The following is a 132,123-nucleotide window of genomic DNA, read 5'->3' on the forward strand; positions in this document are numbered from 1 at the left end:
GCAGACATCCGGAAGCGGAAGTGCTGGCCTGTCTGTGTGTACAGGGGATGTGCGGTACTGTGGGGTGACAGAGCTGAGCTGCAGGTACAGTGTGGGCTGCGTGTGGACGAGGGGGGCACGTGATGTGTCTGCTGCTGTGTCCTCATCTTGTAGCTGTGGTATTCCGTTCTTTCAGGTCTACTCTAGTCACTGCCAAAGCTGCAATCACTGTTTTGCCTGGTTCAGTGTCTGTATAGACTGAGTATGCTGTGCTGTGGTGCATTGTGGGAGCTGTGGAGTGTGGAGGACAGCACAGGGTAGCACTCTGCCCCCCACAATGCAGTGTCCCCTGCAGCACCCAGTGTGATGGCGGTAGGTGACATTGTCTGTGTGTCCCCCCCAGGTGCAGCAGAGCAAGGACTGAGACACCCCGGCAGACATGGACAGAGCGCGGAGCGGTATCAGCGGGGTCCTGTCCTCCCTCTCCCTCCTCTGCGTCATCCTGGACCTGCATCTGGACGGTAAGTCCTCACCTGCCCCCTTATACCCGAACCTGAGGCCCCATGAAAACTCCTCCTGAAATAACCCTCCGTATCCTGCTTCATGGTGACTTCTCCCTGTGACAGGGCAGGCAGAGTTGTCATGGGGGCTCCTGTGTTCCTTGCTGAGGTTGCAGCGCCCCTGGTGGTGACTTCTCCCTGTGACAGGGCAGGAGGAGTTGTCATGGGGGCTCCTGTGTTCCTTGCTGAGGATGCAGTGCCCCTGGTGGTGACTTCTCCCTGTGACAGGGCAGGCAGAGTTGTCATGGGGGCTCCTGTATTCCTTGCTGAGGATGCAGTGCCCCTGGTGGTGACTTCTCCCTGTGACAGGGCAGGAGCAGTTGTCATGGGGGCTCCTGTGTTCCTTGCTGAGGTTGCAGCGCCCCTGGTGGTGACTTCTCCCTGTGACAGGGCAGGCAGAGTTGTCATGGGGGCTCCTGTGTTCCTTGCTGAGGATGCAGCACCCCTGGTGGTGACTTCTCCCTGTGACAGGGCAGGAGCAGTTGTCATGGGGGCTCCTGTGTTCCTTGCTGTGGCTGCAGCGCCCCTGGTGGTGACTTCTCCCTGTGACAGGGCAGGCAGAGTTGTCATGGGGGCTCCTGTGTTCCTTGCTGAGGATGCAGCGCCCCTGGTGGTGACTTCTCCCTGTGACAGGGCAGGAGCAGTTGTCATGGGGGCTCCTGTGTTCCTTGCTGAGGATGCAGCGCCCCTGGTGGTGACTTCTCCCTGTGACAGGGCAGGAGCAGTTGTCATGGGGGCTCCTGTATTCCTTGCTGAGGATGCAGCGCCCCTGGTGGTGACTTCTCCCTGTGACAGGGCAGGCAGAGTTGTCATGGGGGCTCCTGTGTTCCTTGCTGAGGATGCAGCGCCCCTGGTGGTGACTTCTCCCTGTGACAGGGCAGGCAGAGTTGTCATGGGGGCTCCTGTGTTCCTTGCTGAGGATGCAGCGCCCCTGGTGGTGACTTCTCCCTGTGACAGGGCAGGCAGAGTTGTCATGGGGGCTCCTGTGTTCCTTGCTGAGGATGCAGCGCCCCTGGTGGTGACTTCTCCCTGTGACAGGGCAGGAGGAGTTGTCATGGGGACTCCTGTATTCCTTGCTGTGGCTGCAGCGCCCCTGGTGGTGACTTCTCCCTGTGACAGGGCAGGAGGAGTTGTCATGGGGACTCCTGTATTCCTTGCTGTGGCTGCAGGGCCCCTGGTGGTCACTTCTCCCTGTGACAGGGCAGGCAGAGTTGTCATGGGGGCTCCTGTATTCCTTGCTGAGGTTGCAGCGCCCCTGGTGGTGACTTCTCCCTGTGACAGGGCAGGAGCAGTTGTCATGGGGGCTCCTGTGTTCCTTGCTGAGGATGCAGTGCCCCTGGTGGTGACTTTTCCCTGTGACAGGGCAAGAGGAGTTGTCATGGGGGCTCCTGTGTTCCTTGCTGAGGATGCAGTGCCCCTGGTGGTGACTTCTCCCTGTGACAGGGCAGGCAGAGTTGTCATGGGGGCTCCTGTGTTCCTTGCTGAGGATGCAGTGCCCCTGGTGGTGACTTTTCCCTGTGACAGGGCAGGAGGAGTTGTCATGGGGGCTCCTGTGTTCCTTGCTGTGGCTGCAGCGCCCCTGGTGGTCACTTCTCCCTGTTAACATCTGTGTGTGCTCCCTGCAGGGTCGCTGGCTGCCGGTCAGGCCGAGGTGGAGAGTCACCTGGAGATGGGCCGCAAGCTTCTGGCTGCTGGACAACTGGCCGAGGCGCTGTCCCACTATCACTCAGCAGTGGGTGAGTAGACGGTGGTCGCAGGGCGCCACACCCTCCACGGAATTTAAAGGTACAGTCCGGTATAATAAGCCGTTGTGGTTGTACCTGTGATTGCACACTAGAGGGCAGCATTGCACAGCTCACTGACTGACGGCATAGCAGAGCCCATCCTGTCAGCTGCACGGACTGCACACGTAACCATTGAATTTAATGTGTTAGTCCAGACATCAGCGATTTTCCACTCACCGTGGCTCAGTGGAAAAACCACGGGACAAGCACTACTATGGTGTAAGACGTGGACCAAACGCCCATTGAAGTCTGTGGGTCCATGAAAACCAGTGACACAGCGATGGCTTCCGTGTTCGGTCAGTGGTTTTTGCTGGATCATTGGCTGGGGAGGTTCTGGAAGAGAGATGACACGCGAACCAAACACGGATCCGTCACGGATGAACCGCTGACCGTCACGGATGTCACCTGAGGCTGGGTCTGTTCAGTTATCTTGGCCATGACACCAGTGATCGCTGTGCCCCCGGGCCGCCATTGTATCATGCTTCATACTCCAGTCACATCCAGAGCTGAGCTCACACTTCTGGCAGTTTCGTACTCCAGTCACATTCAGTACTGTGTTCACCTTTCTTTGTGATCGCTTTTATCCTGTACTCCAGTCACATCCAGAGCTGCACTTACAAGTCTGCCCTGACTGCAGATCTGACATGCTGTACCATGGGTTATGGTGCTTGGCCCTTGAGCCTACATTTGCCCATTGCAGCTCTGGATGTGACTGGAGCATGTGACTGTAGGCTCAGTATATGGACATGTCACCTGTAATAGATTATGACAGGGGGTCAGAGAAGAGCCCCGGGGGCCCCCGCCCTCAGTGCCCCCCACATGACTGCATCTTTCTGTTCCAGATGGGGACCCCAAAAATTACCTGACCTATTACAAGCGAGCGACCGTCTACCTGGCCATGGGGAAATTCAAGTCAGCGCTGCCGGACCTCAGCCGGGCCATCGAGCTGAAGCCGGACTTCCTGGCCGTGAGTGCCCGCTACTACTGCCCCCTCTGCCCGGTCCTCCCACGAGCCAGGCGGGCGGGGACATTTCTGACCATGTGTATTGGGCTGCAGTTCTGCCCCCGGCCTGTGGGAGTGCTGCAGAGGCAATGGCCGGTGATCGGCTGATGTTCTTCTTGTCCTTCAGGCCAGACTCCAGCGAGGGAACATCCTTCTGAAGCAGGGGGACACACAGCAGGCCAAAGAGGACTTCCAGACAGTGGTGAGTGCGCCCCCGTCCTAATGTCGCATCGTCTTATTCTCCAGTCACTGCCAGAGCTGCAGACACAATATGTTACATTATCTTCTCCAGTCACTCCCAGAGCTGCAGACAAAATTCTAATGTGAGATTCATATTCTCCAGTCACTCCCAGAGCTGCAGTCACAATATGTTACATTATCTTCTCCAGTCACTCCCACAGCTGCAGTCACAGTTCTCCTGGATAAACCGCATCTTATACTCCTTTCACATCTAGAGCTGCAGTCATTTTCTTGTGTAGGAGATAACTGTAAGCACAGCCTCTCACAATGCCTCATATATGAGCTTGCTTTGGATCCATACCACTTGATCTTCTGAGTAAATGCAGCTTTGGATGTGGCTGGAGTATAAGACGTGATGTAGCTGAGGATCAGGGCCAGATAAGTGTCACCAGAGCTGTTCCTAATGTCTTCCGTCTTCCTGCTGGCAGCTGGTGAGCAGCCCGTCCAATGAAGAGGCCAGGAGCCAGCTGGAGCGGGCCCAGGAGGTGGAGGTCCACAGAGAGCAGGCCTGGGGGGCCTATAACCGGGAGGACTATGTGGAGGCGGTCAGCTGGCTGGAGAAGGTGGTGGAGGTAACGTATCTCTGCCGTACCGATGACTATGACTCGGGCTCCGCCATTCCTGCTACTGGTAACACTCCGGTATCTTCCAGTTCTCCCCGTGGGATCCCAGTATCTGGAAGCTGCGCTCCGAGTGTCACCTCTTCAACGGAGATCTGACCAAGGCCATCCAGGACCTGAAGCCCACCACCAAACTGCGCAGCGACAACCGGGCCGCCTACCTCAAACTCAGCCAGCTCTACTACATCATGGGCGACCATGAGGAGAGCCTGAGGTGAGCGATGATGTCACAGGTCCTCGTGTGTATAATGAGGTCACTGACCGTTATGGGTGATGTCACAGGTCCTCGTGTGTAGTGAAGTCACTGACCGTTATGGATGATGTCACAGGTCCTCGTGTGTAGTGAAGGGATTCCCCTTTGTATGTGATGACGTCACAAGCAGCAGTGTGAGGTCATGTCTACCGTCTGCCACATTTTTCTCTAGGATGATGTCACGCACTTCTGTATATGATGTCACCTGTGCGTGGCTGTGACGATGTCACCTGTGTGTGGCTGTGACGATGTGATTACTGGCTTATTATGCACCGGCAGAAGGACGGGCGACGTCTTCTCTTCTGTATGAAGGGTCCCCGTGTATGGATGGAGCTGCTTCTTATAGATAAGAGACTAGCAGGGGCGGACTGACCACTCATGGGGCCCCTGTGTCCCACCCACCCTCAAGTCACACCCACACACAGCCCCACCCACATATTGCTCCGCCCACATCACCAACACTTGGTACAGCATTTCTCTTTACCTTCTCCAACCACCCAGCACCCACATAAAACAAGTAATACATATATCTATATATCTTACAGTGACTTACTGTAAGTACTTACAGTTCTCAAGACTCCAGCAGCTCAGGATCAGTGATCTGGACTGGAAGTGGGCACTCACAGTAGCTATGCCAGATATGTGCCCCCCTCACAGTAGCTATGCCAGATATGTGCCCCCCTCACAGTAGCTATGCCAGATATGTGCCCCCCTCACAGTAGCTATGCCAGATATGTGCCCCCTCACAGTAGTTGTTGCCCCCAGTCTGCAGCTTTATAAAAGCCCCATAGCCCCCCTTGCCTCTGTGCCTAAAGCTGTGGAGAAAAATGGCTGGGTTGTTATGGAAACCTGGAGTAAAACTGTGTGTATGTGGAGACTAAGGGCCTGCGAGCTTCTATTGGCTGATAAGGGTCATGTGACCAGGCTTCTATTGGCTAATGCATTTTTTGGGAATATCTCAGGAACGGTACGTCCTAGAGAGCTGAGACCCGGTCTAAAACCTTCCTGTACACCTGATGTACAGTGCCTTGCAAAAGTATTCACCCCCCACCCTTGACTTTTTCCGTATTTTGGTGCCTCACAACCTGGAAATAACATGGATTGTTTGAGGATTTCCATCATGTAATTTACAGAACGTGACGACAACTGTGAAGATGTTTTTTTTATTTTTATTTTTTATTGTCAAGCAAACAACAAATAGGACAAAATAACAGAAAAGGTCCATGTGCAGAACTATTCACCCCCTGAGTCAATACTTTGTAGAGCCGCCTGTTGTGCCAATCACAGCTCCGAGTCGCTTTGGATAAGTCTCTATGAGCAGTCGCCACATCTTACCTCTGGGATGTTTGCCCGTTCCTCCTTGCAGAACTGCTCCGGCTCCCTCAGGTCAGATGTTTGCTCTTGTGAACAGCAATCTCTAAGTCTGACCACAGATGTTCTATTGGATGGAGATCTGGGCTGTGACTCGGCCATTCCAACACATTTACATGTTTCCCCTTAAAGGGGACCTGTCACCGGGATTTTGTGTATAGAGCTGAGGACATTAGTTGCTAGCACATCCGCACATCATACTCAGTCCCCATAGCTCTGTGTGCTTTTATTGTGTAAAAAAAACCCGATTTGATACATATGCAAATTAACCTGAGATGAGTCCTGTACGTGAGATGAGTCAGGGACAGGACTCATCTCTGGTTAATTTGCATATGTATCAAATCGTTTTTTTTACACAATAAAAGCACACAGAGCTATGGGGACTGGGTATTGCGGATGTGCTAGCGGCCATCTAGCAACTAATGTCCTCAGCTCTATACACAATCCAGATGACAGGTTCCCTTTAAACCAGTCAAGTGTTGCTGTAGCCGTGTGTTTGGGGTCATTGTCCTGCTGGAAGGTGATCCTCCGTCCGGGCCTCAGGTCACGCACAGAGTGGGGCCGGTTCTGCTGAAGAATATCCCTGTATTTAGCACCATCCATCTTTCCCTCCACTCTGACCAGTTTCCCATCCCCCAGCATGATGCTGCCACCACCATGTGTCACTGTGGGGATGGTGGTCTTTGGGTGATGTGTTGGGTTTGCGCCAGACATAGCGCTTTATTTGATGGCCGAAAATTTCTATTTTAGTCTCCTCAGACCAGAGCACCGTCCTCCATACATTTTGGGAGTCCCACATGCGTTTTCGCAAACTCACAACGCGCCTTTTCATTTTTAGCTGAAAGTAATGTCTTTCTTCTGACCACTCTGCCATAAAGTCCAACTCTATGGAGCGTACGGCTTATTGCCGTCCTATGTACAGATACTCCAGTCTCTGCTGTGGAACTCTGCGGCTCCTCCGGGGTTACCTTAGGTCTCTGTGCTGCCTCTCTGATTAATGCCCTCCTTGCCCGGTCCGTGAGTTTTGGTACGGGGGCCGTCTCTTGGCAGTTTTGCTGTTGTGCCATCTTCTTTCCATTTCCTGGGGATCATCAAAGATTTGGATATTTATTATAACCTAACCCTGACTTGTACTTATCCACAACATTGTCCCTTACTTGTTTGGAGAGTTCCTTGGTCTTCATGGCAGTGTTTGGTTAGTGACGCCTCTTGCTTAGGTGTCGCAGCCTCTGGGGCCTTTCAATAAAGGTGTGCTAATACTTCCAGTCACAGGTAATAGGTTAATGTATCTTATATTGTTACATTACCCCCCGAGGAATGTGCCGGACGGTGTCTCGCTCCTCACCATGTGGGGTCTCCGTGCTGCGGCTGATTGCCTTGCTTGGCTCTATCCTCCCGGTGTCTCACATGGCATCCCACGTGCTTGGGGGTTGTTCCTTGATCGGCCCAGGTCTGCTGTAGATCGGATGCATGTGAAGGACCTCGGCGTACACGTGTAACAAGGGGGGGGGGGGTCCGGTATTAATCGGCTGTGTAGCCTATGTATGTAATCCGTTATCAGATAGTAATGGGGCAGACATTGTGATTTTATTTAAACTATTTTCATCAAATAAAACGCTACATTGATTAAAATAATAGAGACTACTTTTCCATGCTACACCAGAGGATAGACTATCTGCCATTCAAATAATTCATATTACTTCAGATGTATATTCGGCAGTGGGTGCCGAGGACAGTGCACCTTACTCCAGAGCCGAGGAAGGCTGAGCCACTGTATTAATATACTAGCACACTGTGATGTCACCTGCCTCTGTGTGATGTCACACGTCTCTATATATCACCTACCCCTTTATGTGATGTCACCTGCCTCTGTGTGATGTCACATGTCTCTATATATCGCCTACCCCTTTATGTGATGTCACCTGCCTCTGTGTGATGTCACATGTCTCTATATATCGCCTACCCCTTTATGTGATGATGTCACCTGCCTCTGTGTGATGTCACATGTCTCTATATATCGCCTACCCCTTTATGTGATGATGTCACCTGCCTCTGTGTGATGTCACATGTCTCTATATCGCCTACCCCTTTATGTGATGATGTCACCTGCCTCTGTGTGATGTCACATGTCTCTATATATCGCCTACCCCTTTATGTGATGATGTCACCTGCCTCTGTGTGATGTCACATGTCTCTATATATCGCCTACCCCTTTATGTGATGATGTCACCTGCCTCTGTGTGATGTCACATGTCTCTATATATCGCCTACCCCTTTATGTGATGATGTCACCTGCCTCTGTGTTTGTTTACCTGTACTATAATGGATGGGTGACCCCAGCACATGGTGATGCTGTGCTGTGGTCATAGACACGGATGTTGGGAGTTGTCCCCTTCTGCTCACAGTGTGCTCTGTCGTCTGCAGTCAGATCCGGGAATGTCTGAAGCTGGATCAGGACGACAAAGATTGTCACATCCATTATAAACAAGTGAAGAAGCTGTCCAGACAACTGGAGTCCGCCGAGGAACTGATCCGAGAGCAGAGGTAAGTGCCCAGTAAGACTGGGGCTCTGAGCTCTGTGTACTGGTTACATGGGGGGCACTGAGCTCTGTGTACTGGTTACATGGGGGGCACTGAGCTCTGTGTACTGGTTACATGGGGGGCACTGAGCTCTGTGTGCTGGTTACATGGGGGGCACTGAGCTCTGTGTACTGGTTACATGGGGGGCACTGAGCTCTGTGTACTGGTTACATGGGGGGCTCTGAGCTCTGTGTACTGGTTACATGGGGGGCACTGAGCTCTGTGTACTGGTTACATAGGGGGCACTGAGCTCTGTATACTGGTTACATGGGGGGGCTCTGTATACTGGTTACATGGGGGGGCTCTGTATACTGGTTACATGGGGGGGCTCTGTATACTGGTTACATGGGGGGGGCTCTGTATACTGGTTACATGGGGGGGGCTCTGTATACTGGTTACATGGGGGGGGCTCTGTATACTGGTTACATGGGGGGGGCTCTGTATACTGGTTACAGGGGGGGCTCTGTATACTGGTTACATGGGGGGGGGCTCTGTATACTGGTTACATGGGGGGGGCTCTGTATACTGGTTACATGGGGGGGGCTCTGTATACTGGTTACATGGGGGGGGCTCTGTATACTGGTTACATGGGGGGGGCTCTGTATACTGGTTACATGGGGGGGGCTCTGTATACTGGTTACATGGGGGGGGCTCTGTATACTGGTTACATGGGGGGGGCTCTGTATACTGGTTACATGGGGGGGCTCTGTATACTGGTTACAGGGGGGGGCTCTGTATACTGGTTACAGGGGGGGGCTCTGTATACTGGTTACAGGGGGGGGCTCTGTATACTGGTTACAGGGGGGGCACTGAGCTCTGTATACTGGTTACATGGGGGCGTTCCCTGGTTGCTGCCCTCCCCCCGCTATATAGCCACATATTATATACCCTGGTGGATTTCTTCTGCAGATACGAAGCCGCCGTTGAGAAGTTTGAAGCCGCCATGAAGACTGAGCCCGATGTGGAAATCTACAGTAAAAGAGCTAAAGAGCGGATCTGTCACTGTCTGTCCAAGGTGCGTCCACTGCTCTCCCACCCTACAGACGCCGGAATGTCTCGTCCACGTCCTTCTGAACGTGGGCGATTTAACCCTCTCCTGTTCTTGTCCTCCAGAGTCAGCACACAGAGGCGGCCATAAAGGTGTGTACAGAAGCTCTGCAGAGAGACCCCCACAGTACTCGGGTCCTGAAAGACAGGGCGGAGGTCTACATCCTGAATGAGCAGTATGACAAAGGTCCGTCCATAGACCGGGGGTCTGCACGTGCTCCCCCCTCACTTCCATCCGCTGCTCTCTGTTCCTCTCTGCTTCTCTTACCCTCTTCCTTCCTTCGCTTCTTTCTTCAAAGTCTTCTCCTCTATGTCGTCGTTTCTCATTCCTTCCCAGACTGTCTCTTCCTGTTGGTCACCTGCTGTCACTTCTTCCATTTTCTTAGCGGTTGAAGATTTTCGGCAAGCGAAGGAACTGGATGGAGACAACGAGGAGATAAATCAGGGTCTGGAGAGAGCACAGAAGCTGCTGAAGCAATCCCAGAAAAGAGATTATTACAAAATCCTGGGAGTGAAGAGGTAACTAAGACTAAGGTTTACTGGTGACATTACCAGTCACTCACAGGGCGACATGATGACAGTATGGCTGCTCCCTTATAGAAATGCCAACAAGCAAGAAGTGATCAAAGCCTACAGGAAGCTGGCGCAGCAGTGGCATCCAGACAACTTCCAGTCAGAGGAGGAGAAGAGAGAAGCAGAGAAGAAGTTCATTGACATCGCAGCAGCCAAAGAAGTGTTAACAGACCCAGGTAATTATATGAAAAATCTATAATACTGCCCCCTATGTACCAGAATATAACTACTATAATACTGCCCTCTATGTACCAGAATATAACTACTATAATACTGCTCCTATGTACAGGAATATAACTACTATAATACTGCTCCTATGTACAAGAATATAACTACTATAATACTGCTCCTATGTACAAGAATATAACTACTATAATACTGCTCCTATGTACAAGAATATAACTACTATAATACTGCTCCTATGTACAAGAATATAACTACTATAATACTGCTCCTATGTACAGAAATATAACTACTATAATACTGCTCCTATGTACCAGAATATAACTACTATAATACTGCTCCTATGTACAAGAATATAACTACTATAATACTGCTCCTATGTACAAGAATATAACTACTATAATACTGCTTCTATATACAGGAATATAACTACTATAATACTGCTCCTATGTACAAGAATATAACTACTATAATACTGCTTCTATATACAGGAATATAACTACTATAATACTGCCTCCTATATACAAGAATATAACTACTATAATACTGCTTCTATATACAGGAATATAACTACTATAATACTGCCCTCTATGTACCAGAATATAACTACTATAATACTGTCCTATGTACAAGAATATAACTACTATAATACTGCCTCCTATGTACAAGAATATAACTACTATAATACTGTCCTATGTACAAGAATATAACTACTATAATACTGTCCTCTATGTACCAGAATATAACTACTATAATACTGCCCTCTATGTACCAGAATATAACTACTATAATACTGCCCTCTATGTACCAGAATATAACTACTATAATACTGCCCTCTATGTACCAGAATATAACTACTATAATACTGCCCTCTATGTACCAGAATATAACTACTATAATACTGCTCCTATGTACAAGAATATAACTACTATAATACTGCTCCTATGTATAAGAATATAACTACTATAATACTGCTCCTATGTACAAGAATATACTACTATATACTGCTCCTATGTACAAGAATATACTACTATAATACTGCCTCCTATGTACCAGAATATAACTACTATAATACTGCCTCCTATGTACAAGAATACAACTACTATAATACTGCTCCTATGTACAAGAATATAACTACTATAATACTGCACTGATGTACAAGAATATAACTACTATAATACTGCCTCCTATGTACAAGAATATAACTACTATAATACTGCTCCTATGTACAAGAATATAACTACTATAATACTGCACTGATGTACAAGAATATAACTACTATAATACTGCCTCCTATGTACAAGAATATAACTACTATAATACTGCCTCCTATGTACAAGAATATAACTACTATAATACTGCCTCCTATGTACAAGAATATAACTACTATAATACTGCCTCCTATGTACAAGGAATATAACTACTATAATACTGCCTCCTATGTACAAGAATATAACTACTATAATACTGCCTCCTATGTACAAGATATAACTACTATAATACTGCCTCCTATGTACAAGAATATAACTACTATAATACTGCCTCCTATGTACAAGAATATAACTACTATAATACTGCTCCTATGTACAAGAATATAACTACTATAATACTGCCTCCTATGTACAGGAATATAACTACTATAATACTGCCTCCTATGTACAAGAATATAACTACTATAATACTGCTCCTATGTACAAGAATATAACTACTATAATACTGCTACTATGTACAAGAATATAACTACTATAATACTGCCTCCTATGTACAAGAATATAACTACTATGGGGGCGGAGCTTGACCGGCGTCCTGACCGGCCGCATGTGAGAAGAGCTCTCCTCTCCATAGCCTCACAAAGTGGTTTATTTCGCATTCTGACTGCTGAATTATGGGGAAAATCGGCAGATATATACCCGGAGACCGTCCTGAACACCTCAAGCAAGACCGGGGACCCTCCGAAATGGAGAAATTCTTTAATAAGCGGTCTGTAGCTCCGGTAGCAGAGCGACCTAAGATGGCGCCGCCGGATCCTGAGGACGGCATGGAGGAAGCTGAGAGAGCGGACAGCCCGCTTACTGAGGGCTCTCAGGGATCGCAAGCTGAAGCAGCTGAACCCATCTCAAAGCGCTTCCTGCAACAAGCGCTCATGTCTGTGATACAGCCGGTGATGCAGGAGCTCACTGAGATAAAGGAGGACATTAAACACATCGGCCATAGAGTTGAGAGGCTGGAAGCTACACAAGGGGCCATCCTGGAACACGCCCGCGTGTTAGGGGACAACAGCTCCGCTTACCTGTCTTCCCTGGATCATGCTTATGCCCTGATCGAAGATCAGGAAAACAGAAGCAGGCGCAAAAATGTACGCTTCAGAGGCCTGCCAGAAGCGGTTCCACACGAGGACCTTCCTGCAGCAGCGTCCGCCATTTTCGCATCCCTGATGGGCCCTGATGGTGCGGCTGCAGTCACAATAGAGCGCATCCACCGCTCCCTGCGACCCAAACCCAGGGAGGGAGAACCCCCTCGTGATGTAGTCTGCGGCCTCTTGCGGTATGTAGATACCGCTGCTATTTTTAAAGCAGCCGGAGAGAGGGGAGAGGTAAAATACGACGGCAACAAGATTCTGCTGTTCCAGGATCTCGCGCCTTCAACCCTGAATAAGAGAAGAATCCTGAGACCTGTCACCGAGATCCTTCGCCACAGCAAGATTCCCTTCAAGTGGCTCTTTCCTTTCGGGCTCACTTTCTCTAGGGACGGCAAGAGGTGCACTATTCGGACCCCCAGTGATCTGCCGGCGGCATGGGAGCTGCTTAACACCACGCCTCAAGACATACCATCATGGCTGCCCTCGGCGGACACTGGAGTCCCGCTCCCAGAACTCCCTGAAAGCTCCAGATGGTCGAAGGTGCCATCCAGAAAAGGCCCAAGAGCAAAACAAAGAATTACCTGAACAGTCTCAGCAGGTCGTATGTGGGTCTATGTTAATGCAGGCTCCTCAGAGAATGCTTATTATGTTGTAGGAGCGCATTTAAAATGAGTCCGGTTAGTGCCGTACGGGCACATGTTGAACGGTTGCATCCGCTCATTGTTGGTATGGGTGATTCCCATAGTAGTTATGTTTGCAGTGCATTTCTTCATGTTAGCACTAAGAGGGTGCATATAATATTCTGTGACTCCCGGTTATGTATAGCCAGATTCATTCCGGCAGTCAAGATAGTGGCTTTGTCCACACAAATGTGATAACTTTTTGGCACACTTTGTGGGGTGGGAACCCTGATTTGTGACCAGGAGTAGTACCGCCTGACACTGAACATGTCAGCCTGCTCCCACCATGTCACCGGTGGTTCCTATGCTCCTACATGGAGTTCCATCATCTCCTTTGACCATGCTGGGCTTGAAGAAGTTCCCATGTTGTTGTTTTTAGCAACCTTCTGGCTCAAAGGTACAAAGGAACTTGCTCAAGGCAAGGCGTTATTCTGTTTGTTTCCCCTGTTTTCCTGTCCATGTACACACACTCCATCATACGCAAGTACTTGCATATATCCCTACCATGATGTCTGCAGTTAACTGCACTTCATTCAATGTGCGGGGGTTCAATACCCCTCAGAAGCGTTCGCAGGTAATCAGATTGTTAAAAAAGAGACGCACTGATATCTGTTTTTTCCAAGAATTGCACCTTAAGCTAGGACATGTCCCCAAACTCTCCCAGTCCTACTTTAGTCAGTGGTTCATCAGTTCTCACGCCAAAGCTTCCAGGGGCGCGGGGATTGCCATCTCCAAAGGGGTCCCCTTCTCCCTTACTTCATCTTTGACCGACTCAGAGGGACGCTTTATGTTCATAAAGGGTAAGATAGGGACTACACTGGTAACATTGGCGAGTCTGTATAGCCCTAATCGGGGTCAAGGGGTATGGTTGAGGTCCACACTATCTAAATTAACTGCTTTTGCAGAGGGTATCTGTTTGGTGGGGGGGGGATCTTAACGTGGCCTTAAACCCACTAATGGATGCTTCTGATCACTCCTCTCAATTTGACTTAAGCAGCTATTGGTAGGATTAACAAGCACTTGGCAGGGGCCCATTTACTGGACACCTGGCGACTGACCCACCCTACAGACTTAGACTACGCATTCTTTTCAGCTTCACACAAGGTTTACTCCAGGATAGATTATATCTTCATTACTGATGTTCACGCTGGAATGGTGAGTGGATCCACCATTGATCCTATGACGGTGTCGGACCACGCTCCTGTCACGACCTCCGTGGTGTTCTCTGAACTGCCTCAGCCTTCTCGGCAATGGAGACTGAATGAAACCCTGCTTGATGATGAGGAGGTAGTGAGAGACATAGAAGCAAAAATACAGCAATTCTTTAAAGAGAACTCCACGGATGACGTCTCTGTCACCACTGTCTGGGAGACGCACAAGGCGGTCATAAGAGGGGAGCTGATTGCCTTAGGCAGTAGGAAAAAGAAAGAAAGACAACAAACATTTCACACACTGTTAGAGAAGATAACAGCTTTGGAATCCCTGCACAAGAAATCCAAAACTATTGAGGCCCAACAAGAGCTGGCACTAACTAGGAAAATATTAAAAGATCACCTTAACTATCATCAGGCCAAGTCTTACCAGTATGCTCAGTTCCGTTTCTATGCTCACGGGGACAAGGGGACAAAGCTTATGGCGGCGCTCCTTAAGCAGAGGAAAGATGCTTCATATATACAGTCATGTGAAAAAATTAGGACACCCTTTGAAAGCATGTGGTTTTTTGTAACATTTTTAATAAAAGGTTATTTCATCTCCGTTTCAACAATACAGAGAGATTAAAGTAATCCAACTAAACAAAGAAAACTGAAGAAAAGTCTTTTCAAGATCTTCTGAAAATGTCATTCTACAAAAATGCCTATTCTAACTGAGGAAAAAGATAGGACACCCTCACATGTATTCCCTCTTAAATTGGCTCAGATCTCACACAGGTATATCACACCAGGTGCACATAATTAGTAGATCGTTACTCTGCATGTTGAATGAGGCTTGCCCTATTTAAACCTCAGACATTTAGTTTGGTGTGCTCCTGACTGTTGAAGTGAGAGTGAGCACCATGGTGAGAGCAAAAGAGCTGTCAGAGGACTTCAGAAAAAAGATTGTAGCAGCCTATGAGTCTGGGAAGGGATTTAAAAAGATCTCAAAAGATTTTGAAATCAGCCATTCCACTGTCCGGAAGATAGTCTACAAGTGGAGGGCTTTCAAAACAACTGCCAACATGCCCAGAACTGGTCGCCCCAGCAAGTTCACCCCAAGAGCAGACCGCAAGATGCTAAAAGAGGTCTCCAAAAACCCTAAAGTGTCATCTCGAGAACTACAGCAGGCTCTGGCTACTGTTGATGTAGAAGTACATGCCTCTACAATCAGAAAGAGACTGTACAAGTTTAACTTGCATGGGAGGTGTGCAAGGAGGAAACCTTTGCTTTCCAAGAGAAACATCGAGGCCAGAGTGACATTTGCCAGAGATAAAGTTGACAAAGACCAGGACTTCTGGAATAATTTTCTTTGGACAGATGAGTCCAAAATTGAATTATTTGGACACAACAGCAGAGGACATGTTTGGCGTAAACCAAACACAGCATTCCAAGAAAAGAACCTCATACCAACTGTGAAGCATGGAGGTGGAAGTGTCATGGTTTGGGGCTGCTTTGCTGCAGCAGGACCTGGTCAGCTCACCATCATAGAATCCACGATGAATTCTACTGTGTATCAGAAGGTGCTTGAAGAACATGTGAGACCATCAGTTAGAAAATTAAAGCTGAAGCGGAACTGGACCATGCAACATGACAATGACCCAAAACATACTAGTAAATCAACCAAAGATTGGCTGAAAAAGAAGAAATGGAGAGTCCTGGAATGGCCAAGTCAAAGTCCAGATTTGAATCCCATTGAGATGCTGTGGGGTGACTTGAAAAGGGCTGTACGTGCAAGAAACCCCTCAAACATCTCACAGCTGAAAAAGTTCTGCATTGAGGAGTGGGGTAAAATTTCCTCAGACCGATGTCGAAGACTGGTAGATGGCTACAAGAACCGTCTCACTGCAGTTATTTCAGCCAAAGGAGGTAACACTCGCTATTAGGGGCAAGGGTGTCCTATCTTTTTCCTCAGTTAGAATAGGCATTTTTGTAGAATGACATTTACAGAAGATCTTGAAAAGACTTTTCTTCAGTTTTCTTTGTTTAGTCGGATTACTTTAATCTCTCTGTATTGTTGAAACGGAGATGAAATAACCTTTTATTAAAAATGTTACAAAAAACCACATGCTTTCAAAGGGTGTCCTAATTTTTTCACATGACTGTAGCTGGAATTAAGGATAAGGATGGCAAGCTACTGCATAAAACCTCAGATATTGCTAAAGAATTCCACAAGTTCTATAGTAAGCTCTATGGTCTCAAATGCCCAGAAGGTGACTCAGAGGCTGATATTGAGGAGACGGCGGACAAATTTTTGAGGGATCTCAATTTACCCACATTAGAGACTAATGATAGGGAACAACTCACTGCCCCAGTCTCATTAGAGGAAGTAGAAAACATTTTGAGTTCTATGCCAATGGGGAAATGCCCGGGACCTGATGGGTATTCCGTGGGGGATTATAAAAAAATTTCATCAGTTTTGTCCCCACGCTTAGCCACTTGGTGCAACTCCCTCTTAAATGGCTCTACCCTCCATAAGCAATCCCTAGAGGCGACAGTCACAATTTTACCAAAGGCCGGTAAAGACCCTAACCAGTGCGGCAGCTACAGGCCGATCTCACTTCTCAATGTAGATGTCAAAATATGGGCAAAGTTACTAGCTTCCCGCCTTGCTCCCCTTCTGACTAAGCTGATTCATCCGGACCAGGCCGGGTTTGTGCCTGGAAGAGAGGGAAACCAGAACTCGTGCAGGGTTTTATCAGCAATGCAGTTAGCTAAAGCGGAAAAGGCCTCACTAGTCCTTCTGGGTGTGGATGCGGAAAAGGCCTTTGACAGGGTGAGCTGGGGTTATATGAGGAAAACTTTGCATAAATTTGGCATTCCGGAGCAATTCCAAAACGCGGTTATGTCCCTCTACCATGAACCTAGTGCCCGTATAAGGGTGAATGGTACACTATCTCAACCATTTCCAATTACAAACGGGACCCGTCAAGGTTGTCCTCTGTCACCTACATTATATGTCATGGTAATGGAGACATTATTGCAAGCTATAAGGGAACACCCTGGTATAAAGGGCCTTAAGGTCAGAGGTAGCTCTGCTGAATATACAAATGCCGCTTATGCGGATGATCTCCTGGTTATGCTCTCAAACCCTGTCGAGGCATTTCCGCATCTTCTATCCCTTTTTGAACTGTACGGGAGGATCTCTAACTTTAAAGTTAACTATACGAAGTCTGAGGCAATGAACGTTTCTGCATCAAGCAAAGTGGTTTCCTCTCTGAAGGGCACAACCCCTTTTATCTGGCAGGATTCTCATCTTTCCTATCTAGGAATTAAGTTACCGGCGGATCTAGACCAAACTTTTAGCTTAAATTATCAGCCCCTCTTGAGTGAGCTACAGAAACAGCTCCACTCACTTAAAATCCCATACGTTTCGTGGATGGGTAGAAAGAACCTTTTGAAGGCCTTCATTATGCCCAGGCTCCTCTATGTAATGCAGATGTTGCCCGTTTTTCTCCCCATGTCTTTTTTCTGTCAGGTCAGGAGACTATTTAGAACGTTCCTATGGGGGGGGAAGTCGGCCAGATTGGCCCATAGCAGGCTGATACAACGTAAGAGCACCGGGGGGTTTGGGTTACCGGACGCACATTTATATTATCAGGCGATTCATTTGAAAAGATGGATTCAGTTGCATGCTACTAAACTCCAAACTTGGGGTTGTGACTTGGAGATGGCCCAACTATCTTCTGTTCAAAGGGCGGGCCTCTGGGGTCTCACTTCTTCTAATCTCAGATCACAAGTTCTGCTTAGAGGCACTGCTTCAGTAATTCAACAGTTATCCGGCAAACTTAACCTCTTAAACAACCCCTCTCCCTCTATGCCAGCTGATCTTCTTCCCTTTGCTATAAGGCCAAATTCTAAACAGATAGCTACGACATGGCAAAGACTGCGCAAGTTCACAACTGAGGAGTTCTTAGGGGCGACCTTGGGTGACATATCGGCTCATCATCCATTACACAACCTTATTAAATCATGCAACTTCCTGGAACTAATCGAGCTCAACTCAGTCTCCAAACCTCTACTTGAAGGTAACAGACATAGGCCTACCCAGTCATGGTTTGAGAAAATCCTAACATGTGAGTCCTTTCCGCGCAAGCTGATCTCTTTGTGTTATCTGGCTTTGGTTAACCCCCGCTCCCCTGGAATGCCGCAATACCTGAGGCACTGGGCTACTGAACTGGGAATTGAACTGAATGAAACTGATATAATGAGAATACATGCACACTCCCATGGCTTTTCAGGGTGCACCAGAGTGCAAGAGCACACATATAAAGTCCTTACTCAGTGGTATCTAACTCCGAAACAAATGTTTATTAGGGGCATGAGACAGGACGACAAGTGTTGGCGATGTTTGGAAGATATAGGGACTCTATCCCACATCTTCTGGTACTGCCCTAAAATACGGCCATATTGGGAGGGGGTCTTATCCTCTATCCAGAAGATAACAAAAGTCACCATTGAAGTGCCTCCTACCCTTGTGCTCCTGTGGCTCCCAACTCCCTCTTTCTCTCCCTCTAAAAGATGTTTGACCACTCAATTACTTCAGGCCGCGAGACTGCTTATTCCGCAGCACTGGCTGAGCACAGAACCCCCCTCTGTGGAGGCATGGCTGAACAAAGTAGACCATATCTGCCGTATGGAAGAGCTTGCGAGTTGGGAGGACAGGAACCACAATAAATATGTCAAGCTGTGGACACCATGGCTCTTATTTAGAGACGAGGTATCTGAACCGCCTAGAGGCGATAACTTAGAAGCCCACTAGGTGGTGCAATACTCATGCATTATTGTCAGGTAGTCTAGAACATGTCAGAGCCAATGTTACATAGTACCTGCTTAAAGGATTTAACTTCAATTTGCATTTTATCTGACTGATGTGCTACATATGTACAAGTGTCATGGAAGGATTGTTGTTCTCAGTTCTCCCTTTTTCTCATTCCCTCCCCCCCCCCTACCCTTTCCTTTCCCTCCCTCCCTGATTTTTCCTCCCTCCTGTCCCTCTACTTTTTGTGATATTATGTTCGCTGGATATGCTACAAGACTGGTGTACATTTTAAGGGCATATAAGTAACTACCATATTGTACTAGCACAATGTGATGTGGTTATATTGTCTATATCTGTAATGTATGTTCTAAACGATGTACGCTATTGATTATCAATTTATCCCTGTTACTGCATGATGATGTAGTATGTCTTTTCTGCCATTTTCTCAATAAAAATAAAATTTTCAAAGAATATAACTACTATAATACTGCCCTCTATGTACCAGAATATAACTACTATAATACTGCTCCTATGTACAAGAATATAACTACTATAATACTGCTCCTATGTACAAGAATATAACTACTATAATACTGCCTCCTATGTACAAGAATATAACTACTATAATACTACCTCCTATGTACAATAATATAACTACTATAATACTGCCCTCTATCTACCAGAATATAACTACTATAATGCTGCCTCCTATGTACAAGAATATAACTACTATAATACTGCTCCTATGTACAAGAATATAACTACTATAATACTGCTCCTATGTACAAGAATATAACTACTATAATACTGCCTCCTATGTACAAGAATATAACTACTATAATACTACCTCCTATGTACAATAATATAACTACTATAATACTGCCTCCTATGTACAAGAATATAACTACTATAATACTGCTCCTATGTACAAGAATATAACTACTATAATACTGCTCCTATGTACAAGAATATAACTACTATAATACTGCCCTCTATGTACCAGAATATAACTACTATAATACTGCCTCCTATGTACAAGAATATAACTACTATAATACTGCCTCCTATGTACAGGAATATAACTATAATAATACTGCCTCCTATGTACAAGAATATAACTGCTATAATACTGCCTCCTATGTACAAGAATATAACTACTATAATACTGCTCCTATGTACAAGAATATAACTACTATAATACTGCTCCTATGTACAAGAATATAACTACTATAATACTGCTCCTATGTACAAGAATATAACTACTATAATACTGCTCCTATGTACAAGAATATAACTACTATAATACTGCTCCTATGTACAAGAATATAACTACTATAATACTGCCTCCTATGTACAAGAATATAACTACTATAATACTGCTCCTATGTACAAGAATATAACTACTATAATACTGCTCCTATGTACAAGAATATAACTACTATAATACTGCTCCTATGTACAAGAATATAACTACTATAATACTGCTCCTATGTACAAGAATATAACTACTATAATACTGCTCCTATGTACAAGAATATAACTACTATAATACTGCTCCTATGTACAAGAATATAACTACTATAATACTGCTCCTATGTACAAGAATATAACTACTATAATACTGCCTCCTATGTACAAGAATATAACTACTATAATACTGCCTCCTATGTACAGAATATAACTACTATAATACTGCCTCCTATGTACAAGAATATAACTACTATAATACTGCCTCCTATGTACAAGAATATAACTACTATAATACTGCTCCTATGTATAAGAATATAACTACTATAATACTGCCTCCTATGTACAAGAATATAACTACTATAATACTGCCTCCTATGTACAAGAAAATAACTACTATAATACTGCCTCCTATGTACAAGAATATAACTACTATAATACTGCCTCCTATGTACTAGAATATAACTACTATAATACTGCTCCTCTGTACAAGAATATAACTACTATAATACTGCCTCACTAATATAACTACTATAATACTGCTCCTATGTACAAGAATATAACTACTATAATACTGCTCCTATGTACAAGATATCACTACTATAATACTGCTCCTATGTACAAGAATATAACTACTATAATACTGCTCCTATGTACAAGAATATAACTACTATAATACTGCTCCTATGTACAAGAATATAACTACTATAATACTGCTCCTATGTACAAGAATATAAACTACTATAATACTGCCTCCTATGTACAAGAATATAACTACTATAATGCTGCTTCCTATGTACAAGAATATAACTGCTATAATACTGCCTCCTATGTACAAGAATATAACTACTATAATACTGCCTCCTATGTACAAGAATATAACTACTATAATACTGTCCCCTATGTACAAGAATATAACTACTATAATACTGCTCCTATGTACAAGAATATAACTACTATAATACTGCTCCTATGTACAAGAATATAACTACTATAATACTGCCTCCGATGTACAAGAATATAACTACTATAATACTGCCTCCTATGTACAAGAATATAACTACTATAATACTGCTCCTATGTACAAGAATATAACTACTATAATACTGCTCCTATGTATAAGAATATAACTACTATAATACTGTTCCTATGTACAAGAATCTAACTACTATAATACTGCCTCCTATGTACAAGAATATAACTACTATAATACTGCTCCTATGTACAAGAATATAACTACTATAATACTGCTCCTATGTACAAGAATATAACTACTATAATACTGCTCCTATGTACAAGAATATAACTACTATAATACTACCTCCTATGTACAAGAATATAACTACTATAATACTGCCTCCTATGTACAGGAATATAACTACTATAATACTGCTCCTATGTACAAGAATATAACTACTATAATACTGCTCCTATGTACAAGAATATAACTACTATAATACTGCTCCTATGTACAAGAATATAACTACTATAATACTGCTCCTATGTACAAGAATATAACTACTATAATACTGCCTCCTATGTACAAGAATATAACTACTATAATACTGCTCCTATGTACAAGAATATAACTACTATAATACTGCCTCCTATGTACAAGAATATAACTACTATAATACTGCCTCCTATGTACAAGAATATAACTACTATAATACTGCCTCCTATGTACAAGAATATAACTACTATAATACTGCTCCTATGTACAAGAATATAACTACTATAATACTGCTCCTATGTACAAGAATATAACTACTATAATACTGCTACTATGTACAAGAATATAACTACTATAATACTGCCTCCTATGTACAAGAATATAACTACTATAATACTGCCTCCTATGTACAAGAATATAACTACTATAATACTGCTCCTATGTACAGGAATATAACTACTATAATACTGCTACTATGTACAAGAATATAACTACTATAATACTGCTCTATGTACAAGAATATAACTACTATAATACTGCCTCCTATGTACAAGAATATAACTACTATAATACTGCCTCCTATGTACAAGAATATAACTACTATAATACTGCCTCCTATGTACAAGAATATAACTACTATAATACTGCTCCTATAGATGAGAGAATTACTTGTATTTAACCCTTCCTGCTTTTTTCAGAAATGCGGCAGAAGGTAGATGCCGGAGAAGATCCGCTGGATCCTGAGAATCAGCAGGGCTCCGGACACCACCAGCAATGGCCTTTCGAATTTAACCCCTTCAGCTCAGGAAACTTTCACTTCAAATTTAACTTTAACTGAGCCCTTCGGGGTCCTGGCGGTGGCTGCTGGGAGACTGAAGCACACTCCACCTGCGGCCGTCCTGTAAGGACCTCATTCCTCATCTGGACAGTTCGCGGCCGCAGGGCTGGCGTTACGTTTTTTTGCCTCCATCTTTGACCTCGGTGCTGTTTACGTCTTCGGATCAAGTCGGTTGTTCCTCTTGGACATTGAGCAGAGCGGCGGCCGTTCATGGACTCAGGATGGACTGTCGGTGTGAACGGGAGCCGCTCGTGTCCTCTGGATGGTGGAGGTGTAGAGGAAACATCTGCTGGGGTGGGGGGAAAGGGGGGGGGGGAGATGTATAATAAAATACCTATGATTTTAGTTTTAACGTCTTACCGCTTATTCTCACAGTGTATAACGGTCTGCCATTTCATCACAGCAGCACAGAGTATTTCAGAAGTATTTCAGAAGTATTTTTATTATTTATTTATTTTAGTTCTGGGTGTAAAATGCATGTTTTCATTCACTTACAGCAAGCAGAGATCCAGATGAAGTGACAAAAAATGCATCCTTGTACTAAGTTTTGTTATAAAAATAAGAAACCCGGGCGAGTGCTTTGAAACTGTATGTTCACAGGCTCCCCCTGCTGGCCATGGCTAGTAATGTGCAGGTGGCAGTTTTATGGTGGCCTGTGTAGGACATGTATAGAGCGGCACCTGCTGACTGGTTCCCTGCAGCCCAAGTGACCGTGTGCCAGGATGTGCTGGACATTCTGTGACCCGTTTGGCTTTGTGATGTCATCACCGTCTGGATATTGTCCCTCCCCCATCAGAAACCTCAGCACCATGTAGGATGGCGCTAGAGTCACACACCCAGCCTATTACATGGAGGAGAGATGAGAGCACCCTGACGTGGCGTCTGTACCCCTCATGTACAGTGGTCATCGAGCCTCACCAAAAAATATCTCCTGCTGAGCAGCACTGATGGCGGTGTATAGCGCTCAGCACCGGGGTAGGTAAACCTGGTGAGTTACAGCCGGTGTGCCGCTACCTGCTGCAGGAGCAAGTATTATACAACACTTCAGATTAGGGTGGAGTGGTCAGTGACCATCCAGACAAGGGGTCGGCAACCTTCAGCACTCCAGCTGTTGTGAAACTACAATTCCCAGCATAAGGGTTCTGAGAAGAGCAGAGCAAGTATGCATGCTGGGTGTTGTAGTTTCACAACGGTTGGAGTGCCGGAGGTTGCCTATCCCTGATCTAGAACATTAAAACCAGAAGTGGTGATTGACACCTTTCAGGAGTGAGATGCATTACACTTCATGTAAGGGTGAAGCGTTCTCCTTGCCTCTTTTATATAAAGATGTTCTGCAGCAGTGTCACAGGGCCCAGTGGCCATAGCCAAATAACACTTCAAGATGGGCCCTTAAAGACGGCGATCAGTCAGAACGTTAACACCAAAATTGGTGAAGAACATCTTGCCTGTCAGGGGTGGGATGGATGAGGTGCTAAGGGACTGGTCTGTTCCTGAAGTCATGCTGAAAAGATGAAAGCGAGCGAGGATATGAGCGACTCAAGGGCCAAATTGTGATGGTCAAACGAGGGGTTGGAGACATCTCCAAAACGTCTGGTCTTGTGCAGTGGTACCTGTCAAAGAATCTGTGATCTGGCAACAGGGTGATGGGTGCCTAAGGCTCAGTGATGCGCTTGTGAGGTGAAAGCTAGCCCGCCTGCCATTACAATGCTATGTAGCACCCCAATAATAGCTCCATATAGTACCTAATGGGATTGTCACACTTAAACAACTCCCTTAGAGTGAAACACCTGAGAGATCAAGTGATCGCTGAGGGTCTGGCTTCTCTAACCCCTGGTGATCAGCCGTTGGAGCTTACAGGTGGTCGCTTATTTACCCCTGCAATAAATAGGCAAATATTGGCCACCCCAAGTCCTTCAGAAGGGTCAGCTGCTCTTTACAAACCATATAGTTTGGCCTGCGTGAAATCTCCCTGATGGAAATCATCAGAATGGGGTTGTCCTAATGAGAGACTCTCATGTAATACAACTACAGTCCTTAAGTAACACCGCCATGTAGTGAACATATAGCAGTGCCCAAACTACACTGTGTTGTGTCCAAGTGATGCAATGCAGACACCATGATGCATGTTTGCACCAAGCTTCCAGTGAGTGGGCATAAGGTGGATCTTGAGTGGTGGGAGAAGACTGGTAGCTACCCTTTAATGGGTGAGAGCCCAGAACAATCTATTTCCAACCAATTGATAGAGAAGTAGGAATAAACTTGATACTCACTGCTGCCCTGAATGATAAGCGGCCTATGGCTTATTGTCTACTGCATATTTAAGTTGAGGAGCCTAATTGCTGTCAAGGATGTCCTTCAGTAGTCAATGGGTGGTGATCTTGAGGGTCAAGGTGAAGACTATTGCATAACAAAATCCAGTTATGTTCTACAGGTCTCATTGCAAGATCTTGGAAAGTCCTCCTGGTTCTTCTATGGCTGCTGGGCAGGAGCGGTCCTATACTGGGAACCAGGGTTAAAGGTAAGGTGAAGACCACACTCCTGTTTTTAGAACCTCTATGATGGTTTATATTGCTAAAGGCAAGTTATCACAAGAAGTTTTTGGGGACTGAGTTTGTCCTCAGTGGAATCACTGAGTAATGGACTTGCTCGGAGATCCTCTCCAATTCCTACCAAAAGGGTCTCATCTCTCCAGACAGCACAAAAAATTCATTCGGGAATAGTTGGAGGTTTCTGTAACTCAACATTGTTGAAAACTTGAGTCTGGAGACACCATGCAAAAAAATAGCCAACCAGAAATTCATATGAAGCAACTCAAAGCTCTTACGAGTAAGAGCTACATGATACACTTGACCCCTATCAACTCGCTCTAAAGGGTCCAAAAACTTAATGTGTGCCCTTAGGCCCTCAAGAATTGCATTGTTAGGGAACATCAGAGGCTGTCAGCTAAATGGGCTGATTTTGACAAAACTGGACAATCATTTAATGTGTAAACTCAGCAGATGTTAGGAAGAAGGATTAGGCTGTTGTTACCATGCCCAATACTTCTGTTCTCAGAGAAGATAAGCTGCCACCACAGGAGAGTAGCAGTGGCTTATTCCCCCTACTCCACTGATATCACATGCACACTGGTGTGCATCTGTACTGGGGGGTTGGGAGGAATAGATTTTTGTATGGCCAGCATTAGTAAGCCAATGCATACAGTGGCATGCAAAAGTGTGGGCACCCCTGGTCAAACTTACTGTTACTGTGAACATTTAAGCACACTGAAGATTAAATTATTTCCAAAAGGCATAAAGTTGAAGATGATACGTTCCTTTTATATTTTAGGCAAATACTATTTATTTTCATGTTTTAAATTTTCTAAATAACAAAAAAGGAAAAGGGCTGAAGCAAAACTTTGGGCACCCTTCATGGTTAGTACCTAGTAGCACCACCTTTGGAAGATTTCACATCTTGTAAACACTTTTTGTAGCAGCCAAGAGTCTTTCAATTCTTGTTTGAGGGATTTTCAGCCATTTATCCTGGCAAAAGTCTCCCAGTTCTGTGAGATTCCTGGGCCGTCTTGCATGTGCTGCTCCTTTTGAGGTCTATCTGCAGATTTTCAATGATGTTCAGATCAAGGGACTGTGAGGGCCATGGTAAAACCTTCAGCTTGCACCTTTTGAGGTTGTCTATTGTGTTTAGGATTATTATCCATTTGTTGAAGCCATCCTCTTTTCAACTTCAGCTTTTTTACAGTTGGTTTTATGTTTGCTGGAATTTCTTGGAATCTATTCTTCCCTCTACCCGTGAAATGTTCCCTGTGCCGTTTGCTGCAACCCAACCCCAAAGCATGATTGATCCACCCCAATGCTTAATGGTTGGAGGGGTGTTCTGTGCCATTTTTTCTCCAAACCTACCGTTGCTCATTGTGGTCCAAGAGTTCTGTTTTAACCTCATCTATACACAGAACTTATTTTCACAATTCATCAGGTTGTTTAGATGTTCTTTTGCAAACTTCTGACGCTGAATTTTGTGGTGAGAACACAGGAGAGGTTTTCTTCTAATGATTCTTCCATTTGCATCACTTGGACTTTCCTAAAGATGATTGTGAACAAGCCTTAACCCTAACAGACTATTTAAGGTCTGAAACCTTGGTGAGAGTTATCTGAATGCTCAAATCTCCTTGATTCCCACATTTTTTGCAAGGTACTCTTTTCCTTTTTGCTCCCTACAATTGTACAAATAATACTCTGATATTGCTTAAAATGTTGAAAGGTCTGTTTAATCTTTAACCTTAGGCCTTTTGGAGATCTTTTCATCTTCAACTGGCTTAAATGTTCACAGTAACATTTTGACCAAGAGTGGCCAAACTTTTAAATGCCATTGGAAAACAATAGGTTCTATTAACAGAGTGCCCATTTCAGACTTGTCCATCACTTGGTGGGGTGTGGAAGGACAGTGAGAATATATGCCTCATCCCACAACACTGAAACCACACAGAGGCCTCACGCTGATCTAGTGTTCTTGCATTGATCATCTGCAATTATAATTGTTTTCTGCTCCTGCCCAGTTTCCTGTGGTTTCAGGGAGGATTTTGATGACCACCAAATGAGTTCCTGGGACACAAGACCTAACATACTGAGCAGGATCATTGGTGGTGTGGATTCTTTACCCGGAGAGTGGCCCTGGATGGTCAGCCTACAGATAGATGAGGGTCACTTCTGTGGTGGCTCCATCATCAGTCACTGGTGGATACTGACTGCTGCGCACTGCATTCTGGACATCCCGTGAGTCCACCCTTTATCAGAGTTTACAGAATGTAGAAGTTTTTGAGGCTTTCCCTTCCTCAGCTGGTGGTTGGTGACACAGCCTAAGGATTGTTCAATCTTTTCTTTCCAGAGTTAAAAAGTTGCAGGTCTTGGTTGGACACACAGAGCTGGAATATTGGAACGACCTTGCAAATGTTAAGAAAATGATTATACATCCTCAGTACTCGAAGACATCTGGCAATAATGACATTGCTCTGCTTCTATTGTCGTTGTCTTTGCATTTTGACCAGAAAACCGTCCCCATCTGCCTACCACTAAGAACCATTTACCAACCAGAAGACTGGAAAACATGCTACGTCACAGGTTGGGGGACCACAACCTCTGGTAAGACTTAAGTCAACAGTATTCTTGGGGAATCGGTGTCAGTATATAAGTTGTCCAATGAAGGGTGATTTTATCTTCTATGCGGTCCCGTGGGATCGACTGAATAAGGAGAATATCATTTTGGCGTCTGGTGGTTTGTCTTACCACTAGATCTGGATAGTTGAGACAGATGTCCCCATCTGCCTACTGCCAAGAATCACATACCAACCAGGAGACTGGAAAAAGTGCTAATTCATAGGTTGGGGTGCCACCATCTCTGGTAAGCCTCAACTCAACAGTAGTCTTGGGGCATTAATTTAGAAATTTAAGTGGTCCATTAAAGGGGGGGTAGGCTATCTTCTCTAGGAGTCCGGACGGATAAGTAATGATGGAAGAAGGAGCATACCATTTCCTTATGTCTAGTAGTTTGTCTTACCATTAGGCATGGTTGGCTGGATCTGATTATGTCACCATACCTGTATGGTAACCATGGCATGAGAAATAGAATGGAGGTATGTAGAAGTTGAAAAAAATAAATATATATATATATATATATATATATATATATATATATATATTTTTTTTTTTTATCTCTGCTCTCTTTCCAGGCAGAAGATACTTTCCCACAGTCTTGAAGAAGGTAAAGATATTACTGTATAGCATACGGCAATGTCTGGACTGGATGTGGTCACTGACCCAGAACATGCTGTGCGCTGGAATCTCAGAGGGAGGAAAGGACGCTTGTCAGGTGAAATATTATTGGTTGCTTTGGGTGGGATAATGACACATAAAAAGACAACTGGAAAAAAATGAAATCATTTAGGCTTGAACATATTTAGGATTTCTTGGGGAATATCTTACAACCAATGCCAGACAGGAGCTGCAAAAGTCAAACAATGGTTATGAACTTCATTAGATGAGGAAGATGACAACTTTATTCCCTCACTATTTCAGCCACACATGGAATAGACTGTGGTTTAGGATGAACAGATCAACTAATGGAACGAATGGGCTATATTCCAGAGGTTACTTTGGGAAGTATTGCGCATATAGAGTGTATCGGGACCAGTCTGATTATCTTGTATGCATGTAACTGTAATAATGGGACAATGTTTAAAGGTGAGAATGTTAGGCTATGTTCACATTTCTGGCACAAACTCCCATAGTCTTTTCCGGCAGGGGAACAGACTACAGTAGTTTACTGTATCCAACATAGCCGGATACCTCCAGGTGCCGCAGGATCCCCATTGAATATGCAGCAGTATTTGTCCTGCCAAAACTCTGCATTTATGCCGGAAAGCTGCCGAATCCTCATCGAAGCCCCATATAGTCAATGAGGATCCGTTGGTGCCCGGCAGTATCCAGCCATGCTGGATACAGTATACTCCAGTAGTCTGTTCCTCTGCTGAAACAGTCTACTGGTGTTTGTGGCAGAGATCTGAACCTACCCTTATGTGATCAACACAGAAAGGAGTTTTTACCGTAAGGGTGGCTGTACACATTTAATAGCTGTCAGCCCAACTCTCTTTTGGCCAACTGCTTTCTCTCCCGACTCTCTCCTGGCTACCTCATATACATATTCTTTCGGCTTGGCCGAACATGTAAATGTTTTTAATGGGGGGAGGGAGAGAAAGTTGCTGTCAGATACTTATAAATGCTGCTTATCTCCAGGGAGAACAAAAGGATTGGGCAAAAATATTCACCCGACAATATGAGGGCCTTAAGAGTGATCACTTCATACTGTAAATATATCTACCTGCCATTTATTTAGTCATTAACTTTCTTCTTCTTAGGGTGACAGTGGAGGACCCTTGGTCTGTAGGTCCTTCACCAGTAAGACCTGGTACCAGATTGGTGTCGTCAGCTGGGGTAGAGGTTGTGGTGAACCAAGAAAGCCAGGCATCTACGTAGTTGTGTCAAACTACATTCAGTGGATCCATAATGTTACATCTACTCAAGGAAGACCTCTGGAAGTGATCTCCCCAGCTATCGGGCCACATGCCATGTACTCCATGACTAATGATAGCTATGATTTTGGGAACATAACTTCATCTACCAACCAAAGACAGAATATTGTTTATTTTACTTTATCTTTATGTCTGGTCTTGCTCTTATGCTGATATGGATATATTATAAAATTAATTTTTTTGCCTTACCATGTCCTGTTTGCCACTCATTATGTCCAGATACCAACCGGCCTTCACAAGTAAGAGAATATATGTTCTCATAAGTAATTTTAAGCCCTTGGGCCCCAATGGAAAGCCTTTAACAACATGTCCCCCATGTACTATGTGACATTTATAATACTGGTGTCTTCTTAAGTAGCAGAAGGACCTTAACCTCCACACCCCCTATAACTACATCCCATGATGCTATCTGACCAGTGGCACTCCTGTGACATCACTGCTATGGAGTTAAACACATTGGGGAAACCAACAATCTTATGTGCTTGGAGGTAACCCCAACTGTCCTGACATCTGGTAACATTGGTACCAGGGGCCGACTGGGAACTGAAAGTGACCCTGGAAAACAACTAAAAGTTGCTCTCAGATCCAAACTGACAGATGGAGGGGGCAACATAAGTAGATGGGACAAACACAAGTAAGCAGGGTCAATAATACCATATTGCAGTAGAAAATGCCTTGCAAGCAGAACCAAATACCACAGTACAGCACTAGATACTGCCCCAGAACCTGTCCCTCTGTGGTGGCCATCAATAGCTGCCATGATCTGTCCTCCTCCAATTGCCTCTAATTAAGATATGGAACAGGAGGCTTAGGAGGTAAAATGCATGCTACAGCACCAGGCCACCTTCAGCATGCTGCCTGGACTTCCTCTAGTATTGACCCCTATTGTACCCCCAGTAGAATGCTCCCCAAGTGTCCAAGGAAAGAAAACAAAATACCTAAGTCCCGGTCCAAGTCACTATCTCTGAGGCAGGCCATGGGCCTTTTCCAACCTGAGATGCGTGTGTCCCTGCACCATCTGTACACTGACTTATATACTATAGTGGCTTGTGGCCCATGAAGGTAAACAGAAGGGCAGTGAGTATGAGTTCCCATATCCTGCCACAGTATTCAACTGTATTATTGTCCATGAGGAGGGCTCAGCCAGCCCCCTGGAAATTGTCCTGTAGGGTTTATGGCCAGTCTGTCCCTGATTGGTACTCAATAGGCCAAACTCTTTGTTCTCCAAGGATATGAGTAATTCTAGGAGTGCTCGGCAGCAGTATATCTTCCTCTCCCTATGAAATTTGCCGTAAACAATAGGACCATACATGAGAAAGACGAGAGAGATGGTTGTTCGGCCTGACATCTATGTTATCTGTATGACCAGTCTAAAACTGATAGCAGACACACAGTTGCCAACAGTCCCAAATTCGGTTGGTCCTTGGTCTTAAATGGATGTGGCTTATGTAAACCCCACCCAGAAGTGGGTGATACCAGGTCCGGGGCATGCCTTAAGGTGAGTGCTTAATGCCCCAAATTTACCAACAGAAATATTGGTAAGTATGCAGACCTGAGATGAACGGTAGCATGGTCTGTTTATGATAGACTTAAAATATGTATTGCCTCTATGGTCATCTACAACCCAATTACCCGTTAAGGTGTATATGTGTGCATAATAAGGTCTGTGTACTGTAGAGTGGGGGCTGGTTCCTCAGTACCCCTGGCACCATCAACTTTATCAGAATCGGCATAAGGTATTGACTTGGAAATGTGCACCCGAGCATCTGTTTCCTCATGTTTGGATTAAAAAGGACAGAGGGTACCAAAAACATCTAGAGTGTCGAAACAAGGCTTAGAACAGAATAGAAGAGCACCTTAAACCAACTTCAAGAAATTAAGACAAGACTCTAAGAACTATGGACACACTGATGAATATACATACCAGGAGGAAAATCTTTGACTAGTCAAAAAACATAGTCCAGACCAAAATCAACAAAAGAGTACTAGTGTGATGGTGGATGAACAACTCCAAAGCCTTAACTTTGGTCTCATACAATTACTCTTCTGCCTAGGAAGGTGGTCAGGGGTAGTTAGCCGAACGAGTGGTCAGTCAAAAGCTATCAAAAGTGTCTAAAGTGGGCAGCTTTAACGCATAACTCAAAAGTCAAAACCTAAAAAAAAAATAGTTTAGACTGCATTAATACTCCACCTCCCAGTTGAAAGCGGGACCAGCGAGATTCCTGGACTGCAGAGACTCTCTAGCTGTTGCTGTGTCTTGAGGAAAACAAAGTGGTCACTGATGTTGTCTTCCCTGACCTGACTAACAAAATAATGATGTTGATTGGTCCGGGAGTAAATATTTATGAATTTATGTCCTATACAATTTCCTTCTTAGTTGCAAGCATGTAGAGAAATAATCCAAAACAAAAAAATGAAAGTGAGAGCCCCACCAAAAAAACATCCTACATCCCAGTCCCTGCGTGTCTTAGGAGTGCGGCTTTAGATTAGAAGGAGCCTAAACCTTTAGGATCTTAAATGAAAGGGGCTGTTCCATGAGTCTGTCCCTTATTAATCCTTTTAGTCCTATACGGTGGTAGATACGAAAAGAATAAAAGATGAAGAAAAAATCCAAAAAGCTAAAGGGGTTGTAACACGATAATTATTCCACATTTTTCAGACCAGCATGGTCAGCAGCTGGATCTGAATACGATTATAACTGCATGTCATTAAACATTTAGCATAGCCTCAATAATATACACTCACCTAAAGAATTATTAGGAACACAATACTAATATGGTGTTGGACCCCCTTTTGCCTTCAGAACTGCCTTAATTCTACGTGGCATTGATTCAACAAGGTGCTGATAGCATTCTTTAGAAATGTTGGCCCATATTGATAGGATAGCATTTTGCAGTTGATGGAGATTTGAGGGATGCACATCCAAGGCACGAAGCTCCCGTTCCACCACATCCCAAAGATGCTCTATTGGGTTGAGATCTGGTGACTGTGGGGCCATTTTAGTACAGTGAACTCATTGTCATGGTCAAGAAACCAATTTGAAATGATTCGAGCTTTGTGACATGGTGCATTATCCTGCTGGAAGTAGCCATCAGAGGATGGGTACATGGTGGTCATGAAGGCATGGACATGGTCAGAAACAATGCTCAGGTAGCCCGTGGCATTTAAACGATGGCCAATTGGCACTAAGGGGCCTAAAGTGTGCCCAGAAAACATCCCCCACACCATTACACCACCAGCCTGCACAGTGGTAACAAGGCATGATGGATACATGTTCTCATTCTGTTTACGCCAAATTCTGACTCTACCATTTGAATGTCTCAACAGAAATCGAGACTCATCAGACCAGGCAACATTTTTCCAGTCCTTAACAGTCCAATTTTGGTGAGCTCGTGCAAATTGTAGCCTCTTTTTCCTATTTGTAGTGGAGATGAGTGGTACCCGGTGGGGTCTTCTGCTGTTGTAGCCCACCTTTCTTTCCCATTCTGCCATTCAGTTTGGAGTTCAGGAGATTGTCTTGACCAGGACCACGACCCTACATGCATTGAAGCAACTGCCATGTGATTGGTTGACTAGATAATCGCATTAATGAGAAATAGAACAGGTGTTCCTAATAATTCTTTAGGTGAGTGTAGATCTGTATAGCGTCACTTGCTGTTGGTTCTTCTTTCTCCTCTGTCTACCTCCTGGAGGTGGCTGCACATGCTCAGCTCCATTGTTTGTCACCAACCATATCTACTGTTAGAAGCAGCAGCAGAAAAAACTTGGCCCCTGAGCTGAAGCAGAAAGGACATCCCCTAACAAAGAACACGCCCTGAGCTTCCAGCTTGAAATAAATCTAGAAAAGCATTTGGAGCAATGATTGTGGAGATCTCTGGATCCATGTGAGGCACAGGGCTGGTTCTAACTTTGTTAGAAAGAGGTTGTCATGTGCTATATGATGTCTTATTTTTAGTGTTTTACATGAATCATGGGATAACCCCTTTAAATAAGACTTCACCCATTTAAAGGGGTAGATGAAGAGTTGAAGATCCAGTCATGCCCTATTCTTTTAGTACTGGACACTACCAGCAGTTTCCTGTCTCGCAAGTTGCCCCGATAACCCGTCACCAGCACCAGATGTTGTACCTTCTGCTCCATGACATTGCACAGTGAGCTTGCTCCGTGAAGTGCCACACAGGGCAGAGTTCTCACCACCTTGTTCCTGATCAGATAATTTCAGATATTTATAGTCTAATGGTTTCATTAGTACAAACTCTAACGTGATAACGGCTGTGATTGCATCACGGAATATACCAGTCTTATCTCCTCGCCCAGCCTGATGTTCATTATCATGGATGACTTTATTTTCTCCACCCCTTCATTTTATGGAGACGAGGTTATGATCGCCTTATGGTAAATACATAGGAGGGAAAAGAACACGCACAGATAATAAGGCAGGCAATCATAGATAAGACGGGGGATACCAACACTGCTGGACCGTGCCTCAAGAGAAGTTATCGAGAGCCGTCTTATTTGGACGTAATAGTTAGAGATGAGCTAATTTTTCTAAAATTCGATTCAGCTGGTTCGCCCAAAATTTTTCACGGTAAATCGTGTAAAAAAAAAAAAACACTATTTCCTGTCTGCAGAGAGCCTGTATAGTGGTGTAGAACACTGTGCCTTGCAGTAACACACATAGGGAGTCTGCTGTGGTAGTGACATAATACTGTGAGTCCATATGACATGCAGATGACAGGGGTCGCTCTTAGAATCACTGCACACTTCACTTATCTGGGCAGTCACGGGGCCAAAACAGACCAGATAACTCAAGTGTGACCTCAGCCTTACAGGTCAATGTTAGCGCCAAGAAGAAGCGCACTCCTTTTACACCGTCGTCAGCTGATTCCACATAGATGTCTACAGAACCTGTTCTAGTAAACGCTTATACAAGTAGAGCCCCCGACAGAGTGGAGAGGGTGTCAGCAGTAAGTGGAGAGGGTGTCCGCAGTAAGTGGAGAGGGTGTCAGCAGTAAGTTTGTGTTGACGTCACTGATTATTTTCCCTTCCTCTGATCCGTCAGAACAAGAACCCACAAAAAAAGGATCCTGTCTGTGGAGCATTCACCTTCAGTCGGTCAGCATTTAGTCAGTAATCTATCAGTATTGCTAAATGCCATAATAAACAGGAGTGGATCCAAAACAGAGATGACACGTGAATGGAATAGTTGCATGTCTTCTGTGTTTTGTACCCACTCCTGCTTTTGGCTACCAAATCACAAGCCAATTCTGATGGGACCATACCGTCCTTACAGCTGCTACACAGACAGGACCCATTGTGCGTCTCATTTTTCCTTCCCTCTGACAGATCAGAAGAAGGTTCAAATAAATGATGCCAGCCAGGCTGAAAGGCAAAAACGTGGCCTAGTCATGAAGTGGGGAGGGTGAGAACAGCATGAGAAGTCCACAGAGTGGCCCAATGACAGAGTCTGGAGGTGGCAGCAGCATGAGGAGACCACAGAGTGGCAAGGTGACATAGTGGTGAGGTGGCAGCAACATCAGGAGACCACAGAGTGACCCGGTGACAGAGTGGGGAGGTGGGTGGCAATACCAGTACCAGCTGAAGATGGTGGGTGAAAGAAGGAGAACTTGGCATCAGATTTGTGGCATCAGGCGGGTGGCAGCATCTGAATAGTAGCTGAGGCAGGTAGCCAGAAGAAACCGGTCTCTTTTGTCAAAGTGTTGGTGTGGCACCATGGATGACCTAGTCTGATGCTTTAGGCATTGGTGGGTGGAAATCCTGGCTGATCCACGCCTGATTTATCTTGACAAAGGTCAGTCTCTCCACATTTTGGGTGGACAGACGAGTTCTGCTTGGGGTAACTATGGCCCCCGCTGCACTAAACACCCGCTCTGATGCCACACTACTGGCCGGGCAGGACAGCTTTTTTAAGGCAAACTTGGCCAGTTGCGGCCACAAATCCAGTTTGGCTGCCCAGTAGTCCAGAGGATCTGCAATTTGGGCTGGCAGGGTGCACTTCAAGTATGCCACCACCTGATGGTTTAGGTTCTGCTCTATGTCTAGCTGATGGTGTGTAGTTTCATTTATTATGTTGGTGAAGAAAGCTACTCCTCAGCGACTGTAGACTCAGGTTGCTGCTGATGGAGCTGGTACTGCTCCTGCCATCCCACCGCTCCCCAACAGCAATGGCAGTGGAACATGAGCACAGAGGGACCCCCGGTCAGACCTGTGAGAGGATGGACTATGGCACAGATAGTCAGCGGCCAACTGACTACATAGTATGTATCTGTAGTAGTTCAGTTTGTCCACCCCCTCAGCGGATGTAAAAAAGGCGCCCATTTTGGACCGGTAGCGAAGGTCCAACAAGGTGGAGAGCCAGAAGTCATCCCTCTGCCGAATAGTGAAATTCGGCTGTCACTACACAAGCAAGTGAGCATGCATTGGGCCATTTGTGCAAGTGACTAGGAGGGACTCCATGCCTCCATCTCCACTGCATACTGCCACAATGTGCCTGAGTCATCTGCCTCATCTTCCTTTTCGCCCTGTAGCTCCTCTGGCTGCTCCTGCTCCTCCTCTCCTGTCACCTGTGTAGAAAAACCACGCATGAGCTGCCACTGGCTGACATCGAAGTTACACAGGGGAGTACTCATGTCCGCTTGGATCATCAAGAAATCGTTGATGGCCTTTCTCTGTTCGTAGAGTCGGTCCAACGTATGGAGGGTGGAATTCCAATGGGTGGAAACGTCGCATATCAGCCTATGTTGGGGTATGCCGTTCTGCCGCTGTAGCTCAAGGAGGGTGTGCTTTGCGGTGTACGAGTGGCATGCAAAGTTTCCTGGCAATTTTTAGGATGTCTTGCAGATGGGTGGAAGACTTCAGAAAACAGTTTGACAACCAGATTGAACACGTGTGCCATACAGGGCGCATGGCTCAGCCCTCCTTGAAGCAGCACCGACACCATGTTCTTCCCATTGTCGGTCACCATGGTTCAGATTTTCAGTTGTCGAGGAGAAAGCCAGGATTCGATTTCTTGATGAAGGACATGGAGCAGTTCCTCCCCGTGTGACTCCGTTCGCCCAGGAAAACTAGGTGCAAAACAGCGTGACACCGCTGTGCCCTGCACATGTGGTATGGTGGAGGGGCATTGTGAATTGTCCCTGCAGTGGAGGCTGAGGACACAGTGGAGGATGAGGAGGCAGAGGCGGACATTGTTTCAGGACCAACGGCGTGAGAACGTGGAGGCAGAAGTGGCATCACCTGGCCAAGTTGCTGGTGTGGCTGTGCAGGAACCACATTCACCCAGAGTGCCTTAAAGACATGTATTGTCCCTGACCGTAGTTACAGCTCCACACACATCAGTGCTGCCGCGCACTTTTGCAGAGACCGACATACTCAAAGACTGGCCCACCTTCTGTTCTACATATTGGTGCAGGGCTGGTACTGCCTTTTTGGCAAAGAAATGACGGCTTGGGACTCTCCACCTCCGCTCCGCACCAGCTATCAGTTCTCTGAAAGGTGCAGAGTCCACCACTTGGAAAGGGAGGGACTGCAGCACCAGCAACTTGGACAGGAGCACATTCAGCTTCTGCTCCATTGAATGAGTGCATGCATACTGTTGTCTCTTGGCAATCGCTTCGGTGATCGATTGCTGACAGAATGACTCATGAGCAGTAGGAGGAGGAGCAGGCGCATCAGGACCAGCAGATGATGTGAAGGACAGACCGCTCCCTTTGGTTGAGGTGGTAGAGCCTTGACTGAGTGCCACATCGGAGCCACAGTTCTCCCAGGCCACTTTATGGTGATGCTGCATATGTTGAGGCAGGGCCATGGTGTGAACATTGTCACCCTGGCCACGCTTCACCTTCTGCCCACAGATTCTACATATGGCCATGTTCACCTCCTCAGGTTTAACAAAAAACTGCCATACCGCCGAGTAGGTGATTTTACCCTCCACACGACGCACTAACTGACTGCTACCGCTGCTGCTTCCGTGAACCTGTGCACCACTACTTCCCAGGCAGGTAGGCTCCTGCGAAGTGGGTGGTCTACCTCATGCACATTTGGCTACTGACCTCCCACTGCTGCCACCCTGCTGAATCCCGGCCTTGCTAGCAAATTGCTGGTTAAGCCGCTGCCTCACGGGCAAGCTGCCACCCTCTTCTCCCAATGATGAAACCCTTTTGTCACCCGGCTCCCAAGTGCATTCAGCTACATCATCATCATTGAGTACTGTCTGCACATCATTGATGTCCTCCTCAACCGTCTCTGGGTCAGGAGCCTGACTGCTCGCAACACCAGCTCCCACTCCACTCTCCTCATCACTACTTGCCCGCCTAGTGGAGGAAGCGGCGGATGTCTCCTGCACATCTTGGCTTGCCAGTAGCTGCTGAATGTCCTCTAGTAGCTCGTACAATACTTCTCTGGCTGAGGGAACAGAAAAGGACACAGGCAGGTTGAGGACAGGTGAGGGCACAGGGCCTGCTCCCGGGCCATGGCAACTAAGGGTTGTGTCTGACGAACCCACCGACTCTTGGCTGGTGGTGCCTGATATCATTTGCGACAAAGTCGAAGATCGAGTCAACCATTCAACAACCATTGGGTTGCTGGTCAAGACACGGCCGCTAGATGACACTGGGAGCTCAGGCCTCTCGAAGTGACCCCTGCTGCCACACTCCCTTACTCTGCTGCGACCCGTGCCTGCGCCAGAAACATTTTGGCCTCTGCCACTCCCCTGTGCTGGCACTTCTCTGCCCGACATACTGTTAGATCAAAAAATTTATAAAAAGGAAATTAAAACACCCCCAAAAAGTCTGTAATTTTCTCACTTCACCACACAACGGCTAATCAGCCCTTTTTCCCCCCCAACATACACAAAAAAAAAAGCTTTAGAACATATAACTGCACCGCAGAACCGCATATAGGCCTTTATTTTTTTCCACTTATACACGCCACAAAAGGCCATATAACTGCACCACTGGATGGCAAATATATTTTACTTTTGCCACTAATACACGCCAAAAATGGCTTTAATTTTCGCAATTCACCACATAACGACTAAGAATCCCTTTTTTTCCCACTAATACAAGCCAAAAAATGCTTTAGAATATATTTCCTTGTAATAACCCCTGTAATGGCTGTATCAATCAGCACTTGTACCCCAATAAGAAAGGTTTGCTGGAATTAGCTATATAATGGCAATTTGGATTCCCAGTCAGTGCAGCAAGGTGTAATAGAATTGTTCCTATTCCCCAGGCTGTAACCCCCTCTACTGAACCCTGTTCTACATAAATGCTGTGGAATGATTCCTCCCGATCATTTCTCTACACCTTGATTTATCTTTCCCTGAACTTGTAAATAGTTTTTTTTAGCACAATGAAGTCTTTCCTAGCACTGTCCCTAGCGCCTGCTGATGTCTCTCCCTGCACTAAGTACACTGGAAAATGGCAGAATCCAAGATGGCTGAGGCTATTTATAGGGCTGTGACATCACAGGGCTGGCTGGCTGCTGATTGGCTGCATGCACGGCATTATGGGTGATCTGGATGTCACGGAAGGTGTACAGGAAACAAGACAATGCAAAAACGAATATATGACTCACTGGATCCAAAACTAAGGAACAAAAGGGAGACCCCTGCATAAGACCTGGCACTCTCCCTGACTCTGCTCAGCCTATGCAAACACCCCAATGGTGGATGATCGCATATACACGAACCTCGACTATATAACACCTGAACACCGTACAATAGTGAGGGGACACTACCACCGGCTCCCTACACTAGACACGGAGGGAGTCAGGGTCACCTGGGATCCAGCAAACATAAAATCACAAATGAATGTACAACACTTATCTTGTAGAAGACTGGGAAATGGATCAGCATGCACACACATTCCAGGAAGTTGTATAAACCGCACACTAATGCATTATGGGGAGGAATTTAAAGGGAAGCAATCAGTCCAACTACAAGACAGCTGAGAGAGGCTAACGAGATGAGGAACTGAAAACCAAAACAAAGAAGCTCCAGGAGGAGGTTCTGAAAGGCATCTGTTAGAGCTTCTCAGATGTCTGGTTGTGACACTGGAGTTGCAATTTCATCATGTCAAAATGTGATTGGTCTAAATCAATGTTAAATGTTTGTACATTTGATTCATATTCCTTAACTACGGAGATGCTTGGATTATCGGTGCTTTCATATTTGGACTTCACGTAGCCAGAAAGTTTCCAGTCGTCAGATATGGAAACACACAAGACTGCAAGCAGAGGGAACTTTAGGAGCTCTCCTTGGCACTGGCCAGACATCTAATGTGTATGGGGACCTCCCAACTCTCCCCCAGGGGCAGATATTGAGAAGAAGGATAGAACACTTGGGTTTTGACATGCTGGTCCTTTTATTGTCAGGGAAGATAACCAGAGGTGTCTGGTTGGGACAGTTGTGTCTGGTGGGGACATAGCTGTCTGGCATCAACTTTCTCCCTTCTCCCCTCTCTCCATTCTGGACACATACACATTCGGCCAAGTATTGGGAGGAATATCTATCAGCAGAACAAGTGTTTGGGCAACAACTATCTATTAGTTTGATGGAAACTTGCTGGATGCAGGCCAGGTGTGTAACCCAATGTTAGAGTAGAGATTGCAGTTTCAATTCACCTTCATTGGAGTGAAGCTACTTCCCAACCATGCATCGTTGAATATTAGTGTAGTTGGGATCCAGTGTACAGTGATTGTGTCCATTGTAGGACCAAAGTTGACCATTGCTAAATGTTCTCTATCCAAGTACCACCTACTTAATTACATCAAACTATCATAAAGGCCACTGTCACACTGTGCTGAACCTACTAAAAGCAGAGCATGAGGACACTTCAAGTAAATTCCACAAAACGTCTAAGATCAAGGAAGGGGAAATTAAGAAACATCCTACTGGGAGAGGAACAGTTAGGCCCATAATACTGCATGAGGAACACTAAGGGGTCATCATACTGTGAGAGGAGGCACTAAGGGGGCATCATACACTATAGAGGGCACTAAAGGAGTATCATACAGCCTGAGGAGCACTAAGGGGCACCCTAATGTCTGGGTTTAGTGGTGTGGCTTATTGTTAAAAAAATATATAATTTGTTGCAGTGCACCACACACCTCGTTTTGTACCTCCTTACATTTTTTTTGTAGCTCGGACCTTTACCTGACTGCAGAACCAGGTATGTGGACCTTTACAAAAAGTTCTTGATTACCCTTGCTATAAGTTATCAACTTGGTTCTACCCGTATGTTCCAGGATCCTAATTTTTGGGTATTTGTGAGGTCTGTCAGCTTCTGAATAGGATTGTGGGTTGACTTCTGGTGTGAAACATGTCAGGTATGAGATCTCCTATAAAATGTGTAGATGTAGATAATATCCATGACTACAGGATATGTCAGTGTCACCTGATCATGGACTTGAAAGTGACATCATCCATAAGTCAACAACATTTGCATTTTGTTTTATTGATCCCCTGGGTCATTTAATCTTTTGCTATGGGTCCCCTCCTCCTTCCTCTTCCTACCTCGCCCACTTCCCTGGTCCCATTCCCGGACTGTCACCAATAGCTTCAATTGAACTTTGTTCATCTCCTTATCACTAAACCAACAATTTGCATTGAGTAGAGCAGACACACAGGGCTCTCAGAGAAGCAACATCAAATCCCCTGTCCCAGAGGTGCCAGGATGTGTACGGGAAAATGGTCCCGCTTTGTGGGGCTCTCGCTCCTACCCATGGCTTTTATTAGTATGATTGCCAACCTATTGTTGATGTTTCCTAATGGTGAAACCAAATGGACCAACCATATTGCGCTTCAAGTCTGGCTCATGGCTGGTCTCCTGGGTAGTGGTCTTTTTGTGAGTATTTCTCGATAAGCATAGTGATGCAGCATTTTGTAGACAAAAATTCGACTAATTTTGAGTTTGCCACCCTTCTAGGGTTATGATTTGATGATGATATGATCTTGGTTCCCTTCTTTTAAGGGTGATCAAGTGACACAAGAGTGGTCATGGACATGTGGTAACCTTCTATGAGTGAGCCTAGGACAGAACAAGAAAAGAACCCCAAGTCTAGTCCTAACCCCCACAGTTTACTCTATAGAACACAGACGTGGAAGATGACTATTATGAGGCTTTGCAGGTCTTTATGGTTGCTAACTTCCCTTTTTGTGCAGATGCTATGCCCGTCGTGTAATGCTATACGTGCTGGTGGTAAAGGCTGCTGTGGTGAAGGATGCTGTGGAAATAGGTGCCGGGTAAGTCTTGTTGACCTTTATATGCACCATAATAATTTTTAAAAATGGCTCCGTTCAGTGGAGCAACATAATAGAATTGGGGTGAGACTGGTCCACTGGAGGACCATCTAACAAGTCACACTTCTTAATAATATGCAGTTTCAGAGACCTTGAGGTGCTGATGTGCTGATGTTGAGGAGGCACTCAGATATATTTTACACAAGGCGAATTAGACGTTGGTGGACTGTTTTAAGTGATACCTGTGGATAACTCAGGGGCACCTAACCAGGCCTGTTAAGTCAGGGCTGGAGAGCTGTCACTTCTCCTGATATGTCTGTCTTAGTAACTACTTGCATTCTCCAGGTAGTAAGAGTTCTAGAACATCTATTCTTCTCAATAGGTTGGGCAATTCCTCGTATTTCTATTAGAAGTTATGAATGGTCAGCAGTTTGCAGATGGTGTTACCAGTTGGTTAGAAAGAGTCAGACACACCCACTACTGGTAACGCCCAGCTGTACTCTTACTGCAGACTGCTGGCATTTTATTTGTAAACTTCTAGCAGAAATAATAAAGGAGTGGAACAACATAGAGTCAAAAGGATAGATGCTCCAGAACTGGTATTACATGGAGAATGCAAATAGTGACTAAATCTGACCTGTCAGGAGAGGGGACAGGTCCCCTTTAAATAGCTTATCCTACAAAAACTATTTATCACCTATCCACCCACCAGTGGGTTTAAATGCTTCCGTACTGGGGACAGGATGGGCCTTCAAAAATCACTAGGGGATGGTAAACCCACTTATTTTCTGTGTCTTCACTTTGCTTGTATGTTTTTTGCAGGATTTCTCAGGATGTGATGCCATTAGTTAGAGATGTCCCTCCTGGGGGTCTAAGAGGGGAGTGTATGGTTATTAAAGGGCATCTGTCAGCAGTTTTGTCCCTATGACACTGGGTGACGTGTTACATGTGCACTTTGCAGCTAAAAAGTTGGTCCATATATGCCCACATTGCTGAGAAAAATTAAGTTCTTATATATGCAAATGAGCTTCTAGGAGCAACGGGGGAGTTGCCATTACACCTAGAGGCTCTGCTCTCTCTTCCCAGACACTACCTCTCCACTGTGATTGACAGGACCAGGCAGTATAAACGTCATCACGTCTGACTCTGTCAATCAAAGTGAAGTGGACGCAGCAGTTGAAGAGAAAGAAAAGCCTCTAGGTGTAACGTCAAGGCCCCCGTTGCTTCTAGAGGCTCATTTAAATACATTAAAACATCATGTTTCTTAGCAATGCGGACACATGTGAACATGGGACTAACACAGATGCCTTCAGCTGCCAAGTGCACATGTAACAGGTCAGCCAGAGTCATAGGTACAAAACTGCTGACAGATGCCCTTTAAAGCTTCCTTCTCCTACTACAACTTGGCCTCTGTTCTCCAAACCTAGTACTCTGAGTTCTGGAGGATGCTTGGGTGGAATCCTATGAAGACAGTGGAGTACAGACAGGTTTCACTCAGCTCCTCTGAGGACTCTTTCCTCAAAGGGACCTTTCTACTTGCAGAGGTGGCTTGCGGTAGCCTTATCTTGGTGGTCACTTTTATTGTAGCATTTGATGGACAGATGGTTCAACCTAAGGCTTTTGGAAATGAAACAGGAGCAAAAATTGAATGGAGAGCACAGCTACCTATAAAATGGTGGTGAAATCTATATATTTTTTATTGTCTCCACATACATGCTTTTTATCTAAAGAAGAAGTGCATTAACACCCAAAAATGTGTTACCTATGTGGAGTCAATAAGGATCCTTTTATTACACTACCATGGTTTGTTTCATCTGGCTAGCTTCTTAGATTGGTTTACACACTCCATTTGCCTTTTGCATCTTTATTGTTCATGGCTGACCTGTAAAGCCCAAGCTTTGGACCCACAGGTCTATAAGAATTGCCACACCCATACAATGTTCTCATTGTGATGACTCTTTCCTTTCTTGAAACTTCTTACTGAATGTCTTTTCACTTTTTTTTGTCCTGTCTCAGATGTTAAGATCAACCATTTCTTCAATATTCGGAGGACTTGGTAGCTTTTACTGCGTTGTCGTATCAGGAGTGGCACTGTCTGATGGACCTATGTGTAACTTGAATGATCTCAGTGGTGGTGATGCAAATTGGGGCTACCACCTGAAGGGCTTGAAGTAAGGAATATCGTCAATATACCCGTCTCTGCAATTGTATATAAAAATCATTTGGACAATTACACAAAGATCTGGCCATTACTGTCAAGGATTAAAGCCACCCTTTGATGCAAGGGCCAGGGAATATGAGACGGTTATTTCTGCAGGGGGGTTGAAGTTAGGAAAGGGAAGGTGAAAATTTTTAACCAAAGGGCATCATTAGAAGAAGGGTTAAGATGTATACAAAGGTGCATATGTATATAGGAGGTAGCATCACAGTCAAAAGATCAACCTAGCGCCTTGGTGTGGACACTAAGGTCTTGGCTCTTGGGTAAACCGGCCTAGTTACTATGTCCATCTTGACATTTAGATGAGTAGATATCAATGTGGAGACTATAATACTAGGGGTTAGTCAAGGATCTTAGCGTTCAAGAAGATGAAAGACAGAAGGGTTGCCTGATGGTGAAGGCATGAAAAAGGATCAAAGTTGGAAAAAGTGTGGTCCTCAAGTGAGGTTAGATGGTTTTAAGGTTGTATTAGACACCCCGATCATGCAGATGATTGTCAGGAGGGAAGCATTCGCTATTACATACAGCGATCTCCTCCACAGCATGGTGAGGAGCGATCACTATGCCATCACTTGTCCCCATGCTGTACAGTGGTTTGCTGGCGACAAATCGTAATTAGACAGCATGATCTGCCGCCGGCAAACTGAAAGATCTGGATTGCCCGATCAACGAGTGTTTGCTTGTTCATTGTGCAATCGGCAGCAGTATTACACTGCCAGATGATCTCTAACGAGTGTTCATACGAACACTCATTAACGATGATCGGGCAGAAAATCTGCCTAATACACCCTTTAAACTGGATGCAGGGGTGGGCAATGTGAGCGGTGTCTTTATGTGAGTAGTTCCTATACTTGTAACTCAATGGGTGCACAGAATCGGGAGATGTGGGCAGTATCGTGATTGCTGAATGTTATTATTGTGGACATATTTTGGTGAGGAATCAGAAGGTAGGTAGTCTTCATGATATGTGATGAAGGACAGTAGAATAAAAAGGAAAGATAAATAGTGCAAAGGGTGTTGAAGGCAAAACATGAAGTCCTCATGGGCAGGAGACAAGATAGGAAGTCTCCAGCTTGAGGACTGGAGAAAAGTGGGTAAAAATCTTTGGCATAACCCAGAAATATGTACAATGTCCCTGTGAAAAGTACAGTTGGGTGGTCCTCTTCACAAGATTTGATGCTGAAGCATCATCCCTCCCCTTCATTGAGGTTCTTCAAATTCCATATCATGTAGTTGATCACAGACATTGCATTCCCATTGTCCACTGAGGCTGACCACAATTCATTCCATGCATTTACTGGGAAAACCTACCATGACCCTCCCATTTTCACCTACTTTGGGATCACCAACCTATAGATTTCAGGCTTGAGTGACCATGTAACAAACACCATGACTTGTGATGTCACAAGCTAAATATGTGAAGTCAACCACCACGAATCTATAATGTAACCTCCATTACAGTTCACATCCTACGTAGTATGGCCCTGCAGGGGAGGGGCAGACTCCAGGACTTTCCAGTGTTTACAGAAACTTCTGTTTTCTCACCAGTGAGAGTTACCTGTTTAATAAGAACTCATGGGATGACTGCATACAGCCCCCCAAGATTGTCCTCTGGCACATCGTCCTGTTCTCCATTCTGCTGGGAATCGGAGCTCTGGAGTTCGTCCTCTGCGCTACTCAACTGATTAACAGTCTCATGGGAATGATTTGTGGAGACTGCAGGAAGAAAGGAAAGGTGAGTGCTCTAAAAGAGTAATGTAGATGGTGATATCGTCACATAGACAGGGAAATCAACATCATCATCTACAGAGATAGAAGATCTCACAAATACAATTATTCATGAGGCTCCTAGGAGGTTTTCTGCAGCGCCCTCTAGTGTATAATATAGGTAGTGGAGGCCGTAAATCTTAGTGGCCTCACATTACATCTCCTGTAGCGCCCTCTAGTGTATAATATAGGTAGTGGAGGCCGTAAATCTTAGTGGCCTCACATTACATCTCCTGTAGCTCCCTCTAGTGTCTAATATAAGTAGTGGAGGCCGTGAATCTTAGTGGCCTCACATTACATCTCTTGTAGCTCCCTCTAGTGTCTAATATAAGTAGTGGAGGCCGTGAATCTTAGTGGCCTCACATTACATCTCCTGTAGCTCCCTCTAGTGTCTAATACAAGTAGTGGAGGCCGTGAATCTTAGTGGCCTCACATTACAACTCCTGTAGCGCCCTCTAGTGTCTAATATAAGTAGTGGAGGCCGTGAATCTTAGTGGCCTCACATTACATCTCCTGTAGCTCCCTCTAGTGTATAATATAAGTAGTGGAGGCCGTGAATCTTAGTGGCCTCACATTACATCTCCTGTAGCTCCCTCTAGTGTCTAATATAAGTAGTGGAGGCCGTGAATCTCAGTGGCCTTACATTACATCTCCTGGTGCGCCCTCTAGTGTATAATATAAGTAGTGGAGGCCGTGAATCTTAGTGGCCTCACATTACAACTCCTGTAGATCCCTCTAGTGTCTATTATAGGTAGTGGAGGCCGTGAATCTTAGTGGCCTCACATTACATCTCCTGTAGCTCCCTCTAGTGTCTAATACAAGTAGTGGAGGCCGTGAATCTTAGTGGCCTCACATTACAACTCCTGTAGCGCCCTCTAGTGTATAATATAAGTAGTGGAGGCCATGAATCTTAGTGGCCTCACATTACATCTCTTGTAGCTCCCTCTAGTGTCTAATATAAGTAGTGGAGGCCGTGAATCTTAGTGGCCTCACATTACATCTCCTGTAGCTCCCTCTAGTGTCTAATACAAGTAGTGGAGGCCGTGAATCTTAGTGGCCTCACATTACAACTCCTGTAGCGCCCTCTAGTGTCTAATATAAGTAGTGGAGGCCGTGAATCTTAGTGGCCTCACATTACATCTCCTGTAGCTCCCTCTAGTGTCTAATATAAGTAGTGGAGGCCGTGAATCTTAGTGGCCTCACATTACATCTCCTGTAGCTCCCTCTAGTGTCTAATATAAGTAGTGGAGGCCGTGAATCTCAGTGGCCTTACATTACATCTCCTGGTGCGCCCTCTAGTGTATAATATAAGTAGTGGAGGCCGTGAATCTTAGTGGCCTCACATTACAACTCCTGTAGATCCCTCTAGTGTCTATTATAGGTAGTGGAGGCCGTGAATCTTAGTGGCCTCACATTACATCTCCTGTAGCTCCCTCTAGTGTCTAATATAAGTAGTGGAGGCCGTGAATCTTAGTGGCCTCACATTACAACTCCTGTAGCGCCCTCTAGTGTATAATATAAGTAGTGGAGGCCATGAATCTTAGTGGCCTCACATTACATCTCCTGTAGCTCCCTCTAGTGTCTAATATAAGTAGTGGAGGCCGTGAATCTTAGTGGCCTCACATTACATCTCCTGTAGCTCCCTCTAGTGTCTAATATAAGTAGTGGAGGCCGTGAATCTTAGTGGCCTCACATTACAACTCCTGTAGCGCCCTCTAGTGTCTAATATAAGTAGTGGAGGCCGTGAATCTTAGTGGCCTCACATTACATCTCCTGTAGCTCCCTCTAGTGTCTAATATAAGTAGTGGAGGCCGTGAATCTTAGTGGCCTCACATTACATCTCCTGTAGCTCCCTCTAGTGTCTAATATAAGTAGTGGAGGCCGTGAATCTCAGTGGCCTTACATTACATCTCCTGGTGCGCCCTCTAGTGTATAATATAAGTAGTGGAGGCCGTGAATCTTAGTGGCCTCACATTACAACTCCTGTAGATCCCTCTAGTGTCTATTATAGGTAGTGGAGGCCGTGAATCTTAGTGGCCTCACATTACATCTCCTGTAGCTCCCTCTAGTGTCTAATACAAGTAGTGGAGGCCGTGAATCTTAGTGGCCTCACATTACAACTCCTGTAGCGCCCTCTAGTGTATAATATAAGTAGTGGAGGCCATGAATCTTAGTGGCCTCACATTACATCTCCTGTAGCTCCCTCTAGTGTCTAATATAAGTAGTGGAGGCCGTGAATCTTAGTGGCCTCACATTACATCTCCTGTAGCTCCCTCTAGTGTCTAATATAAGTAGTGGAGGCCGTGAATCTTAGTGGCCTCACATTACAACTCCTGTAGATCCCTCTAGTGTCTATTATAAGTAGTGGAGGCCGTGAATCTTAGTGGCCTCACATTACATCTCCTGTAGCTCCCTCTAGTGTCTAATACAAGTAGTGGAGGCCGTGAATCTTAGTGGCCTCACATTACAACTCCTGTAGCGCCCTCTAGTGTATAATATAAGTAGTGGAGGCCGTGAATCTTAGTGGCTTCACATTACATCTCCTGTAGCTCCCTCTAGTGTCTAATATAAGTAGTGGAGGCCGTGAATCTTAGTGGCCTCACATTACAACTCCTGTAGATCCCTCTAGTGTCTATTATAAGTAGTGGAGGCCGTGAATCTTAGTGGCCTCACATTACATCTCCTGTAGCTCCCTCTAGTGTCTAATACAAGTAGTGGAGGCCGTGAATCTTAGTGGCCTCACATTACCTCTCCTGTGTCGCCCTCTAGTGTATAATATAAGTAGTGGAGGCCGTGAATCTTAGTGGCCTCACATTACATCTCCTGTAGCTCCCTCTAGTGTCTATTATAAGTAGTGGAGGCCGTAAATCAAAGTGGCCTCACATTACATCTCCTGTAGATCCCTCTAGTGTCTATTATAAGTAGTGGAGGCCGTGAATCTTAGTGGCCTCACATTACATCTCCTGTAGCTCCCTCTAGTGTCTATTATAAGTAGTGGAGGCCGTGAATCTTAGTGGCCTCACATTACATCTCCTGTAGCTCCCTCTAGAGTCTAATATAAATAGTGGAGACCGTGAATCTTAGTGGCCTCACATTACGTCTCCTGTAGCGCCCTCTAGTGTATAATATAAGTAGCGGAGGCCGTGAATCTTAGTGGCCTCACATTACAACTCCTGTAGCGCCCTCTAGTGTATAATATAAGAAGTGGAGGCCGTGAATCTTAGTGGCCTCACATTACATCTCCTGTAGCGCCCTCTAGTGTCTAATATAAGTAGTGGAGGCCGTGAATCTTAGTGGCCTCACATTACAACTCCTGTAGCGCCCTCTAGTGTATAATATAAGAAGTGGAGGCCGTGAATCTTAGTGGCCTCACATTACATCTCCTGTAGCGCCCTCTAGTGTCTAATATAAGTAGTGGAGGCCGTGATTCTTAATGAGCTCACATTACGTCTCCTGTAGCAGCCTCTAGTGTATAATATAAGTAGTGGAGGCTGTGAATCTTAGTGGCCTTACATTACATCTCCTGTAGCGCCCTCTAGTGTCTAATATAAGTAGTGGAGGCCGTGATTCTTAATGAGCTCACATTACGTCTCCTGTAGCGCCCTCTAGTGTATAATATAAGAAGTGGAGGCCGTGAATCTTAGTGGCCTCACATTACATCTCCTGTAGCGCCCTCTAGTGTATAATATAGGTAGTGGAGGCTGTGAATCTTAGTGGCCTCACATTACATCTCCTGTAGCGCCCTCTAGTGTCTAATATAAGTAGTTGAGGCCGTGATTCTTAATGAGCTCACATTACGTCTCCTGTAGCAGCCTCTAGTGTATAATATAGGTAGCGGAGGCTGTGATTCTTAGTGGCCTCACATTACATCTCCTGTAGCTCCCTCTAGTGTCTAATATAAGTAGTGGAGGCCGTAAATCTTAGTGGCCTCACATTACATCTCCTGTAGCACCCTCTAGTGTCTAATATAAGTAGTGGAGGCCGTAAATCTTAGTGGCCTCACATTACATCTCCTGTAGCACCTTCTAGTGTATAATATAAGTAGTGGAGGCCGTGATTCTTAGTGGCCTCACATTACGTCTCCTGTAGCACCTTCTAGTGTATAATATAAGTAGTGGAGGCCGTGATTCTTAGTGGCCTCACATTACATCTCCTGTGAATAATCCTTTTATTTTTCTTTCTCTACAGAATGAAGGCTGATAGTGTCGGGGCCCCTCCTGTTCTCAGCCCTGTGGCCCCGTGATGGAGGGATGAATGTATAACTCCAATAAATCTCCGAAGACGTGGACGTTTTTCTCAGGGAAATATAAGATACAGTTTGGTGTATGATGGCGGTGATCGGAGGATATGACCCGCGGGCGGCTCTGTGTTTACTGGGAGATTGTAAATAAAGATTTGTAATTGTGGGAAGGCGTCATCTATGTGTGTATGTGGAGTGGTCCCCGTCTGTATGGCCACACCCCTAATTATCATATCTATACCTGGCGCACATCTGACTCCCATCATTTCATTGGCTGGCAGGAAACCTGCGGTGACTTACAGTAATTAGCCTTGTGTCCAGACTGATACATTGTAACAAACCCCGGGCAGGAGAGAGGTTTGTGCCACATGTGCAATTGTAACAAAGTCTCAGCTGTGAAATTGTCTGAAACATATAGTACAATAGAAAGTCTATACCCCTCAACAAGATTAGTACATTCCTGAAATCCTCTGTGCTGCCCGGGGAATTAGTAAGTAACGTTCAGTATGTAAGCTCCCACAAGATTAGTACTTCCCTCTGCTAAAATACTCTGTGCTGCTGAGAGGACCTTAATAGTTCCACTATGTACTTCTCAGTCTGTAAGTTTAGACAAGATTAGCCCATTTCTCTCCTGAAATACTCTGTGCTGCTTGGGGTGTACTATGTAACTCTCAGGCTGTGAACTCCCAGAAGATCAGCACGTGCCTCTCCTGAAATACTCTGTACTGTTGGGAACATTGCCCGTGTACTATGTATCTGTCAGTGTGTAAACTCCCAGCACATGCTCCTGGAAACACCAGCGATTGACCGATCGCAAGCCTTTTCCTGTGTGTCAAGCCCAGGACCAGGAAGTGCGGAGCAGCGGGGTCCAGAGAAGCATCGAAACGGCAGCGGTGGGGAATCGGTGAGGTGAGCAATGATTATTTGTTATTTTAACCCATTTTGTCCGATGTAGCAGAGCTGGAGGTCTGATGTAGCAGAGCTGGAGGTCCGATGTAGAAGAGCTGGAGGTCTGATGTAGCAGAGCTGGAGGTCTGATGTAGCACAGCTGGATATCCGATGTAGCACAGCTGGAGGTCTGATGTAGAAGAGCAGGAGGTCCGATGTGGCACAGCTGGAGGTCTGATGTGGCACAGCTGGAGGTCTGATGTGGCACAGCTGGAGGTCTGATGTGGCACAGCTGGAGGTCTGATGTGGCACAACTGGAGGTCCGATGTGGCACAGCTGGAGGTCCGATGTGGCACAACTGGAGGTCTGATGTGGCACATCCGGAGGTCTGTTAGATTACTGGATGGTCTGACTGTTGTGACTGACCGTAATGGCAACTTACATGCTTGACTGCCACTCCATTCCAACTGCTCATTGCCTTGTGGTTGTGCAGGATTGGTGGCAAGTTTTGAGACACCCGCTTTAGTGATTGGTGAGGGTCCTTCTGATCAGACCTCCATTGATCCAACATTTATCAGCCTTCTAGGTAAGAAATAATAAATATTAAATTCTTTGTATTTTTTTTTTTTTACTGAACAAAATTGATTATGGGAGAAAGCAAGACATAGTTTTCGGTTCCCTGTTTTTTTGCCCATTTTCTCCATTAAACGTCTAAGATAATGTTGAGCGAATCGGGTTCGTATTGCTCACTTCTATCACATGTCGTTTATTGGCATGAATTACTGTATCAAAGTATCAAAGAGTTCAGCTTTGTTTTTGGATACAGTAATTTATGCCAATAGACCCGTGATAGAGATGAGGCGAAGTAAGTCTCGCGATATTTGCAGGAACATCACCAAGACCTCCATGGAGGACATACATTTTATTAAGAGAGTTTTTTAAAGAATCGGGTTCGGATACAGCAATTTGAACCTGATTCGCTCAACCCTAATCTAAAAGGCAAAAAAAGTTACCTGATCTTAATTTATTTCCATCGGATACATGACAAATCTTTTCACTCTTCTTATTGACTTTTGTCTTCTGTAGTCAAATACACGTACATTATGTAACATCTGCCGTCAGTAGAGATCAAAGGTCCGCATTTTAGAAATATGTGTCTCACCCGCTGCTAGGTGATAAACGGTCAGCCGGTGTACATATATTTGGACTGCTTGATGCTAATGATACGCCTGTCACCAACCATACAGTTTGCCATTCTGGCCAGCATGCCTAAGGACCCAGTTTTCTTTCTAACTTCACCCCCCACTGAGATGATTGGTCATCATGGCCAATATCATTCTCATTATCACCATCAGCCTAGTCCTCCTCCTCCAGTGGTAGCTCTTCATTCTTCTCCTCCTCTTTCACTTCCTCTTCCATGGGATTTTGTTCATGTGGTTCCCAACAGCTCCCTGGCAGCTAGCAACATTTGGAAGCTGTTCTTCTTCCACCATCCCTTGTTGTGTCAGCAAGCGTGAGTGTTTGCTCTAATATAAATATCAGAGGATGTAATCGTTGACACCAAAGTTGTCCCTGCTGGTGATCTGATCTCAAAAATGAACACTGTACAAAACAACCCATGCTCCCTGCTGAGGTGGTCTGATGAATGATGGAATCATTCACCTCTCACGTACAGATGCTCTAGTATATGCATGGTGGAATTCCAGAGAGTTGAAATGTTGAGGATCAAGCTCTGTAATGGTAAACTGTCCTGTTGCTGCAAGTCTAGCAGGGCTTTCCTTGTCACATAAGAATGGCTGAAATGCAAGGACAGTGTCCTGGACATTGCCAGCACCTTCTGCAAGCCATGGTACAGCACTGGGGTTAGCTACCATGAGGAATACCACCGTCCTCATCACTGCCACCACGTGTTTCTGCTCTCCGGAAGGGATAGAAAGTCATGGTGCACCCCAAAGGGAAATAGGTCTAGACTGTCAGGGTCTGTAGTTAACCAGTGTGCTTCTTTCTGGAGGAACTCAACTGCAAAACGATACAAGCAAGGCACTGAGCTAGCATCTTCAGTCTCCTCCCGGGCAGAATCGTTTGATGCTGAGTAAAGGCCTGAGCTAGCTGTACCCAGGGTCTGGGGCTTAGATGTCTAGCTGGAGCCTTGGGCAACGGGTTGGTAACCCGAGGTCTGTTGCTTAGCATCCCCATCTCAGTGTCTTAGGCTAATTTCACATCTGCATTTTTGCTGGATCCGTCATGGATAGGTTAATACATCCGGCTGCATCCATTATGAACGGATCCGGTTGTATCATCTCTAAGGCCTCTTTCACACGGGCGTCAGTTTTTTTGCCCGGATAAGAGCCGGGTGCGTTGCGGGAAAATGCGCAATTTTTTCTGCGCAAGGGCAAAACATTGTCATGCGTTGCACTCGCGTGAGAAAAATCTCGCATGTTTGGTACCCAAACCCGAACTTCTTCATAGAAGTTGGGGCTTGTGATTGATGTTCTGAAGATTGTATTATTTTCCCTTATAACATGGTTATAAGGGAAAATAATAGCATTCTGAATACAGAATGCATAGTAAACCAGCGCTAGAGGGGTTAAAAAAAATAAAAAATTTTTTAACTCACCTTAGTCCACTTGCTCGCGAAGCCCGGCATCTCCTTGTGTCTCCTCTGCGCTGAACAGGACCTGGGGTGAGCTGCTCCATTAAATATCGGTTAAGGACCTTCGATGACGTCACTCCGGTCATCACATGGTACGTCACATGATCTTTTACCATGGTGATTCACCATGGTAAAAGAACATGTGATGACCGGAGTGACGTCATCGAAGGTCCTTAACCGATATTTAATGGAGCAGCTCACCCCAGGTCCTGTTCATCAGCAGAGGAGACACAAGGAGATGCCGGCTTCGCGAGCAAGTGGACTAAGGTGAGTTACATTTTTTTTAATTTTTTTTAACCCCTCTAGCGCTGGTTTACTATGCATTCTGTATTCAGAATGCTATTATTTTCCCTTATAACCATGTTATAAGGGAAAATAATAATGATCGGGTCTCCATCCCGATTGTCTCCTAGCAACCGTGCGTGCAAATCACACGGCATCCGTACTTGCTTGCGGATGCCATCCGATTTTCACACACCCCATTCACTTCTATGGGGCCTGCGTCACGTCAAAATCGGACAATATAGAGCATGCTGCGATTTCAACTGAACGCACAAGTGATGCGTTAAAAACATCGCTCATGTGCACAGCCCCATAGAAATGAATGGGTCAGGATTTAGTGCGGGTGCCATACGTTCGCCGCACGGATCGCACCCGCACGGAAAACTCGCCCGTGTGAAAGGGGCCTAAAATAGCCAAAATGGATTCCGGCACTTAAATGGATTCCGCAGAAAACAGATCTGGCACCATTGACTTACATTGCTCTGCGTGCCATGACGAACTCAAAGACGCTGCTTGTAGCATTCCGGTGCATTACGCTCTGTTCCGTTTTGTCCCAATTGACAAAGAATGGGGACAAAACTGAAGCGTTTTCCTCGGGTATTTAGATCCTATGACGGATCTCAATACCGGAAAGGAAAAGCGCAAGTATGAAAATATCCCCTGGTCACTGATGCAGTCTGGCAGAGTCTCTGTAGACAACTAAGGGCTCTGACTGTTCTCTTTAGGCCTCATGCACACGACCGTTGTGTGCATCCGTGGCCGTTGTGCCGTTTTCCGTTTTTTTTCGCGGACCCATTGACTTTCAATGGGTCCGTGGAAAAATCGGAAAATGCACCGTTTTGCAGCCGAGGCCGTGATCCGTGTATCCTGTCCGTCAAAAAAATATGACCTGTCCTATTTTTTTGACGGACAACGGTTCACGGACCCATTCAAGTCAATGGGTCCGTGAAAGAACACGGATGCACACAAGATTGGCATCCGTGTCCGTGATCCGTGGCCGTAGGTTGCTTTCATACAGACGGATCCGAAGATCCGTCTGCATAAAAGCTTTTTCTGATCTAAGTTTTCACTTCGTGAAAACTCATTTCCGACAGTATATTCTAACACAGAAGCGTTCCCATGGTGATGGGGACGCTTCTAGTTAGAATACACTGCAAACTTGGTACAAGACTGCCCCCTGCTGCCTGGCACCACCCGATCTCTTACAGGGGGATATGATAGCACAATTAACCTCTTCAGGTGCGGCACCTAAAGGGGTTAATTGTACTATCATATTCTCCTGTAAGAGATCAGGGCTGCCAGGCAGCAGGGGGCAGACCCCCCCTCCCCAGTTTGAATATCGTTGGTGGCACAGTGTGCGCCCACCATCGCCCCCCCTTCCTCCCTCTATAGTTAAAAATCGTTGGTGGCACAGTGTGTGCCCACCATCGCCCCCCCCTTCCTCCCTCTATAGTTAAAAATCGTTGGTGGCACAGTGTGCGCCCACCATCGGCCCCCCCCTCTCTCTATAGTAGTAACAACCATTGGTGGCAGTGTGCGGCCTCCCATCTGCCCCCCCCCCGATCATTGGTGGCAGCGGAGTTCCGATCGGAGTCCCAGTTTAATCGCTGGGGCTCCGATCGGTAACCATGGCAACCAGGAAGCTACTGCATCCCTGGTTGCCATGGTTACTTAGCAATAGTACAATTGTAGAAGATTCATATTTACCTGCTTGCTGCTGCGATGTCTGTGACCGGCCGGGAGCTCCTCCTCCTGAGCACATGAGCGGTGATTTTCTTGCATCACTTGTGCGTTGCGTGAAAATCACAGCATGCTCTATTTTGTGCGTTTTTCACGCAACGCAGGCCCCATAGAAGTGAATGGGGCTGCGTGAAAATCGCAAGCATCCGCAAGCAAGTGCGGATGTGGTGCGATATTCACGCTTGGTTGCTAGGAGACGATCGGATGGGGACCCGATCATTATTATTTTCCCTTATAACATGGTTATAAGGGAAAATAATAGCATTTTTAATACAGAATGCTTAGTAAAATAGGGCTGGAGGGGTTAAAAAATAAATATTATAATTTAACTCACCTTAATCCACTTGTTTGCGCAGCCCGGCTTCTCTTCTGTCTTCTTCTTTGCTGTGCAGGAGGAAAAGGACCTGTGGTGACGTCACACGGACCATGTGATAAGCGCAGTGATGTCATCAAAGGTCCTTTACCCAGGTCCTGAAGAGAGAAGAAAGAAGAGAAGCTGGGCTGCGCGAACAAGTGGAGTTAAATAATATTTTTTTTTTTTTCAGAATGCTATTATTTTCCCTTATAACCATGTTATAAGGGAAAATAATACAATCTACACAACACCGATCCCAAACCCGAACTTCTGTGAAGAAGTTCGGGTTTGGGTATCAAACATGCCGATTTTTCTTGTGCGGTGCAAAACGCATTAAAATGTTTTGAACTCGCGTGGAAAAATCGGGCATTTTCCCGCGACGCACCCGCATCTTATCCGGCCCAAAACCATGATGCCCATGTGAAAGAGGCCTAAGGGTTACATAGCATCATAAATCAATATAATGCTATGTGACCTCCGGCAGCGCTGGGAGGTCAGGCCGGGAGCTGCATTGCGGACTCGCTGCGCCTCTATGACATCACCAGTAGGATTTAGTCAGGTAAGCCTCTGTGACATCATCAGTAGGATTTAGTGAGGTAAGCTTCTGTAACATCACCAGTAGGATTTAGTCAGGTAAGCTTCTGTGACATCACCAGTAGGATTTAGTCAGGTAAGCCTCTATGACATCACCAGTAGGATTTAGTGAGGTAAGCCTCTGTGACATCACCAGTAGGATTTAGTCAGGTAAGCCTCTGTGACATCACCAGTAGGATTTAGTGAGGTAAGCTTCTGTGACATCACCAGTAGGATTTAGTCAGGAAAGCCTCTGTGACATCACCAGTAGGATTTAGTCAGGTAAGCTTCTGTGACATCACCAGTAGGATTTAGTCAGGTAAGCCTCTATGACATCACCAGTAGGATTTAGTGAGGTAAGCCTCTGTGACATCACCAGTAGGATTTAGTCAGGTAAGCCTCTATATGACATCACCAGTAGGATTTAGTCAGGTAAGCCTCTATGACATCAACAGTAGTATTTAGTCAGGTAAGCTTCTGTGACATCACCAGTAGGATTTAGTCAGGTAAGCTTCTGTGACATCACCAGTAGGATTTAGTCAGGTAAGCCTCTGTGATATCACCAGTAGGATTTAGTCAGGTAAGCCTCTATGACATCACCAGTAGGATTTAGTCAGGTAAGCTTCTGTGACATCACCAGTAGGATTTAGTCAGGTAAGCTTCTGTGACATCACCAGTAGGATTTAGTCAGGTAAGCTTCTGTGACATCACCAGTAGGATTTAGTCAGGTAAGCTTCTGTGACATCACCAGTCAGGATTTAGTCAGGTAAGCCTCTATGACATCACCAGTAGGATTTAGTCAGGTAAGCTTCTATGACATCACCAGTAGGATTTAGTCAGGTAAGCATCTATGACATCACCAGTAGGATTTAGTCAGGTAAGCTTCTGTGACATCACCAGTAGGATTTAGTCAGGTAAGCTTCTGTGACATCACCAGTAGGATTTAGTCAGGTAAGCTACTGTGACATCACCAGTAGGATTTAGTCAGGTAAGCCTCTGTGACATCACCAGTAGGATTTAGTCAGGTAAGCTTCTGTGACATCACCAGTAGGATTTAGTCAGGTAAGCCTCTGTGACATCATCAGTAGGATTTAGTGAGGTAAGCCTCTGTGACATCACCAGTCAGGATTTAGTCAGGTAAGCCTCTGTGACATCACCAGTCAGGATTTAGTCAGGTAAGCCTCTGTGACATCACCAGCAGGATTTAGTCAGGTAAGCCTCTGTGACATCACCAGCAGGATTTAGTCAGGTAAGCTTCTGTGACATCACCAGCAGGATTTAGTCAGGTAAGCTTCTGTGACATCACCAGTAGGATTTAGTCAGGTAAGCTTCTGTGACATCACCAGTAGGATTTAGTCAGGTAAGCTTCTGTGACATCACCAGTAGGATTTAGTCAGGTAAGCTTCTGTGACATCACCAGTCAGGATTTAGTCAGGTAAGCCTCTATGACATCACCAGTAGGATTTAGTCAGGTAAGCTTCTATGACATCACCAGTAGGATTTAGTCAGGTAAGCATCTATGACATCACCAGTAGGATTTAGTCAGGTAAGCTTCTGTGACATCACCAGTAGGATTTAGTCAGGTAAGCTTCTGTGACATCACCAGTAGGATTTAGTCAGGTAAGCTACTGTGACATCACCAGTAGGATTTAGTCAGGTAAGCCTCTGTGACATCACCAGTAGGATTTAGTCAGGTAAGCTTCTGTGACATCACCAGTAGGATTTAGTCAGGTAAGCCTCTGTGACATCATCAGTAGGATTTAGTGAGGTAAGCCTCTGTGACATCACCAGTAGGATTTAGTCAGGTAAGCCTCTGTGACATCACCAGCAGGATTTAGTCAGGTAAGCTTCTGTGACATCACCAGCAGGATTTAGTCAGGTAAGCCTCTGTGACATCACCAGTAGGATTTAGTCAGGTAAGCCTCTGTGACATCACCAGTAGGATTTAGTCAGGTAAGCTTCTGTGACATAACCAGTAGGATTTAGTCAGGTAAGCTTCTGTGACATCACCAGTAGGATTTAGTCAGGTAAGCCTCTATGATATCACCAGTAGGATTTAGTCAGGTAAGCCTCTATGACATCACCAGTAGGATTTAGTGAGGTAAGCTTCTGTGACATCACCAGTAGGATTTAGTCATGTAAGCCTCTATGACATCACCAGTAGGATCTAGTCAGGTAAGCTTCTGTGACATCACCAGTAGGATTTACTCAGGTAAGCTTCTGAGACATCATCAGTAGGATTTAGTCAGGTAAGCTTCTGAGACATCACCAGTAGGATTTAGTCAGGTAAGCCTCTATGACATCACCAGTAGGATTTAGTCAGGTAAGCCTCTATGACATCACCAGTAGGATTTAGTCAGGTAAGCTTCTGTGACATCACTAGTAGGATTTAGTCAGGTAAGCTTCTGTGACATCACTAGTAGGATTTAGTCAGGTAAGCCTCTATGACATCACCAGTAGGATTTAGTCAGGTAAGCTTCTGTGACATCACCAGTAGGATTTAGTCAGGTAAGCCTCTGTGACATCACCAGTAGGATTTAGTCAGGTAAGCCTCTGTGACATCACCAGTAGGATTTAGTCAGGTAAGCTTCTGTGACATAACCAGTAGGATTTAGTCAGGTAAGCTTCTGTGACATCACCAGTAGGATTTAGTCAGGTAAGCCTCTGTGACATCATCAGTAGGATTTAGTCAGGTAAGCCTCTGTGACATCACCAGTAGGATTTAGTCAGGTAAGCTTCTGTGACATCACCAGTAGGATTTAGTGAGGTAAGCCTCTATGACATTACCAGTAGGATTTAGTCAGGTAAGCCTCTATGACATCACCAGTAGGATCTAGTCAGGTAAGCTTCTGTGACATCACCAGTAGGATTTAGTCAGGTAAGCTTCTGAGACATCATCAGTAGGATTTAGTCAGGTAAGCTTCTGAGACATCACCAGTAGGATTTAGTCAGGTAAGCCTCTATGACATCACCAGTAGGATTTAGTCAGGTAAGCCTCTATGACATCACCAGTAGGATTTAGTCAGGTAAGCTTCTGTGACATCACTAGTAGGATTTAGTCAGGTAAGCTTCTGTGACATCACTAGTAGGATTTAGTCAGGTAAGCCTCTATGACATCACCAGTAGGATTTAGTCAGGTAAGCTTCTATGACATCACCAGTAGGATTTAGTCAGGTAAGCTTCTGTGACATCACCAGTAGGATTTAGTCAGGTAAGCCTCTGTGACATCATCAGTAGGATTTAGTGAGGTAAGCCTCTGTGACATCACCAGTAGGATTTAGTCAGGTAAGCTTCTGTGACATCACCAGTCAGGATTTAGTCAGGTAAGCCTCTATGACATCACCAGTAGGATTTAGTCAGGTAAGCTTCTATGACATCACCAGTAGGATTTAGTCAGGTAAGCTTCTGTGACATCACCAGTAGGATTTAGTCAGGTAAGCCTCTATGACATCACCAGTAGGATTTAGTCAGGTAAGCTTCTGTGACATCACCAGTAGGATTTAGTCAGGTAAGCTTCTGTGACATCACCAGTAGGATTTAGTCAGGTAAGCTTCTGTGACATCACCAGTAGGATTTAGTTAGGTAAGCTTCTGTGACATCACCAGTAGGATTTAGTGAGGTAAGCCTCTGTGACATCACCAGTAGGATTTAGTCAGGTAAGCTTCTATGACATCACCAGTAGGATTTAGTCAGGTAAGCATCTATGACATCACCAGTAGGATTTAGTCAGGTAAGCTTCTGTGACATCACCAGTAGGATTTAGTCAGGTAAGCTTCTGTGACATCACCAGTAGGATTTAGTCAGGTAAGCCTCTGTGACATCATCAGTAGGATTTAGTGAGGTAAGCCTCTGTGACATCACCAGTAGGATTTAGTCAGGTAAGCCTCTATGACATCACCAGTAGGATTTAGTCAGGTAAGCCTCTATGACATCACCAGTAGGATTTAGTGAGATAAGCCTCTATGACATCACCAGTAGGATTTAGTCAGGTAAGCTTCTGTGACATCACCAGTAGGATTTAGTGAGGTAAGCCTCTATGACATCACCAGTAGGATTTAGTCAGGTAAGCCTCTATGACATCACCAGTAGGATTTAGTCAGGGGTGCTGATTTATTTAGTTGTGGTATTTTGACATTATGAGTGAGATTAAGTAATGGAAACTGCTGTGACATCACAAGTAGATTTCACTCAGGTCGCTTCTGTGACATCACAAATTAATTTCCCTCAGGTGTGACTGTGACATATGAATATAACCCGTCACCCAGGTGCAACGTATTAAACCATGTTCTCATGTTTTGCACCTAATTCTATTTTGTGGCAAACAATCACTACATTGTACCTTCTGCTCACATGTAAAGTCATCCCAGAACAGGAGTGCCATGGTCACCTGAGATGACCGCTGGCATCTGGCAAAATGCAGGATGGATTTTCTGGACATGTAGCCGCCGTGTGAGGGTAATGACATTACTTTCTTGCTGGGGAGAAGGCTCTGTTTGTCTTTTATTGGGGACTTGGCTAAAGATCTGGGTTTTAATATTTAAAAGAATTTATGCAACCCGGAGAAACCTTTTACCCAATGTTGTAGCCCAGGTATATCTAGAGGTGTACTGCAGACAGTGCGAGAAGATCCTCTCATATCCTCTCTACTGCAGGAGAATGGCTCATGTTCTCTGCTCGTTCCTCTTGCTTTCCATCATCTCAAGAGCATTTGGTGACTATGCTGTTATAGGGATACCTAACGGAGGACCCTGGGGAGAATGGGGGTCTGTGGAGTGGTGCCCCTGTGGGTATCATGCCAAGGGATTCTCTCTAAAGGTAAGTGGACAAAATCTGTGGATAATATAAACTCTTCACAATCTCCTCTGGAAAAGGAATTATCAGGCTTGGGCCTCATGCACACGACCGTTGTTTTGGTCCGCATCCGAGCCGCAGTTTTTTGCGGCTTGGGTGCGGACCCATTCACTTCAACGGGGCCGCAAAATATGCGGACAGCGCTCCGTGTGCTGTCCGCATCCGTTGCTCCATAAAAAAAAAAAATATCCTGTCCTATTCTGGTCCGTTTTGCGGCCCCATCATCAATGCGCATGTGGAACCATTCACTTCAATGGGTCCGCAAAAACAACGGAAGTTACTCCGTGTGCATTCAGTTTCCGTATGACCTTATTTCCATTCCGCAAAAAAGTAGTGCATGTCCTATTATTGTCCGCAAATCACGGTCCGAGGCCCCATTCAAGTCAATGGGTCCGCAAAAAATATGGAACGCACACTGAACACATCTGTATGTCATCCGTATTTCATCAATATTTTGCGGATCCATACGGTAGAAATGCTATGCACAGCCCATATTGCTCATGTGTTAGGTGATTAATAAATTACTGTTTCCGTTTCCGATCCGAAAAAAAAAAACTGATCAAATACGGAAACCATAAGGATATGTTTTGTACACTAACGGAACGGAAGAGGACTTATATCAGAGAAAAAAAAACCTCAGATGCGGGACAACGGATCCGTAAAAAACGGACCGCAAAACAACCATGGTCGTGTGCATGAGCCTTAACTGTCTGGTTGCTGTTTGAAGACCAATATTGCTTATGGGAAGTCCAACAGATAAAGATTTAAAAAGAGTATTTGGTGTTACTCCCGTCCAAGTATACTGGCATTGAAAGTCATACTGTGGAGGGAGGACAACAGAAAGACATATCTGAGTATACTTCATCCTTCTGTAAAAATCTCTTGCTGAAAAATAAAAAAATGTCCCTCTTGGACTGGCAATAATATAGCACCAGAATCCAGGGAGTTACTGGATAGCCATCACGACCACCTTGGTCTCATGCTAGACGAGATCTAGGCGCAGGGTGCACCACTGCTTCTGCGCTGGTAGAGAGTGGTTCCACTGTGACCTTGAGATATGTTTATCTAGCTGAGGAAATACTCTGATGGGACCATGGTGGAACTAAAAAAGACAGTTCATAAGGAGGATCATCAGGCCACCCTTCATCTGCACAGGTTATAAACATGGTAAATCAGGTCCTGGCTGCAAAAATTCAGCGATAACAGCATAAAGTGAAATTCAAAAAATTCTAAGGCAGGCTAGTTTTTACCTCCGGAGCTGACAGCATTGGATTTCAGGTCGAATGACCTTCCTTCACAACCTCATAATTTAAGAAGTTTTTCACTTTTGACTATACATTGAGTTCATGGAATTGTGCCTTTTACAACACAGGAAAATGGTCACATTTTTCCCTTTGAATTCTCCTGACCTAGGTGGAAGTAAAGCAAAAAGTTGAAGATGACACAGCCCTGAACGGGATACGCCTGCACTGCCAAAACAAAACTGACTTTGACCAGGACAGAGACAATCAATATACTATCACATCTGCTCAAGGACCGTAAGTGCTGGAGATCAAAATGTCCCCTGGACATAGCTAGAGGGTGGCCTGTGGGTCATGTACCTAGGTGGGGTTATGGTAGGTGTGTGAACCTCTGGTTTAATAATAGGTATATACTGTACACCACAGATAGCACTACAGTGCAAGAGCAGATGTCCATCTCCAAGGAGTCACTGAATGGGACCCACACATTTACACTTGTATGAAATACTGTATTTTTTCTGTACGCCTCTCCAACGGCACTAAACGGGGGGAGGGGAGGTTGATATCCTGCCTCCCAGGGACAGGAAACAACATGGAGAACAAATATTTAAAAGCCTCCTCCCCTTTACCTTCTCCAGTTGTTTCCTGTCCTTCGGGATGAAGTGGAGAACTAGCAGGTGTTTCCTCCGGCTTAGATACCGCTCAGCCTTTGGGTAAGTTGTCCCTGATGTTTTCAGGAGGGCTGATACAGAGCAGCGGGATCCAGGACAAGATACTGCTCCCTCTGTCTTCTGTGGCATAAGCCCCAGGCGATTACGCTCCTGCGGGGGCTAGGAAAGGAAGACATGCCGGCAGCGCGGTTTTCCTAGAGCGCCGGAGTTGCATGATATCTAGTCACGTAGGCGCAGTTTGGAGAACGCGCGGCTGCGTGGCATGAGACCGCATACCACATGACCCGGAAGATCAGGCCTTTAAGATGCCGGCATGGGATCAGGATGGCGTTCACAGAACCAGACACTTCCTGGATCCAGAAGGAACCATGTCGCTGCCTCCAGAGAAGTCTTCCGACCCTCCTAAGGTCCTCAGCCCGATAAGCCTCCTCTTGGGAGAAATTATTTAAATCTTATATGCACAAAGGGGTGATATGTCACCTTTTTCCCTGGCGGAGGTTCCCCATATAATAAGTTGTACTTGCTATCTGCAAGAAACAGTTAGCGGGTCACAGTAAAAAGCCACTCTGTCAGAAGTGCACAGAAAAAATCATGTCAGAAGAGGCCCCTTTGCTGGTGAATAGCCTGAAAACTCTAATTAAAGAGGAGGTTAGCTAGGCCATAGAAGCTAAAATGGCCACTATACCACAGAAAGCCTTTACATCCAAACCAAATCCGGAATTACATATGGATTTGGATTATTATTAGGAAAGAAATTCTTCAAATTCTGCCTCTGCCTCTTCTGAAGATGAGTCAAGAAGGCCCCTATGTTCCATTGAGGAGAGGGAATCTCTTCTCAAGACTATTAGGGCTACTAATAATCTTGAAGAGTCTAAGGAAACTCATACAATTCAAGGTCAGATGTTCAGGGGACTAGGGGATAAGAAAAAGCGAGTGTTTCCGGTCCATGATAACATAAAAAAACTCATTTCAGAAGAATAGAAAGACCCAGAAAAAAGATTGTGAATCTCAAAAATATATAAAAGGAAGTATCCTTTTAATGAAGCCAACTCAGCCCACTGGGACAAAACCCCGAGAGTAGACACCCCTATAGCCAGGATTAAAAAAAAATTCTCTTTACCATTCGAAGACGTGGGGTTATTAAGAGATTCCATGGATAAAAATTGTGAATTCTTTTTCAAGAGATCTTGGGAGACTGTCACGAATCAGCAGGTGTGAACCCACTGTGCCACGTGTCCTACCTCCTCTAAAGCCGTTGTCTAAGTGAACCCCTCGATCTTCACAGTACCCCTGATGGTGGGGATAGACTTTCCCAAGGGGAACACCAGGTCAGTACTTTTTGAGGAGTATTTGCACACGAGGAAGCTGGTCCTGACGGACCAGGAGGTACCTGAGAAAGGTACCAGAGGTACAGGTGTTACCAGGAGCAACAGTGCAGGACCGAAGGATGAGGCAGAGGCAAAGTCAGACAGGCAATAGATCAGGGCAGGAGGCACAGGTACAGAGTAGGCAATCCGGATCGGCAACAGGAGAGTCGAGGCAAGCAGGCAAGGATCAAACAGGTAGCAGAGTCCAGGAACTCAAGCGGATATCAGGAACCTTAGCAGGACACAAGGACCTTGACACTGAGGCATCTGGGAAGGGGGCTGAGCCAATTATATATGTGCAGAAGGGCTAGGATTGGTTGGCGAGATCACATGATCCAACCCATAAAACACAGGAAGTGATGCGCGCCGGCCCTTAAGGAAATGCTGCAGGAAACAAGCAGCAAACATGCTGTGGTCAGGGCTGAAAGGAAACACTGGCAGCAGATCACCGCTGAACTCAGCGCCCGGGACCGCCGTGGTAAGCAGGGGAACAGCGGTGCACAGCATCTGCTGTTACAGAGATGAATACATCTATGTTGAGACCCTGTATAGTAGCCACATACACGGCTAGAACCCTGTCCATATGGTTGTCCCAGCTGGAGGAACATTTGCTGTCTGGCACCCCAAGGGAATATTTTATCTTCCCTGCCGGTATTGAAATAGGATTCAAATTTTCTAGCCGACGCCTCTACGAACTTAGTTAAATTGTCCGCTAGGTCTGCGGCTCTTTCCAATACTGCTAGAAGGTCTGTATGGTTAAGATCCTGGTCAGGGGATGCTACTTCTAAGAGTAGACTATGTGGCATTCCTTGTGAAGCAGACAGACTCTTTGGCTCAGCATTGGATGATATTTTAGAAAAAGCATCCGATAGAAAAAAGGGGTTCTCTACTGAATAATATTTTTTTCATCAGAGACGTTACTTTCAGAGTAAAAAAAGGAACAGACCGAAACAAAAGAAAAAGCATAATTCAGGTCCTTGGCAGCCCTCAAAAGGTAGAGGCAGGGGTTTACTCTTTAACCCAGATAAATCTGCAAAGCAGTCAAATTTATGACGCCAGAGATCCAGTAGGAGGAAGATTAAAAAGATCCATCAGAGCCTGGGAAAATATTACATCTCCCTGGATTCTGGACATAATTTGTCAGTCGTACAGGCTAGAGTGCTACTCCCCCCCTCCAGAAAGATTCCTAATAAATAGGGATGAGCGAACCCGAACTGTATAGTTCGGGTTCGTACCGAATTTTGGGGTGTCCGTGACACGGACCCGAACCCGGACATTTTCGTAAAAGTCTGGGTTCGGGTTCGGTGTTCGTCGCTTTCTTGGCGCTTTTTGAAAGGCTGCAAAGCAGCCAATCAACAAGCGTCATACTACTTGCCCCAAGAGGCCATCACAGCCATGCCTACTATTGGCATGGCTGTGATTGGCCAGAGCACCATGTGACCCAGCCTCTATTTAAGCTGGAGTCACGTAGCGCCGCCCGTCACTCTGCTCTGATTAGCGTAGGGAGAGGTTGCGGCTGCGACAGTAGGGCGAGATTAGGCAGATTAACTCCTCCAAAGGACTTGATTAATTGATCGATCTGCAGCTGTGGATCATTGAGCTGCTGATACTCAATTGCTCACTGTTTTTAGGCTGCCCAGAGCGTTTGTCAGTCACTTTTTTCTGGGGTGATCGGCGGCCATTTTGTGTCTTGTGGTGCGCCAGCACAAGCTGCCAACAAGTGCATTTAACCCTCAATGGTGTGGTTGTTTTTTGGCTAAAGCCTACATCAGGGTGAAGCTGTCACACCAAGTGCATTTAACCAGCAATAGTCTGGTTATTTTTTGGCCATATACTACATCAGGGGCAAGCTGCGCCCGTCACCAAGTGCATTTAACCCTCAGTAGTTTGGTTGGTCAAGCTGTCACACCAAGTGCATTTAACCATCAATAGTGTGGTTATTTTTTGGCCATATCCCAGTCTAATTCTGTCAGTAAACGTATACCTGTCACCCAGCACCTAAATACTAGGCCTCAAGTTTATATCCAGCTAAATCTGTCGTTACTGGTGTGGCTGGTCAAGTTATTTAGTGTCCGTCAAAGCACATTTTTTGTTCTGGGTTGAAATACAATTCCCAATTTAGCAATTTCATAATTTAGTGGTTTCTGCTATATCAGAGCTATTTGAAATCTATCCCTAAAAGGGTATATAATATTCAAAGTGCACATAGGGTCATTCAGAATAACTTCACACACACGCTACTGTGCATTTCCAAGTCTAATTCTGTCAGTAAACCTATACCTGTCACCCAGCGCCTAAATACTAGGCCTCAAATTTATATCCCGCTGAATTTGAATACAATACATTGGGCCAAATAATATTTTTGTTATTGTGGTGAACGATAACAATGAGGAAAACATCTAGTAAGGGACGCGGACATGGTCGTGGTGGTGTTAGTGGACCCTCTGGTGCTGGGAGAGGACGTGGCCGTTCTGCCACAGCCACACGTCCTAGTGTACCAACTACCTCAGGTCCCAGTAGCCGCCAGAATTTACAGCGATATATGGTGGGGCCCAATGCCGTTCTAAGGATGGTAAGGCCTGAGCAGGTACAGGCATTAGTCAATTGGGTGGCCGACAGTGGATCCAGCACGTTCACATTATCTCCCACCCAGTCTTCTGCAGAAAGCGCACAGATGGCGCCTGAAAACCAAGCCAATCAGTCTGTCACATCACCCCCATGCATATCAGGGAAACTGTCTGAGCCTCAAGTTGTGCAGCAGTCTCTTATGCTGTTTGAAGACTCTGCTGGCAGGGTTTCCCAAGGGCATCCACCTAGCCCTTCCCCAGCGGTGGAAGACATAGAATGCACTGACGCACAACCACTTATGTTTCCTGATGATGAGGACATGGGAATACCACCTCAGCACGTCTCTGATGATGACGAAACACAGGTGCCAACTGCTGCGTCTTTCTGCAGTGTGCAGACTGAACAGGAGGTCAGGGATCAAGACTGGGTGGAAGACGATGCAGGGGACGATGAGGTCCTAGACCCCACATGGAATGAAGGTCGTGCCACTGACTTTCACAGTTCGGAGGAAGAGGCAGTGGTGAGACCGAGCCAACAGCGTAGCAAAAGAGGGAGCAGTGGGCAAAAGCAGAACACCCGCCGCCAAGAGACTCCGCCTGCTACTGACCGCCGCCATCTGGGACCGAGCACCCCAAAGGCAGCTTCAAGGAGTTCCCTGGCATGGCACTTCTTCAAACAATGTGCTGACGACAAGACCCGAGTGGTTTGCACGCTGTGCCATCAGAGCCTGAAGCGAGGCATTAACGTTCTGAACCTTAGCACAACCTGCATGACCAGGCACCTGCATGCAAAGCATGAACTGCAGTGGAGTAAACACCTTAAAAACAAGGAAGTCACTCAGGCTCCCCCAGCAACCTCTTCTGCTGCTGCCGCCTCGGCCTCTTCCTCTGCCTCTGGAGGAACGTTGGCACCTGCCGCCCAGCAAACAGGGGATGTACCACCAACACCACCACCACCTCCGTCACCAAGCGTCTCAACCATGTCACACGGCAGCGTTCAGCTCTCCATCTCACAAACATTTGAGAGAAAGCGTAAATTCCCACCTAGCCACCCTCGATCCCTGGCCCTGAATGCCAGCATTTCTAAACTACTGGCCTATGAAATGCTGTCATTTAGGCTGGTGGACACAGACAGCTTCAAACAGCTCATGTCGCTTGCTGTCCCACAGTATGTTGTTCCCAGCCGCCACTACTTCTCCAAGAGAGCCGTGCCTTCCCTGCACAACCAAGTATCCGATAAAATCAAGTGTGCACTGCGCAACGCCATCTGTAGCAAGGTCCACCTAACCACAGATACGTGGACCAGTAAGCACGGCCAGGGACGCTATATCTCCCTAACTGCACACTGGGTAAATGTAGTGGCAGCTGGGCCCCAGGCGGAGAGCTGTTTGGCGCACGTCCTTCCGCCGCCAAGGATCGCAGGGCAACATTCTTTGCCTCCTGTTGCCACCTCCTCCTTCTCGGCTTCCTCCTCCTCTTCTTCCACCTGCTCATCCAGTCAGCCACACACCTTCACCACCAACTTCAGCACAGCCCGGGGTAAACGTCAGCAGGCCATTCTGAAACTCATATGTTTGGGGGACAGGCCCCACACCGCACAGGAGTTGTGGCGGGGTATAGAACAACAGACCGACCTGGTGGTGTGTGATAATGGGCGAAATCTCGTTGCAGCTCTGGGACTAGCCGGTTTGACGCACATCCCTTGCCTGGCGCATGTGCTGAATTTGGTGGTGCAGAAGTTCATTCACAACTACCCCGACATGTCAGAGCTGCTGCATAAAGTGCGGGCCGTCTGTTCGCGCTTGCGGCGTTTACATCCTGCCGCTGCTCGCCTGTCTGCGCTACAGCGTAACTTCGGCCTTCCCGCTCACCGCCTCATATGCGACGTGCCCACCAGGTGGAACTCCACCTTGCACATGCTGGACAGACTGTGCGAGCAGCAGCAGGCCATAGTGGAGTTTCAGCTGCAGCACGCACGGGTCAGTCGCACTGCGGAACAGCACCACTTCACCACCAATGACTGGGCCTCCATGCGAGACCTGTGTGCCCTGTTGCGCTGTTTCGAGTACTCCACCAACATGGCCAGTGGCGATGACGCCGTTATCAGCGTTACAATACCACTTCTATGTCTCCTTGAGAAAACACTTAGGGCGATGATGGAAGAGGAGGTGGCCCAGGAGGAGGAGGAAGAGGGGTCATTTTTAGCACTTTCAGGCCAGTCTCTTCGAAGTGACTCAGAGGGAGGTTTTTTGCAACAGCAGAGGCCAGGTACAAGTGTGGTCAGCCAGGGCCCACTACTGGAGGACGAGGAGGATGAGGAGGAGGTGGAGGAGGATGAGGATGAAGCATGGTCACAGCGGGGTGGCACCCAACGCAGCTCGGGCCCATCACTGGTGCGTGGCTGGGGGGAAAGGCAGGACGATGACGATACGCCTCCCACAGAGGACAGCTTGTCCTTACCCCTGGGCAGCCTGGCACACATGAGCGACTACATGCTGCAGTGCCTGCGCAACGACAGCAGAGTTGCCCACATTTTAACGTGTGCGGACTACTGGGTTGCCACCCTGCTGGATCCACGGTACAAAGACAATGTGCCCACCTTACTTCCTGCACTGGAGCGTGATAGGAAGATGCGCGAGTACAAGCGCACGTTGGTAGACGTGCTACTGAGAGCATTCCCGAATGTCACAGGGGAACAAGTGGAAGCCCAAGGCCAAGGCAGAGGAGGAGCAAGAGGTCGCCAAGGCAGCTGTGTCACGGCCAGCTCCTCTGAGGGCAGGGTTAGCATGGCAGAGATGTGGAAAAGTTTTGTCAACACGCCACAGCTAACTGCACCACCACCTGATACGCAACGTGTTAGCAGGAGGCAACATTTCACTAACATGGTGGAACAGTACGTGTGCACACCCCTCCACGTACTGACTGATGGTTCGGCCCCATTCAACTTCTGGGTCTCTAAATTGTCCACGTGGCCAGAGCTAGCCTTTTATGCCTTGGAGGTGCTGGCCTGCCCGGCGGCCAGCGTTTTGTCTGAACGTGTATTCAGCACGGCAGCGGGCGTCATTACAGACAAACGCAGCCGCCTGTCTACAGCCAATGTGGACAAGCTGACGTTCATAAAAATGAACCAGGCATGTATCCCACAGGACCTGTCCGTCCCTTGTCCAGATTAGACATTAACTACCTCCCCTTAACCATATATTATTGTACTCCAAGGCACTTCCTCATTCAATCCTATTTTTATTTTCATTTTACCATTATATTGCGAGGCTACCCAAATTTGAATGAACCTCTCCTCTGTCTGGGTGCCGGGGCCTAAATATATGCCAATGGACTGTTCCAATGTTGGGTGACGTGAAGCCTGATTCTCTGCTATGACATGCAGACTGATTCTCTGCTGACATGAAGCCAGATTCTCTGTTACGGGACCTCTCTCCTCTGCCTGTGTGCTGGGCCTAAATATCTGACAATGGACTGTTGCAGTGGTGGGTGACGTGAAGCCTGATTCTCTGCTATGATATGAAGACTGATTCTCTGCTGACATGAAGCCAGATCCTCTGTTACGGGACCTCTCTCCTCTGCCTGTGTGCTGGGCCTAAATATCTGACAATGGACTGTTGCAGTGGTGGCTGACGTGAAGCCTGATTCTCTGCTATGACATGCAGACTGATTCTCTGCTGACATGAAGACTGATTCTCTGTTACGGGACCTCTCTCCTCTGCCTGGGTGCTGGGCCTAAATATATGACAATGGACTGTTGCAGTGGTGGCTGACGTGAAGCCTGATTCTCTGCTATGACATGCAGACTGATTCTCTGCTGACATGAAGCCAGATTCTCTGTTACGGGACCTCTCTCCTCTGCCTGGGTGCTGGGCCTAAATTTATGACAATGGACTGTTACAGTGGTGGCTGACGTGAAGCCTGATTCTCTGCTATGACATGCAGACTGATTCTCTTCTGACATGAAGCCAGATTCTCTGTTACGGGACCTCTCTCCTCTGCCTGGGTGCCGGGGCCTAAATATCTGAGAATGGACTGTTCCAGTGGTGGGTGACGTGAAGCCAGATTCTCTGCTATGGGACCTCTCTCCAATTGATATTGGTTAATTTTTATTTATTTTATTTTTATTCATTTCCCTATCCACATTTGTTTGCAGGGGATTTACCTACATGTTGCTGCCTTTTGCAGCCCTCTAGCCCTTTCCTGGGCTGTTTTACAGCCTTTTTAGTGCCGAAAAGTTCGGGTCCCCATTGACTTCAATGGGGTTCGGGACGAAGTTCGGATCGGGTTCGGATCACGAACCCGAACATTTCCGGGAAGCTCGGCCGAACTTCTCGAACCCGAACATCCAGGTGTCCGCTCAACTCTACTAATAAACAAGAAACTTATCTTCTAGAAACCCAGATCCTGCTATTGTTGGAAAAGGAAGTCTTCTTCATCCCAGTTCCACAGGACCAAGTAGAAAGGGGACACACAACCAATAGAGATATATGGATCCACAAAGTATCACAAAAGATACAAGTACAAAATGTAATAAATAATTGTATAATTTATTATTACCAATTTTATTATTGACATTGTTAGCACAACACAAAACATAAAAACACAATTAAAATGTAATACTAGGACTGGTAGTGCATGATTGATGGACAATATAAGTAAAGTGCAAGTGCAACAAAGGCCAGTGATCAGTACATCTGAATAAGCTGATAGAATTGGTGACTACCCCTTGAGGAAACAGACCTCGAAACGCGCGTTGGCTAGTGGACTGGTGATGTTCTTTGGACTTGGCCCTCATATGTTCATTGTGTGGATTCATGTCACCTACACTTGTATCAGTAAAATTCAGATCAGGCTTTGCTTCTGCCTCTAACCTCACCAATCCTATCAGCATATTCAGATGTACTGATCACTGGCCTTTGTTGCGTTTGCACTTTACTTATATTGTCCATCAATCATGCACTACCAGTCCTATTATTACATTTTAATTGTGTTTTTATGTTTTGTGTTGGGCTGATCATGTCAATAATAAAATTGCTCATAATACATTATTCAATTATTTATTACATTTTGTACATGTATCTTTTGTGATACTTTGTGGATCCATATATCTCTATTGGTTGTGTGGTTTATAATATGTATGGATTAAATACCATTGGATGGGAAATATTTTTGGTTGCCCAAGTAGAAAAAAGGGTTCTACTCCCCGGTGTTTCTAGTAAAAAAAAAAAAAGGCTCCTTCCGAGCAATTATCAATCTAAAACACCTCAACAAATTTGTTTTATGCATGAAGTTCAAGATGGAGACAGTGAGATCAACCATCAACTTGCTGGCTCAGGATTGCTACATGATAACCCTTGACAGTTGACGCCTACTATCATGTGCCCATTTACAACAATCCAATCCATTTGCAGTTTCAGATCCTTCCTTCTGGCTTCTCATCAGCTCTGAGGATTTTTACCAAGTTGGTGGCAGAAATCTCAAGCTTCCTTCATCAAAGGGAAATAATGTTTGTCCCATACCTGGATGATTTTCTCATCTCAGCATCATCAGAAGATCTGCTACAAAAACACTTACAGATAGTAAAAAACAAACAAAAAAACTCCAGTCTGTAGACAAAGTAGTGACTCTTCCTTCTCAAGTAAAGAACTCTCTATGGTGGTGGTTAAATTCGAAGAACCTAAGCCAGGGGGTCTAGTGGCGTACATCAAACCAAATTGTTATCACAGCAGACGCAAACGGTTCAGGCTGGGGGGCCCACTGCGAGAATCAACTAGTGTAGGGAGTCTGGGATCCAGAGCTTCTTTCTCTATCCTTGAATTCAAAAGAACTATTGGCAGTGTTTCTAGCCCTGAAAGCATTTCTTCCAACCATCCACTCACAAAATGTCAAAATTCTGTCAGACAACAGGACCGCTGTAGAGTACATAAACAAACAGGGGTGCACAAGAAACAGAAATCTCTGTCGCACGGTATTTCGGATCTTTACTTGGGCTCAGATACACATAAATTCAATTTCCGCAGTCCATCTAGGAGGGGAGGAGAATACTCTGGCAGACCTTGTGAGCAGGGAAAAACTAAATCCAGTAGAATGGAGTCTGAACAAGATGATCTTTTTAGAAATCTGCAAGAGATGGGGTCCTCCAAGCCTAGATCTCTTTGCCTCCAGAAGGAACAGACAGACAGAACATTTTTTTTCCCCTCTCATTCTAAGACAATCCAAAGAGAGTGGATGCATTTTCAGGTCCCTGCCGCACGGGACTTATGCACACTTTTCCTCCAATCAAGTTTATTCCAAGAATCCTGACGAAAGTACCGGAAGAAGGTTCTCACCTGATTTTGATAGCTTCATATTGGCCAAGAAGAACATGGTTTCCCCTGCTTTTAAGCCTCTCAAAAAGTAGACTTTTGGGCTCTTCCTCAGATCCTGGATCTTCTACAGCAAGGTCTGGCTCAGCACCCAGAGATTCACCATTTGAATCTAACTGCCTGGAGATTGAGCGGTCTATCTTGAAATCAAAAGGGTTATCTGATGCTGTCATTAACACCCTTCTATTTAGTAGAAAACCAGTCACGTCTAAGATCTGTCTTAGAACATTGGAACGCTTTCCTCCGTTTCGTTGGCGACTCTTAGAATCCCACCTTTTCTCCTAACGTCAAGGTAATTTTAGAATTTTTACAGGAAGGTCTTGATAAGGGTTTAAGAGTAAGTACCCTAAAAGTCCAAATAGCAGCACTTAGTGCCTAGAAAGTCAGACTAGCTGAGCTAGATTTGATCAAGAGGTTTTTAAGGGGGCATGCAGATTACATCCTACTATTAGATCCACTGTCCCTCCCTGGGATCTTAACCTAGTCCTCTCAGTTCTCATGGATCCTCCCTTTGAACCTCTTGGTGAAATCTCTCTTAGGTTATTTTCCATGAAAACTTTCTTTCTAATAGCAATTATTACCTCTGCTAGAAGAATAGAGGAAATTCAAGCTTTATCTCGTAGACCTCCTTATCTTAACATTCTGGACGATAGAATTGTGCTGAAACATGAACCTTCTTTTTTGCCAAAAGTATTTTCCAAATTTCACTGCCAGCAGGAGATATTACCCACCTTTTTGTCCTCAGGCTAAGTCGGCAGGCGAGAAGAAGTTTTGCAATTTGGATGTCCTATGATGTGTCCAATGAGGAATTCAGATCATCTACTAATTCAGTATGCACGGCAGAATAAAGGTCAAGGGGCCTCGAAAACATTTTCTTGCTGGATAAAAATGACTCTATCGCCTATAAAGAAAAAGGAGTCTCTCCAGCTTTAAATCTGAGAGCGCATTCGACTAGGGCAGTGTCAACTTCATGGGCAGAAGGTGCCTCTCCAGGCTGTGACCTGGTCCAGTCCATCCACTTTCTTTAACCACTACAGACTTGATGTTATGGCTAACCGGGACTTGTCCTTCGGACAGAAAGTCTAGTCTGCAGCAGTCCCTCCCTAGTATTGTTTCCTTCGTTAGTCCTCCTGTTTAGTGCCGTTGGGGAGCCGTATGGAAAAGATGATAATTACTCATACCGGTAATTGGATTTTCCATATAGCCTCCACAACGGCACTCTAATTATGTTTGCTGTATTTTTTCTGATTAGATTTTTTTTGTGTCTGTTATAATCCTTCTCCCAGATACAAATCGTATTCAGCATCATCTTGGATATTTACTGGAGAAGGTAAAGGGGAGGAGGCTTTTAAATCTTTGTTCTCCATGTTGTTTCCTGTCCCTGGGAGGCGGGGTATTCCCCCCTTCGCCCCCCGGTTTAGTGCCGTTGTGGAGGCTATACGGAAAATCCAATTACCGGTAACAGTAATTATCAACTTTCGCTTTATAAGACGCACCCCAGAAACATGGCCAGCAGCTCATTTCAGGCTGATATCCAGGGGCGCGCAGCCAGCGTTAACAAGGGATGTGGCAGCCTCTAGGAGAAAGTTTGTGGTAGGTGGCAGGCATTGGAGCTAATACCACCAGCCCACAATACTGTGTGTTCTGTGTGTTCTGGGATCCTGCTCCAAAGCAAAGGATAAGGAGAGCGATTCTTCATCTCCTCTGCACTGCTGCTCTGCATGTTGAGCTGATTGGTGGGGAGTGGCCGCTGCTCTGCCGCTTCCACCAATCAGCTCAGTCAGTCGCCTGGTCACTTGCAGTAGTTATATTCTTGTACATAGGGGACAGTATTATAGTAGTTATATTCTTGTACATAGGGGACAGTATTAAAGTAGTTATATTCTTGTACATAGGAGCAGTATTATAGTAGTTATATTCTTGTACATAGGGGACAGTATTAAAGTAGTTATATTCTTGTACATAGGAGCAGTATTATAGTAGTTATATTCTTGTACATAGGAGCAGTATTATAGTAGTTATATTCTTGTACATAGGAGCAGTATTATAGTAGTTATATTCCTGTACATAGGAGGCAGTATTATAGTAGTTATATTCTGGTACATAGGAGCAGTATTATAGTAGTTATATTCTTGTATATCGGAGCAGTATTATAGTAGTTATATTCTTGCACATAGGAGGCAGTATTATAGTAGTTATATTCTTGGACATAGGAGCAGTATTATAGTAGTTATATTCTTGTACATAGGAGCAGTATTATAGTAGTTTTATTCTTGTACATAGGAGCAGTATTATAGTAGTTTTATTCTTGTACATAGGAGCAGTATTATAGTAGTTTTATTCTTGTACATAGGAGCAGTATTATAGTAGTTATATTCTTGTACATAGGAGCAGTATTATAGTAGTTATACTCTTGTACATAGGAGCAGTATTATAGTAGTTATATTCTTGTACATAGGAGCAGTATTATAGTAGTTATATTCTTGTACATAGGAGCAGTATTATAGTAGTTATATTCTTGTACATAGGAGCAGTATTATAGCAGTTATATTCTTGTACATAGGAGCAGTATTATAGTAGTTATATTCTTGTACATAGGAGCAGTATTATAGTAGTTATATTCCTGTACATAGGAGGCAGTATTATAGTAGTTATATTCTTGTACATAGGAGCAGTATTATAGTAGTTATATTCTTGTACATAGCAGACAGTATTATAGTAGTTATATTCTTGTATATCGGAGCAGTATTATAGTAGTTATATTCTTGTACATAGGAGGCAGTATTATAGTATAGGGATGAGCGAACCCGAACTGTATAGTTTGGGTTCGTACAGAATTTTGGGGTGTCCGTTACACGGACCCGAACCCGAACCCGGACATTTTCGTAAAAGTCCGGGTTCGGGTTCGGTGTTCGTGGCTTTCTTGGCGCTTTTTGAAAGGCTGCAAAGCAGCCAATCAACAAGCGTCATACTACTTGCCCCAAGAGGCCGTCACAGCCATGCCTACTATTGGCATGGCTGTGATTGGCCAGAGCACCATGTGACCCAGCCTCTATTTAAGCTGGAGTCACGTAGCGCCGCCAGTCACTCTGCTCTGATCAGCGTAGGGAGAGGTTGCAGCCGCGACGTTAGGGCGAGATTAGGCAGTGATTAACTCCTCCAAAGGACTTCATTCAGAGATCGATCTGCAGCTGTGGATGATTGAACTGCTGCTATTGAATTGCTCACTGTTTTTAGGCTGCCCAGAGCACAAGCTGCCACCAAGTGCATTTAACCCTCAATGGTGTGGTTGTTTTTTGGCTAAATCCTACATCAGGGTGAAGCTGTCACACCAAGTGCATTTAACCAGCAATAGTCTGTTTATTTTTTGGCCATATACTACATCAGGGGCAAGCTGCGCCTGTCACCAAGTGCATTTAACCCTCAGTAGTGTGGTTGGTCAAGCTGTCACACCAAGTGCATTTAACCATCAATAGTGTGGTATTTTTTGGCCATATCCCAGTCTAATTCTGTCAGTAAACGTATACCTGTCACCCAGCGCCTAAATACTAGGCCTCAAATTTATATCCAGCTAAATCTGTCGTTACTGGTGTGGCTGGTCAAGTTATTTAGTGTCCGTCAAAGCACAGTTTTTGTTCTGGGTTGAAATACAATTCCCAATTTAGCAATTTCCTAATTTAGTGGTTTCTGCTGTATCAGAGCTATTTAAAATCTATCCCTAAAAGGGTATATCATATTCAAGGTGCACATAGGGTCATTCAGAATAACGTCACACACACTCTACTGTGCATTTCCAAGTCTAATTCTGTCAGTAAACCCATACCTGTCACCCAGCGCCTAAATACTAGGCCTCAAATTTATATCCCGCTAAATCTGTGGTTACTGCTGTGCCTTTATTAGTGTAATACGGTACCTAAATAGATATCCAGATAGTGTTAGGTGTCTGTAAAAAAAGGCCTGAATTTGAATTCAATACATTGGGCCAAATAATATTTTTGTTGTTGTGGTGAACGATAACAATGAGGAAAACATCTAGTAAGGGACGCGGACGTGGACATGGTCGTGGTGGTGTTAGTGGACCCTCTGGTGCTGGGAGAGGACGTGGTCGTTCTGCCACAGCCACACGTCCTAGTGTACCAACTACCTCAGGTCCCAGTAGCCGCCAGAATTTACAGCGATATATGGTGGGGCCCAATGCCATTCTAAGGATGGTAAGGCCTGAGCAGGTACAGGCATTAGTCATTTGGGTGGCCGACAGTGGATCCAGCACGTTCACATTATCTCCCACCCAGTCTTCTGCAGAAAGCGCACAGATGGCGCCTGAAAACCAAGCCCATCAGTCTGTCACATCACCCCCATGCATACCAGGGAAACTGACTCAGCCTCAAGTTATGCAGCAGTCTCTTATGCTGTTTGAAGACTCCGCTGGCAGGGTTTCCCAAGGGCATCCACCTAGCCCTTCCCCAGCGGTGGAAGACATAGAATGCACTGACGCACAACCACTTATGTTTCCTGATGATGAGGACATGGGAATACCACCTCAGCATGTCTCTGATGATGACGAAACACAGGTGCCAACTGCTGCATCTTTCTGCAATGTGCAGACTGAACAGGAGGTCAGGGAGGAAGACTGGGTGGAAGACGATGCAGGGGACGATGAGGTCCTAGACCCCACATGGAATGAAGGTCGTGCCACTGACGTTCACAGTTCGGAGGAAGAGGCAGTGGTGAGACCGAGCCAACAGTGTAGCAAAAGAGGGAGCAGTGGGCAAAAGCAGAACACCCGCCGCCAAGAGACTCCGCCTGCTACTGACCGCCGCCATCTGGGACCGAGCACCCCAAAGGCAGCTTCAAGGAGTTCCCTGGCATGGCACTTCTTCAAACAATGTGCTGACGACAAGACCCGAGTGGTTTGCACGCTGTGCCATCAGAGCCTGAAGCGAGGCATTAACGTTCTGAACCTGAGCACAACCTGCATGACCAGGCACCTGCATGCAAAGCATGAACTGCAGTGGAGTAAACACCTTAAAACCAAGGAAGTCACTCAGGCTCCCCCTGCTACCTCTTCTGCTGCTGCCGCCTCGGCCTCTTCTGCTGCTGCCGCCTCGGCCTCTTCCTCCGCCTCTGGAGGAACGTTGGCACCTGCCACCCAGCAAACAGGGGATGTACCACCAACACCACCACCTCCGTCACCAAGCATCTCAACCATGTCACACGGCAGCGTTCAGCTCTCCATCTCACAAACATTTGAGAGAAAGCGTAAATTCCCACCTAGCCACCCTCGATCCCTGGCCCTGAATGCCAGCATTTCTAAACTACTGGCCTATGAAATGCTGTCATTTAGGCTGGTGGACACAGACAGCTTGCTGTCCCACAGTATGTTGTTCCCAGCCGGCACTACTTCTCCAAGAGAGCCGTGCCTTCCCTGCACAACCAAGTATCCGATAAAATCAAGTGTGCACTGCGCAACGCCATCTGTAGCAAGGTCCACCTAACCACAGATACGTGGACCAGTAAGCACGGCCAGGGACGCTATATCTCCCTAACTGCACACTGGGTAAATGTAGTGGCAGCTGGGCCCCAGGCGGAGAGCTGTTTGGCGCACGTCCTTCCGCCGCCAAGGATCGCAGGGCAACATTCTTTGCCTCCTGTTGCCACCTCCTCCTTCTCGGCTTCCTCCTCCTCTTCTTCCACCTGCTCATCCAGTCAGCCACACACCTTCACCACCAACTTCAGCACAGCCCGGGGTAAACGTCAGCAGGCCATTCTGAAACTCATATGTTTGGGGGACAGGCCCCACACCGCACAGGAGTTGTGGCGGGGTATAGAACAACAGACCGACGAGTGGTTTCTGCCGGTGAGCCTCAAGCCCGGCCTGGTGGTGTGCGATAATGGGCGAAATCTCGTTGCAGCTCTGGGACTAGCCGGTTTGACGCACATCCCTTGCCTAGCGCATGTGCTGAATTTGGTGGTGCAGAAGTTCATTCACAACTACCCCGACATGTCAGAGCTGCTGCATAAAGTGCGGGCCGTCTGTTCGCGCTTCCTGCGTTCACATCCTGCCGCTGCTCGCCTGTCTGCGCTACAGCGTAACTTCGGCCTTCCCGCTCACCGCCTCATATGCAACGTGCCCACCAGGTGGAACTCCACCTTGCACATGCTGGACAGACTGTGCGAGCAGCAGCAGGCCATAGTGGAGTTTCAGCTGCAGCACGCACGGGTCAGTCACACTGCGGAACAGCACCACTTCACCACCAATGACTGGGCCTCCATGCGAGACCTGTGTGCCCTGTTGCGCTGTTTCGAGTACTCCACCAACATGGCCAGTGGCGATGACGCCGTTATCAGCGTTACAATACCACTTCTATGTCTCCTTGAGAAAACACTTAGGGCGATGATGGAAGAGGAGGTGGCCCAGGAGGAGGAGGAGGAGGAGGAGGAAGAGGGGTCATTTTTAGCACTTTCAGGCCAGTCTCTTCGAAGTGACTCAGAGGGAGGTTTTTTGCAACAGCAGAGGCCAGGTACAAATGTGGCCAGCCAGGGTCACTACTGGAGGACGAGGAGGACGAGGATGAGGAGGAGGTGGAGGAGGATGAGGATGAAGCATGGTCACAGCGGGGTGGCACCCAACGCAGCTCGGGCCCATCACTGGTGCGTGGCTGGGGGGAAAGGCAGGACGATGACGATACGCCTCCCACAGAGGACAGCTTGTCCTTACCCCTGGGCAGCCTGGCACACATGAGCGACTACATGCTGCAGTGCCTGCGCAACGACAGCAGAGTTGCCCACATTTTAACGTGTGCGGACTACTGAGTTGCCACCCTGCTGGATCCACGGTACAAAGACAATGTGCCCACCTTACTTCCTGCACTGGAGCGTGATAGGAAGATGCGCGAGTACAAGCACACGTTGGTAGACGCGCTACTGAGAGCATTCCCGAATGTCACAGGGGAACAAGTGGAAGCCCAAGGCGAAGGCAGAGGAGGAGCAAGAGGTCGACAACGCAGCTGTGTCATGGCCAGCTCCTCTGAGGGCAGGGTTAGCTTGGCAGAGATGTGGAAAAGTTTTGTCAACACGCCACAGCTAACTGCACCACCACCTGATACGCAACGTGTTAGCAGGAGGCAACATTTCACTAACATGGTGGAACAGTACATGTGCACACCCGTCCACGTACTGACTGATGGTTCGGCCCCATTCAACTTCTGGGTCTCTAAATTGTCCACGTGGCCAGAGCTAGCCTTTTATGCCTTGGAGGTGCTGGCCTGCCCGGCGGCCAGCGTTTTGTCTGAACGTGTATTCAGCACGGCAGGGGGCGTCATTACAGACAAACGCAGCCGCCTGTCTACAGCCAATGTGGACAAGCTGACGTTCATAAAAATGAACCAGGCATGGATCCCACAGGACCTGTCCATCCCTTGTGCAGATTAGACATTAACTACCTCCCCTTAACCATATATTATTGGACTCCAGGGCACTTCCTCATTCAATCCTATTTTTATTTTCATTTTACCATTATATTGCGAGGCTACCCAAAGTTGAATGAACCTCTCCTCTGTCTGGGTGCTGGGGCCTAAATATATGCCAATGGACTGTTGCAGTGGTGGGTGACGTGAAGCCTGATTCTCTGCTATGACATGCAGACTGATTCTCTGCTGACATGAAGCCAGATTCTCTGTTACGGGACCTCTCTCCTCTGGCTGGGTGCCTGGTCCTAAATATATGCCAATGGGCTGTTCCAATGTTGGGTGACGTGAAGCCTGATTCTCTGCTATGACATGAAGACTGATTCTCTGCTGACATGAAGCCAGATTCTCTGTTACGGGACCTCTCTCCTCTGCCTGGGTGCCTGGGCCTAAATATATGACAATGGACTGTTGCAGTGGTGGCTGACGTGAAGCCTGATTCTCTGCTATGACATGCAGACTGATTCTCTGCTGACATGAAGCCAGATTGTCTGTTACGGGACCTCTCTCCTCTGCCTGGGTTCCTGGGCCTAAATATCTGACAATGGACTGTTACAGTGTTGGGTGACGTGAAGCCTGATTCTCTGCTATGATATGAAGACTGATTCTCTGCTGACATGAAGCCAGATTCTCTGTTACGGGACCTCTCTCCTCTGCCTGGGTGCCGGGGCCTAAATATATGAGAATGGACTGTTCCAGTGGTGGGTGACGTGAAGCCAGATTCTCTGCTATGGGACCTCTCTCCAATTGATATTGGTTAATTTTTATTTATTTTATTTTTATTTTTATTCGTTTCCCTATCCACATTTGTTTGCAGGGGATTTACCTACATGTTGCTGCCTTTTGCAGCCCTCTAGCCCTTTCCTGGGCTGTTTTACAGCCTTTTTAGTGCCGAAAAGTTCGGGTCCCAATTGACTTCAATGGGGTTCGGGTTCGGGACAAAGTTCGGATCGGGTTCGGATCCCGAACCCGAACATTTCCGGGAAGTTCGGCCGAACTTCTCGAACCCGAACATCCAGGTGTCCGCTCAACTCTATTATAGTAGTTATATACCTGTACATAGGAGCAGTATTATAGTAGTTATATTCTTGTACATAGGAGGCAGTATTATATTAGTTATATTCTTGTACATAGGGGCAGTATTATAGTAGTTATATTCTTGTGCATAGGAGGCAGTATTATAGTAGTTATATTCTTGTACATAGGGGCAGTATTATAGTAGTTATATTCTTGTGCATAGGAGGCAGTATTATAGTAGTTATATTCTTGTACATAGGAGGCAGTATTATAGTAGTTATATTCTTAACCATATTTCTTTTTATTGAAAGAAAAATCAAGGCCAAGGCCCACACATGACATTACAATGGTGACAATAAGGTTCCAAACGGTTATCAAGCATACATGTCATGTGTAAACATTACAAGCTATCATCGCCATTAATCAATAACTAATATCAAGGAAAAAGGAGAAAGAGAAGGGAAAGGGACCATCAGGGGGGGAGGAGAACATGGAAATATAAAACTTCTGCTCTATTATGCAAAGTTTCTATGAGCTTTCCATGGAGACCACAATTTTAAGAAGCGAGAACGTGAGTTATTCTCCCAATGCGCAAGCTCCTCAAAACGGTAGATCTGGTCCACCTTGTCAGTCCACATAGGAAGGGTCGGTGGGGAGTCATTCTTCCACAGAAAGGGGATAAGTAATTTAGCCGCTGTAAGCAGCATCGTTGGAAGATCAGGTTTGGCGGGAGTGAGAGAACTATTAGGGCACCATAATAGTACGAGCTTAGCGTCTAATGATATCTTAGTATTGCATATTTGGTTGACTAATGCCTCAATTAATTTCCAAAACGGTTGGATCTTATGATAGAACCACCAAATATGTGACAGAGAGCCAGTACCCGTGCCACATCTCCAACACAATTCAGGGACTTCCGGGTTTAGTTTGTGCAAGAACTCAGGTGTTTTGTACCACCTACTGAGAAGCTTAAAGGAATTTTCCTATACATCAGAGATAATGGTCTAAGGGGAGGCTTGATAGCCAAAACCTTCTTTTCAAGCCAAGAGGGGGAACTATTACCTGTAAAAGGTCCAATACACTTTTTGATATCCCTTCGGAAATTTGCTAGATGGAAAAAAGCTGCAGCTTTGACCTCAGGGAGGTCTATTACTGAATCCCAGTTCAAACTACCATCCAGGAGAAGGATATCCCGCAGAGAAATGTCAGCGAGCTTAGACCAAATCCCTTGGCATTAAGGAGAGGGGTGGACACCCTTGTATCATCCACTTGTAACCGGAACACATAGTGTCCAGCAGCGCGGTTCCAAAACCTATTGATTTGACTTTGCCAGTGTGAAACCTACCACACTATTCCGGGACCAGCAGCAGCGCAAGTAATTGTCCGTGTTGGGACACAGGACTGACCTCTTTGTTATATCTGTATTAGACCAAATCCCGGAGGGGTTTAACACAGCAGGGTGAATGTGGCTTTGTAGTAGGTTAAGCGGCATACAGGGATTAGGAAAATTAAAAATTTGAGACTGAACCATCTTGGACCATTCCACCAACATACCTTTCCAAACCGGAGAGGAGTAGTAGTGATTAGCCGAAATAGGCCTAATACCCCACAAAGTAAGTAGTTCTTGGTTCGTAAACAGTACATTTTCAAGACGGGAGCAAAGGGAGTTAGATTGGCGAGACATAGTAGCCACACATCTACAGAGCTGTACAGCAGTGTAATAAAACTTCACATCTGGCATCCCAAAACCTCCAAACCTCCTATCTCTTGAGAGAACAGAATAAGCTATACGAGGTGATTTGCCATTCCACAAGAAGCGTGTAAACACTCTACGAATTTCCGTGAAATATGAGTTTGGTAACCAAATAGGGAGGGCTTGCAGCAAATACAGAAATTTGGGAAGAATAAAAGGTCTTAATGTAGTTCTTTCTCCCTACCCAGGAGACAAATGGAAGTTTCAAATTTTGCAGATGCGTACGGACAGTTTTCAGGAGCGGTATATAATAAGGGAAGCCAGATCCTGAACATTGGCCGATATATGAGTCCCCAAATACGTAATGTCTCTGGAGGCCCAAGTGAATGGAGTTGCCCGCTTAAGAGCATTAACCACAGCTTGTGGGCAGGAAATGTTGAGTGCCATGGATTTCCCATAGTTAATTTTAAAATTGGATATAAACCCAAGGTCTTCGAATACGTTCAGTAGTTTGGGCAAGGCCTCCTTAGGGTTGGAGGTCATGACTAAAAGATCATCCGCAAATGCTGCAGTAACATGTGTATAGGAACCGATCCGGAGGCCTTTAATATCTGGGTCCACTCTTATTTTACACAAGAGGGTCTCCATCACTAAAATGAATAGTGCAGGAGAGAGGGGGCACCCTTGCCTCGTCCCATTGGTGATGCGAAATGGTGGTGACAATGCACCGTTAACTTTGACCCTGGCAGAGGGGGACGAATATAAAGTATAAATGGCTGCAATGAATTGGTCTGGGAGGCCAAACTTCGGCAGGGTCCGCAACATATAATGCCAGCTGACCCTGTCGAAGGCCTTTTCTGCATCAGTACTCACCAACACTAAGGGCTTAGAGGATCTTTTAGCCCAATTTACAAGATGAAGAAGCCGTAACGTATTTTCCGACCCCTGTCTGCCATGGACAAAGCCCACTTGTTCTTCATGAACAATGTCAGGCAGAATATCCTGAAGCCTGGTGGCCAAGATCTTCGCCCACCACTTCACATCATTATTAAGCAAAGAGATCGGCCTATAGTTACTGCAGCAAGTCGGATCCTTATTCTCCTTATGTAGGACAGTGATGTGCGCCAATAAGGAGTGAGGAGCTACGGAGCCTCCAGAAAGAAGGTAATTGCACAAATTCCTGAAGCGGGGAATCAAAACGTCCTTAAAGGACTTGTAATAAGTGATGGAGAAACCATCTGGGCCCGGACTTTTGCCCGAGGGGATGGACATGAGCACCTTATGAATCTCAGAATCAGTAATGGGTCTAGCCAGCTGAGATGCCTTAGTTGAGGATATAGAGGGAAGATCCAGAGTCTGTAAAAACTTATCTGTGGCTTCTGAAAGATCACCAGCAGTAGCCCCCTCAGGGGAAGGTAAGTTGTATAGAGCTTCATAGAAGGCGAAAAATGCCTTGGCAATATCTGGAGTGGATTTGTGCATTTTACCTTTGGGGTCCTTAATAGAGGAAACAAAGAAGTCAGAGAACTGCTTCTTGGCAATCGCCGACATCAGTCTGTTTCCTCTATCCCCATGCGCATATGCTTTAAATCGTGAGCGTAGGACCAGCTTAGCAGAAGTGACATTCAATAGGTTTTTTAAACGTACTCTAGCCTCAGTAAGTTCCATCATGTAGCGCTTGGCCTGTGACTCCTTGTGAGAGGATTCAAGGCGAGCAATCTCCGCTAACAAAGCATCTAAGGCCTGCGTCCTCTGCTTCTTCAAATGAGCCCCTAATGCGATAAGTTCCCCCCTTCCCTTAGTACTACCTTATGGGATTCCCATAATATAGAGGGAGAAGGAGGGGAATCTGGTGTGTCGTTAAGCTCAAAAAATTCGGAAATCACAGCCTTGATTCAGAATCAAGGTGTCATTGAGACGCCATAAGCGTTCTTTTCTTTGTGGCCCGGACAGGGAGAGGTTAATGATAACAGGAGCGTGATCAGACAATGTGATACTGCCAATCCGGGCCCCAGAGACATTACGTATATGCGAGTCAGACAGGAACAAATAATCTAATCTATGGAAGGACGACTTGGCATGTGAATATATAGTAGTTATATTCTTGTACATAGGAGCAGTATTATAGTAGTTATATTCTTGTACATAGGAGCAGTATTATAGTAGTTATATTCTTGTATATAGGAGCAGTATTATAGTAGTTATATTCTTGTACTCAGGAGGTAGTATTATATTAGTTCTTTTTTTGCACATAGGAGGCAGTATTATAGTTGTCATATTCTTGTACATAGGAGGCAGTATTATAGTAGTTATATTCTTGTACATAGGAGCAGTATTATAGTAGTTATATTCTTGTACATAGGAGCAGTATTATAGTAGTTATATTCTTGTACATAGGAGGCAGTATTATAGTAGTTATATTCTTGTACATAGGAGCAGTATTATAGTAGTTATATTCTTAACCAAATCTCTTTTTATTGGTTATGTCATGAAAAAGATACATGCAAGTTGGATAATAGCACAATTGACAATGTACATCAGATAAGGTGTAACATGACAAATGCCGGTAGTGCACAATACAGTAAACCTGCGCCTCAATCTGTATCATCAATAAGAGGCAAGTATGACATCTCTATCCAAGCAAATGGACATCTGTAAATTAAATCCAATAGAGATCTAATATAACAGTAAAACAAAGAAAGACATAAAGACAAGGGTAATAAGGGAAGGTGGGGGGGGGGGGGGGGGGGGGGGGAAACTGCTCTAGCTGTCAGGAAACCTGAATTTCTTCCAAGGAAGCCACACCTTAAGGAACTTCGCACGAGTGTGGGTCTCCCAGTGTGCCAGCTCCTCAAATCTATAAAGGTGGTCCACTTTCTCCAGCCAACTCGAAATAGTGGGAGGCAGGGTCTGTTTCCACAGCAAGGGGACTAGAAGCCTAGCGGCGGTAAGTAATATAGTAGGTAAATCTGATTTGGTTGGGGTAAATGAAGAGTTGGGGCACCATAGCAGGATCAGCTTTTGATCCAAAGATACAGAGGTGGAGCAGATTTTATTAATTAGGGCCTCCACTTGGCTCCAGAAGGGACGCATACTGACGCAATCCCACCAAATATGTGAAAGAGAACCGATGCCCGCCCCGCACCTCCAGCAGACCTCAGGGACTTCCGGGTTGAGTCTATGAAGAAACTCAGGAGTCTTGTACCATCTGGTCAGCAGTTTGTACGAGTTCTCCTGAATTTTAATGCATCGGCTGAAACCATGAGATTGGGCCAAAATAAAAGCTCTCTCCGGTTCTGACAATTTAAGGGATAGTTCCTTCTCCCATGAGCCCAGGAAATGAGGTTCCGGACAAGTAAAGGATAGTAGCTCCTTGTACATCGTGGAGAAGGGTCTGCTGGAGGGCCGGGCCGACATCAGCCTCTGCTCCAACCAAGTGGGGGAGGCTAGATGAGACGTTTGTAGTTGCAGGATTCCTATGTCTCTCTTAAAACTATGGAGATGCAAGAAAGCTACTGATTTAACTCTAGGTAATTCAAGGATCCCTTTCCAATCCAGCTTCCCCTCTGCTGACACCACATCTTGCAGCGTATGATTCTTAAGCAATGCCCAAACCCCTGTGGTCCCAAGTATTTCAGGGTGGATATGCCGTTGTAATAGATATAACGGGAGCTCAGGACTAGGGAAGTTAAGCATCTTTGCACTGTAAAGCATAGACCAGGTGAATAGCACCCCTCTCCATAGTAAAGGTAACTTAGAGGCCGTGGGGGAACATGGGCGGACACCCCACAGAATTAATTTCTCATTGTCAGTGAGTAGCTTCCGTTCCAATTGTGAGCAAATGGTCATAGGATGTCCTGAGAGGAGGCCCATGCCTCTGCACATAAGATTAGCTTTGTAGTACAAATGGACATCGGGCAACCCAAACCCTCCAAACCTTTTTTCCCTGGTTAGAATGGCGTAGGCCACCCTCGGGGACCGGCCCCTCCAAAGAAAGAGGGACATCATCCGGCGGACTTCCATGAAATATGACTGCGGTACCCAAATCGGCAAGGTCTGCAGGAGGTACAAGAACCTAGGGAGTATATAGGTTTTTAAATAATTCTTCCTCCCAATCCAAGAAATGAAAGGCATTTTTAGGGAATGGAGCTGTGTTTTAACAGCTTGAAGTAAAGAAAGGTAGTTAGAGGGAAATAATTCCTTAGGGTCCGCAGTTACTTTGATACCTAAAAAAGGTATTTCTTTAGAGGCCCACTTAAAAGGAGTAGAGTCTTTTAAAAGCTGCACTATGTTACCAGGGCAGGACACATTAAGAGCCATAGATTTAGAATAATTAATTTTAAAGTTGGAGATGAAACCAAAATCTTCAAAAATGGTAAGCAGTTTGGGGAAGGATACCCTAGGGTTTGAAGTCATCACCAGCAGATCGTCGGCAAAAGCCGCCGTAATATGATCTTGAGACCCAATGGTGATTCCCTCAATCCCAGGTGACTGACGGATAGTAGTTATATTCTTGTACATAGGAGCAGTATTATAGTAGTTATATTCTTGTACATAGGAGCAGTATTATAGTAGTTATATTCTTGTACATAGGAGCAGTATTATAGTAGTTATATTCTTGTACATAGAAGCAGTATTATAGTAGTTATATTCTTGTACATAGGAGGCAGTATTATAGTAGTTATATTCTTGTACATAGGAGCAGTATTATAGTAGTTATATTCTTGTACATAGGAGGCAGTATTATAGTAGTTATATTCTTGTACATAGGAGGCAGTATTATAGTAGTTATATTCTTGTACATAGGAGGCAGTATTATAGTAGTTATATTCTTGTACATAGGAGGCAGTATTATAGTAGTTATATTCTTGTACACAGGAGGCAGTATTATAGTAGTTATATTCTTGTACATAGGAGGCAGTATTATAGTAGTTATATTCTTGTACATAGGAGGCAGTGTTATAGTAGTTATATTCTTGTACATAGGAGGCAGTGTTATAGTAGTTATATTCTTGTACATAGGAGGCAGTATTATAGTAGTTATATTCTTGTACATAGGAGCAGTATTATAGTAGTTATATTCTTGTATATAAGAGCAATATTATAGTAGTTATATTCTTGTACATAGGAGCAGTATTATAGTAGTTATATTCTTGTACATAGGAGCAGTATTATAGTAGTTATATTCTTGTACATAGGAGCAGTATTATAGTAGTTATATTCTTGTACATAGGAAGCAGTATTATAGTAGTTATATTCTTGTACATAGGAGCAGTATTATAGTAGTTATATTCTTGTACATAGGAGCAGTATATAGTAGTTATATTCTTGTACATAGGAGCAGTATTATAGTAGTTATATTCTTGTACATAGGAGCAGTATTATAGTAGTTATATTCTTGTACATAGGAGCAGTATTATAGTAGTTATATTCTTGTACATAGGAGCAGTATTATAGTAGTTATATTCTTGTACATGAGGCAGTATTATAGTAGTTATATTCTTGTACATAGGAGCAGTATTATAGTAGTTATATTCTTGTACATATGGAGCAGTATTATAGTAGTATATTCTTGTACATAGAGCAGTATATAGTAGTTATATTCTTGTACATAGGAGCAGTATTATAGTAGTTATATTCTTGTACATAGGAGCAGTATTATAGTAGTTATATTCTTGTACATAGGAGCAGTATTATAGTATTTATATTCTTGTACATAGGAGCAGTATTATAGTAGTTATATTCTTGTACATAGGAGGCAGTATTATAGTAGTTATATTCTTGTACATAGGAGGCAGTATTATAGTAGTTATATTCTTGTACATAGGAGCAGTATTATAGTAGTTATATTCTTGTACATAGGAGCAGTATTATAGTAGTTATATTCTTGTACATAGGAGCAGTATTATAGTAGTTATTCTTGTACATAGGAGCAGTATTATAGTAGTTATATTCTTGTACATAGGAGCAGTATTATAGTAGTTATATTCTTGTACATAGGAGCAGTATTATAGTAGTTATATTCTTGTACATAGGAGCAGTATTATAGTAGTTATATTCTTGTACATAGGAGCAGTATTATAGTAGTTATATTCTTGTACATAGGAGCAGTATTATAGTAGTTATATTCTTGTACATAGGAGCAGTATTATAGTAGTTATATTCTTGTACATAGGAGCAGTATTATAGTAGTTATATTCTTGTACATAGGAGCAGTATTATAATAGTTATATTCTTGTACATAGGAGCAGTATTATAGTAGTTATATCTTGTACATAGGAGCAGTATTATAGTAGTTATATACTTGTACATAGGAGCAGTATTATAGTAGTTATATTCTTGTACATAGGAGCAGTATTATAGTAGTTATATTCTTGTACATAGGAGGCAGTATTATAGTAGTTATATTCTTGTACATAGGAGGCAGTATATAGTACTTATATTCTTGTACATAGGAGGCAGTATTATAGTGGTTATATTCTTGTACATAGGAGCAGTATTATAGTAGTTATATTCTTGTACATAGGAGGCAATTTTTATTAGTATAAACAAACATAACAATACATTCAATCTGAATGAACAGAAACAATGGTCATTTACCAGAAATCATACATATCCAACAGTATAAATAATAATAATGATGATAACTTTAACTTAACAATAGTCCATTGCTGTTAAAGGAAAATAAAGTAAATAGATCAGTAATAATCACAATTCCATTATGAAGATCAGTCCACATCCACCATATGTACATTCCTCCTGTTTCTCTCCTTTTTCCTACATTCTAAGTTCTTTATCCACCTCAGCTCTGACAGGATCAGGTTCACTGCTCGCTATGTGCGGACACTTTCGTTCTAGTATGCCAGTGGTAGTATTTGATGACTGTAATAATCAGGTACATGGTCCCCCGGTCAATGTCAGGTATACTGGCTGGTACCCCATAGATGATATCAGGGTATGTAAGACGCCGCAGTCTAGGGATCTTTAACCTGGAGGATACCTCCTGCCATATTTTCTGCCCCTCCTCGCACTCAGATATAAAATGTGCCATTGTCTCCTCCTGTTGACATCCTAAGGGACACTTACGCTCTCACACACTCAGATGTTTTAGATTCCCCTTAACATAAAGCTTTCCCTGCAAGGACAGCCAGGCAATGTCAAAAAGTTTTGCAGGGAGCCTGACTCCATTAAGAAACCTCAGACTTTCTTTTAAGGTTACCGTTGTTCAGTCTTTTAATGCGGGCTGTATATAAAAGAAAGTCCTACATATGGTCAGGTACAGCTCTTTCCTGGTCTTACTCTCAATACACACTTTATCAATCCGCCAGTTTCTCAAGCATCGGAGACCATAGTTCAGGTACTGGGGGAGGAAGCCACGAGTCAACCGACCCCTCTTGAGACTGCCGCCTCGCACCCAAGACTCTGCAAAAGGCAATATCCAGTCCCTGACACTGTTCACCCACAGGGAGCTGTTCTCTGAGTCCAGGTCACCAAAATTGACTTTTAGGAACAAGGAGTCAAAGAACACCCTTGGATTTAACATATCCAGCCCACCCTCTCTCCTCTGCAGGTAAGTGATCCCTCTTTTTACTGGGTTTAACCTGTTCCCCCAAAGAAGCTGGAAGAACAGGCTAAAGAGCCTAGCCGAGAAAGATTCTGGCAAAGGAAAAATGACAGAGATATACAAGAAGACAGGGACCAGGTAAGTCTTCAGCATTTTAACCCTTTCTCTATAGGTCAGCCTCCAGTTCTTCCATCGCTGAACCTTTGCATTTCCGGCTTCCAATTTCTCCTCCCAATTTATCCTGGCGTTATCGTCCCTCCCAAATTTAACCCCTAAGATCTTAATATAGGTGGAGGCCTTCGCAAATTGTGGTAGATCAAAGTCTGGATCAGAATCCAGTGTCCAGAAAGCTTGACTCTTCTCAAGGTTGACCAGAGACCCTGAGGCCTCCGAGTAGCTTCTGATGGCTGCCGACAACAGCTGCACCTCACGAGGCTCAGATATCACCACAGTCACATCATCCGCGTAGGCAACAACAGTCAGAGGCAAGCAGTGGGGGACCGGTACCCCCCGAAAATCACACTCCTGCAGCGACCTCAGGAATGGGTCTAGGGCAAACACATACAGCAGTGGACTCAACGGGCAACCCTGTCTCACCCCTGCCTCAACCCTGAACGTGCCGCCCTGCCAACCATTGACCAGAGGAAAGCTCTCTGCCTCTCTATATAAGGTTTTCAGCCAATCAATAAATTGTCCCGGAATACCGTACTTTAACAAAGTGGCCCATAGATACTCGTGGTCTACTCTGTCGAAGGCTTTAGCCTGGTCAAGACCAACAACATATCTCCCACACCTCAGAGCTTTACATCTCTCACACATCTCCCTTATCGAGATGACTGCTCCAGAGATGTTCCGCCCTTTTACTGTGCCGAACTGACAGCCTGCCAACAGTGCCCGGGACAAACAGACTAATCTAGAGAAAAGGATTTTTGCCAGAATTTTCCTGTCGACATTCAAGAGGGCAATCGGCCTCCAGTTCTTGATGTCGCTAGGCTCCTTTCCTTTAGAAAGCTGAATCAGCGATGACACCCTCATGGACGGAGGCATCAGGTGATTTTCTAGACAATTTTTATACACGTCCACGAGGATTGGAGCCAAGTGGTCTCTAAATTTCTTATAGAATTCTGCGGTAATACCGTCGGGACCTGGTGCCTTCTTTAGATGTAATTTATCAATGGCCACTTTAACCTCCTCCACCGTTAATTCTGCTGTTAAAGGAGAAAAGTCCAAATCATTAGTATCAGGGCCTGGAGTTGCCTCCAAGAATTGTGTCATCTTCTCTTTATCCAAAACCTTCTTCTGAAATAAGTCAGTATAGTAAGATCTCACCACCCCCAGGATACCCTCCCGAGATTCCTGCAAAACACCCTGGGAGTCAGTGAGACCTGTGACCACCTTGTTTACTACACGCTCCCGGCAGTTCTCAAAGGGATCAGGTGACCCTAAGGAACCATAATCTCGTTCCAGAACCAGGGAGGTGTACCTGCTGTACTGATACTGCCTTATCTCAGATTTCAGTCGGTTTATCTTTTGCTGGTCCCCCCCATCTGCCGAATACAGTGACTCCAATTCTTTCTGCAGCTTGAGATACTGGCTGTACTTACTCTTCCCCTTCTTAAATCAGAGTCTCCTTAAGAGGGATCTGATCTCCTCCTTGACGTCCTCCCACCAGTCAGCCTTGCTATCATAAAAGTCCACTCTCTCTAGTTGTGTCTGAAAAAGAAAGTGGACACAATCCTGGGCATAAGGATCCTCCAGGAGACTGGAGTTAAGTCTCCATAGCCCTCTACCAACATCTGGACGCTTCATGGATCCCAAACAGAATGACAAGGCCAAGTGATCAGAGAAAGGGACAATTTCCTCACACATCCCACTAACCACTTCTGTAGGGTTTACAAAAGCCATATCGATGCGACTACTTCTGTCCGCACAGGAGTATGTAAATTTTGGCTTCCTACCACCCTGTGTGAACACATCGCTGAGGCCTGCCTGCTGGATCATGCTATTTAGGACCTTGGAGTCCCTGGTCACTGCTCGGCCAGAGGATCTGTCACCCGATGTCCTAGTGACATTGAAATCTCCAGCCAACACCACTGGGACAGAGGTAAAAAGATACGGCTTAACCTCATTAAATAACTGGACCCTTTCCGCCACTGACTGTGGGCCATAGATATTAATGAGCCAGAGTCGTCTACCATGGATTGTGACCTCCAGGACCAGACACCGACCCATAATAACTTCTGTCAGTCTATGCACAGTCACATCATTGGTGGAAAACAATATAGCAACCCCGGCATAAGGCTCCACAGCCAGCGACCAGAAAGATGGACCAGACCTCCATTCCCTCTCAGCCTCACGCAGAAGTCCTGATGTGGTCAGACGCGTCTCCTGTAAGAAGATCACATCTGCATCAATAGATCCCAGGTGGTCATACACTATGTGCCTTGTCTTTCTTACTTTAATGCTGTTCACATTGCTGGAAAGCACTTTTAAAGAGAACCCGGCCATTATTACACAACACAAAAGGAGGAGCAGCGATGTAATACCCATCATCATAGGTCAGAGTCGGAGTTGCCCTGCTTACCACCTGTCTCCATGTCTGATTCTACCTGGGACTCTACAGCATAGGGTTTCCTTTTGGTCGGGGGATCCTCAGTGTCCCCTTCACATTCATCATCTATTTTCTTCAGTTCTTTCTCATAATCTCCCTCAGACTCTGACAGGACTTCATACCTGTTGGATATGGCCATAACCTCTGCCCCCTTATGGACTTTCTTCCTGACACTCTCGGCCATGCTGTACTCACCCTCAGGCTTACGGGAGGACTTGTCTTTTTTCCTCCTCTTGTTGCTCTTACTTTCCTCAAATACTGCTGGTGATGAAGAAGAGGCTACCTCTGACTGTTGCTGGCCCTCAGGGACAACCTCCATACTCCCCTGTGCAGTATCTGGGACCTCATGTTCTGGAGCTGCAGAACCTGATCCCTGCTGGACTTCTTGTGTGGTCAGAACGGACCCTGACATTAAGGCCTCCTCCTCTACAGCATCTGCCTCTAACAATTCCTCATCAGGAAGCTCCTTACAGACATTGTGCCATGCGTCCGGACAATCTCTGTGAGGGTGACCCATCGCACCACATAGATTACATCTGATGTTCTGACAATTTGCACTTATGTGGCCAACCTCACTGCACAGATTGCACTTGACCACAGTGCACACACTCGCGACATGACCGGCTCTGCCACATTTAAAACACTTCCTGGGCTGACCTGGGTAGAAGCAGACGCCTTTCTCTCTCCCAATGAAGAAGAAGTTTGGTAGATGCCACGTGACATTATTATGCTGTCGCAGCTTCACCAAAACCTTCCACCCTCCAGTCCAGATACCATCATCATCTCGGTTCTTGGTGAGATCAGAGACCATGTCACAGTGCCTCCTGAGCCACACAACAATGTCATGGGGAGGGACGGCTTCATTCCAGAAGATGATATTAACAGTGACGGTATCTGGCTTGGATATTGGAATAAATTTTTTTTTACTCCAATCGTCAGTGTCCCTGAACCTAGGGAAATTAGCCCAAAATCTATCCAGATTAGACATGACCTTAAAGCTGACGTCATAGCCCTGTCTATCTGGTAGATTAATGACTGCCAAGATGTCCGCTGGCACAAACCCCATCTGGCGACACAGGAGTTCTCGGACCACAAGCCTCCGATCTGGGAGGTCTTCTTTGGCGCCTCGATGTTTAAACCTCACTACATTCCTCCTTTTAAAGGCCTGACCTGTATAGTGAGCGCCGGAGGAAAAAGATGGAGCGCCACGGCTCCAGGCATTACTGGGGGGGACCTGGCGGGGTTCAGGGCCCTGACTTATTGGGGGGGGGGGGTGTCTGCACTAGGGGGGCCACTCACACCTTCTGTGCTTGTGGGTAAAGGTGGAAAATCGCCCTCATTACTCTGTGGAGATTCCTCCAGCTCGTCCACCTCTATGCCATCCTCAGATATCTCCCATACAGACTGTACATTCCCCCCAGACACTGACCCCTCAGGTACATGTCCACCATCACCCCCAGCCTCTGCCCCAGCAGTAGAGATCTGCTCTGCCACCCCATCACCTGGATGTACGGATAGATGTCCATTGTCCTGCTGCACTGTGCCTCCTGGGACTTGTAGTGCTGGTGTCTGAGGTCCATGTGTCTCCTCAGGGATAGCTGCAGATCCTTGTGGCCGCTGTTGCAAACTGTCCTGTTTATAAATCTCTCCTTTTTGAAAGGAAAACTTTGCGGCTTGCAGCACAGGTCTTGTCGCTTGCTGGGCCTCCTCAGGGGTAACACTGGAATCCAGTTCAGCAAGAGAAAAAACAGATTCAAAGTTCAGGCCTTGGCTGGCAAAATGCTCCTGGTTCCTATAGGACTCAGCAAGTGGTCCCATTCTGTCCAGGACAATGTCCATCTGCTTCACCAGGTCACCAAGTTCTAAGCTGAGTGCGTGTAGCTTACGGTCGTACACGGCTGCACAGTTTGGATTTGCAGTCTTCAGCTTGTATACGCAGTCAATCTCCATTTGCAGCATTTGTTTGTGTCCCTTCAGCTCCTCCATGTTCCTCACCAGGGCAGGGATCTCCTCTGCTAGCTGCAGCTCAGGTGCACGGGTCTCTCTCGTTTGGGATCCAGTCTTGGGCAGCTTCTCAGGCTGTTTGAACTCAGCAGACCTGGAGCCTCCATCAGATTTCTCTGCAGATCTCTCTTGTGCCACAGCCACAGATCTTTCAGCATTTTTGCTGCTGCCACCTCCAGACTGAGACCTGGTGCGGCCTAAGCGTGCCATGGTCACCACCTCACACTGCTGCAGGTTCTGCTGTAATGTCAGCCTCTCCAGAGATGTCCTCCGCTGCCTGTGTGCTGGAGGGGTGAGCTGCACACCTGACGCATGTGCTGCGCCCTGTCTCACCTCCTGTGCACCCTGCAGGTTGGGATTTACACTCACAGAGGATACCTTTTGGGGGTCACTATACTCAGGGATCTCAAGTCTCCCGGAGGTTCAGGGAGTCTCCCGCTATTAGATAGCGGCTCCCTGACACCTGTGAAACAATATCTCCCGGAAAGGTTTATCTCAGTCAGATAGCAGAGCAGAGAGATAAGAGAAGTGACAGAACAGAGTTTAGATTACAGGTTGAATTAACCCTTTAGGGTCAAATTGGCTTCTCAAGGAGATATATATGTTAAAGGCATCCCTTCTGTCTCATTCAGTAGCTATAGAACTATTGAGAGAGATGCATTTTTTTTAAAATACATTTACACATTTAACCCTCCATTTTAATTATATTATTTACCCCAGTGTTAAATTCACACCCCCTGGATGCTTTAATCATATATATATATATATATATATATATATATATATATATAAATATGATAATTTGGGGCAGGGTAATGAGCCCTGTCCTCCACACCATAGAGCAAAGTGTGCAGATACTTCATATGTTTGGAAAATGTAATAAAAAGTTCGTGAAAAAAAACAAAAAAAAACCTCCCTGAAATGAGAAGTGCACCTCCCTGAAATGAGTTTTTGCAGGTTGGGATGTATGCTGCACTGGACGCTGCATGCCTGGGCTGGAGGACTGATTCACCTCACATTTCTTAGGCTACTTTCACACTAGCGTTCGGGGCTCCGCTTGTGAGTTCCGTTTGAAGGCTCTCACAAGCGGCCCCGAACGGATCCGTACAGCCCCAATGCATTCTGAGTGGATGCGGATCCGTTCAAAATGCATCAGTTTGGCACCGTTTGGCCTCCGCTCCGCTCAGCAGGCGGACACCTGAACGCTGCTTGCAGCGTTTTCGAGTCCGCCTGGCCGTGCGGAGCCAAACGGATCCGTCCAGACTTACAATGCAAGTCAATGGGGACGGATCCGTTTGACGTTGACACAATATGGTGCAATTTCAAACGGATCCGTCCCCATTGACTTTCAATGCAAAGTCAGGAGTCCCCATCAGATCGGAGTTTTCTCCGATCCGATGGTATATTTTAACTTGAAGCGTCCCCATCACCATGGGAACGCCTCTATGTTAGAATATACCATCGGATTTGAGTTACATCGTAAACCTCAGATCCGACAGTATATTCTAACACAGAGGCGTTCCCATGGTGATGGGGACGCTTCATGTTAGAATATACTGAGAACTGTGTACATGACTGCCCCCTGCTGCCTGGCAGATGCTGCCAGGCAGCAGGGGGCAGACCCCCCCCCCCCCTCCTCCTGTAATTAACTTATTGGTGGCCAGTGCGGGCCCCCCTCCCTCCCCAGTATTAAATATTACCAGTGCGGCGGCCTCCCCCTCCCTCCCTCCCCAGTATTAAATATGACCAGTGCGGCCTCCCCCTCCCTCCCTCCCCAGTATTAAATATTACCAGTGCGGCCCCCTCCCTCTATATTTATTGGTGGCCGGGCCAGTGCGGATTCCAAGTATTGTGAGCAGTGCGGCCTCCCCTCTCCCCCCCTAATTAAAATCACCCCCCCCCCCATCATTGGTGGCAGCGGAGAGTACCGATCGGAGTCCCAGTTTAAATCGCTGGGGCTCCGATCGGTTACCATGGCAACCAAGACGCTATTGCAGTCTTGGCTGCCATGGTTACTTGGCAATAAATACAAGCATTATACTTACCTGAAGAGCTGCGATGTCTGACCGGCCGGGCGCTCCTCCTACTGGTAAGTGACAGGTCTGTGCTATAGGCAATGCGCCGCACAGACCTGTCACTTACCAGTAGGAGGAGCGCCCGGCCGGTCAGACATCGCAGCTCTTCAGGTAAGTATAATGCTTGTATTTATTGCCAAGTAACCATGGCAGCCAAGACTGCAATAGCGTCTTGGTTGCCATGGTAACCGATCGGAGCCCCAGCGATTTAAACTGGGACTCCGATCGGTACTCTCCGCTGCCACCAATGATGGGGGGGGGGGGGGTGATTTTAATTAGGGGGGGAGAGGGGAGGCCGCACTGCTCACAATACTTGGAATCCGGCACTGGCCCGGCCACCAATAAATATAGAGGGAGGGGGCCGCACTGGTAATATTTAATACTGGGGAGGGAGGGAGGGGGAGGCCGCACTGGTCATATTTAATACTGGGGAGGGAGGGAGGGGGAGGCCGCACTGGTCATATTTAATACTGGGGAGGGAGGGGGGGCCGCACTGGCCACCAATAAGTTAAATACAGGAGGGGGGGGGGGTCTGCCCCCTGCTGCCTGGCAGCATCTGCCAGGCAGCAGGGGGCAGTCGTGTACACAGTTCTCAGTATATTCTAACATGAAGCGTCCCCATCACCATGGGAACGCTTCTGTGTTTAGAATATACTGTCGGATCTGAGTTTTCCGAAGTGAAAAATCACATCTGAAATAAACAGTTATGCAAACGGATCCGTTCTGAACGGATGCAAGCGTTTGCATTATAGGAGAGGATCCATCTGTGCAGACACCAGATGGATCCGCTCCTAACGCAAGTGTGAAAGTAGCCTTAGCTGTACTCACTGCTGCTGAATCCTTCTTTCCTTCTGGAACCACAACTGTTCTTACTTGCACTTAATGCACTGGTGTTTCCTCCATTCTGGCCATTCCTTGTCACAGGATTCACTTTTGGACTTGTATCCATACTGGAAAGAGCCTGGGAGTTCCCTCCCAGTGGAGGCCTGGAAGCCTGGGCCTTGCTTGGGGAAGTTCCCCGCCCAGGGAGGTCCTTCCCTGGGCTAGCTCCAGACATGAGGAGAACCACCTACACACGACCTCACAGCTAGGAGGCAGTATTATAGTAGTTATATTCTTGTACATAGGAGGCAGTATTATAGTAGTTATATTCTTGTACATAGACGCAGTATTATACTAGTTATATTCTTGTACATAGACGCAGTATTATAGTAGTTATATTCTTGTACATAGACGCAGTATTATAGTAGTTATATTCTTGTACATAGACGCAGTATTATAGTAGTTATATTCTTGTACATAGACGCAGTATTATAGTAGTTATATTCTTGTACATAGACGCAGTATTATACTAGTTATATTCTTGTACATAGACGCAGTATTATACTAGTTATATTCTTGTACATAGACGCAGTATTATAGTAGTTATATACTTGTACATAGGAGCAGTATTATAGTAGTTATATACTTGTACATAGGAGCAGTATTATAGTAGTTATATTCTTGTACATAGGAGCAGTATTATAGTAGTTATATTCTTGTACATAGGAGAAGTATTATAGTAGTTATATTCTTGTACATAGGAGGCAGTATTATAGTAGTTATATTCTTGTACATAGGAGCAGTATTATAGTAGTTATATTCTTGTACATATGAGGCAGTATTATAGTAGTTATATTCCTGTACATAGGAGCAGTATTATAGTAGTTATATTCTTGTACATAGGAGGCAGTATTATAGTAGTTATATTCTTGTACATAGGAGCAGTATTATAGTAGTTATATTCTTGTACATATGAGGCAGTATTATAGTAGTTATATTCCTGTACATAGGAGCAGTATTATAGTAGTTATATTCTTGTACATAGGAGCAGTATCATAGTAGTTATATTCTTGTACATAGGAGCAGTATTATAGTAGTTATATTCTTGTACATAGGAGCAGTATCATAGTAGTTATATTCTTGTACATAGGAGGCAGTATTATAGTAGTTATATTCCTGTACATAGGAGCAGTATTATAGTAGTTATATTCTTGTACATAGGAGGCAGTATTATAGTAGTTATATTCTTGTACATAGGAGCAGTATTATAGTAGTTATATTCTTGTACATATGAGGCAGTATTATAGTAGTTATATTCCTGTACATAGGAGCAGTATTATAGTAGTTATATTCTTGTACATAGGAGCAGTATCATAGTAGTTATATTCTTGTACATAGGAGCAGTATTATAGTAGTTATATTCTTGTACATAGGAGCAGTATTATAGTAGTTATATTCTTGTACATAGGAGCAGTATTATAGTAGTTATATTCTTGTACATAGGAGCAGTATTATAGTAGTTATATACTTGTACATAGGAACAGTATTATAGTAGTTATATTCTTGTACATAGGAGCAGTATTATAGTAGTTATATTCTTGTACATAGGAGCAGTATTATAGTAGTTGTGGCGAAACCAACCTCGCCACTGGGTTTTGGAGAGGGCTGTTTAAAAGCCTCTTGCCTCAGGATTATGGCCCATAGTAACTGTAAAGGAGAAGACAGACCGGCCGCACAGCTTAAATCTGTCTGTAGAATTGTATTTTATGTTTATTATGCGTTCGGTTAAATTGTATGTTATGTGAGGCACCCAGATAGCTAATATTATTGTATTCGTGTATTCTGAGTGCCATTCACCTAATGATATGCACTCAGACTTGAGCTATCTGGGGATATGTTAAATGTCTGTGTTTGCTGTGGGGGTGTGCCATTGTGTGTTTGGGTGGTGATTCCTGTCCTGTTGTCTCCACATGTGTATTGGTGATCTCCCCTTTGTCCTGAGAGATAATTGGATTGTGTTCGGTCGTCTCCGGGACAGAGGGGAGGAAACCATGATGCATTGTGGGGATATGTTGTATCTGTCCTGTATCTGCAAAAACTGTAATAAAAACCAGGCTGGGTGTGCCAGCACTTCAGATCACTGCTTGACCCTCAACACGGAGCCTTGTCTCGTTATTGGGGGATTCCCTGTATGCTGTTGGAGACTGATTGCCAGGAGTGTAAGCTGACGGATACGCTTTTCCTGTTCGTCTGACTGACAGCTACTTGTGAGGTTCCAGTTTGGAGTGCTATTTTGTATCCAGTTCGGGAGGTTGGTGTTCTGCAGTAGCTGTGCCTGTCTCTCGGAAAGGGGCATATCGCCTAAACGGACTTTAACCCCTTGTCTGCTGAAACGGTGTCGTTACATTGGTGGCAAGCAGCGGGATCGTTCCTACAGCCAGAAGGACAGCTACAGGAGACACCATTTCTTTGGATTCTACAATTTAAGGGCAACGCATGTCCCAGTACAGCGACCCTAAAAGCACCAGGATGGAACCAGCAGTGGTATACGAGGAGGAGGACCTGGATGGCCGGGATGCATTAAGGAAAGGCATCTGGTACCAGGCCCTGGATAATGTACAATACCAGCGAGGTGAGAGTCTCCCCAGTGAAGAGCAGCGGTTGCAGAAGCAAGTGGCCCTGCGGATGCCCTTCCTGGGAGAGCAGCCCCTGGAGGAATGGGTAATGGAACTACAGCACCGGGTATGGCAGGAGCTATGGCTGGAGGATGCCTACCAGGCGCTTTGGTGGTATGTGGCACAGTTTATACCCTGGACAGCTGAGCATGACAAGCCAGAGGGAGAGGAGTTTGATGGTCCTGGCTTGTTATGGGAGTCCTTTGCAGAGCCTGACTTCGGGAGCCCTGCACAGTCCAGACTTCAGGACATTTTCTATGAGAGGGAGGCTAGGCATGAGTGGGATGACCCCCATGAAGTAGAGAAAGACCTGGCTCACCTAGCAACCCTGGAGTGGGAACTGGAGCAGGACTACCGAGATCTCTTCCACTCCATTGAGAAGGCTCAGCAGGACGGTAAGGTGACAGACCCAGATCCAGACCCATTCAGCTGGGCAGATATTGTTGATGTTTACTGGGAAGAACCCCAGGTGGCCGGTGGAGATGGGACCGAGGTCTCTCCACCGGTCCTGCAGGGAATTGGGAGCCTAGTCTCCATTCCCCAGCGGCAGGCTGAGTTACAGGGGGCAGAGGTAGTTGTTCCTGCCCCCCAGCAGCAGAGTGATATGCCGGGAAGGCAGTGTAAAGTGCAGGGAGAGGAGAGCAGCGGCCTCCCTCCCCAGCGGCAGGCTGAGTTACAGGGGGCAGAGGTAGTTGTTCCTGCCCCCCAGCAGCAGCATGATTTTTTGGAAATTGGGAGCCGAGTCTCCATCCCCCAGCAGCAGCATGATTTTTTGGAAATTGGGAGCCGAGTCTCCATTCCCCAGCGGCAGATGGAGTTACAGGGGGCAGAGACAGTCGGTCCTGTCCCCCAGCGGCAGAGTGTCCTACAGGGAATAGAGAGCCCAGTCTCCTTTCCCCAGCAGCAGGACACTGTATTGGGAGCGGAGGCGGTCGGTCGCCCTCCCCAGCGGCTGGAAGTATGTATGGGAGAGGAGCTCGCTACCCCCTCTCCCCAGCGGCAGCTTAACGCACCAGGGGGAGACAGTAAGCCCCACAACAGTGCAGATGGGACCGTGGTCTCTGCACTTACAGCACAGGGGGTAGAGACAGTCGGTCTCCCCCTCCAACAACCAGGCTCCAACCAGGCTTCTTCCGTGGTAGCGCTGGCACCAGGGCTGAGTACCGCTGATCCCTGCCCACAAAGCAACCTCCACTCCAAACCAGGGAGCAACACAGAGACCGGGAGTACTAGCTTCCAACATAACTTTGGTGGATTCACTGGACAGAGACATGCTACGAAATTCAGCAGGTCCAGTATTTTGTTGTGGGTGGCCTGCCAGACTAACTCAGGTACCGACCGGCGTGAGGTCAGGTATCTGGTTAGTCTTCCCTGGGGGGGGGAGATGTGTGGCGAAACCAACCTCGCCACTGGGTTTTGGAGAGGACTGTTTAAAAGCCTCTTGCCTCAGGATTATGGCCCATAGTAACTGTAAAGGAGAAGACAGACCGGCCGCACAGCTTAAATCTGTCTGTAGAATTGTATTTTATGTTATTATGCGTTCGGTTAAATTGTATGTTATGTGAGGGCACCCAGATAGCTAATATTATTGTATTTGTGTATTCTGAGTGCCATTCACCTAATGATATGCACTCAGACTTGAGCTATCTGGGGATATGTTAAATGTCTGTGTTTGCTGTGGGGGTGTGCCATTGTGTGTTTGGGTGGTGATTCCTGTCCTGTTGTCTCCACATGTGTATTGGTGATCTCCCCTTTGTCCTGAGAGATAATTGGATTGTGTTCGGTCGTCTCCGGGACAGAGGGGAGGAAACCATGATGCATTGTGGGGATATGTTGTATCTGTCCTGTATCTGCAAAAACTGTAATAAAAACCAGGCTGGGTGTGCCAGCACTTCAGATCACTGCTTGACCCTCAACACGGAGCCTTGTCTCGTTATTGGGGGATTCCCTGTATGCTGTTGGAGACTGATTGCCAGGAGTGTAAGCTGACGGATACGCTTTTCCTGTTCGTCTGACTGACAGCTACTTGTGAGGTTCCAGTTTGGAGTGCTATTTTGTATCCAGTTCGGGAGGTTGGTGTTCTGCAGTAGCTGTGCCTGTCTCTCGGAAAGGGGCATATCGCCTGAACGGACTTTAACCCCTTGTCTGCTGAAACGGTGTCGTTACAGTAGTTATATACTTGTACATAGGAGGCAATTTTTATTGTGAAAACAAACAAATAAAAATACATTCTTACAATACAAAACCCAAAAAATAACAGGCATTGTACACACAAAGACTACTCAGCTAGAATGCCTATAGAATTATATTAAACTGATAAAGTCCACATTTGCTGGGGAGGAAAAAGAAGAGGGGGGGGGGGGGGGAACGAAAAACAAAACAAACACAAAATAACATATTTTCTGTTTTAAACCAAAGACACATTCCTCCATAATTTCCTATTATTTGGGTTACTCCTTATCTCTAATGACTTAACCCACTGGAGCTCAGACATCATTTGGTTTACGGCTATGGTGTGGTGGAATGGCTCATTGTGTATAGACACTCGGGTTCTCATGTGCCAATGGTAGTATTTTATGACAGAAATGATCAGGTACATTGTCCCCCTGTCTACATTACTATTTCTGGATGGAACAGCATAGATGATGTCAGGATAAGTCAGGGACTGCAGTAATGGGATGTTTAGCTTTTGTGACACCTCTTCCCATATTCTCCTCCCACCCCTGCAGTCAGATATGAAGTGCTCCATCGTCTCCTCCTGCTGACAACCGAGAGGACAGTTCCTATCTGAAACACTTAAAAATTTTAGGTTACCCCTAACAAATAGCTTTCCATGTAATGACAACCAAGCTATGTCAAAGAATTTGGCGGGGAGACGTTTCCCATTGAGGAGCTTCAGACTTTCTTGTAAAGTGCTAGTCACACAATCCCTCAAGACTAGTGGAGAACAAAAGAAAGCCCTACAGATCCTCACATATAGATCTTTCCTTGGCTTACCCTCAATGTAGGACTTCTCTATCTTCCACCTTCTCACACACTTCAGCCCATAGTCCAGGTACTGGGGGAGGTAGTCACTCGTCCATCGACCCCTCTTGAGACTGCCGCCTCGCACCCAAGATTCTGCAAAAGGCAATATCCAGTCCCTGACACTGTTCACCCACAGGGAGCTGTTCTCTGAGTCCAGGCAACCAAAATTTACTTTTAGAAACATGGAGTCAAAGAACACCCTTGGATTCAGCATATCCAACCCACCCTCTCTCCTCTGTAGGTAGGTGATCCCTCTTTTTATCAGGTTCAACCTGTTCCCCCACAACAGTTGGAAGAACAGGCTAAAGAGCCTAGCGGAGAAAGATTCCGGCAAAGGAAAAACGACAGAGACATACAAGAAGACAGGGACCAGGTAAGTCTTCAACATTTTAACCCTTTCTCTATAGGTCAGCCTCCAGTTCTTCCATCGCTGAACCTTTGCATTTCCGGCTTCCAACTTCTCTTCCCAATTTAGTTTGCCGTTATCATCCCTCCCAAATTTGACCCCTAGGATTTTAATATAGGTGGAGGCTCTCACAAATTGTGGCAGATCAAAATCTGGATCACTGTCTGATATCCAAAGAGCTTGACTCTTCTCAAGGTTGACCAGAGACCCTGAGGCCTCCGAGTAACTTCTGATGGCTGCAGACAACATCACCACCTCACGAGGCTCAGATATTACTACAGTCACATCATCCGCATAGGCAACAACACTCAGGGGCAGGCAATGGGGGACCGGCACCCCCTGAAAACTACACTCCTGCAGTGACCTCAGGAATGGGTCTAGGGCAAATACATACAGCAGTGGACTCAGTGGGCAACCTTGTCTCACCCCTGCCTCAACCCTGAAGGTATCACCCTGCCAACCATTGACCAGAGGAAAGCTCTCAGCCTCGCAATACAAAGTCTTCAGCCAATCGATGAATTGCCCCGGAATACCGTACTTTGACAAAGTGGCCCATAGATACTCATGATCTACTCTGTCAAAGGCTTTAGCCTGGTCAAGACTCACAACATATCTCCCACACCTCAGAGCTTTACATCTCTCAAACATCTTCCTTATCGAGAGGACTGCTCCAGAGATGTTCCGCCCTTTTACTGTGCCGAACTGACAGCCTGACAACAGTGCTGAGGACAGACAAACTAATCTAGAAAAAATAATTTTTGCCAGAATCTTTCTGTCGACATTCAAGAGGGCAATCGGCCTCCAGTTCTTGATGTCACTCGGCTCTTTACCTTTGGACAGCAGAATCAGCGAGGACACTCTCATGGATGGAGGCATCAGGTGACTTTCTAAACAATTTGTATATACATCCACGAGGATTGGGGCCAAGAGGTCTCTGAATGTCTTATAGAATTCTGCTGTTATCCCATCTGGACCTGGTGCCTTCTTCAGATGTAACTTATCAATGGCCTCTTTAACCTCCGCCACCGTCAAATCTGCTGTCAAAGGAGAAAAGTCCAAATCATTAGTATCAGGGAGCGGAGTTGCCTCCAAGAATTGGGTCATCTTGTCACTATCCAAAACCTTCCTCTGAAACAAGTCAGCATAGTAAGATCTCACCACCCCCAGGATACCCTCCCGAGATTCTTGCAAAACACCCTGGGGGTCAGTGAGACCGGTGACAGATTTATTTGCCACTCGCTCCCGGCAATTCTCAAAGGGATCAGGAGACCCTAAGGTCCCATAATCCCGTTCAAGAACCAGGGAGGTATACCTGCTGTACTGATACTGCCTCATCTCAGATTTCAGCCGGTCAATCCTTTGTTGGTCACCCCCTCCCGCCGAATAGAGTGACTCCAATTCTTTCCGCAGCTTGAGATACTGGCCATACTTACACTTCCCCTTTATAACTGACAGTCTCTTTAAGAGGGATCTGATCTCATCCTTGACATCCTCCCACCAGTCGGCCATATTGCCATAAAAGTCCACTCTCTCTAGGTGACTCTGTATAAGAGAGTAAACATGACTCTGAACCGAAGGGTCTTCTAATAGACTGGAATTAAGTCTCCATAACCCTCTACCTGTCCCAGAACACTTTGTGACACCCAAACAGAAATATAAGGCCAGATGGTCTGAATAAGGGACGATCTTCTCATCTTTCTCACCAATGGTCTCTGTAGGACTCACCAGAGCTAAATCTATCCGACTTCTTCTTTCACCACAAAAATAAGTAAATTTTGGTTTACGACCACCCTGCACAAACACATCTGACAACCCGGCCTGTTGAATGATTCTGTTTAGAACCTTGGAGTCTCTGGTAAGAGGCCTATTAGAGGTCCTGTCACTAGATGCCCTGGCGGCATTAAAATCTCCAGCCATGATGACAGGGATAGATGTGAAGAGATATGGCTTCACTTCATTATAAAGGTTAATCCTTTCAGTCACTGTCTGCGAACCATAGATATTGATGAGACGGAGCCTCCTACCCCGAATAGTAACTTCCAGAATTAGGCACCTTCCCATCAATACCTCTGTCAGCCTATGTATAGTTACATCATTGGTGTTAAAGAGGATAGAGACCCCGGCACTTGGTTCTACAGCCAGTGACCAAAAGGATGGACCAGACCGCCATTCACGCTCGGCTTCCCGTAAGAGTCCTAACGTATTTAAACGTGTCTCTTGTAGGAAGAATATATCAGCATCAAGAGACCTTAGATGTTCATAAACCGCATGCCTGGTCCTTCTCACTCTGACACTGTTCACATTACTGGAGAACACTTTAAGGTTGAAGTCAGCCATCAAAGCAAAGCAAAGCACAAGTAGCAGAGATATTACCCCCAGTGGCGTACCGCCCATAGAGGCAGACCACGCCACTGCTATGGGGCCCGCGGCACTGGGGGGCCCGTAGCGCAGATAAGGCCCCGCCCACTGATGACCAGCAGCCGGCTATGCGGCTGCTTTTCTCCCCAGGGCCCCCCCCCATGTTTAGCTGAATCGCCTCCCAGAGGCGCGGCTAAGTCCTAGACACCCGCCCCCCTCCTCAGCGCTGCGCTCTGAAACACCCGATCCTCCTCTCGTCGGCGTCCCACATCCCGCGCAGGCGCAGTGCCGGCGATTGCCTGCGCCTGCGCTCTGATAATACGGCTGAGGGCAACAGCTTCAACATCGTCACTGGGCATGCGCCGAGCCCAGTGACGATGTTGAAGCTGTTGCCCTCAGCCGTATTATCAGAGCGCAGGCGCAGGCAATCGCCGGCACTGCGCCTGCGCGGGATTTGGGACGCCGACGAGAGGAGGATCGGGTGTTTGCAGAGCGCGGCGCTGAGGAGGGGGGCGGGTGTCTAGGACTTAGCCGCGCCTCTGGGAGGCGATTCAGCTAAATGATGGAGGCGTTAGAGTTTTCATATTTAGGCGGGCACGGCACTAATCAGAGGGGCACCGTGGAGAAAGAAAAACGCCCCTCTGGGCTCCAGTCCGGCTTACAGCAAGAATCGATTTTTAGAAGAAAGGACAAGACTGACATGGAAAAGAAGAACACAGATGGAAAAAAGGTACTTTATTAAACATGGATCCATGAGTACCTTTTTTCCATCTGTCTTGTTCTTTGGATTGTGAGTCTTGTCATTTCTTCAAAAAATCGATTCTTATGATATGTAAATGACGCTGTAAGGAGCCCAGAGGGGCGTTATTCTTTCTCCACGGTGCCCAGGAACGCCCCTCTGAAGTGCCGTGCCCGGCTAAATTTGAAAACTAATAACGCCTCCAAGTTCATCTAAATCGCCTCCCATGCGCTATGATAAGATGACTGACGGCACTGCGCCTGCGCGGGATTTGGGATGCCGGCGAGAGGAGGATCGGGGTGTTTGCCGCAGAGCGCGGCACTGAGGAGGGGGGTGTTGAGCACTTAGCCGCGCCTCTGGGAGGCGATTTAGATGAACTTGGAGGCGTTATTAGTTTTCAAACTTAGCCGGGCACGGCACTTCAGAGGGGCGTTCCTGGGCACAGTGGAGAAAGAATAACGCCCCTCTGGGCTCCTTACAGCTTCATTTACATATCATAAGAATCGATTTTTTGAAGAAATGACAAGACTCACAATCAAAAGAACAAGACAGATGGAAAACAGGTACTCTGCTAAACATGGATTCATGAAAAAAAAATTGGGGGTAAATTGCTAGTGACAGATTCCCTTTAAGGCTACTTTCACGCTTGCGTTCAGAGCGGATCCGTCTGGTGTCTGCACAGACGGATCCGCACCTATAATGCAAACGCTTAGATCCGTTCAGAACGGCTCCGTTTGCATTAACATGAACAAAAAAAAAAAAAAAAACATTTTTTTTTTTGTTCATGATAGTGCAAACGGATCCGTTTTGACTTTACATTGAAAGTCAATGGGGGACGGATCAGTTTGAAAATTGAGCCATATTGTGTCAACTTCAAACGGATCCGTCCCCATTGACTTCCATTGTAAGTCTGGACGGATCCGTTTGCCTCCGCACCGCCAGGCTGCAAGCAGCGTTCAAGTGTCCGCCTGCTGAGCGGAGGACAGACGGTGCCAGACTGATGTATTCTGAGCGGATCCGCATCCACTCAGAATGCATTAGGGCTGGACGGATCCGTTCGGTGCCGCTTGTGAGAGCCTTCAAACAGAACTCACAAGCGGAGACCCGAACGCAAGTGTGAAAGTAGCCTAACATGGCACCCCAAATAAGGAGACCTGCAGGCTGCAGCAGATATCCCATGTGACAGGTCACCCCCAGGAAACCCCTAACAGTTTCTGTAGGTCATGTATAAATTTATTTAATGGGGGTGTGGCATGGGAGGAGCAAAGTCAGGAAGTGGGAGGGGCCATGGTGGGTAGTGGGCGGGGTTAAGGGGCCCAATTCAGATTTTTGCTATGGGGCCCAGTGATTCCTATGTACGCCTCTGATTACCCCCATCATCATAGATCTGAGTCTGAGCCCACCTGCCGACCACCTGTCTCCATGTCTGATTCGGACAGACGTTTAGCTCGCGGGGGTTTCCTTTTTGTGGGGGGGTCGCCCTCTTGGTCCTCATTAAATTCATCTACCACTCTCTTTAACTCTCTCTCCATCTCTTCCTCAGCGTCTGACTCTGATAGGACACCGTACCTATTTGTTATGGTCATGACTTTCTTTTTGGAAGGTTTTTGGACAGTGGTCCATTCCCCCTCAGGCTTACGGCTGGTTTTGTCCTTCTTCCGTCTTTTCTGTGGATTTATTGATGCTGGGGCAGAAGACGACGTGCCCACAACCTGCTCAGTGACCTCCCCGTTCCCCTCAGTGGCTCCTGGCTGGGACTGGTCAGGCACTATGTCACCTATATTGTCACCCATATTGTGCTGAGGCTCGGGCGGTGTCACTGCTGACCCCGACAACAACATCTCCTCCTCTAGGTCATCTGCCCCTTCCAGCAAGTCCTCATCAGGGAAGTCCTTACAAACATTATGCCAGGCGTCTGGACAGTCCCTGTGGGAGTGACCGATCCTACCACAGAGGTTGCACCGGATGTTCTGGCAGGTGGCGCTGACATGGCCGATCTCCCCGCATAAGTTACATTTTACCAGGGTGCACACACTCGCAATATGACCGGCCTTTCCGCATTTAAAACATTTTCTAGGCTGACCCGCATAGAAGCATACCCCTTTCTCCCGGCCAATAAAGAATGAGTTGAGCAGATGTTGGGTAATGTTGTTAACCTGCCGTAACTTTACCAGGACCTTCCACCCCCCAGTCCATATGCCATCCTCGTCCCTAGTCTTGGTGAGATCTGACATTAGGTCACAGTGTCTTTTTAGCCATACAACAATATCCTGGTAGGGTACCGACTCGTTCCAGAATATTATGGTGACGCTTGCTGTGTCTGGTCTAGAGATGGGGATGAGGCTGAACTTATTCCAGCCATCAGCATCTCTCACCCGGGAGAACTGAGCCCAGAAGCGGTCCAGGTCAACATGATTGTTGGGGTTTGCTGCCTTTAGCTTATAGACACAATCTATCTGCTTCTGCAGCTGTAGTTTAGTCTTTTTTAATGTCTCTAGTCTCTTGACCAGAGCTGGGATCCGCTCGGCCAGACATAGTTCGGGTGCACGCTGAGTATTGGGGGGCTGTGTCGGCAGTGTACTCACAGAATGGCTCCTTACAGGCGTCCCTCCGCTTGGTCCTTGCACTGGACTTGGTGCAGCCGTGGTCACTGCTGCGAGGTCACTATCTTCCCAGTGACCGCACTTGTGGCCCCATGAAGCCTTCCTGCAGTACTCCCTCTGGTCTCATCTGTCGTGTTGGCGACTTTTGCGCTGTTCCCACTTCCATAACGTGTGCGGTCAGACCGCATCAGGACAGGCTGCTGCAGATTCTCCTGCATGGTCTGCTTCTCCAGGGATGTTCTCCTCTGTCTGCCTGCGGGTGGGGTGGATTGCACACCTGCAGCCATGCTCTTACTCAGCGATGTCTCCTTCTTTACTTCCAACATTTTCTTTTCTTCTTTGCTTCCTGCTGCACTGGGACTGGCAACACTCGGAACATTCCTTCCTTCCATAGAAACTTTTGGATAATTATCCATAGAGTGAGAGGTCTGGGAATTGTTTCCCAGAATAGGCCTTGAAGCCTGGGCCTTGCTTGGGGAGCATTCCCACCCAGAGTGGCCCCGCCCTGGGCTTTCTCCAGACATCCAAAGCCTCAGGAGAGCTACTGACACACATCCTCACAGCTAGGAGGCAGTATTATAGTAGTTATATTCCTGTACATAGGGGCAGTATTATAGTAGTTATATTCCTGTACATAGGAGCAGTATTATAGTAGATATATTCTTGTACATAGGAGGCAGTATTATAGTAGTTATATTCTTGTACATAGGAGGCAGTATTATAGTAGTTATATTCTTGTACATAGGAGGCAGTATTATAGTAGTTATATTCTTGTACATAGGAGGCAGTATTATAGTAGTTATGTTCTTGTACACAGGAGGCAGTATTATAGTAGTTATATTCTTGTACACAGGAGCAGTATTATAGTAGTTATATTCTTGTACATAGGAGCAGTATTATAGTAGTGATATTCTTGTACATAGGAGGCAGTATTATAGTAGTGATATTCTTGTACATAGGAGGCAGTATTATAGTAGTGATATTCTTGTACATAGGAGCAGTGTTATAGTAGTTATATTCTTGTACATAGGAGGCAGTATCTATAGTAGGTTATATTCCTGTACATAGGGAGCAGTATTATGGTAGTGATATTCTTGTATAGTAGGAGCAGTTATTATAGTAGTTATATTCCTGACAAGAGGGCAGTATTTATAGTAGATTATTTCTTGTACATCGGATGGCAGTATTATAGTGAGTTATCTTCTGTACATAGGAGGCAGTCTTATAGTAGTGATATTCCTGTACATAGGAGGCAGTATTATAGTAGTTATATTCTTGTACATAGGAGGGCATATTATAGTAGTTATTCCTAGTAGTACCTAGAGCAGTATGATAGTATGATCTTTGTACATAGGAGCAGTATTATAGTAGTTATATTCTGTAACAGAGGATGCGAGTATTGATAGTAGTTATATTTCTGTACATAGTAGCAGTATTATAGTAGTTATATTCTTGTACATAGGAGCAGTATTATAGTAGTTATATTCCTGTACATAGGAGCAGTATTATAGTAGGATATATTCTTGTACATAGGAGGCAGTATTATAGTAGTGATATTCTTTACATGGAGGCAGTATTATAGTAGTATATTCTTGTACATAGGAGGCAGTATTATAGTAGTTATATTCTTGTACATAGGAGCAGTATTATAGTAGTTATATTCTTGTACATAGGAGCAGTATTATAGTAGTTATATTCTTGTACATAGGAGCAGTATAGTAGTTATATTCTTGTACATAGGAGCAGTATTATAGTAGTTATATTCTTGTACATAGGAGCAGTATTATAGTAGTATATTCTTGTACATAGGAGCAGTATTATAGTAGTTATATTCTTGTACATAGGGCAGTATTATAGTAGTTATATTCTTGTACATAGGAGCAGTATTATAGTAGTTATATTCTTGTACATAGGAGCAGTATTATAGTAGTTATATTCTTGTACATAGGAGCAGTATTATAGTAGTTATATTCTTGTACATAGGAGCAGTATTATAGTAGTTATATTCTTGTACATAGGAGCAGTATTATAGTAGATATTCTTGTACATAGGAGCAGTATTATAGTAGTTATATTCTTGTACATAGGAGCAGTATTATAGTAGTTATATCTTGTACATAGGGCAGTATTATAGTAGTTATATTCTTGTACATAGGAGCAGTATTATAGTAGTTATATTCTTGTACATAGGAGCAGTATTATAGTAGATATATTCTTGTACATAGGAGGCAGTATTATAGTAGTTATATTCTTGTACATAGGAGGCAGTATTATAGTAGTGATATTCTTGTACATAGGAGGCAGTATTATAGTAGTTATATTCTGTACATAGGGGCAGTATTATGGTAGTTATATTCTTGTACATAGGAGCAGTATTATAGTAGTTATATTCTTGTACATAGGAGCAGTATTATAGTAGTTATATTCCTGTACATAGTAGGCAGTATTAAGTAGTTATATTCTTGTACATAGGAGCAGTATTATAGTAGTTATATTCCTGTACATAGGAGCAGTATTATAGTAGTTATATTCTTGTACATAGGAGGCAGTATTATAGTAGTTATATTCTTGTACATAGGAGGCAGTATTATAGTAGTTATATTCTGTACATAGGAGGCAGTATTATAGTAGTTATATTCTTGTACATAGGAGCAGATTATAGTAGTTATATTCTGTACATAGTAGCAGTATTATAGTAGTTATATTCTTGTACATAGGAGGCAGTATTATAGTAGTTATATTCTTGTACATAGGAGGCAGTATTATAGTAGTTATATTCTTGTACATAGGAGCAGTATTATAGTAGTTATATCTTGTACATAGGAGCAGTATTATAGTAGTATATTCTTGTACATAGGAGGCCAGTATTATAGTAGTTATATTCTTGTACATAGGAGCAGTATTATAGTAGTTATATTCTTGTACATAGGAGCAGTATTATAGTAGTTATATTCTTGTACATAGGAGGCAGTATTATAGTAGTTATATTCTTGTACATAGGAGCAGTATTATAGTAGTTATATTCCTGTACATAGGAGCCGTATTATAGTAGTTATATTCTTGTACATAGGAGCAGTATTATAGTAGTTATATTCTTGTACATAGGAGGCAGTATTATAGTAGTTATATCTTGTACCTAGGAGGCAGTATTATAGTAGTTATATTCTTGTACATAGGAGGCAGTATTATAGTAGTTATATTCTTGTACATAGGAGGCAGTATTATAGTAGTTATATTCTTGTACATAGGAGCAGTATTATAGTAGTTATATTCCTGACATAGGGCAGTTATTATAGTAGTTATATTCTTGTACATAGGAGGCAGTATTATAGTAGTTATATTCTGTACATAGGAGCAGTATTATAGTAGTTATATTCTTGTACATAGGAGCAGTATATAGTAGTTATATTCTGTACATAGGAGCAGTATTACTAGTAGTTATATCTTGTACCATAGGAGCAGTATTATAGTAGTTATATTCTTGTACATAGTTAGTCAGTATTATAGTAGTTATATTCCTGTACATAGGAGCAGTATTATAGTAGTTTATTTCTTGTACATAGGAGCAGCTATTATAGTAGTTATATTCTTGTACATGAGGAGCAGTATTATGTAGTATATTCTTGTACATAGGAGCAGTATTATAGTAGTTATATTCTTGTACATAGGAGCAGTATTATAGTAGTTATATTCTGTCATAGGAGGCAGTATTATAGTAGTTATATTCTTGTACATAGGAGCAGTATAGTAGTATATTCCTGTACATAGTGGGCAGTATTATAGTAGTTATATCTTGTACATAGGAGCAGTATTTAGTAGATATATTCTTGTACATAGGAGGCAGTATTATAGTAGTTATATTCTGTACATAGGAGGCAGTATTATAGTAGTTTATATCTTGTACATAGGAGGCAGTATTATAGTAGTATATTTCCTGTACATAGTAGCAGTATTATAGTAGTTATATTCTTGTACATAGGAGCAGTATTATAGTAGTTATATTCCTGTACATAGTAGCAGTATTATAGTAGTGATATTCTTGTACATAGGAGGCAGTATTATAGTAGTGATATTCTTGTACATAGGAGGCAGTATTATAGTAGTTATATTCTGTACATAGGGGCAGTATTATGGTAGTTATATTCTTGTACATAGGAGCAGTATTATAGTAGTTATATTCTTGTACATAGGAGCAGTATTATAGTAGTTATATTCCTGTACATAGTAGCAGTATTACAGTAGTTATATTCTTGAACATAGGAGCAGTATTATAGTAGTTATATTCTTGTAGGCAGGAGCAGTATTATAGTAGTTATATTCTTGTACATAGGAGCAGTATTATAGTAGTTATATTCTTGTACATAGGAGCAGTATTATAGTAGTTATATTCTTGTACATAGGAGCAGTATTATAGTAGTTATATTCTTGTACATAGGAGCAGTATTATAGTAGTTATATTCCTGTACATAGTAGCAGTATTATAGTAGATATATTCTTGTACATAGGAGGCAGTATTATAGTAGTTATATCTTGTACATAGGAGGCAGTATTATAGTAGTTATATTCCTGTACATAGTACATAGGAGCAGTATTATAGTAGTTATATTCTTGTACATAGGAGCAGTATTATAGTAGTTATGTTCTTGTACCTAGGAGCAGTATTATAGTAGTTATATTCTTGTACATAGGAGCAGTATTATAGTAGTTATATTCCTGTACATAGTAGCAGTATTATAGTAGTGATATTCTTGTACATAGGAGGCAGTATTATAGTAGTTATATTCTGTACATAGGGGCAGTATTATGGTAGTTATATTCTTGTACATAGGAGCAGTATTATAGTAGTTATATTCTTGTACATAGGAGCAGTATTATAGTAGTTATATTCCTGTACATAGTAGCAGTATTATAGTAGTTATATTCTTGTACATAGGAGCAGTATTATAGTAGTTATATTCCTGTACATAGTAGCAGTATTATAGTAGTTATATTCTTGTACATAGGAGCAGTATTATAGTAGTGATATTCTTGTACATAGGAGGCAGTATTAGTAGTTATATTCTGTACATAGGGGCAGTATTATGGTAGTTATATTCTTGTACATAGGAGCAGTATTATAGTAGTTATATTCTTGTACATAGGAGCAGTATTATAGTAGTTATATTCTTGTACATAGGAGCAGTATTATAGTAGTTATATTCTTGTACATAGGAGCAGTATTATAGTAGTTATATTCTTGTACATAGGAGCAGTATTATAGTATATTCTTGTACATAGGAGCAGTATTATAGTAGTTATATTCTTGTACATAGGAGCAGTATTATAGTAGTTATATTCTTGTACATAGGAGCAGTATTATAGTAGTTATATTCTTGTACATAGGAGCAGTATTATAGTAGTTATATTCTTGTACATAGGAGCAGTATTATAGTAGTTATATTCTTGTACATAGGAGCAGTATTATAGTAGTTATATTCTTGTACATAGGAGCAGTATTATAGTAGTTATACTTGTACATAGGAGCAGTATTATAGTAGTTATATTCTTGTACATAGAAGCAGTATTATAGTAGTTATATTCTTGTACATAGGAGGCAGTATTATAGTAGGTATATTCTTGTACATAGGAGGCAGTATTATAGTAGTTATATTCTTGTACATAGGAGGCAGTATTATAGTAGTTATATTCTTGTACATAGGAGCAGTATTATAGTAGTTATATACTTGTACATAGGAGCAGTATTATAGTAGTTATATACTTGTACATAGGAGGCATTATTATAGTAGTTACATTTTTGTACATAGGAGGCAGTATTATAGTAGTTATATTCCTGTACATAGGGGCAGTATTATAGTAGTTATATTCTTGTACATAGGAGCAGTATTATAGCAGTTATATTCCTGTACATAGGGGCAGTATTATAGTAGTTATATTCCTGTACATAGGGGCAGTATTATAGTAGTTATATTCCTGTACACAGGAGCAGTATTATAGTAGTTATATTCCTGTACATAGGGTAAAGTTTTATAGGTGCTCTATTTTTGGTTCATTAGGAGAATTGTTGCTACAGTTTACATCCACGATGTCAAATCTGAAGATGTTGTTTTGTCTTTTTTCACAGCTGGGGTGAGTGGACTCCCACCTTATGGTGTCCGGAAGGACATCTTATCAGCTTCAGCATGCAAGTAGAACCACCAAGAAAAGGTGTGGATGATACAGCTGCTAACAATATAATGTTTCAGTGCAGTGATTATGAAATTCTATTGGGAACTGGACATAGTTGGGGACACTATGGCAGGTGGAGCGGAAAATGCATGAAAGGAATTTGTGGCATGAAGACCAAGATAGAGCCACCACAAGGCACTCTAGATGACACAGCTCTTAACGATGCCCAGTTCATCTGCTGTCAGAAGTAAACATTACCGGAGAACATGGAAACATGAAAATAAATTTTGTGCATTTTTTTTAATCAAATATTTTTTCAACCAAATGTTTTTAATCTGCTTCTGCTTTAAAAAAAACTATCTATTTCATACATGTAAATTTTTGTTTCCATATAAATGTTCATTCAAAATGTTTCTATTTTGTACTTCTCATGGGTCTGACAATTGCTGAGAACAAGGTTAGTTTGTTGTCTGGATTGTTGACCCCAGAAGCCCTATACACATGTGTACACGCGTTACATTACTTATCGTCTATAGAACCCAAGTTACATCCTGTATTATACTCCAGAGCTGCACTCACTATTCTGCTGGTGCAGTCACTGTGTACATACATTACTTATCCTGTACTGATCCTGAGTTACATCCTGTATTATACTCCAGAGCTGCACTCACTATTCTGCTGGTGCAGTCACTGTGTACATACATTACTTATCCTGTACTGATCCTGAGTTACATCCTGTATTATACTCCAGAGCTGCACTCACTATTCTGCTGGTGCAGTCACTGTGTACATACATTACTTATCCTGTACTGATCCTGGATTACATCCTGTATTATACTCCAGAGCTGCACTCACTATTCTGCTGGTGCAGTCACTGTGTACATACATTACTTATCCTGTACTGATCCTGAGTTACATCCTGTATTATACTCCAGAGCTGTACTCACTATTCTGCTGGTGCAGTCACTGTGTACATACATTACTTATCCTGTACTGATCCTGAGTTACATCCTGTATTATACTCCAGAGCTGCACTCACTATTCTGCTGGTGCAGTCACTGTGTACATACATTACTTATCCTGTACTGATCCTGAGTTACATCCTGTATTATACTCCAGAGCTGCACTCACTATTCTGCTGGTGCAGTCACTGTGTACATACATTACTTATCCTGTACTGATCCTGAGTTACATCCTGTATTATACTCCAGAGCTGCACTCACTATTCTGCTGGTGCAGTCACTGTGTACATACATTACTTATCCTGTACTGATCCTGAGTTACATCCTGTATTATACTCCAGAGCTGCACTCACTATTCTGCTGGTGCAGTCACTGTGTACATACATTACTTATCCTGTACTGATCCTGAGTTACATCCTGTATTATACTCCAGAGCTGCACTCAATATTCTGCTGGTGCAGTCACTGTGTACATACATTACTTATCCTGTACTGATCCTGAGTTACATCCTGTATTATACTCCAGAGCTGCACTCACTATTCTGCTGGTGCAGTCACTGTGTACATACATTACTTATCCTGTACTGATCCTGAGTTACATCCTGTATTATACTCCAGAGCTGCACTCACTATTCTGCTGGTGCAGTCACTGTGTACATACATTACCTATCATGTACTGATCCTGAGTTACATCCTGTATTATACTCCAGTGCTGCACTCACTATTCTGCTGGTGCAGTCACTGTGTACATACATTACTTATCCTGTACTGATCCCGAGTTACATCCTGTATTATACTCCAGAGCTGCACTCACTATTCTGCTGGTGCAGTCCCTGTGTACATACATTACATTACTTATCCTGTACTGATCCTGAGTTACATCCTGTATTATACTCCAGAGCTGCACTCACTATTCTGCTGGTGCAGTCACGGTGTACATACATTACTTATCCTGTACTGATCCTGAGTTACATCCTGTATTATACTCCAGAGCTGCACTCACTATTCTGCTGGTGCAGTCACTGTGCACATACATTACTTATCCTGTACTGATCCTGAGTTGCATCCTGTATTATACTCCAGAGCTGCACTCACTATTCTGCTGGTACAGTCACTGTGTACATATATTACTTATCCTGTACTGATCCTGAGTTACATCCTGTATTATACTCCAGAGCTGCACTCACTATTCTGCTGGTGGAGTCACTGTGTACATACATTACTTATCCTGTACTGATCCTGAGTTACATCCTGTATTATACTCCAGAGCTGCACTCACTATTCTGCTGGTGCAGTCACTGTGTACATACATTACTTATCCTGTACTGATCCCGAGTTACATCCTGTATTATACTCCAGAGCTGCACTCACTATTCTGCTGGTGCAGTCACTGTGTACATACATTACTTATCCTGTACTGATCCTGAGTTACATCCTGTATTATACTTCAGTGCTGCACTCACTATTCTGCTGGTGCAGTCACTGTGTACATACATTACATTACTTATCCTGTACTGATCCTGAGTTACATCCTGTATTATACTCCAGAGCTGCACTCACTATTCTGCTGGTGCAGTCACTGTGTACATACATTACTTATCCTGTACTGATCCTGAGTTACATCCTGTATTATACGCCAGAGCTGCACTCACTATCCTGCTGGTGCAGTCACTGTGTACATACATTACTTATCCTGTACTGATCCTGAGTTACATCCTGTATTATACTCCAGAGCTGCACTCACTATTCTGCTGGTGCAGTCACTGTGTACATACATTACTTATCCTGTACTGATCCCGAGTTACATCCTGTATTATACTCCAGAGCTGCACTCACTATTCTGCTGGTGCAGTCACTGTGTACATACATTACTTATCCTGTACTGATCCTGAGTTACATCCTGTATTATAATTCAGTGCTGCACTCACTATTCTGCTGGTGCAGTCACTGTGTACATACATTACATTACTTATCCTGTACTGATCCTGAGTTACATCCTGTATTATACTCCAGAGCTGCACTCACTATTCTGCTGGTGCAGTCACTGTGTACATACATTACTTGTCCTGTACTGATCCCGAGTTACATCCTGTATTATACTCCAGAGCTGCACTCACTATTCTGCTGGTGCAGTCACTGTGTACATACATTACATTACTTATCCTGTACTGATCCCAAGTTACATCCTGTATTATACTCCAGAGCTGCACTCACTATTCTGCTGGTGCAGTCACTGTGTACATACATTACTTATCCTGTACTGATCCTAAGTTACATCCTGTATTATACTCCAGAGCTGCACTCACTATTCTGCTGGTGCAGTCACGGTGTACATACATTACTTATCCTGTACTGATCCTGAGTTGCATCCTGTATTATACTCCAGAGCTGCACTCACTATTCTGCTGGTACAGTCACTGTGTACATATATTACTTATCCTGTACTGATCCTGAGTTACATCCTGTATTATACTCCAGAGCTGCACTCACTATTCTGCTGGTGGAGTCACTGTGTACATACATTACTTATCCTGTACTGATCCTGAGTTACATCCTGTATTATACTCCAGAGCTGCACTCACTATTCTGCTGGTGCAGTCACTGTGTACATACATTACTTATCCTGTACTGATCCTGAGTTACATCCTGTATTATACGCCAGAGCTGCACTCACTATTCTGCTGGTGCAGTCACTGTGTACATACATTACTTATCCTGTACTGATCCCGAGTTACATCCTGTATTATACTCCAGAGCTGCACTCACTATTCTGCTGGTGCAGTCACTGTGTACATACATTACATTACTTATCCTGTACTGATCCCAAGTTACATCCTGTATTATACTCCAGAGCTGCACTCACTATTCTGCTGGTGCAGTCACTGTGTACATACATTACTTATCCTGTACTGATCCTAAGTTACATCCTGTATTATACTGCAGAGCTGCACTCACTATTCTGCTGGTGCAGTCACGGTGTACATACATTACTTATCCTGTACTGATCCTGAGTTGCATCCTGTATTATACTCCAGAGCTGCACTCACTATTCTGCTGGTGCAGTCACTGTGTACATACATTACTTATCCTGTACTGATCCTGAGTTATATCATGTATTATACTCCAGAGCTGCACTCACTATTCTGCTGGTGGAGTCACTGTGTACATACATTACTTATCCTGTACTGATCCTGAGTTACATCCTGTATTATACTCCAGAGCTGCACTCACTATTCTGCTGGTGCAGTCACTGTGTACATACATTACTTATCCTGTACTGATCCTGAGTTACATCCTGTATTATACTCCAGAGCTGCACTCACTATTCTGCTGGTGGAGTCACTGTGTACGTACATTACTTATCCTGTACTGATCCTGAGTTACATCCTGTATTATACTCCAGAGCTGCACTCACTATTCTGCTGGTGCAGTCACTGTGTACATACATTCCATTACTTATCCTGTACTGATCCTGAGTTACATCCTGTATTATACTCCAGAGCTGCACTCACTATTCTGCTGGTGGAGTCACGGTGTACATACATTACTTATCCTGTACTGATCCTGAGTTGCATCCTGTATTATACTCCAGAGCTGCACTCACTATTCTGCTGGTGCAGTCACTGTGTACATACATTACTTATCCTGTACTGATCCTGAGTTACATCCTGTATTATACGCCAGAGCTGCACTCACTATTCTGCTGGTGCAGTCACTGTGTACATACATTACTTATCCTGTACTGATCCCGAGTTACATCCTGTATTATACTCCAGAGCTGCACTCACTATTCTGCTGGTGCAGTCACTGTGTACATACATTACATTACTTATCCTGTACTGATCCCAAGTTACATCCTGTATTATACTCCAGAGCTGCACTCACTATTCTGCTGGTGCAGTCACGGTGTACATACATTACTTATCCTGTACTGATCCTGAGTTGCATCCTGTATTATACTCCAGAGCTGCACTCACTATTCTGCTGGTGCAGTCACTGTGTACATACATTACTTATCCTGTACTGATCCTGAGTTATATCATGTATTATACTCCAGAGCTGCACTCACTATTCTGCTGGTGGAGTCACTGTGTACATACATTACTTATCCTGTACTGATCCTGAGTTACATCCTGTATTATACTCCAGAGCTGCACTCACTATTCTGCTGGTGCAGTCACTGTGTACATACATTACTTATCCTGTACTGATCCTGAGTTACATCCTGTATTATACTCCAGAGCTGCACTCACTATTCTGCTGGTGCAGTCACTGTGTACATACATTACTTATCCTGTACTGATCCTGAGTTGCATCCTGTATTATACTCCAGAGCTGCACTCACTATTCTGCTGGTGCAGTCACTGTGTACATACATTACTTATCCTGTACTGATCCTGAGTTACATCCTGTATTATACTCCAGAGCTGCACTCACTATTCTGCTGGTGCAGTCACTGTGTACATACATTACTTATCCTGTACTGATCCTGAGTTACATCCTGTATTATACTTCAGTGCTGCACTCACTATTCTGCTGGTGCAGTCACTGTGTACTTACATTACATTACTTATCCTGTACTGATCCTGAGTTACATCCTGTATTATACTCCAGAGCTGCACTCACTATTCTGCTGGTGCAGTCACTGTGTACATACATTACTTATCCTGTACTGATCCTGAGTTACATCCTGTATTATACTCCAGAGCTGCACTCACTATTCTGCTTGTGGAGTCACTGTGTACATACATTACTGATCCTGTACTGATCCTGAGTTACATCCTGTATTATCCTCCAGAGCTGCACTCACTATTCTGCTGGTGCAGTCACTGTGTACATACATTACATTACTTATCCTGTACTGATCCTGAGTTACATCCTGTATTATACTCCAGAGCTGCACTCACTATTCTGCTGGTGGAGTCACTGTGTACGTACATTACTTATCCTGTACTGATCCTGAGTTACATCCTGTATTATACTCCAGAGCTGCACTCACTATTCTGCTGGTGCAGTCACTGTGTACATACATTACATTACTTATCCTGTACTGATCCTGAGTTACATCCTGTATTATACTCCAGAGCTGCACTCACTATTCTGCTGGTGGAGTCACGGTGTACATACATTACTTATCCTGTACTGATCCTGAGTTGCATCCTGTATTATACTCCAGAGCTGCACTCACTATTCTGCTGGTGCAGTCACTGTGTACATACATTCCATTACTTATCCTGTACTGATCCTGAGTTACATCCTGTATTATACTCCAGAGCTGCACTCACTATTCTGCTGGTGGAGTCACGGTGTACATACATTACTTATCCTGTACTGATCCTGAGTTACATCCTGTATTATACTCCAGAGCTGCACTCACTATTCTGCTGGTGCAGTCACAGTGTACATACATTACTTATCCTGTACTGATCCTGAGTTACATCCTGTATTATACTCCAGAGCTGCACTCACTATTCTGCTGGTGCAGTCACTGTGTACATACATTACTTATCCTGTACTGATCCTGAGTTACATCCTGTATTATACTCCAGAGCTGCACTCACTATTCTGCTGGTGCAGTCACTGTGTACATACATTCCATTACTTATCCTGTACTGATCCTGAGTTACATCCTGTATTATACTCCAGAGCTGCACTCACTATTCTGCTGGTGGAGTCACGGTGTACATACATTACTTATCCTGTACTGATCCTGAGTTACATCCTGTATTATACTCCAGAGCTGCACTCACTATTCTGCTGGTGCAGTCACTGTGTACATACATTACTTATCCTGTACTGATCCCGAGTTACATCCTGTATTATACTCCAGAGCTGCACTCACTATTCTGCTGGTGCAGTCACTGTGTACATACATTACTTATCCTGTACTGATCCTGCCGATCTGATATCAATGACCTATCCTGAGGATTAATTCATCAATATTGTAGCACTGCACAACCGCTGCAGCTACGGAACTATTTCTTGAAGCTCCTGACGCACGTCCTTGTGCTGACGTCACTTCTAGAGGTCGTGTGGAATCTGAAGTCAATGATGTATCAGAGGAGAGGCCATATTTACAAGCCCTGTACTTCCGCCATGTGACTAATTACAACATATAATGTATCTGCTCCATCTTAAAGGGGTTTTACCTATCTCAGACAATGGGGTATATTGCTAGGATATGCCCCCATTATCTGATACAGTCATGACCGTAAATGTTGGCACCCCTGAAATTTTTCAAGAAAATGAAGTATTTTGAAAGGGTGCCAATAATTTTGTCCAGCCCATGTTTGGAGTTTGTGTGACATTATGTCCAATTTGCATTTTTTTGTCCTGTTTTTTGTTTTGTTCCAATACACACAAACACACACATTTTTCTTGAAAAATGTCAGGGGTGCCACCATTTACGGCCATGACTTTAGGTTCGGGTCCCACCTCTGCGACCTGCACCTATCTCGTAATCGCGGCTGGCAAAGTGAAGAAGGGCGCATCGTGCCTGCGCGGCCACCCTTCATTCTTTTCTATAGGGCCACCGAATATAGCTGGCTCGGCTTTTTCTGTCGGCCCTATAGAAGTGCATGGAAGCGGTGATTGCGCATGCGCTCCCATTCATTTAGATTGGTATTCTGGCGGGCCGATAGGAATGCTTGGTGGTAGCCGGATCTGGCACTGCTGGCCACCGCTTTACTGGCTTCGTTTTCGACTACATTTATGAGATAGGTGCGGGTCCCAGAGGTGTGGGCATATCCTAACGATAGGTCCCCATTGTCTGACATGGGAATAATACCCCTTTGACATCTCATGGTTGCTGCCAGGAGATCCTGTGGACCAGCAGCTTCCTCAATTATCTCCATATTTCCTAACCGAAAATTCCCTTTTCACTTTACACAAAAGAATCCTTATGATGGTTGAGGCTTCAGTAAAGGTCAACAGGATCTCGATGTAGGAACGATCCGTCTCAGGTATTATCCAGGGCTTGGACTCATGAGGAAGTTTATTACAAAAGACTAACTACCCAGAGTTGGCACAGCATTAACATGAGAAGAACCGGGGGTGCAGCAAGAGGTCCTGAAAATGTAAGCACACAAAGGATTAAAGAAAGGAGGGGGAAACACATGAAGGTAAGTGCAGCAGCTACAAGATGACAAAGTGACCGTCTTTATAAAGCCAAAAGAAACATCACATGATTAACAACAACTAAAATCCCCAAAAGTATTTTCCAGAGGCACACTCATAATGAATCAGGCTCCTCAGGGAAAAGATCCCCAGGTCAACATGACCACCATAGTGTGACAATTCATATACGACATCCACATACAGGGTAATAAAAACACAAACAACAAGTTACCATCAAGATAACAAAGGGCAAAAATGTTTATTGATGTGAAAACATGAAATAAAAGAATAATAAGTACTAAAAGAATAATTACTGAAAAACCAGATGCAGAGATCAGTATTGTCCTCACTTGTTGCACTCCTCGCACTCCTCGCACTCCTCGCACTCCTCGCACTCCTCGCACTCCTCGCACTCCTCACACTCCTCGCACTCCTCATACTGGAGCACTTCATAGTTTAGCACTTGTTCTCGCACTGAAGAAATGCAAATGTCCTCACTTGTTTCAACAGCGAATGGCATTTTGAACGGCAATAAATGAAATGCAAAACTTTCTTACTGGAAAAACAAGAGAAAGGGACAAGTATTGTGCTCACTTGTTGCAACAAGGAAGGCTAAGAATGGCAACGACGACCTCTGGAAGACGAGTATTTTACACTTTGCCGATTTGCCTTTAGGTATTATATAGAATGCCTAGCTAGAAAGTATTGAGGCGCTTTATACTTTGCCAGATTACATTAGGCATTCTATACAATCCCTAGGCCTTTTTATACCTGTACCTGTATGCCCTGTGTATTTTCGATAACCGCCGTGCGGTGGGAGGTGATCGCAACGGGGTGCCTGCTGAAATCAATTAGCAGGCACCCTGTGTCAATGCCGAGGGGGGTTCTGTGACCTCCCCCGTATCGGCGATCTCTGCGGATTGACCCCTTCTATGCCGCTAGAGAGCCCATCGAGTCCCCGCACTGCCATGGCGGGGACTCGATGTCTCAGAAGGCAGCCCGATGCTGTGCAGAGGCTGCCCAATGCCTTGCACGGCATTGGGAACTGCCTTCCTACGGGAGCCGAGGAGATCCAGCCTCAGGCCCGTCTCCTAGCCAACCTGTTTGTGGACTACTCACTGTAGTACATGAACAGGCAATGCATTACCATACCAATGTATTCAATGAAATAGAAGCAGCCGGCACTCCTCTTACCGGAATCGTGGTGCATGCGTCCAGGTTAAGAAAAACCCACTTGTAAATATAAGAAAGAGACCGGCACTTCACTGGTTGTGGAAATCGCTCTGCTTTAGGCCTCATGCACGCAACCGTTTTTTTTTAAGGTCCGCAAAAACGGGGTCCGTAGGTCCGTGATCCATGACCGTTTTTTTCGTCCGTGGGTCTTCCTTGATTTTTGGAGGATCCACGGACATGAAAAATGAAAAAAAAAATCTAAGTCAAGTTTGCCATTGAAATCATAGGAAAAAACGGACACGGATCACGGACGCGGATGACAATCTTGTGTGCATCCGTGATTTTTCACAAACCCATTGACTTGAATGGGTCCGTGAACCGTTGGCCATGAAAAAAATAGGACAGGTCCTATTTTTTTCACGGCCAGGAAACACGGATCACGGATGCGGCTGCCAAACGGTGCATTTTCCGATTTTTCCACGGACCCATTAGATGATAAATCTGTTATTTTTAAGCCGGCAGATAAAGGAGGCTCATTAGTTATGCTAGAAAGGGAATATTATATCTCAGAAATGTTGACACCACTTTCTGACAGAGACACTTATCACCCTTTAAACAGGGATCCTGTTTTTGACATTAAACGCACATTGCACATAAAGAAGCAGGATTACTCGATGAAAAGTTGTGTCAATTTCTGATTAATCAGCACCCTGTGACCCCTGTCCTATACACGTTGCCGAAAATTCATAAATGCATGACAGCCCCCCCGGGACGGCCCATTGTGGCGTCAAATGATTCTATCTTGTCTGCACCGGCCATGTTAATTGAGAAGGTACTCACTCCGTTGACAAAAAATACTCCATCATTTGTATTAGATACTAATCAATTCTTACCTGATATTAAAGACTTACATCCTGAGGTAGGAGATTTTCTTGTGACATATGATGTGTGCAGCTTATACACACCGATTGTGCACACAAGGGGTCTCACTGCTGTTGAATGGATCCTGGAATCATCAAATTTCACTACTCAAGAAAAAAAAAAATCTACAAATACTTGAATAAATTTTGAAGGAAAATTATTTTTTATTCCAGGATACATTCTTCCAGCAGAAACGGGGTACCGCGATGGCTCGCACGCCGCACCGCCATACGCAAATAGTTACATGTCCTGGTTCGAGGATAACTGTATATATAAAAATCCATTATACATACAATCATGTATTTTTTGGCGTCGCTTTATAGACGACATTTTTTGCGTATGGTGGGGCGGCAGCAATTCACCCAGTATTTAAACAGCATACGGCCTGAGTTATGCTTTACAGTTCAGCTTGATCTACATAAGAGTAATTTTTTAGACGCCTGGGTAATAAAAGGTCATGACAATGGTATACAGACTGATTTACATATCAAAAAAAACTGATAAGAACAGCCGGTTACATTACTCCAGCAATCACTCGCCTTCTGTGGAGAAGTCTTTACCTTCTTCACACTTTAACATATAAGAAGAATTGTGTCAGAAGAAGTAGTGAGGGAGGTCAGACTTAATGAGATGGCCGAAAAATTCTCTTCAAGGGGATATCCCAGACCCATATTGGAATCTGAGATGAAGAAATGTGATAGCTAAAATGAGATATTAAAACCCCATAGAGACAATAAACGGTTACCGTTCATTGTCAAATACCATCCACGGATGAATACGTTTCGCCATGTTGTCAATAAACATTGGGGCATTGTGCGTGCAGCTTACCCAGATGTTGCAGAGATACCATCGTTAAAGCAGACATCGGTGGAGCCACGAATATTCCAGGTCAACTTTTTGTCTCTACACCTAAAAAGGGCGCCTTTCCCTGTTTACAGTGCGTTCATTGTTCAGCGGTTATTAAAGTGAATCCTTTTCTCATCCACACACGGGAAAAAAAGTCCCTGTTAAGGTTTTTTTTTACCTGTGACAGTAACTACGTTGTGTATTTGCTAAAGTGCCCTTGTGGCCTCCTGTACATTGGTGAGACATATACTAGAATGAAGGATAGGTTCAGCAACCATAAGTCCACCATACGAAAGAAAAATCTACTGCTGCCGATTCCTTTCCATTTTGATAGATGTTCTCACAATGTTGCACAGCTTAGATTCCCGATTATTGAGCAGGTGCTGCCCCCGCGTAGAGCGGTGTTTGGAGTCACAACCTGCAAACCATTGAACCAAGAGGTTTAAATCGTGAATACGAATTGAGTGCATTCTTGTAAGATAAATAAATGTTTCTTCTTTTTGTAACCAATATCATCTTGTTTGAATATATATTGTTTGTATTTACTCAGTCACAGAAAAAATGACAAAATTTGATGTCTCAAGCTATGTGTAGCCTGTATGAGATTAACATCTCAGTGTAATTTTTTTTAATATTAATATACAGTACAGACCAAAAGTTTGGACACACCTTCTCATTCAAAGAGTTTTCTTTATTTTCATGACTATGAAAATTGTAGATTCACACTGAAGGCATCAAAACTATGAATTAACACATGTGGAATTATATACATAACAAAAAAGTGTGAAACAACTGAAAATATGTCATATTCTAGGTTCTTCAAAGTAGCCACCTTTTGCTTTGATTACTGCTTTGCACGCTCTTGGCATTCTCTTGATGAGCTTCAAGAGGTAGTCACCTGAAATGGTTTTCACTTCACAGGTGTGCCCTGTCAGGTTTAATAAGTGGGATTTCTTGCCTTATAAATGGGGTTGGGACCATCAGTTGCGTTGTGGAGAAGTCAGGTGGATACACAGCTGTCACGGAATGTGTACAGGTAACAAGGCAAAACAACATGCATAAATGACTCGCTGGATCCAACAGCTAAGGAACAAAAGGGAGACCCCTGTAGAAGACCTGGCACTTTCCCTGGCTGCTTAGCCTATGCATAGATCCGAATGGTGGAGGTATGCATATCCACGTACCTTGACTATATAACCCCTGAGCACCCTACAATAGTGAGGGGACACGACCACCGGCTCCCTACACCAGACACGGAGGGAGTCAGGGTCACCTAGGATCCAGCAAACAGAAAATAACAGATAACAGTATAACACTTAACTTTGTAGAGGAGAGGAGAGGAGAACCAGATGGGCATGCACACACACTCCAGGAAGAAATATAAGCCGCCCAGAAAAGCCTTCTGGGAAAGAATTTAAAGGGAAGCAATTAGTCCAACACATAACAGCTGAGAGAGGCTAAGGAGAGGAGGAGCTGAATACCACAACACAGAAACTCAAAGAGGAGGTTCTGAAAGGCCTCTGTCAGAGCTTCACAGCTGTCTGGTTGTGACAGTACCCCTCCCTCTACGAGTGGACTCCGGACACTCAGAACCCACCTTCTCAGGATGGGACCTATGGAAAGCCCTGATGAGACGAGAGGCTTTAATGTCCGTCACTGGGACCCACATCCTCTCCTCAGGACCATACCCCTCCCAGTGAACAAGGTACTGAAGAGAACCGCGGACAAGACGAGAATCCACAATCCCAGAGACCTGAAATTCAAGATTCCCATCAACCATAATCGGAGGAGGAGGCAAAGGCGAGGGTACAATGGGTTGAACATAAGGTTTCAATAAGGACTTATGAAAAACATTATGGATCTTCCAAGTCTGAGGAAGATCAAGACGGTATGCAACAGGATTGATGACAGACAGGATTTTGTAAGGCCCAATAAACCTAGGACCCAACTTCCAGGAGGGAACCTTCAATTTGATATTCTTGGTAGACAACCACACCAGATCACCAACATTCAGGTCCGGACCAAGCACACGTCTCTTATCAGCCACACGCTTATATCTCTCACTCATGCTCTTTAGATTATCTTGAATCTTTTGCCAAATAGATGACAAAGACGAGGAGAATCTGTCCTCATCAGGTAAACCAGAAGACCCCTCTCCCGAGAAAGTCCCAAACTGTGGATGAAACCCATATGCACCAAAAAATGGTGACTTATCAGAGGACTCCTGACGACGGTTATTTAAAGCAAACTCAGCAAGGGACAAAAAAGAACACCAATCCTCTTGATTCTCCGCCACAAAACAACGCAGATATGTCTCCAGATTCTGATTGACGCGCTCTGTCTGACCATTCGACTGCGGGTGGAAAGCAGAAGAGAATGACAACCGAACCCCCAAGCGAGAACAGAAAGCCTTCCAGAATCTGGAAACAAACTGCGTGCCCCTATCAGAGACTATGTCTGAAGGAATACCGTGCAATTTGACAATGTGATCAACAAATGCCTGCGCCAGCGTCTTAGCATTGGGCAAACCAGGAAAAGGGATGAAATGCACCATTTTGCTAAAACGGTCCACCACCACCAGAATCACAGTCTTCCCCGAGGAACGAGGCAGGTCCGTTATGAAGTCCATGGACAGATGTGTCCAAGGACGGGAAGGAATGGGTAAGGGAAGGAGAGGACCTGATGGCCGTGAATGAGGGACTTTGGCACGAGCGCAAGTCTCGCAGGCTGCCACAAAACCCTCAACCGACTTACGAAGCGCAGGCCACCAGAATCTCCGAGCGATGAGATCCAGTGTGGCTCTTACCCCCGGGTGCCCAGCAAGGACCGTATCGTGGTGTTCTTTAAAAATCTTGTGTCTTAAAGCGAGAGGCACAAACAACCTCCCAGGAGGACAAAGATCAGGAGCCTCTGACTGGGCTGCCTGCACCTCTGCCTCCAATTCAGGAAAAAGAGCAGAGACCACCACACCTTCAGCCAAAATGGGACCCGGGTCTTCAAAATTCCCGCCTCCCGGAAAACAACGTGACAGGGCATCTGCCTTCACATTCTTAACTCCAGGGCGGAACGTGACAACAAAATTAAACCTAGAAAAGAACAACGACCATCTGGCCTGTCTCGGGTTCAGACGCTTGGCTGACTCCAGGTAGGCCAGATTTTTATGGTCAGTAAATACGGTAATAGGGTGTCTGGCTCCCTCTAGCCAATGGCGCCATTCCTCAAAAGCCAACTTGATGGCCAACAATTCCCTATCTCCCACATCGTAATTTCTCTCTGCGGAGGAGAGTTTTCTTGAGAAAAAGGCACACGGTCGCCAATTGGCAGGAGAGGAACCCTGAGACAAGACCGCCCCCACACCCACCTCAGAAGCATCAACCTCAACTATGAAGGGTAACGAAACATCAGGTTGCACCAAGATGGGAGCGGAAGCAAAACTCTCCTTGATATCAGAAAAAGCCTTACGCGCCTCTACTGACCAAGAAGAAAAATCTACCCCCTTTCTGGTCATATCAGTGAGTGGTTTAACAATAGAAGAATAATTCAAGATGAACTTCCTGTAATAATTGGCAAAGCCCAAAAAACGCATCAGCGCCTTTTGATTCTCAGGAAGCTCCCACTCAAGCACAGCGCGGACCTTCTCGGGGTCCATGCGAAAACCAGAAGCGGAGAGAAGAAACCCCAGAAATTGAATTTCTGGAACCGCAAACACACATTTTTCCAGTTTCGCATATAATTTATTCTCCCGCAGAATGAGCAAGACCTGATGTAAATGTTCCTTATGAGTTTTGAAATCGGGAGAAAAAATCAAAATGTCAT

The 132,123-nt window shown here is 45.0% G+C and overlaps 3 protein-coding genes across 3 annotated transcripts in view; all 3 read left to right on the plus strand.

Moving 5' to 3' along the window:
* Window positions 1–23,294, plus strand: part of LOC122929237 (dnaJ homolog subfamily C member 3-like) — a 23,354-nt gene extending 60 nt beyond the window's left edge. Inside the window, exons 1-13 of the mRNA XM_044282747.1 lie at window positions 1–84; window positions 383–500; window positions 2,165–2,275; window positions 3,166–3,290; window positions 3,454–3,528; window positions 3,995–4,138; window positions 4,219–4,400; window positions 8,235–8,354; window positions 9,300–9,405; window positions 9,504–9,624; window positions 9,824–9,956; window positions 10,038–10,186; window positions 22,803–23,294. The exon at window positions 1–84 is cut by the window's left edge and continues 60 nt beyond it. Coding sequence (XP_044138682.1) covers window positions 419–500; window positions 2,165–2,275; window positions 3,166–3,290; window positions 3,454–3,528; window positions 3,995–4,138; window positions 4,219–4,400; window positions 8,235–8,354; window positions 9,300–9,405; window positions 9,504–9,624; window positions 9,824–9,956; window positions 10,038–10,186; window positions 22,803–22,942 — 1,488 coding nt within the window. The 5' untranslated portion in view covers window positions 1–84; window positions 383–418 and the 3' untranslated portion in view covers window positions 22,943–23,294. The remainder of the gene's footprint in view (window positions 85–382; window positions 501–2,164; window positions 2,276–3,165; window positions 3,291–3,453; window positions 3,529–3,994; window positions 4,139–4,218; window positions 4,401–8,234; window positions 8,355–9,299; window positions 9,406–9,503; window positions 9,625–9,823; window positions 9,957–10,037; window positions 10,187–22,802) is intronic.
* An 18,344-nt stretch (window positions 23,295–41,638) lies between these two features.
* Window positions 41,639–50,676, plus strand: TM4SF5 (transmembrane 4 L six family member 5). Its single transcript, XM_044282750.1, has 5 exons — window positions 41,639–41,890; window positions 42,208–42,288; window positions 44,302–44,456; window positions 46,052–46,238; window positions 50,459–50,676. The coding sequence occupies exons 1-5, from the start codon at window positions 41,720–41,722 to the stop codon at window positions 50,468–50,470; spliced, it is 606 nt and encodes a 201-aa protein (XP_044138685.1). The 5' UTR covers window positions 41,639–41,719; the 3' UTR covers window positions 50,471–50,676.
* A 10,928-nt stretch (window positions 50,677–61,604) lies between these two features.
* Window positions 61,605–117,703, plus strand: LOC122929239 (vitelline membrane outer layer protein 1 homolog). The gene is made up of 3 exons (XM_044282751.1): window positions 61,605–61,816; window positions 63,266–63,390; window positions 117,247–117,703. Exons 1-3 carry the CDS (start codon window positions 61,658–61,660, stop codon window positions 117,539–117,541), a joined length of 579 nt encoding a protein of 192 aa, XP_044138686.1. The 5' UTR covers window positions 61,605–61,657; the 3' UTR covers window positions 117,542–117,703.
* Window positions 117,704–132,123: the final 14,420 nt, after the last annotated feature.

Source organism: Bufo gargarizans, chromosome 2 (assembly GCF_014858855.1).
Source record: "Bufo gargarizans isolate SCDJY-AF-19 chromosome 2, ASM1485885v1, whole genome shotgun sequence".
NCBI classification, from domain to species: Eukaryota; Metazoa; Chordata; class Amphibia; order Anura; family Bufonidae; genus Bufo; species Bufo gargarizans.

Excerpts from the sequence above, each read along its gene's own strand:
- TM4SF5 (XM_044282750.1), top strand. The coding sequence starts at position 41,720 with ATGTGTACGGGAAAATGGTCCCGCTTTGTGGGGCTCTCGCTCCTACCC. Across the intron at positions 41,891-42,207 it reads TCCTGGGTAGTGGTCTTTTT|ATGCTATGCCCGTCGTGTAA; the intron begins GTGAGTATTTCT and ends CTTTTTGTGCAG. Across the intron at positions 44,457-46,051 it reads TACCACCTGAAGGGCTTGAA|TGAGAGTTACCTGTTTAATA; the intron begins GTAAGGAATATC and ends TTTTCTCACCAG.
- LOC122929239 (XM_044282751.1), top strand. The coding sequence starts at position 61,658 with ATGGCTCATGTTCTCTGCTCGTTCCTCTTGCTTTCCATCATCTCAAGA. Across the intron at positions 61,817-63,265 it reads CCAAGGGATTCTCTCTAAAG|GTGGAAGTAAAGCAAAAAGT; the intron begins GTAAGTGGACAA and ends CTCCTGACCTAG. Across the intron at positions 63,391-117,246 it reads ATCACATCTGCTCAAGGACC|CTGGGGTGAGTGGACTCCCA; the intron begins GTAAGTGCTGGA and ends CTTTTTTCACAG.